The sequence below is a fragment of the Acomys russatus genome, chromosome 7, assembly GCF_903995435.1.
Source record: "Acomys russatus chromosome 7, mAcoRus1.1, whole genome shotgun sequence".
NCBI classification, from domain to species: domain Eukaryota; kingdom Metazoa; phylum Chordata; class Mammalia; order Rodentia; family Muridae; genus Acomys; species Acomys russatus.
This window is the reverse complement of record NC_067143.1, coordinates 67,891,513-68,018,907: the sequence shown is the minus strand read 5'-3', so window position 1 is coordinate 68,018,907 and position 127,395 is coordinate 67,891,513. Positions and strand designations below refer to the sequence as shown.

At 48.0% G+C, this 127,395-nt stretch overlaps 3 protein-coding genes across 8 annotated transcripts; all 3 read left to right on the top strand.

Moving 5' to 3' along the window:
* Window positions 1–5,791: 5,791 nt before the first annotated feature.
* On the top strand, window positions 5,792–68,526 carry Syt17 (synaptotagmin 17). Of its 6 annotated transcripts, none has more exons than XM_051149283.1 (8): window positions 5,792–6,174; window positions 10,829–10,846; window positions 11,484–11,632; window positions 17,302–17,450; window positions 19,204–19,823; window positions 41,998–42,118; window positions 44,035–44,190; window positions 68,193–68,526. In XM_051149283.1, exons 1-8 carry the CDS (start codon window positions 6,160–6,162, stop codon window positions 68,387–68,389), a joined length of 1,425 nt encoding a protein of 474 aa, XP_051005240.1. In that variant the 5' UTR covers window positions 5,792–6,159; the 3' UTR covers window positions 68,390–68,526. The 6 variants fall into 6 exon arrangements, with proteins under 6 accessions (XP_051005240.1, XP_051005242.1, XP_051005244.1 ...); XM_051149287.1 differs by having other exon boundaries at window positions 5,793–6,174; window positions 10,824–10,846; XM_051149284.1 differs by lacking the exon at window positions 5,792–6,174 and adding an exon at window positions 10,489–10,657.
* A 10,555-nt stretch (window positions 68,527–79,081) lies between these two features.
* Window positions 79,082–92,990, top strand: Clec19a (C-type lectin domain containing 19A). The gene is made up of 5 exons (XM_051149387.1): window positions 79,082–79,225; window positions 87,506–87,674; window positions 90,024–90,117; window positions 91,775–91,904; window positions 92,911–92,990. The coding sequence occupies exons 1-5, from the start codon at window positions 79,138–79,140 to the stop codon at window positions 92,988–92,990; spliced, it is 561 nt and encodes a 186-aa protein (XP_051005344.1). The 5' UTR covers window positions 79,082–79,137.
* Window positions 92,991–118,681: 25,691 nt separating this feature from the next.
* Window positions 118,682–119,957, top strand: LOC127192044 (uncharacterized). The gene has a single exon (XM_051149386.1). It carries the CDS (start codon window positions 118,800–118,802, stop codon window positions 119,955–119,957), a length of 1,158 nt encoding a protein of 385 aa, XP_051005343.1. The 5' UTR covers window positions 118,682–118,799.
* Window positions 119,958–127,395: the final 7,438 nt, after the last annotated feature.

Genomic DNA, 127,395 nt, shown 5'->3' with positions numbered 1-127,395 from the left:
GAGGGCCTGCATTAGGAGGGATAGGATTCCAGAAATATCTGTAGATGGGCCATGGCTAGCTCGTGTTAGGAATGATGCTTCTGTCTCCAGCATCTTTTTCTTAGGAACCCAGCCTCTCCAGCCATCTATGTGGTCCTCACGAGATAGTGGCTCATGATGTCACACACGTCTGGCTGCCTGTCTAGTCTCACTCTAGCAGCATGCTGTGTCCTCTGGCTCAGCATGTGACGAGAGCAGGGACATTACATGTGACATAAAGTCTTTCTCTTCATTGGGACCACAAACATAAAAATATAAATCATGGGCTTTTGCCTCAGGAAACAAATCTAGGAAGGAAAAAATATTCTGAAAGAAGCTACAAGAGGCGACAGGCACAGGGACTCAATGGCCTCTAAGGTGCCCCTAGTTCAGCTGTGTCCGGTGGATTTGCCCTTAGACTTCTCAGCTAAGGAGTCCATGAGTTCTTTTATGCTTAAGCATGATTGAATTTGGCTTCTGTTAGGAACGCCAGGGAACACATATTGGAAATTCATATGGAGACACATGTGGAAAGATAAAACTCCCCCTTCCCAGCTGACCTGCCCTCCTCTAACTGCCCCTGCTTCCTACAGCTGTCATTGCGCAGTCATCACTGCTGCTCGCCCTCTGCCATCACCTAGTTCAGACTTGTATCATCTTGCCTGGGTTGTAATAATAGCTTTCCCAATGACCTCCCTGACTTGGGGCTTGTTTACTCTATGCTCAAAGACAGACAGACAGACAGACAGACAGACAGACGGACGGACGGACGGACGGACAGACAGACACAAACACACACACAGACACACACAGACAGACATACACACACACACACACACACACACACACAGATAGACACACAGACACACACACAGATACACAGACATACAGACACATACCTCTGCCAAAAGTCTTTTCCACTACACACTACCCTCTTCTTCCTCAGTCTCTGGCCTCTCCACTCACTGCCTCACTACAGTCTGAGAACGGCTCGCAGTTCCCACACTCCAAGCTAAACCAACATGTGCTTCTTGAAGGGGAGCTTTATCCGCTGTACCAGTGGAACATGGGCAGACCATGGAAGCTTGTAGACTGAATTTCAGGAGAATGCTTTAAAAAAAAAAAATAGAGAGAGCATAGTGCATCAAACAACAGAAAAATTAACTACCTGGAGATGCAGTTGTCAAAATATTTAAGCAAATGGAAATACAGTAAATTTATCTTTATTTTTCTTTCTCCTGGATTTTTGTTACTTATTTATTTTACACTAAGTTTTGAAATGATAATATAATGACGTCATTCTCCCCGCTTCTTCCTCTATCCAAACCCTCCTTGCTCCCTTTCAAATCCATGCCTTCTTCATTAGTTGCTGTTACATGCATATATGTATACGCACAAACATCCCTGAACATAAACTGCTCTGCCTGCATGTTACTCATATGTATGTTTTCAGGGCCGACCATCTGGTATTGATAACCAATTGGTGAGCTCTTCCCTGGAAGAGGCTGTCTCTCCTGCTCCCAACTTTCCTCAGTTACCTGAGGTCATTGCGTAGGGCTGAGGCCTCACGGTCTTTCCCCTGCCCAGCTCAGCATGTCTACAGCTGTTATCATCGTTCTGCTTGTGTTAAGCAGGCATGCTGGCAACATGGCAAACCATGTAGGTATGGCTTCTGACATCCCCAGTAGACACAGTCTCACACCAAACTGCCCGATCCTCTGGCTCTCACAAACTTTCCACCTCCTCGTCCACAAAGTTCCCTGAGCCTTAGGTGCAGGAGGTGCTTTATAGATGGATCTGCTGGGTCTGAGTGTCATAACTGTATTTTGATCAGCTGTGATTTTTCTGTAATGGTCTCTGTCTGTTGCAGAGAGAAGTGTCCTAGCTCAGGAGTGAGAACCGTGAGAACTACACTTATCTGTGGGTATAAGGACAAGTATCTAGACTGTTGTTATCTTCCCGATTCCCGAGTCAGGATGTCACCACATAGCACAGGCTGGCCTGGAATGCCTAACTCCCTTGCCTCGGCCTCTTGTGTGTTTGGGATTATAAGCATGTGCCATCAAACCCAGCCTTTATCTGTTTGCATATTGATACATTCAATGCAAAAATCTGGTGATGGGCCTGATAACTATTGCAATTTGCAAGCTATAAAGAGTCCAAACATGGGCTCTGTCGATATAAAGGCATTTGATGCCTGACAACCTGAGTTCCATCAGTAGAAGGAAAGAATAGATACCTGAAAGTGGTCCTCTGACCCCTGCATGACCTCCTGTGGGCATATATGTGCCTGCCTCCATCCATCACACACACATAATAAATAAATAAATAAATAAATAAATAAATAAATAAATAAATAAATTTGATTAAAAAGAAAATTATAAATAAAAAAGTACAAATGGAATTCCAAGGGTCTAAGCAGCTATGAGGCAGTACAAGTCTACCCCTTGGTGCAGTGCTGGTTTGCTGTCTGCCTTTGTAATGGAAACAGTAGGATTTGGCAAGGGATGAGTGAGAATGGAGAAGTAAATCTTGCCCCATGGACATTTCTCCATGGATCCCTGAAATCAAGCACCATTGGCCTCTAGAACAATCTCCCTGTCTGCAATCAATGGGATTAAGTTCAATGACACCCTTCAAGGAAGCCTTCTCTGGCCTTCTTGATTAGAGCCCCTGCACTGTACCCCTGGGATTCCCCTTGTCACTCCACTAGTCACATGTAGTTCTGTTTGTCCATCATGAACAAAGGTGTCATCTGTCTCAATGAAACACACACAACCCTGGCTTGAGCCCAGGTGATGTCTCAGAGCTGGGCTGCAAGTGCCTGTGAAGGACAGGGAGATGGTCAACAGGCCATAGGACCCTGGAATCTAGCCTTGGAGTGACCGTGCCCACTCACCAGGTGAAGGCCTTAAGCCATCCTCTGGTTGACTCTTTCATCTGGGCCTGGAGTGGCCATGAGCACCTGGCTGTTACTGGGAAATAGGCCAGCTTGATCCTTCTTTTACTGGGGACAACTTGCTTTGCCCTCCAATCCAGTAGGCCAGCTTCCTCGCTTGTGAAAAGCAGATGGTGCTGTGCCAGTTTTGCAGAATTCTAAGAGGTTTAAACAAGGGTCAGTGTGATGTGCTCAGCACCCACGTGTAATAAACGTGTGACGTGAGAGTTGGAGCCATTGCTGCCCATTTACTCACTCAACAAGCACTTAAACATTTTATTAAGCACCCTTTGTGCTAGGTGCCTTGCATATAACCGAGACATTTAATAAGAACAACAAAGTAGATTAGCAGATTCTATGATTCTCTGTCTGTCTGTCTGTCTGTCTGTCTGTCTGTCTGTCTCTCTCTCTCTCTCTCTCCCTCTCTCTCTCTCCTTGGTTACATGAGGAGTTTGAGGCAAGCCTGGGGTACACAGTGGGACCTTGCCTACAAGGACCAGAGAGAAGGGTTAAGGAAAGGGGTGACGAAGGTGGTGACGGTGGTGAGGGAGAAGGAGGTGGGGAGAGAAGAGGGCAAAGGAGAAAGGAGAGGGGAGAAGGGACCAGATGAGAGGAGGGAACAGATAGCCATGTGTTAAGTTTGCTCCTAGAAGCTCATCTCCCTTCTCCCTAGAATAGAGCATTATGTGATCATCAGCCACAATGGTTAGGGGAAGGAGTCAAGTTTATGCTTCCTAAGTCTGGATCCTAGCCCCTGGAACCCATACGCCCTCTAGACAAGTTTCTTTACCTCTATAAGCATTGCCTCCCTCCACCTCACTCTCTCAGAAGAGGGATAGTGAAGGAATCTGCTTCAAGTTTATCTGAAAATTAACATGTTGGCAAGGGTCAAAGATGGGTCTTGAAATGAGCTTGGGTTAGCTGGGCACAGGAATGCATGCTTGTAACCCCAGACTTTGAGGTGGAGACAGTAGGATGTAGAGTCTGAGGCCAGCCTGGGCTATATAGAGTTGATGTCGAATTTTAATAATAATTATTTAAATTAGGTATTAATATTAATAGGAACAGCTAGCAAACTCCCCTGACCCCTTCCCATCTCTCCAAGGAGTACTCTCCCTCTGTGAAGTTCCTCTCCACAAGGGAGACATCAGATAAACACAGGTAAATACCCTAGTGTGGTTCAGCCTGCCAAGTGTGAGGAGGGCAGTCGGTGCCTTGGGGAGTTAGCCTTACCTGTCTGCACCTCAGTCTCCCCACGGATCTTTAAACAGGGGCTCAACCCAGCCCAGGGGACAGAATCTGCAGCAACAAGTGGCCACTTTGCTGGGGCCTAGGCTGCTCTAGGCTCTGTAGTAGAGACATGTGGGGCAGGCTGGTAAGATGCTCTGGAAACATGGACTTGTCCACCCCGTTATCCACACTCAGTGTATTCTCTCTGAAGAGAAACAGAAACATTTTATTCAAAGGGCCCCAAAGACAAAGCGCTAGTCCACCAAAACACAGCTTGGAGAACCATAGTTGGTTTACTTACAGGTATGTGGGTGACGCCCAAAGCAGTGTGTCATTGAAAAACAAATCTCACTTTCCCTTTGCTGCATTTATGGAGGACACACACACACACACACACACACACACACACACACACACACACACACACACACACCATCTGGCTTCAACTAACCTTTCACAGTCTTTACATACGCTAGCATCTCAGAAGACAGCGAGGCTTCATGCAATTAGGGCAGAATTACATGGAAGTGGCTGGAAAGTGCTAGAAAGAGCAGCCAGAATCCTCCCCAATTCCTCTGTCTGTAAGGGAAGGCTAACAGTCAACAAGACCTTCCTTGGGTTCTCTCACAAACAGCACAGCTGCTCTGACGAAGGCTCAGAGGATTGAGTTACTCAGCATCTCTCACGCTGTGCTACAAATGTCCCAGTGTTGTGTACATTACATACTTAATTACTTGCATATTTCTTTACTCATTTATCTCCCCTGGAAGCTAGGCTGGGCAGAAATTTGACCCCATTTTTATTGGTGAAAAGACAGGGACTCCAAGAGGTTGATATGACAAGCTTGATGAGTTGGTGAGCAGCGACACCAGCTGCCGGACATGGAAAATAGAAATCCGAGAAGGGCCACGTTCCACCTCAAGTCCCTTGCTAGAGGGTTGCACTGAGTTCGGTGGCCTTGCGACGGAGACCCTGGCCTAGGAGATGTGCTAGCAATCTTCCAGTGCGAGGGCTCAGCCCCACGGGCGAAGCCAACCGGCGCCGACAGGTCCTGGACACGGGGGTGGGGGGGGGGGGGGGGTGGGGTGGGATCCAGGTTTGCCCTCGGGGTAGAATAACGCCCTAGGTACGGCCAGTCGCTGGGTGGCGCTGCGAGGCCGCCCTGCGCCAGACCTGTTGCGTCCTAGGCTCCAGCCACGCAGGTTAGGGTAAAGGGGCCCACGCATAACCGAGCGAGGGTGAGCATTTTCCCTGCCACTGCACTGCCCTGGGGGCTGCCAAATCCACCCTAAATAGGTGGCGCCAGTCCTTCAGCCTCTTCACACGCCACAGCCTCGTTCTAGGCGCATCGGGTGAGGCTGGTATAAAACTTTCGCCAAGGCTTGGGGAGAGGGCAAATGGAGGGGACCCTCCAACTTCAGACCCTACAGCCGGCTGCTTGGTGACACCTTCGCCTCGCAGTCGCCCGGAAGCCCTGCTGTCGATCTGGCAGTGGATAGGTGCCACTCCAGTGCCTGCCCGCAGCACTGACCGGGGCACCGCCCCCGCCCACCCCTTTGCGGTCCCCATCCTCCTCCCCCGCCTCCCGCGCTCGGGCCCCGGCGTCGCCAGCCCTGCCTGTGCCGGGGTCGCCGCAGTCCCCGCGGCTCGCCCGGGGCTCCCTGGCCAGGCGCCCCAGCCTTATCGCAACCTGGGAGCACTCCTAGGTGAGGGTGTGGGTGCTGACCCACCAGAAGCCGAAGCAAGGAACCTCGGGGCATCCCGGTTCTGCGTTCCAGGGAAGCGGCCCCGCAGGGCTGGACAAGGACGGGGCGGCCGGCGGAGGGGCAGGCGCCGCTCATCAGCCACGCCAGTCACGTCTGGGGCCGCCCGGTCGCCCACTGGTGTCTTGCAGGCTGGCTGTGCCACCTCACCGGGGCAAAGGGGCTGTGGCGACGCCATGCCCCGGCAGGAGTGAGTGAGCGCGGGCGAAGATGGCGTACATCCAGGTAGGACCGTGACTGGGGGCGACGGCCAGGGGATACCGGGGACCGCGCCCCCTCCGGCAGGAGCACGCGACTCGGGAGTGCGCACCACCCAGCTCCTACAAACTTACTGGGGGGGAACCCCCCCACACACACAAAACAACGGGTGCCCCAGAGCAGGCACCTGTGCATGTAGTGGAGACAGGACAGGGGACCCTAGATCTCAGTGTGGAGGGCCCTGCGTGGGACCTGCACCCTCGCGCTCGCCTCCCTGGAAGGGGAGACCGTGGGGTGACTTTGCACACATACACCCAGTCCTCCTAGCACCCACCCCAGGGGAGGGCCAGCGGGAGGGCGGCCCAGGGCGCGCCAGCCACCCGGGCCCGCCAGCGCCCGTTGCCGTGGTGACGGTTCGGGCTAATTGGCCGGTGGAGCCAGCTGGAGGCAGCTGTTCAGACCTGGAGGGACAAGGACATCGTTTGCCCGGGCACTGGGTGTAGAGGGGTGGGGACATTCAGAGGCCAGAACACACTGGTGAAGGAGATAGGGACGGTTACTTTAGTCAGTTGGGGTCCGAGAAGTACAGGACCCCCGCCCCCATCCCTCCCACCGAACACCCCCAAGACTCCTAGAACGAGAGAATTTCCAAGTTAACACACACACACACACACACACACACACACACACACACACACACACACACACACACACACACACACAAACACACTTCCTCCCGCCATTCGGAGGGGACCGGAGTGGATGGACTAGACTGCTTGGCAAAGAAACCCCGATTCTTTACAAACTGCAAAGTGGTAGCAGGTCATCGCCAAGGTCAGGACGGTCAGACACCCACCCACCCCCACCAGGAGGAGCTTCAGGCTTCTAGGGCTGCCTGCTAGCTGGAGGGGAGGGAGAGGGAAGCTGAGTGGCTCCTGGGTCCAGGGACTCAAGCTCTTGTCCCCCAGTCTCAGCTTGGAGATGAGGTGGACTGGGGACTGCAGATCCCCTTAGAACTTTTCGGCTCCCTTATCCCAGCTCCTCAGACACCTGTCACCTGGTGGGTCCTGACCTTCTCCCTCTGGCTATGACCCCCAGGAATGGCTTGTTTTTTTGTGGATTGCTGAAGTCCTGATTTCAAGTTCAATGAAGGTCACACTCACTGTACATCTACTGTGTCCTGAGAGTTGCTGGGATACTTTTTCAATAGTTGCTCAGTGACACACGGTTGACATTAATTGTGGAACAGCATTGATGACATGGGTCCCAGTCCCTGCCCCCTCTGATGCCAGAGAGAGTGAGCAGAGAACAGTGAACAGGCTTTCATGGTTCTTCATTGAATTACATGCTTTTTTCTTCTTCTGAGGCAGGGGGGAGGGTCTTGCTATGTAGCCCAGGCTAGCCTACAATTCTCATGTCTTCTGGGTGCTGGGATTACAGTGGCAGGTCACGGTGCTCAGCTACCTAAACCATGTTTTGGCAGAGGAGTGAAGTCACTCGCCAAGGTCACACAACTACTTAGCAGTCGGGGTAGGATCTAAACTGTAGGCTGAGAGGAAGATATGTAAGCCAAGCATCTCAGTGGTCCTGGCTTCCCTCTTAGAAGAAAGCCTTTGAACTTCTACTGAACACAGAGAGCAGTATTCTTTTTCTTCTGTCACAACTTTTCAATTGGGAAAACAGTACCAAAGCAAGCACAGAGGGAGATCAGAAAGTGGGCGTGGCTACACACCCACAAAGCTTTGTTTGTTTTGGTCAGTGAGTTTCAGAGACTTCCTGAGAATCCTTCTCTGCTGGAAGGATGTGTACCAGCCTGCTTGAGTGAGCTGGAGTCTGCTGACCTCTGTGTGGGATGCCTGGGATTTTTTTTTTTTTTTTTTTTTTTTTTTTTACGATTCCTGGTATCAGAAGAGTGAGGCCAGAGGATGGAATGGGGCAGGATGAAGCCCCTTTGTCCCTGCCTTGGGTTGCTCCTGAGCCACCATCTTGTACCCCCAAAAAGCTATACACCACCAGGGGAGCTTAGGGTGGCTTTTCTTTGTTCACCGTGGCTGTATAAAAGGATCTCTTGTGACCTCTCCCGTCCTGAGAACACACTCTGAAGTTGCTAGAATGACATAGGTGCTTAGAAAGCATTACTTTCCATCAAGCTTTTCACTTTGTGGTAGTTCGGGCGGGGGGACCTGGAGGACTGGGGAGGACCCCACACACCAGGGCATGTGTGACAGACAGGGAACGGTGTTGTGAGTGAGTTTTCTGCTTTCACCACGTGGGACTTGGGGATTTGACTTAGGTCAGTGAGCCATCTCATGTGCCCTCACTTGTTCGTTTAGGGTTTTGTTTTTGAGACAAGGTCTTGCTGCATAGTCCAGGCTAGCCTTGAATTCACAACCTCCCTGCCTCAGACTCCTGAAGACACACACACACACACACACACACACACACACACACACACACACACACCCCACTATGCTCAGATTACAGCGAAGATCTTCAAGGCCTTTCTCATGCAAGCCCCACAAAGGCACTTTCAATGGCTTGATTATGCCAGGGCAGTTCTTGATGCCCAGGTGTAACCACAAGGTGTTGTCTCAGAAGCCACAAGTCGATTTTGAGGTTGGGAGCCACATAGCATTTTCACATTGAGGGTCTTGTCTCATCAAAAGAAGTGACCCAGGCTTAGAGCCCACCTACCTCCCAACTTACTACATCCTACACTCTGTGACCACTTACCTTACTCTGTGCCTGGTTGAGTTTGGGGTTTGGGGTTGGGGGGAGGGGAATCTGTGATTAGCGCCTTTAAGTGCTTTCCCACGAGACAGCCCATGACACTTGAATGAGCTTGCGTTTTAAAAGTTAGTAGGCCCTCCTCCACCTGTGCTGTTATTAATCTGTTTTTCCCCCTGGAGTTGGACTCTTTTTGACTGGTGTTCAGATCCCCAGCACCCACGTGAAAGATGAATATGGTGGTGTGTTACCTTAGTGTGGGGGTTGAGCCGGGAGAGGGGACAGGAGGGTCCCTGCAGCTCACTGGCCAGCCAGCCTAGATGAGCTCCAGAGTCCTGGCCTTGTATCAATAAATAAATAAATAAATAAGGTTCAGAGTAACTGAGGAAGACACCTGACAGTGACCTCTATCCTCCATGTAGGCACACGTATATGCATGCGCACAAGCACTCACAGGAATATGTTCACATGCCACACACGTGCATGTGTATATACACACATATGCAGTGACAAAAGTTAACTCTCTTTTTTATTAATTTACAAAAAAAAAAAAAAAATCAAGTCGGGCATGACAATGCATACCATATGATCCCAGGACTTGCAGAAGGATGAGGAGTTTCAGGCTAAGCCTGGGCCACAAACTTATACTCTGTCTCGAAACAGCCAGCAAGCAACCAAGCATACACAAGGCCAGCAAAGGAAACTGCCGACCATGGGCAAAGGGAGCCCAAGATCACGTGATGTAAGCAGAAGGCAGCTGGAAAAATAAACAGAAGGGGAATGCTACAGTATTAAATCTGAGCTGGAGCGGGCTATCTCCAGCCTTAGAGGACTTCCTTGCTTTGTTTACAAGGAAGGATCAGAATGAGCAAGAGCCGGAAAGATGGTAGTTAACACCTGGGAACAAACCCAGACTGCCTCCTCTCTACTGGCTCCCTGTGCACCCCAAAGCCCTGGTTTGGGCTGCGCCTCCCTTATTGTCTAGAATTTGTCCTGAGCTCATCAGCTGGATTTGACACCTGCCTGGTGGTATTCAGTTTTGAATACAAAATCCTGGGGCTGTAAAGATGGCTCAGCTGGCGAAGTTGCTCACCACAAAGTCTTATGACCTGAATTTACTTGATCCTTGGAACCAGGTGAAGGAAGTAGAGGATGGACTCTGGAGTCGCCCTCTGACCTCCACATGGGTGCCGTGGATGTGTGTGAACACACACCCTCGCGCGCGCACACAGACACACACAGGCACACACACACACTCACAAAAGAAATGTAATAATTAAAAGAAAAAGAAAAGAAATCCTGGCTCCATAGAGGAGCCCTTCCAGAAAAAAGAGGAGGGAGTCTGGGGCTTGGGGACCTGTGAGAAGAAGATGGGGTAGGGGTGGGACCACCCCAGGGAGGGAGGACCTGCTCCTGGCTTCCTTCCAGCCCCTCCCCCATTTGTGGGTGGTCAAAGGATGCTCTCCGCCAGCAGGATTGGATCAGGATTGGAAGGTAGGGCCCTGGCAGGGGCGGGGGAGCCGGCCTGTCAGCTTAGCTAATCAGGGTCCTCTGGGCTGGCTTCCGGCTATTTCAGTCTGGGAAGGTTTGCGAGTCCCCTGAAGTGTGGCTGAGCAGCATGACGGTCTATCCACCCGCTCTGATTCATAACAGCACACGGTGCACGTCAAATGGAAAAGCTTGTACTTCCCGTTTATTCGCTGTTAGTTAACCAAGAGGCTCCCAGCAGCCCTGCAAACATAGCCATACCTTGGTAGTAAACTCAGCTCCCCTCCCCAGAATGGTGAGTGCAAAAGACTGCAGGGTGTTGCTTTCTGTTGTTTTTGTCTTGCTGTTCTTTGAGTTGCTGGAATATTGCTAAACTGGTCTTGTGTGTGTGTCTCTCTCTCTCTCTTTCTCTCTATACCCTCTCTGCCCCTCACCCTGGCTTCACCGTGGCTCTCTAAAAGGGCAGCTGGAACCACTGAACGAGGTGGGTTAATACAATCATCTGTTTGGTCTGGATTCTAATCAAATGCTTGCCTTTCCGTTTGGAGTCTGGTGTGGGGCTGGGGCATGACTGAGTACTGAGTCACGGGATCTTAACAAGGGTACAATTTCTATTCCTTTTTTTTTTTTTTTAACCAAAAGGGAGACCCTGGCAAAAGAGACATCACTGGGCAGACAACAGCATGTGTGTCCCAACTCAACTGGACTTCCCCAGTTTAATTGCATGTCCCTGGGGCTGTTTCCCCCCCCCAAGTATCTTTTTTTTTTCTTTTGCCAGGAGAGAACCCTATGTTTTGTGTGTTTGAGAACATATTGTCTGGCCCTCTCCATGTTGTAATATCCGCCCACCTGTCAGGAAAGGCACGCTCATAAACTACAAAGGCAAACACCTGCAAGTGTTTTGCTTGCTCGAAAGGCTGAAGTCACTTCTGTTTGCCATCTTGTGCCCACAGTGCATAAATAGGAGATGGGGGAAATTTACTTTCCTCTCCTACCAGCAACTCTGCTCTGGGGTGCCTATTTATCATAGGTGGGGCAATCCCAGATGGGCTGCTTGTAACTTGGGGTGTTGTCTCTCCTCTCTCATGGCCCCTCCCCCCCCCCTTCCGCAATGGCCCTAGGGCTTTCTTTCTAGAATCTCTGATGTGTTGCTGTGCGGATGGACTTGTCAACACTGTTGCCAGAGGTGCTATGAGTCCAGCTGCTGCCAGTCCAGCGAGGATGAAGTGGAGATCTTGGGACCTTTCCCTGCCCAGACTCCTCCATGGCTGTGAGTAAATCTATCTCTCAGCAGCAGCAGCAGCAGCAGCAGCAGCTCCACTGGAGGGCAGGCATGGGTGGGGTATAGGCTGAGTTTCCATGGACATAGCCAAGAAGGGCTTCTCTGGGCCCCCTCATTCTGTGGGCCAGCTGGTAGCACCAGCTGGCGGTGAGGCTACTGCTCAGCCATCCTCACACTGAGCTTCTGAGATGCTAGCCGGGGGATGCTAATCATGGGGACACTGTAAGTAGCCTTAGTATCCAAGCAGGAAAAAAAATTTTAAAAGGCCTGTGTTCTTTTTGAAGAACTTTTGGAAAGCAACAGCCTTCAAAGGAGGACCAGTGTGTAAGTGTCCCCTTCCCAGGCAGCATGGCTGACTGTCCTAATGCTCAACCCCAGGCCTGCACCAAGTAGATGCTCAGTGAAGCTTCGCCGCTAGCACCTGCCTTGTGCTGCCTTTTGGCTGACCTGAACAAGGCCTGTATACCTTGGGACCATAGGCAGGGATGCCCAACCAAGCCCATCCTGCCTCCAGTGCTGTTGGTGCTTGCTCTGGCTTTTTCCCCCTCAGTTTATTTCTAATCCCCTCCTGCACCGGCACACAACATCTCCATCTGCCAGTCGCTCAGATATTTTGGGAACGCAATTTTTGAAGCTCAGCCACATGTCTGATCCACCTCTATGTGGCAGGGAGAGGGATGTGGTCAGAGACTGGGGAGGAGCCAGGAGACCAGGGTTGGGAAAGACCTTGAAATAATCAGCAACAGCTGCTGGGGACTCTGGGAGAGAGGCCCAGAGAGGAGATGGTGCTGGGTACAAACAGAACACCGGGGTACCACTTGGAACTATCTCAGCAAAATCTTGAGCTGAAATTGCAAGAGTCTCTGGAGGCCCCATCTTTCCTCTTGGTTGGAGGTCAGGCCATGCACACTCCTCTTAGAAGCAAGTTTCAGATGTTCCCAGAATACAGTGGCTTCATGTCAGCCTGTGTGAGGAGTTCAAGTTCAGTTTCTACTGTAGCTTTCTAACCTGTTGGCCCTAGGAAAGTTGCTTGACTTTTCTGAGCCTTGGTTTCCCATCTGTAAAGTGGGGTGACAAAAAAAATTTGTAGTTGCCACACAAGTCTGATGAATTTGTGTTTAGAAAAGTACTTAAGAGTGCTTGAGATTTCACTGATGGTTAAAAGTGGAATGTTTGTTTGTTTGTTTGTTTAGACAGGGTCTCACTATGTAGCCTTGGCTGGCCTGGAACTCTCTTATAACCCAGGCTAACCTTGGACTTGCAAAGATCTGTCTGCTTCTGCCTCCTGGGTTCTGGGATTAAAAGCATGGGCCATCATGTCTTGCTTTTTTTTTTAAGAAAGGGTCTCATGTAGCCCAGGCTGGCCTTGAACTTGCTATGCAGCCAAAAATGACCTTGAACTTCTGATCTTTGTGCATCTACCTCCTAAGTGCTGGATATTGTCCACTATACACAGGACTACGCACGCTGGGTGAACATTCCACCAACTGAGCATGTCCCCAGTCTTATGAGTGTAATTTTTAAAAACCCTGGTTATCTTTGATTTCCTTAACTAGAGCATGAGAATAGTAAAATATTTTGTTTTATAGGGCTGTAGTTAAGAGTAAATAAAGAAGGCTAGCCATACTAATGCATGCCTTTAGGCCCAGAACTAGGGAGGTGGAGGAAAGAGGATTGTGAGTTCAAGACCAGCCTTAGCTACATAGTGAGACCCTGTCTCAAAGGCTGAACGTGAATGAGCTGCCTTCAGAACGCATTTATCCCCGGAGCAAGAGCTCCATAAGCGTTCGATCTCTCTGTCGTTGTGGGATGTCCTCAGAAATCCCCGCAGTCATCTTAAGGGCATGGTTTGTCTTTAAGCTGTGGCCTGACTCAGAAGGCAGGCCCAGAGCTGAGATGGGAGAGACAGTCGCATTTCGTAGGGCCCTTATAGCAGAGTGGCTCAGGCCACTTGGATCCTTAGAGCCACATGTCTTAGTCACGCAGAAGAATAGCTGTTAGCCAGGTACAGTGTCACACCTGTATTCCCAGTCCTGAAGATGGAACAGGAAGATCGTGAGTCTCAGGCCAGCCTGGGCCGCACAGCGATGCTCTGTCTCAGAAACTCAAGGGCTAGGGACAGAGCTCAGTGCTTGCAGCATGAGTGAGGCTCAAGGTTTGATTCTCAAATTGGAGACAAAGCAGAAAGGAGAAAACATCCAAACAGACTCACACGTGCATATGCATAAACGTGTGAGTGTGTGCATGTATACAATTTGAAAAGCCTGTTGACCATCTGACAAAGCTATAGGAAGAAATGGAAAATGCCATGATCCAGCCGTCATCATGAGAAGTGAGACTCAGATTCCTTGGCAGTTGTTCCTCATCCTCCTTCATCTTTGGTGTATGGTGTGTGCACGCATGTGTACATCTTGTGAGTGCATGTGGAGGTCACGGGACAACCCCAAGTTTTTCACCTTCTACCTCTTACTGTTCCCCACCGCATACTCCAGGTTAGCTGGCCTCTGTCCTTCTGAGAAGTTCTACTTATATTACAGTAGGAATGCTGGTTGTCAGGGGATCTGAACTCAGGTCCTCAACATGATATGGCAAGCATTACCTGCTGAACCATCTCCCCAGGCCAGTAGTTATTTCTTTGAGTACACACTGAATGGCGGGTCACTGTCAACTTTGTGAGGTTAGACTTTTCAATTTTATCTGTGGCGTAAGACAGGTGTGGGAGGCAGGTTGCCTCCTACGTCACACTTTATGCTGTGACATTACACACTGCACCATCTGGAGCTGGACAGTCTGCATTGTGAGCAGCTGTATGTGACCTTCCTGCTTCCCGGGATGAGCTGGGCTCCCCCAGACCTGAGTAGCACCTCACTGATTTTTGGCATTCTACACAGTATAGAACAGGACTCTGCACCAGGGGTGTGTGTGTGTGTGTGTGTGTGTGTGTGTGTGTGTGTGTGTGTGGTGTGGGGGGTGTTGTGGGGAGGTGGGTTCAATCATTCAAACAGCAGATCTGCAGCTTGCGGTTTCTCCAGATTTGTTTTCCAAGTGGGCAGTTGCATGTTATCAAACAGACAGGAAGTGTAAATGGCGAGTGCTTGGGCTGCACAACGCTGTTCCTGCCGTGACATCTGGGGCCCATCTCCACATAGTGACGTGTGGTGAATGAGCCAGCGCCCCTGTGTGTTCTGTGTGAGGTCTCTGGGGATGCTACATGTGTCATATGGGCAGGCGAGGATCCTAGTGACTGTGCTGTGTACCTGGCTCTGTTGAAGCAGGTCCCAGGTGGAGGGTCCTTATGGGAGAGTGGATGAAAGCCAAGTTGTTCATATGTCCAACACACCTATATGGAGTGCCTACTGTGTGCGTGCCTCTTGTGGGTTGCACAGGAGATCCCTAGCTGTGGAAGGGAGCATGTGTCTAGACTGGAGCATAGCCGGGATCCCCTAGGATGCCATGGCTCATCAACAGGCGAATCAGCTCCCATCACAAGCTTGCATGTCCCATCTGCAAGAGAGTGAGTTTGTAACAGCTGGCTGCAGGGTCGATTGCCCAGAGACGCCTGAGACGGTGCTCAGTGCTTGTAGGCACCATTGGTGCTGCTCACCATTTCCTGCCCACCTTGATCGGTGAGTGCAGATCTCACTGTTTAGGAGCGATAGGACACTTCAGTGTCGCTGACCCCCGGTTCATTCTGGGAAGTAACGGAGAAGCCAGTGGGCTGGCCCTGAAGATGAGCCTGCAGCCCTGAAGAGAAGAAAGCTGTAAAGGAAGGGACAGAAAAGGTCACAAGGACAGGATTGCAGCCCTTGGAGGAGGGGCCCCTTGAAGCAGAAACTTGAGAGAACAAACAAGCAACAAAAACTGGACAAGGAAAGAGCCCGGGAGAGCACTGTAGGCCGAGGGAACAGAGAGGTCCAGGGTGTCTGAGGGAGCACACAGGTGAGGCAGCCATTGTGTGCACAGGCACTCGTGTCTGTGTCCGAGTGGCTCCAGAGGGTGATGCGTTTCAGCTAAAGGACTTTGAAGGTGTGTGGGTCTCATAGGAGGAGGTGGCCATCAGTGACGCCTGGCAGTTGTGGAGCCGGGCCACAGGCAGGAGTCCAGGGCCTTTTCATCCTAAGGCTGCTATCCCACTTTAAGGGAAAGTTGCCCCAGTTTGATCTTGTCTACTGTCCCCATGCACCTGTCCACTGTCTGCACAGCCAGCAGCTATCCAGCCCCCCTTTCCAGGCTATCTTGCCTGGTTGTTGCCTTTTACCACTCTGGGGGGGGGTAGTTAAATCAGCCTCATCTTGCCTATCGCATTGTCTCCAAAGACCCCCTAGAACTCAAAGCTTGCATTTTTTGTTTCAAGGCATGTTTGGTTCCTTGTAGGTTTAAATGTCAAGTTGAGGGGATGTGGCTGGGACAGCTTTAATCTGATGTCTCAGGGGGCACTACGCACAATATTCACCTATGCACAGTATCGCTAGCACCCACATCTCTTTGAAGGCTCGCCCCCCTCCCCCCGTTCTGTCTTTCCCTGCCCCAGCACCTCTGCCCAGCTTGCGGACTGGTGCAGCTTCATTTTATTTACTTGTTTGAGACAAGGTCTTTCTTTGTAGTCTGATCCCACGGTTCTTCTGCCTCAGCCTCCTGGGTGCTGGAATTACAGGCATACGCCATGCCAGTTTGAGGGTCTCTTAAACCCAACCCCATTGTAATGTCAGCTAAAACACACCAAATACCCAACTATATCCCCACTGCATCATTTAATGCTGGTTAACTCATTCTGAGAGGCTAGCAGCCAGGGAAGACGGCATTGTGGTCAGTCCCACTTTACAGATGGAGAAAAGGAGGAACAGAGAGAGGGAAAGAACCACCCAGGGGCACCTATCTGGAGTGCCAACTGAAAGTGTCTGTCTGTCTGTCTATCCGTCCATCTACCTACCTACCTACCACCCATCATTTATCTCTGTCTCTCATCTCCGTCACCATCTGTTTCTCTGAGTCTTGCCCATGCCTCCCCCAGTCCCTTAACATTTCTCATCTTCATTAGCATCTTGTTGAGTCATCGCTACTGCTAATCCATAACTGCTTCTCCACCTCCAACTTCTGTTCTCAAGTCATTGATTCACCGGGCCACTCTGTAGCCATCCTCCTGCCACTCCACCCTTGAGTGACATTGGGACAGCATATTTTTTAAAAGGATGCTAAATCAGAGGCACGGAGACTATCGGGACAGAGGGACACATATCCCCAAGAGCCACTAGATGCATCTGAACAACCACATGGTTCCTTCCAGACCCAAGATTGACAGCTCCAGTGCACCCATAGTGTTGCCCCCCACGTGCCAAGAGTGCAGGTTCATGTGCCCTCTGCACAACCCTGAAGCTGTTTTCTAAATCAGGGATGATACCCTTGGCTTGTTTCAGTTTGTGCAAGAAGCAAGGATCCATCCTCATTGTTCTAAGTGATGTAGTGTGGGCCAGAGACTGCAACTCCACCATGCATGCCCCCACGATGGGAGTCCCTGTGTTCAGGCACTGGAGGCTTGCTCAGGGTTTGGAAAAGGTACAGGTTGGGCTGTAGGAGAAAGCAGAGAGCAGGCAGAAGCCCACGAGGGACTTTGGTGAGGGCTGCCTCAGCAGCCACTGAAACCCCTTCCCCTCTCTCAGAATGGCAAGCCGGAGCAATGGCAAGGATGGTGACTCTGTCCACACAGCCAGTGATGTTCCTCTGACGCCGAGAACCAACTCCCCCGACGGAAGACGCTCATCCTCAGATACATCTAAGTCCACATACAGCCTGACTCGGAGAATCTCCAGTAAGTTTCTGGGGACAGTTGGGGTTTAAGGGCCGTTCTCTTAGTAAAGGGGGGAAAGCTAGCTGAGCATGGTGGCTCATGCCAGAAATCCCTGCACTCGGGAGTCTGAGTCAAGAGAGTCTAGGCCAGCTTGGGACAGTGTGAGTTCCAGGCCAGCCTGAGGCCTTAGGGTGAGGCCCTGACTCAAAACAACAATGGCAATGCTCACACTAAGGGTCACAGAGGCAGGAAAACAAATGCAAGGGTTTGAAACAGGGAGACTAAGGGGCTGATGCACACATAGACCTCTTACTTTCCATGTTAGTAGGCTAACTAGGTTTTCACCCAGGCATGCTGGCCCCAAGGCTCATGCTCATAAGTGGGGCAGCGTTGCACCAATCGGGGAGGGCAGGCTTCCCTCCTGGTTCTTGCGCTTGCCAAGTGCAGGGTTCTGGAAGCCACGCACAGACTACCCCTTCATCCATAAGATGGGCTCATGTCTCCTCTCGTAAATCCAGGGGACTGAAAAGAAGCAGACATAGGCTCGGGGCATGGCATCCCTTTAGAGTCCTACCTGGCACCAAGCAGCTCTGAAGACTGCAATGGCCATGCTTCTGGTGCCACCACCTCCCACAGTAAATGAGAATACAGTTGTCTTTCCGTAGGCACACGGTCTACACCCTCGGCTTCAGCCAGTGCCAGAACTTGGAGGCCGAGGTAGAAGAATTGTAAATTCAAGGCCAGCCTAAGTCTCATAGTGAATTCCAGATCATTGGGGGCTAGTTGACAAGAACCTCTCTCAAAGAACCAAGGAGTCAGGGGAAGATTGTGTGTGTGTATGTGTGTGTGCGCGCACACATGTGTCTGTCCATACTTAAGACAAACTTTCTTTTCATGTCTGTATTACCTAAACAACATGGTGTAATAGCCAAGCCTAGCGGTGCAGGCCTACAATCCTAGCTGCTCAAGAGGCTAAGGCAGAGGTTTATAAATTCAAGGCTAGTTTGTGCAATTTGGTGGTGCCCTGTCTCAAAATAAAAAAGAGAAGAGAGGCCCAGGCCTGCAGCTCAGTGGTAGCGCCTTGCCTAGATGTGTGAAGCCCTGGACTGAATTCACCACACAGCAGGAAAAGGAAGAATGAGGGAAATTTCATTTAATTGCATTTGTACTGTGCTCAGTATGACAACTATTTGAAGACAGTGCAGGGTATCCCGCCCTCTGGCACTGGGATACAATGTCATCTACAAGTGTGTTGAGCTGCATTCATACCTAGCCTGGGGTACCTGTTGCTTGTGCACTTCATGTTGGACATGCATGAACGTGCGTGGATGAGCATGCATAGGTCATATATGGTTCTTTTGCATTTATTATTTATTTATATATTGTGTGTGTGTGTCTGTGCCTGTGTCTGTGTCTGTGTGTGAACGTGCACACCATTGTGCATGTGTGGAGGTCAGAGGGCAACTTCTGGGAGTCAGTTCTCTCTTTCCACCATGTGGGATTGAACTCGGGTCCTCAGGCTTGGTAGTAAGTGCCTTTACTACTGAACCATCTTGCCAGCCCCCGTGTTGTTTCATGTAAGGGCTTTGGGCATCTGAGGGCTTAGGTGTGTCAGAGGTCCTGAGATGGATTCCAAAGGTCATGGGGTGCTTGAATGTCCAGTGTTCACAGAAGCACCCATTGAAGCAGAGAAGCCCACGTGGGCATCTGGGGCCCTTTACTGGGGTTACCGGGTGGCCAGTGGAGGTGACCGTTGTTCTTGGCGGCTGTTTAGGTCTGGATTCCCGGCGCCCCAGCTCCCCACTCATTGACATCAGACCCATTGAGTTCGGTGTTCTCAGTGCCAAGAAGGAGCCCATCCAGCCGTCTGTGCTGCGCCGGACCTACACCCCCGACGACTACTTTAGGAAGTTTGAGCCCCGACTTTACTCCCTTGACTCGAACCTTGATGATGTAGACTCTCTGACCGATGAGGAGATCATGTCCAAATACCAGCTGGGCATGCTGCACTTCAGCACGCAGTATGACCTGCTGCACAATCACCTCATGGTAAGGGTGATCGAGGCCCGAGACCTGCCGCCCCCCATCTCCCACGACGGCTCGCGCCAGGACATGGCCCACTCCAACCCTTACGTCAAGATCTGCCTCCTGCCTGACCAGAAGAACTCCAAGCAGACGGGAGTCAAACGCAAAACCCAGAAGCCTGTGTTTGAGGAACGCTACACTTTCGAGATCCCCTTCCTAGAAGCCCAGAGGAGGACTCTGCTGCTCACTGTGCTAGATTTTGACAAATTCTCCCGCCACTGTGTGATCGGGAAGGTGGCGGTGCCTTTGTGCGAGGTGGACTTGGTGAAGGGCGGCCACTGGTGGAAGGCTCTGATCCCCAGTTCTCAGGTAAGGCTTGAGTTTTGCTGTGTCACCCCCTGGGAATTCTTTTTTTTTTTTTTTTTTTTTTAAATAAGATTGCTACTTTAATTTATTTTACTGTTTACATTTTTTCTTTTGAAGCTGGGTGTGGTGACACACTCCTGGGAGGTGCTGTGAGGATCAGGAGTGCTGGGTCACCCTTGGCTATATCATGAATTTGAGGGTAGCCTGGTCTACATGAGATCTTGTGTCAAAAAAACCAAATGAAAAAGATATTTTGTATTTAAGTTGATTTATTGTGAAATAGTTTTATGCTCATATGAGGTTAAAAAAAAAAAAAACCAGCGCAGAGCTCCAATTACCCTTTTCTCTGCTGTCCCCAAAACAGCATTCTATGGCCCAGAGCATATGAGCTATACCACGAAACACTGTGAACTGGAGTAGACCAAGCTCAGATTCCAGTGGTTTTTACACATTTCCTCTACCATATGTGTGTGCATGTGTGAGTATGTGAGCATGTGTGCACATGTGCACATGTGTGTGTGCAGGGATATGCATGTGTGAGTGTGTTTGTGTGTGAATATACATGTATGTGTGAGTGTGGGCATGTGTAAGTGTGTGTATGCATGTGTGCACATGTGTGTATGTGCAAGGGCATGCATGTGAGTGGACACTCATGTGTGAGTGTGTGTGTGCATGTATGTGTACGTGCAGGGGCATGCATGGGTATGTAAGTGTGAATGTGTTTGTGTGTACATATATATGTATGTGTGTGTGTACATGGGCATGCATTGTATGTATCCAGGTGTATTTATGAGTCAGTGTGTATGTGAGTGTGAATGTGTGTGTGTGTGAGAGAGGGGGCTAGTTCTGTGAGATCTTTTTACTCTTTGGTGTATTGTGGGGGTGTGTGTGTGTGCAGTGTGTAAGGTGTATGAGTATGCATTTGTATGTGGAGTCTAGGGAGGATGTCATGTGTCCCGCTCTGTCACTCCCTGCCTTATCTTTTTGATTCTCACTGAACCTGGAGTAGACAGGTGGCCAGTGAGCTCCCCGCCCCCCCCGAGACCGTCCTGTCTCTTTCTCCACAGCACGGGGGTTACAAGTGTGCACAGCCACACCTGGGTGCTCAGGTGGGTTCCAGGATCCAAGCGAGGACTCTTAGGAGGCAGTTCATCCTGGTCTCACAGCTCCACCCCCGCCCAGGACCGCTTTGTCCCTCATTCTGAACTGTCTCATCAGGAGAGGGACTGTCCAGGCTATAAAGCTATCAATCACTTGGACTTTCAGAAAGTGACTTGGAAGAGAAAAAAATATGGGGCAATGGAGCCGATGAAGCATAGATGTTCTCAGGCAGCCTGTGTGGTGGCCAGCTTCCTCCCTGCATCCAGCCTGAGGGGCATGGGATAAGCTGCTGGGGCAGCCAGCCGCAGGCTAACCTGTGACTCCAAGAAGCTGTGGAGCACTGCTATGTGCACCTTCTGCAGGCAGAGGGAGCCGTGCAGTCCGGGGAAGGAGAGGCACGGCTGGAAAGGCATATCTTACCACACACTGCACTGGGGAGGATGGCTCAGCCCAGTGAGGTAGAAACGGGCTCTTTGTATGTGAACACGATGTGGGGATGGGGGGCATCTCAGAGCTGTTCAATCTTGGTCAAGCATTCAGTGACCCAGGGCTGCCGTCGCAGAGGCACATTAGTTGGTTTATTGTGGGTTCTGTGCTGGGGATGGAACCCAGAGTACTGCATGCTCTCCTACTGAGCTGCATCGCATCCCAATGGTGCCTGTGTATCCATGGGGGCAAGAGAGCTGTTCTGTTAGCTGTCTGTGCGTTTGTTTTCCAAGGTGGAGGTCTACACCTTTTTTCATATGCATTCCCCATGAAGAAGGCCTGAGGCAAGGCACATCATTAATCAGGGAGATGTCCCCAGCTGACAACACCAGGAGGGACTTGGAAAGTCAGAAAGGGGTGTGTGACTAATGGGTTAACACAGCTGGTCATTGTCTGGCCCTTACGTGCCAGGGCCCTAGGAGTTTGCGCATGGCACACACAGGAGCTCCGTGTTGTTCATTCACAGAACTGTTGAGCGAAGGCTATTGGAAGCTGGAAACTCAGTGCCTTGGCAATTTTGGCCTGTGGTTCTGGCAGGTTAAGAGGCCTCTGACGCCCATGGAGGGAGGTAGCATTTAGACACAGGCCTTTGTGCTGAAGCGGGGAAGACAAGGAGGGCAGGCATGGCTTCACACCATTGACGCTTTCTCTGGGCGGGTCTCTCTCAGGTAATTCCTTCGTCTTCTGCAATAGTTGACTACAGTCAGTGTTCAGAGAATTACTCAGAAGTTTACGCTCAGGGGAATGGGAGAGAGTTCCATCTTGTCAAAATCAAACTCTACTCTTTACCCAAAACCCTGGAGATGCAGAGAATCTGTTGATACCCACGTACCTCGGCCTTTTAGCATGGTCCTCCTGGAACAGTGCTGTAGCTTCCTTCCCTCCCTCCCTCTTTTTCTTACCTCCTAGCTGCCCGGCTGGCATTTGAACCCAGGTGCAGATGGCTTGGCTCTTAGTCATTCCTGCCAATAAACCCACATCAGCTGAGCAAAGCATCAGCAATTCAGGCTAGCCTTGAACTCACAATCCTTCTGCTTCAGACCCCCAAGGCCTGGGGTTACAGCATGCACCTTCCTGTCTGGCTAGTATTATCTTTAAATTTTTGGGGGGATGGGAGGTTTTGGAAGTGGGGGGCAGGAGGAGACTTGGGAAGTGGCTCAGCTAATAATGTGCTTGTTGTGCAGGCACGAGGGCCCAACTTCAGCACCCAGTTAAAAACCTAAGTTCAAGGAGCATATCTGTAGTCCCAGTGCTTGCAGAGCCAGGGGCAGAAGGGTCACTGGGGTTTGTTGGACAGCTAGTCTTGCTGGATCGGTGAATTCTGGGTCCTGAGAGATTTCACCTCAAAAGATAAGGTAAGGAGCTATTGAGAAAAATACTGAATTTTGACCTTTGATGACCCCCCACCTCACACACACATATGCACACACAGTGCATGTATGCAAACACATAGGAACACATACTTCTCTCTCTCTCTCTCTCTCTCTCTCTCTCTCTCTCTCTCTCTCTCTCTCTCTCTCTCGTACACGCACACACACACACACACACACACAGAGAGAGAGAGAGAGAGAGAGAGAGAGAGAGAGAGAGGCATACACACACAGGACTGGGGCTCACAGGAAAATGAACAGGGAGATTTGTAGGTGTCCTATCGCACCCCCTTCCCCTTCCCACTCAGTCTTCCCATTACCCATGTCACGCACCACAGCAGTGTGTTTGGCGCCAGAGACAAGCCCACGTTAACACATCATCATTGCAGTTTGGGGTACACTGTTAATGTGCACATCCTATAGATCTGGGTAAATGGCTAGTGACATATGTCCACTGTGATAGCGGCAGATAGAGTGGTGTCACCAGGGCTTGTTTTCAAGGCAAAAAATAATCTGAGATGCTCAGAGTTCTGAGCTGATTGGGCTCAGTACCTGGAAACTGCCTGGAGCTATGGCCGCCCCCAGCCTGCCTTCTGGACTGCTAAAAACAGCCTGGTAAACAGAGGCTCCTATCTGCCTTCTGTATTTTGAGATTCCTCACCAACTGCTACTGTCATTGTCCAGCCCTCAACCAGACAAATGGCAATGTTTTAAGCTTGCCCTGAGCTGCTGTCAGCTTTGACCTTTAAAAGCCTGGTGTGTGTGTGTGTGTGTGTCTATATTGCTGTGTTGTGTGTCTGTGTCTGTGTGTGAGCATGTGTCTACAGCTCTATGTGTGAGTGTGTGTATATCTGTATGTCTCTGTGTGTACTTGTGTGTGTGTCTATGTGTGAGTATGTGTCTATGTCTCTATGTGTGAATGTGCGTGTCTGTATGTCTGTGTGTGTGTGTATGTCCCTGTGTGTATTTGTGTGTGTGTCTGTGTGTATGTGTCTATGTCTCTATGTGTGAGTGTGTGTGTCTGTATGTATGTATGTATGTGTGTGTGTGTCTATGCTAAAACTGCTTCTGGCTCAGCTTCTGATAAGCAGTCCCATAATGCCTGGAGACCAGATCAGAAGTTTCCCTGTGCGTGGGCCTCTTGTGCCCCCTCCTCCCTCAGTAGAAATCAATTTCACACTTGAGAGCTTATTAAAAATGTTAATTACATTTCTGATTTACTTAGTGTGTATATACTATGGAGCGCTTGTGGAGGTCAGAGGACAACTTGTGGGATCTGTGTGGGATCCAGGATCAAACTCCAGTCGTCACACACTGCAGCTTTACTGGCTGCTCTAATTCACTTTCTATTGCCATGACAAACACCATGACCAGAACCTACCTGGGCTGGAAAGGGTTTATTTGGCTTATATGTGGGTAACAATTCATCAGAGGCCAAGGCAGGCCCCGGGAGGTAGGTGCTGAGCCAGAAGGCATGAAGGAGTGATGCTTACTGGCTTACTCCCTATGGATTGCTCAGCCTGCTTAGACAATGTGTTGCCTGCATGTATAACTACAAAGCCAGAAGAGGGCACCAGATCTCATTATAGATGAGTGTGAGCCACCATGTGGTTGCTGGGAATTGAACTCAGGACCTTTGGAATAGAGCAGGCAGTGAGTGCTCTTAACCGCTGAGCCATCTCTCCAGCCCCCCAGCCTGCCTTCTTATACAACTCAGGACCAGCCGCCCAGGAATGGCACTGCCCACAAAGGGCTGGGCCCTCCTCTCTCATTTAGCAACCAAGAAAATGCCCCCATTGACTTCCTTTCAGACAGTCTGATGGAGACATGTTCTCAACAGAAGTCCCTTTTTGTCAAGCCAACGAGGACGCCCGCTGAGCCGCCTCCCTGGCCCCAGCTTGAGCTTTGGATCCCCAGTTGTAGCATGCACTAAAGGAGGAGCCAGAAATGATGTGGACGAACTCCCCGTGACATAAACGAGAAGGCTGCAGCGTAGACTAGTCCAAGGGCACCCAGGCTTCCATGGTAGAGCCGGGACTAGAATTAAGCTAACTTGACTTCCAGGCAGGTCTTGCTACTATGCCAACCATCTTTATCACCTCCTACCTCAGATAATATGGTCCACACAACCTAGGACTCGCCAGCAGAAGAGACTGGCAGAGAAGGGACATGTGTGAAGTCTCCACCCCTCCTCAGACACACCACCCTGCTGGAGTCACCCCTCTAGCTGGTTTCCAAACCCCGATGCTTGTGAGTTTCGGTGGCGATTCCATGGTACAAACATGACAGATTGAATCACTGGTAACTGGTGGTTGAACTGAGCATCTACCCAGTCACCTGTCCCTGGAGGTCAGAGAGTGGGGAAATGTCTCCAGCTCATCACTTGGGGTCTGTCTGGAAACCAGTCTCACATTTAAGTTACCTAGAGGTCTCCAGTGATCAAGCACCATCACTGGCATAGAAAAGGCACTCTCCCCACTGAAGGGTTCCAAATGTCCTAGAAGCTCTGGGCCAGGACCTGGGTATAGACACCAAACATGAATTTCTTACTTACAGTCGAGTTCTGCCACCTGACTGGTGGGTGACATTAGATTTGTGCCTAAACCCTGTAGTGTTACCATCATCGTCACCATCGTCATTAAAGGGTCCGCCGAGGTCTGTATGACATCGCACTTACATCGTACCCAGTATACGTCTTCTGCTGGGGTTTTGGTTCATTTGTATACTGTATGTGGCATGTTTCTCATGTGTCGGTTCCAAGTGGGTCTTGGGGATGGCATTGGGAGTGGGGGCTTGAAGTCTAGACTGAGCGTAATCTAACTTAAGAGTGCGAGACTGTTCCTCACACTGCCAAGCACTTCCCTCAAGTCGCTGTCTGAGAGCCACAACCCTGTACCCAGTGCTGCGCCAGAGCCTGGTTCTGTGCATCCTCCCTAGCAGCCACCAGCATTCTCCCTAATGAGCAAAGAGCATGTGGGTGAATAGCACTTTGTTGTGGATCAACTGGAATATTCCATTTGCCTGGTATGTGATCTGCCCTCCTGACAAGACAGGATATTAAGGGCAGCAGAGATCAGAGCCGGAAGGCCCTCAGAGACTAAACCATGGATCTCAATTTTACTCTGAGGGAGACGGAAGCCGTTAAAAGATTTCATGCCAGGGAGACACCAGGCCAGGTTTACATTCACTTTGCTCCTGGGGCAAAACATGAGGTAGATGCAGAGCAAAGCTTGGACTGTGGTCCCCTTGGTTTTCAGGCTAGTCGTTGAGGATATTGAACAATGTCCTTGGCCTCTCTCTGTGGAAAGATGGTCGCTGCCCCTTCCCTGGTTATCAAAACCAAACCAGACCAAACAAAAAAACCATTCCTTCCAGACCTCGTGAAACATCCTCTGGGACCCGGTCATCCAGATGGTAGCCACTGATTTTGAGACACATGACAACAGAGGCAAGGTGACCATATTAGTTACTTTTCTCATTGTTTTGACAAAACACCTATCGGAAACTAGTATTTTGGCTTTTTGTTGTCATTGTCAGTTATTGTTGTCATTGTTGGTTGTTGTCGTCATTGTCAGTTGTTGTTATTGTCGTTGTTGGTTGTTGTTGTTATTGTTGGTTGTCGTCGTCATTGTTGGTTGTTGTTGTTGTCGTTGTCATCATTGTTGGTGGTTGTTGTCGTCATTGTTGGTTGTTGTTATTGTCCTTGTTGGTTGTTGTTGTTGTCATTGTTGGTTGTCGTCATTGTTGGTTGTTGTTGTTGTCGTTGTCGTTGTCATCATTGTTGGTGGTTGTTGTCGTCATTGTTGGTTGTTGTTATTGTCATTGTTGGTTGTTGTCGTCATTGTTGGTTGTTGCCATCATCATTGTTGGTTGTTGTTGTTGTCGGTTGTTGTTGTTGTTGGTTGTTGTCATCATTGTTGGTGGTTGTTGTCGTCATTGTTGGTTGTTGTTATTGTCATTGTTGGTTGTTGTTGTCATTGTTGGTTGTTGTTTTTTTTGTCATTGTTGATTGTTGTTGTTGTTGTCATTTTCTGACAGAAGCAACTTAAAGGAGAAGGGATTTACAGCTCACAGTTCAGAGGCTCCAGACCATGTTTGTTTGGTCCTTTTCATTGCAGCAGAACAACATGGCGGTCGGAGTGTGTGACAGAGGCTGGTCTTCACTTCTTAGTGGGCAGGACTGGAGAGTGAGGGAAGCCTGGAACAATACACACCTTCCAAGGACACACAGAGACCACTAAGGCCCCCTTCCTACATGCCCACAACCTCCCAAAGCAGCCCCAATAGCTGGGGACCAGGTGCAACATGTGAGCCTTGTGTTCAATGTGTATTCAGGCCCGAACAGTGCCCCTCAGTGAATGGAGCAAGACGTACTGAGGTTGCTGTGAGGGCACTAACTCACTGTCAGTGAGTTTTAGGAGTTGGAAATGACCTAAAAGGAAGGGTCTCTATGATGTCACCAAGTTTTCCTGAATGTGAGGCTTGCTGAGCTGGGTGCTAGGCAGGGAATAAGGGGACATGGGTGAGGAGAAAATGGCTGTGATGAAGATTCATTTGATATGGGCTACAAGATGTTGAGGGTGATGGGAAAACACCTCTGTGATTTGCAATAGTCTAAAGTTCAGATCCCTAAGTGAGCTTGTCTGATCCAGTGACTTGAAGCAACAGTGCTTTGGGCCTGAGGTGGCACCTCATGCTGGGGTCACAGGAAGGGGGAAACTGCTCACAAAGTGGCTGGGGGAACAAGAAGAGAGAGGCCAATGTCCTGCAAGCTCCTTCAAGCACAAACCCCCAAGCATTGAATGGCCTCCAGACAGGCCACACACCTCCAAAAGCTGAGCGTTCCACCTCTGGTAACACCAAGATAGGGACTAAGCCTTTGACAAGTGGACCTTCAAAAAATCTTTCTCATGCAAATTCTGGCAACCCTTGAACTCCCATTTTTCCTTCCTTTCTCAGCTCAGCATCATCAATCAGGGAAGGTTTGGGAAGGTGAGTTCCTATAGCACTTCTTATACTTTATGCTGTCCCACTAGCTAAGTCATTGCATAAGGAAGTCATTGGTTATGGGAGCTGTTTATACACTAGAAATGTCATCACAGGATGTCATCTGTCTTTGTCATTGCTGCATCCTTTAGTCACTCATACAATGAATGATTTATTGGGCACTGTCTTATTTACTTTCTATTGCAGTGCAGAGACACCATGACCAAGGAAGGCAGCATTCAAAACAAACAAACAAACAAACAAAAAACCCTTTAATTGTGGGCTTGCTATAGTTTCAGAGGGTAGGCCCATGACCACCATAGCAGGGAGCAAGGCAGCAAACAAGCAGGCATGACCCTGGAGCAGTAGCTGGGAGTTTACATCTGATCCTCAACTATGAGGCAGAGAAAGAGCCAACTGGAATGGTATGGGCTATAAAGTTCACCCCCAGTAACACACCTCTTCCAGTAAGGCCACACCTCTTAATCCTTCCTAAACAGTTTCACCAACCGGGGGCCAAGCGTTCAAACATGTGAGGGTATGGGCCCCATTCTCATTCAAACCACTCCAAGCACCTACTGTGAATTTCCCATGGGCCTGGCAGGCGGTCGTTTCTTTGTAGGCATCTGTTGACTTGAGTGTTAGTGCAATGAAGGGCAGAAGAAGACTTTCTGTGCAAAATTGGAAGGAGCCAATGGTATAGTAGGTTAGGGCCAGCACCTCTGATTCAGCCCCTCCACTGTGTCTTCCAGTCCCTCCCCGGGAAGGTCTCCAAGGCCATCCTGGCTGGTGCTGCTTCTGCATGAGAGGGGGACCCTCCCCAATTACTAGGTTGCTGTATGACTGATTTTGATTGTCAGCTTGATTGAATCAAAGAGGCCCAAAGATCAGTAAGGCTGGATGTGTCTCCCCAGAAATGATTAGACCATGAAGGTTCTGACCTAACGAATGACTTAATCCATAGAAGCATATACCTTAAAGTATATATTCATACGTACATATACACTAACATGCACTGCGTGTAACTTTAGGTAAATATAAAATAGTGTGATTCTGTGAGTCTCTATCAAACAGCCCCAGTGTGATTCATCCTTCTTATGTATTAACCTCCCTCCCTTCTCCCCGGTTGGAGCCCCCTCCCCCTCCCCATTATCCTGTGTCTCCGGTGCTTGCAGTGTGATTGTCAGCTTCATGTTCCTGCTGCCGTGCTTTTCCCTGCCACAGTAGACTGTGTGGAACTGTGAGCTGGCACAAACCCTTTCTCTCTGATGCTGCTTTGGCCAGGTATTTAGAAATGTGTAAAGTAACCAAGACCTTGGACTTAGGTGGAAAGTCAGAAGCCAATGGTTCCAAACAAAGAGGAAAGATATTAATCCTCTCCGATCCATGGGTTTGCTTTCCCTGGTTCCACCTACCACGGTCAGACATGACCTAAAAATACAAATGGAAAAATTGAGAAACAACCCATACGTTTTAACAACTTATTATAGTGCATTATTCTGATTTTTCTTATGTCACTAGTGTGCCGAATATATAATAAATTTTTACTGTAGATGAACATGCGTAGAGAAGTCGCGGTGTGTATGGGCTTCACCGTCATCTGTGATTCCAGGCACTGGCTGAAGGTTAGACCATACTCCCCTATAGATCCATGATATGGGGGCACTAACGACACCTAACTGGATAGTTCTGTTCACTAATTTTTCTCACTATTGTAATAGAATACTTAACAGAAGCAACTTTAACAAAGAAGGTTTCTTTTGGCTCATGGTTCAGATGTGTAAACTGTCATGGCAGGGACAGTGTGGTGGCCGGAGCATTTTGGTCCATGGTGGCAAATGCTTGGGGCTGGGCACCTCATTCCTCACCGTAGCACCGGATGCCGGTGATGAGATCTTCAAGACCTGCCCCAGGGAGCCGCTTCCAATGCCCCTCCTCCGTGGGACACTCCCCATGTCCCAAAGGTCCCATAGTCTTTCCGAACAGCACGGGCAGCTGGGGACCAATATTCAAATCCACAAGCCGGTGGGGGACGTTTCAGATTCAAGTCATGATAATCGTCAGTTGGAGAACTATGACAACGTCTGTTAGGAGGCACCATGATCTGGCAACCGTTTGTTAAAGCACGAACAACACCCTTCTCTGGTCCCTCCTTGAGGTTCAGATTTGCTTCTTGCCTGCTGGTGGCCATGAAGTTAGTTTACCCCCTTTTCCAGCCAACCCTCCAATTTGTATTGATTGTTAAAAAAAAAAAAAAAAAAAAAAAAAAAAAAAAAAAAGCTTACAGTTTCTTTTTTAAAAAGATTTATTTATTTATTATTATATATACAGTACTCTTCTTGCATGTACTCCTGCAAACCAGAAGAGGGCACATTATAGATGGTTATGAGCCACTATGTGGTTGCTGGGAATTGAACTCAGAACCTTTGGAAGAGCAGGCAGCACTCTTAACCACTGAGCCATCTCTCCAGCCCCAAGCTTACTGTTTCTTGAGCCAACTATCCTACCTCAGGATTTCATATTCCTAAGTATTCCAATGAGGCCATTACAAATAACTGGGTAGGGCTGGGGAAAATTTCTCAGCTGCACAAACATGATTAGATTCTCCAGCACCCATGTAAATGCCCAGTAGGCATGACAGTACACCTGTAATTACAGTGCACCGACACCAGAGATGGTGGATTCCCCAGAGCAAGACTAGCTGTACCTGTGAGCTGTGAGTTTTATTGAGAGATTCTGTCTCAATGAATAAAGGTGGAGAGGGATTGAGGATGACCCCCTATGTCAGCCTCTGGCTAATACACACACACACACACACACACACACACACACACACACACACACACGCGCGCGCGCGCACACACACACGCCACATGCCACATACAATCTAGGTACCTATCAATAGAAAAATAGTTATAATCCAGTGTAGACTATCAGACGACACCGAGAATAAAGCTGATGCAGGGATAGGTTATTATGTGGGAAATGTATGTGTTTAAGGTTTTCTACAATGAAATTTTAGAATCTGCTTATGTCCTCAGGGCAGTTTTGTAAACATGTGCTGGTGTATTGACAGAGGTGGGAAGAGAAATGGACATGTTGATGAAATGTGTGAAATGCCAGATTTTAAATATATTTTTGTGTAAAATGGATTTTGCTTTAAAACAAAACATTTTTAAAAGAAAGGTTGTTTGTAACTTAGAAAACAAAAGACTGTCTCCCAGGCAGTCAGATAAAGGCAGGCAGGGCCCATAGGGCAGCTGTGTTGGTGCCACATTAAAAGTTGTGTGCACGCTGTCAAAGCCTTCTGTGAGGTGAGCTGGGGGAGGTGTGTGGTGAGGGGGGCACTAGAAGCACTTCAGAGGAAGCCTGTGAGGAGAGATCCTGGCTCTTGTTTTCCCCAGAAAATGTCCTTCTTTCCCAGATGGTTCCCTTTGATTTCCTTTTTATTGATTAGAGCTTGACTGTATTCAAAGGCCGCAGGAGAGGATTTGCGGTTTGCTTTTTCTCCCGCCACCCCCCACCCCCCCCCCATGGAGAGCTGTGACATTCGCACAGACCAGATGTGGGAAAGCTGGCAGGGTGGGCCTGGAATCATTTGAGTAATTTACAGACTGTCTAATTTGGGTCTCCCTAGCCCACCCCACGTGGTGCTACTCGATTAAGCTCATCAGCCTTTTATAAGAAAAGGAAATGAGGCTTATTTATTTGTGACATCTCCTCAAAAATGGAAAAGAGAGGAATGATTCTCCCACCTAGTTCCCGCCCCCTCCCCCCACATCCCAACCTCCCATCCAGTCTCCTGAGGCTGGGACTTACCGGTGACTGAGTGTCTTGCTCATGTCCCCTCTGGGATCATGATGTGACCCTGGTTCTGTCTCCATTTAGAGGACTGTGTGGCTTGTTCTCAGGATCACCCCGATTGGGGTAGTGTGAGGTGATGCCATGAGTTCTGCTTGGCTTACAGTGCAGTCACATTCCCACAGATTCACTGTGAATTAAAAATGTCAGAAGCTGAAAAGCATATTTCACCTTCCTGCTGTAGTCTGCATCCTCATTAACTCCCGTGGTGGTGAAGGCCTGATCCTCAGTGGGGTGCTGTTGGGGGGTGACAGGGTGCCTGTCCGCCTTTCAGTGGAAAATAGCAGGAGGTCTTTAGGTCACAGGTGACATGTCATTAAAGGGACCCTGGCCTTTTCTCCTCCTCTCTTTTGCATTTTGTGTTCTGTGTGGTCCAGAGAAAGACCTATGGCAGTTCTACTTTGGGTTTCACTCATTCTATCTTTTTGGGGTTTTTTTTTGTTTTGTTTTGTTTTGTTTTGTTTTGTTTTGTTTTGTTTTGTGTGTTTTTTTTTTTTTTTTTTTTTTTTAGAGATTGGGTTTCTCTATGTTATCTTGGCTGTCCTGGACTCGCTTTGTAGACCAGGCTGGGCCTTGAACTCACAGTGATCCGCCTGCCTCTGCCTCCCGAATGCTGGGATTAAAGGCTTATGCCACCCTGGCAGCTGCTTGGGTTTCAGATGAGTATGTTTATTAAGCTATGGAAAGCCAGGGGCAGCAGGCAGCAGCTAAGCAGAAACTGCAGGCCAATAGCAAGACATCAAGTCAGGCAGGCACTTCTAACATCTGACAGAGATGCCTCAGAGAACAAACAAGGTAATACCACCCAGCTCCCCAGCATCCAGCAGAAATACACTAGGGAAGAAGTGGTCACCTGGTCTCTGAAACCAGTACCTCTGGGGTCCAGCCTCTGGCTTCCATTCCCACCGCAAGCATTTTTATACTGTAGGATGAACAATAGTGACCTTCACAGAAAATGGCATGCTATCCTACTGTTCTCAAGGGCACAATGTTTTTAGCCCCTTAACTGTCTGCTATTCTCCGCCCTCCCATTATAGAATTAGTGTGGAGGGGGGAGGCAGCCTGCCCCAAGACTTTGGAGGACCAACACAATTGGGTCTGAAATGGGGGAGGTGCCATGAAGTCCCATTGTGATATGCCTCCTCACGGCAGGCCCAGGGCAAAGGGGCAAGCGTGTGGTGGATTGTAACCCTATGCATCCTAATTTCTTTATAAATTGATAGTCTCGGGCTTTAGTTAGAACAACAGAAATATCACCCGACCTCCCAAACATCACAGGGTTTTTTTTGTTTTTTGTTTTATCACAGCACACATGTGGACTGGTGTTTCCCCTTGTCCTTGCCTGGGTGCTGGAAGCTCTGTTTGCTGCTCACAACATTGCAAGAAAGAAAGTACACGTTCCTCCCCTCCCTAGCTCGGGCAGTGATCAAAATACCACATTCAAAGACAACATGGAAAAAAGAAACCCTGTATGGACTCATTGTAAGTTAGGGACTGTCCATATCAGCAGGCCACGTGTGTGTGTCCCAGGAGAGCTATGAGTGCAGCCTGACACATTTGTAAATGGTAACATCTTGTCATCATTTCAAAAGGTTGGACACTCCCAGTCTCTATAGGCGGAGACGGATGAGGGTCACCCTGGCCTTTGCGGAGAACATGAAGGCATCCGGCAAGGACAGGGTGCCACAAAACACAAAACAAGGTCATGCAGTGATGGTGGGACCAGATTATTTTCAGTTCTTTGGGAAGCTTGGGTGAGGTGACGTTTGAATTTCTCTGGAAATCACAGAGCTCCAGCACCAGCCATTATCTCATGTTTCCTTTGCTCATTCTCTGTGTTTCTGTGTCTATCTGTCTGTCTGTTTGTCCGTCCGTCTGTCCGTCTGTCCATGTGTGTGTGTGTGTGTGTGTGTGTGTGTGTATGTGTGTGTGTGTGTATGTGTGTGTGTGTCTCTGTCTCTGTCTCTCTCTGTGTCTGTTTCTCTGTCTGTCTCTCTCTCCCCCCCTCGTGTGTGTGTGTGTGTCTGTCTGTCTGTCTCTCTCTCTCCCCACCACCACCCTCGTGTGTGTGTGTGTGTGTGTGTGTGTGTGTGTGTCTGTCTGTCTGTCTGTCGGTCTGTCTGTCTGTCGGTCTGTCTGTCTGTGTGCTCTCTTTCTCTCTCTCTGACTCTGTATCTCTGTGGGAGGGTATGTATATACAACATGTCTGTGTGAACACATATACATGGAGCCTGAGGAGGACATCTGTTTGTCTTGCCCTGGTCCCTCACTCTTGGCCTCGTTCCTTTGAGAGGAGATCTCTCACAGAACCTGGAGCAAGGCTGGTAGCCAACAAACCCCAGTGACCTTGTCCCTCCTCCCACCCCACACAGCTCTGGGGCTACAGGCAGGTCCATGGACACGCCCACTTCTTTTACATGGATGCAGAGGATTTGGCCTCAGATCCTCACCCTTGGGCAGCAAGCACTCTTATCCATCTCCCCCAGCCCCAGATTTCTAATTCCTTTAGAATTCTTTATGAAATATCGTAATCTTTCCCCCTAAATATACGCCCCTCTTATTTGAAATGGAGATGGGGTCCTACCTGCTTCTACAGGGGTCCAAGCACACCCCACTATGCCTAAGTAAGAGGACACTGGTATAGTCCTAGCTTACCAACTCAGCAACAACTTGAAATTGCCGATTTATGAAGGAGAGTCATAATTTATTTTTAAAAATCGAATCTATTCCCTATAGCAGCTACTTCAGTATTAATAGCAAGTCCCTTGGATTTGTGTTGTGAATTTGAGGAATTCAGGACCTGAGCAAGAAAGGACAGTGGGTTAGAGGTGAAAGCTTCCTGGTTCTATCCGTCTGCTTGTTGACCAGAGTCACAGTAGTATTTCTCCACAACAAGATAAGGCAGACAGAATCCTACTTACCTGTCAAGACCTGTCCCCAGAGCATCCTTCTCCAAGAAGCCTTGGTGACCACATACTGCTGAAGGTGGGTCAAACTTCAGGCTCACTAGTGTGCTATGGGCCTTATGATGCCTTTTTAAAATGGAAGTTAAATTCACATAATGCTGATGTAGTCATTTAAAAGCCTACAGCTCATTAGAATTGATACCCTTAGTGTTGCACAACCGTCATCTCTACCTGATTCCAGAACATTCCACCACTCAGACAAGGCTCTATATCCGTGAAGGGCTCACCCCGCATTCCCCTTCTTCTCGGATCCTGGAGCACACTGCTGTGCTCTCTTTTGCGATGTCATTTCCCTTGTTGCTTAACAGAATACCTGCAAAGAGCCACGTAAGGAAGAAGGCTTATTTGGCTCATAACTTGAGCTTCCAGACAGTCACAGTAGATGAGGCATGGTGGTGGGAGAGAGAGGCAGGTGGTCACATTGCATCTGCATCCAGGGAGCAGCCAGATGAATCCTGGCCCTCAGTTCACTATCTCCTTTTTCTTTTTTAATTCTGCCTGGGACTCCAGTCCATGGGACAGTGGGACCCACATTCAGGGTGGGTCTTGTGTCTCCAATTAAACCTCTCTGGAAACACCCCCATAGACACACCTGGAAGTATGCAGAATCAATCTAAGGTGATTTTTAAATTTGGTCAAGTGGACCATCAAGGTTAACCACCACAGCGTGTACATTTTCTCTCCAGGTTCATCTATGTAGCATATGTTAGCACTTTAGTGTGTGTGTGTGTGTGTGTGTGTGTGTGTGTGTGTGTCAGAGGGGGGGGCATGTGTGCAGGTGCATGCACACAAGCAATCACGGCGCATGTTGGGAGGTTAGGGGACATCTTTCAGGAGTTGGTTCTTTCCTCCCCGTCATGGGTTTCAGGGATAGAACTGAGGTCCTCAGGTTTTCATAGCAAGTGTCTTTACTCACCGAGCTGTTGTGCCAGCCCTCCTTCCTTCTTGTGGCTGAGGAGCATTTGATTGTATATGTACACGGTGGTGTTTTTCCATTTACTGATGGACACTGGGTCGCCCCCACCTTTGGGCTGTTGTGAATAGCACCGCCATGAACAGCAGGAGTAGATTTGTTGGGTTCTCTCTCGTGTGTTTGTTTTTGAGGCAGTTTCACCATGCAGTCCAGGTTGGTCTTGAACTCATGAGCCTCCTGACTCCACCTCCTAGAAGCTGAGGTTCCCTCACCTAAGCCTGGCTCATGGATAAGTGTTTGTGTGAGTATTTGTTTTCTCTGGCAGCAGAATTGCTGGACCCTGTGATGGCTCTGTGTCGAAATGTTGTGTGTATGGGCACACGTGTGTGTTGTGTGTGTTGTGTGTGTGTTGTGTGTGGTGTGTATGCATATAAGGTCAATGTTGGGGGTGTCCCTCAGTTACTTGCCACCTAGTGTTTTGAAACAAAGTCTCCCTGAACCTGGGGCTCACCAATTGGCTGGGCTAGCTAACCAGCAAGCCCAGGACCTCGCCTATCCCTGCCTCCCCAGCATCAGGATTACAGACAAACTGTGCTGTCCGGGCCTTTTATGTGGGTGCTGGGGGGTCCGATGTTGCAAGCACTTCCCCCACCACACCATCCCTGGGAGCCGGCGTTGAGACTCAGACTGTTGAGTGTTTTACATCCCCACCAGCCAGGGTTCCAACTTCAGGACACTATTTCAGTACTGGCTATTTTCTGCTTTTGTGTATGTGTGTGCATGTGTTTGTACGTGTGTGAGTGTGCTGCAGAGCATCAGGGGATCAGAGGACAGCTTGAAAGAGTCAGTTCTCTCCTTCCTTGTGGGTTCTGGGCTGTCAGGCATGGCAGCAAGTGCCTTTACCCACCGGACCATCTTGCCTATCCTATATTCCTCTTCCGTATATTTATTTGTTTGGTAAGCATGCAGTCCTGGTTCTCGGATTTGTTTTGCACCTCTTCTCACCCAGTAGACTGTGTGTGGCTTGCTAGATGTCTATATTGTACCTTAATTGCCAAGAAGGCCATGCAAGGTTAAATACAGGGGCTGATCTTGCGTCTTGTCTGTCTCATTCATAATCTGAGCTGCTGGGTTTGGATGGATTCTTTCATTTGTAAAGTGCCAGCCTCTAGCAAGGCAGAATAACAGCTGTACAAGGACGGAGCCTGGCCCGTGGTGATGTCTTACTGACAGTTTGCTGTGGTGGTCACAACCGCGACACCCCCTGGGCCGAGGATCTGGGAACTATTGAATGAAGCTCGCTAAGTGAATCCTCATGCCCTCTGCTATTGGTCAGTTAGCCTTCTCTCTAGTTGCCCCTCAGGCTGCAGATTGATCCCTCCAAAGATGAGCAAGCAGAAGAGGGCGGGATCGATGCGCATGTTCCCCAGAAAGGATAGGGATGGACACTGTGATGTTGGTGTGGGGTGGGCATAGGGGTGGACATGGGGGTAGGCATGGGCATGGGGGTGAGCATGGGAGGTGGGCATGGGGTAGACATGGGGGTGGGCATGGGGTGGGCATGGGGGTATGCATGGGGGTGGGCATGGAGGGTGGGCATGGGAGGTGGGCATGGGAGTGGGCATGGGAGGTGGGCATGGGGTAGGCATGAGCATGGGGGTATGCATGGGGGTGGGCATGGAGGGTGGGCATGGGGGTGGGAATGGAGGGTGGGCATGGGAGGTGGACATGGGGTGGACATGGGGGCGTGGGCATGCGAAGGGAGAGAGATCAGGAAGCTTGAGGCCTACAGTTGTGAGAGAATAAAAGAACTTTGCTTTATTTAAGACAAGAAGCGCCTAAAAAGGGGAATAAATCACAAAGCTGCCTTGGAGAGTCCAGTCAGTGGCCCAGGTGTGAGTGCCATCCTTGAAGGTGACAAGAAGGGCTCAAGAGGTCCCTGGGTACTGAGGGGTCCCGTAACAGCCTCCCTATGCTCGTCCAATTCCTATGAGAAAGGCCAAGGCTGAGCAGGGTCCCATGGAGGCAGCCACTGAGCAGCTTGCCAAGACGCCCATGGACGTCTCTAGAATCTGGCTATACCGCATACCAGCTTTTGTTTTGTTCTTTAAACATACCAAGTTTATTCTCTCATGTTCAGGCAGCTTGACTTAGCGAGCTATTAACCCCTCCCACCACCTCTCCAGCTCCACATACAAGGCATCACGAGCTTGTAGATTTTTAGAAGAAAGGAGGGAGATGTTGTTCTAGATTAGGGAAGAGGAAAGAAAAGGAGGGTCTGATGGCTTCCCCCTAGCCTGATGGCTTCCTTTGTGGAGTGTCAGCATTACTCACAGGAGCATGGGCCCACCTGCAGGGTTGAATACTAAGGACGATGTGCCTTCCAGGCCCCTGAGGACCAGCAGGAGGCTACGAGCTACTACATCAAGGACCCCGAGCTTCTCTTAGGACTCACAGCACTGAGTCAGCATTCCTGACTTGAAAGCTGACCCTCCAGGTCAGGAAAAACCTGAAAGGGCAAGGGTCACCAGGGGGGACATAATGACAAGGACAAGTCTCACCAAAGGGTAGTGTGAGCTGTTAAACTGACACTTCTTTTCGGTGCTGAAGTAGAGCCTTTATGCTTGCTAGGCAAATGTTCTACTGTTGAACTGCATCTCCTGCCTCATCAGAGACTCTGTGTCTCTGTGTGCGTGTGTGTGTGTGTGTGTGTGTGTGTGTGTGTGTGTGTTTACATGTTTGTGTGGGTATTCACATGTTTATAGGTGTATACATGCTCGTGTATGTATGTATGCTCGTGTATGTTTGTGAGTATGTGTATGTTTGTATGTGTGAATATTTGTATGCACGTGGGTGTGTACATGTTTGTATGTCTATGTATGTTTATTTTGTGGGCGTGTACATGTTTTGAAGGTGTTTGTAGTGCGGACATGTTTGTGGGTTCTCATTGTTTGTATATATCCATATTTCTGTACATGTGCATATGTGCATGTTTGTGTGTGTATGCATGTTTGTGTTGGTGTGTACCAAATATTTTTCTCATTCCACCTTCTGTTTTAGACAGAACTCAGCAGTTCAGTTAGGGTGACCTGTCTGCCATTGAGCTCCAGGGATCCTCCAGTCTCTGTGATCCTCCAACCACTAGCACTGACCCACAGAGTGACCAGGTACCACCACACCCATATTTTATGTGAATACTGGGAATCCAAACTCATATCCACATGCTTGTGAAGGCAGATATTTCCCCAACAGAACCATCTCCCCAGCCCCCAAATGACACTTTAAAGCGCAGTAAATGAGGCTTTGGCAGGACCATCACAGAGAGCAGAGCAGTGAAGTTTTGCAGAGGGGCAGAGACTGAGCTCCACCATTGGGGACCAATGATGGAATTGTTATGGAGCAGTGCCTCCGAGGGAAGAGGGATTCCGTGTGAACCAACCTTGCTGTGGACTGGCTGGGCGCCTAGACATCTTCTGTGAGACAGTGGAAGAGAGGAAACTTGACCCTGAGTAACGATGTCAGATATTAACTGCAGGGCCAGCAAGGGCTCAGTGGACAAGCCCCGCCCCCCACCCACCCAAAGCTATTAAATAAAGAAATAAAATATAATGGAAAGAAAGTGAAGGAAGAGTTCTTGGTAAGTGAAGTGAGCAGGGTCTTTGGCTAAAACTGGCTTTTTACAAGGAAGTGCACAGATGGGACCAGGACTAAAGTCTACCCAAGCAAAGAACCTTCATCAGTTGCCAAGTGGGAACATGGGCCCAGCACTGGCAGACCTTCCTGTTTTTCAAGCAAAGCAAGAAATATTTTTTTTTTTTAAATGTGAAGTAGCTTGGTCTTTAAAAACACATAATAATTGGTAACTGTCTCATTGGATGTGACATGAGCCGAACAAAATACACGCATGGGCTGCAAGTTTGAAACCTGTAGTTAACTGTGAGCCTGTTTCTTATATGTAGGTGAACTTGGTCCATACAGGATATGGTTTTGTTGTTTTGTGTTTGAGACAGGGTTTCATGTAGCCCTGGCTGGCCTGAAATTTCCTATGTAGACCATCTTGGCCTCAGATTCATCAAGATTTGCCTGCCTCGGCCCTCTCAAGTGCTGCGATTGAAGGCATGCACCTCCGCACCTAGGCCATCTGGGAATCATTTGGCTTGAGTCTTCATCTTGCCCACAACGCGATAAACATTGTTTTAGAACTACCACTTGCCACCAGCTTGTTGGAAGGGCAGAGAACAGGAATGAATGGGTAACGGGCGATGGATGGATCCATGCACACATAAGTAGGTGGATAGATGAAACATCCTTATTGTGAGTTTGTTTTTGTTTGTTAAGACAGGGTTTCTCTGTGTATCCTTGGCTGTCCTAGACTTGCTCCGTAGACCAGGCTGGTCTTGAACTCACAGAGATCCACCTGCCTCTGCCTCCCTGAGTGCTGGGGTTACAGGTGTGTGTCCTGGCACTCAGAATAGATGAAGCATCATTAGAGACACATTCTGAAATATTACTAACGAAATGGTGCATGTCTAGGAGCTACTTCAGAATCATAATTTTTTTTATAAGTAGAGGTAAGTGTAGACTCAACACCATTTGGCAAAAGTGTAGAATTGACGCAGTCAGCAGTGAGCACATGGAGAATGGCTCACTGCTCTGAAGTGGCTGACAGTTTTGTTTTTGTTTTTTACATTTAAAAAAAATAGAGGCATGAAAATGAGGGCTCCGTTTTCTAGGCAGTATGGAGGCGTCCGTCCTGGGTATTGTGCAGATTTTCCGTAAGGCCATAGGCCTGATGTGGAGGGAGGGCGCTCTTTGGGAGGAGGGGGAGTGCACTGTGCAGGGCTGCAGCAAGGGCTCTGTTGCTGGCTGCAGGTTAAGGACACCATTTTTTTATTTAATTCTTTTTACTTGTACACATACATTTATATTATTACACATATATACAATGAGCTACGCACAGCAAGGAGGACCATGAAACAATCAGAAATTATATAAATGTTACATTCATAGTGTTTTGGCTATTCGTATTGGCAGCCTTGTAGAAAACATCTTTCCTATCTTGGTGAATCTAAAATTCTGAATATAAATCAATATCTATCATATCTCATCTCTATCAACCTAAAACATCTATCTAGACCTAAAAATATCTCAATCCCTAAACAACTAAGCTTAGTTGTGAAACTAAACTAGCTGGTCTTCAACCCCATCAGAGATTTGAGAAGGAATAAAATTTATTACCTAAGTAAAAAGGAAGTGCAGGTTAGCAGCTTCCAAATTGAAAAAAACAAAAACAAAAAAACCAGAGACAGTTTGCCGCCTGAACTGTCACCCAAATCCCTCTGTAACGTTGGAGCATCATCTTCAGCTTCTGGCCCAGTAGATCTGTCAGACATATTTGTGAGGCAGGAACTATTGAGGACTTGCTTACCCTGTGTTGGCAGAGTTCGGCCATCGACTCTGCCTGCGTCCAAGCTTGCCCACTTTCAGGCAGAATTTCTTTGGCAATAAAACAGATTAACTCCTGGCAACACCCAGCCTACCTCAGAGAAGATGATGAGCATCAAAGAACCTCCCTAGGGAGATGACTTCAACTATGACAAAACAGCTGCTGGGCAAAATGTCCTCCTTTCTACTATAGACAGAACAGTGTCTTACCCAGGTTACTCTCTGCTGGCTAAAGAGCCTGCAATCATTTCTCCTGTCCCAACTACCATGTCTCAGCTGTGTGACTTTAGACCAAGTCTCATTTTCACCCTCTATTAAGTGAAGTAAACATTATTGCCCCTTGAGCCCATGATGAAGATTATTATATATTACATATGATATATATTATATTGTTATATGCACAGCACTTAGCCCAGCACTTGCCTGTCATTTCCATTGTTGTGGTGCTGTTAAATGTTCTAAGAACAGAAAACACTTTCTTAGATAGACGAGAAAAGAATCGGATGCAGAAGCTTTAAAAAAAATTAAAAAGGCAAGCATGGCTTAGCTGGTAAAACCCTTGCACTCCTGATGATGCCAGTTCAATCCCCACAACTTCTGTAAACATTCTGGGCATGGTAACACCTGCCGCAATCTCAACACTGGGGAGGCAGAGATAGGAGGATCCCACCTGCTTCCTGGCCAGCCAGTCTAGCCTATTTGATGAGCTCCATAAGACGAGACGGATGGTGTTCCTGAGGATGACACCCAAGTTTGTCTGTCCTTTTGCCTCCACACAAACTCACACACATGTGCACATAAAGGTGTCCTCAATGTGTACACATACATACATACATACATACACACATACATACACACACACACACATACATACATACACACACACATACACACAGATGCAAGAGGAAAACTAGAAGAAAGAGGCGCCCACTGTCAACAGATCCACCCTTGGCCACTTGCTCACGAGTTTTGGGAATCAGTTTCCTGTACAGAGGCTACGAAAGGAAGAAAACTTGAAAAGCACCTTTCAACGACGCTCTTTCCTGCAGAATGAAGTGGAGCTAGGGGAGCTGCTTCTGTCGCTAAATTATCTCCCAAGTGCTGGGAGACTGAACGTGGACATCATCCGAGCCAAGCAACTCCTGCAGACAGACGTGAGCCAAGGCTCAGGTACAGTACAGTCCCCCCCATATCCTCTGAGTCTCTAAGGGGTTCCCCGCTGTTCGAGGGACCCAGGTTTTGTTTTGTTTTGTACCCTGGATGCTATTGCTGAGGTAGCATCCTCGACAGCAACTAGAATCCTAGTTAAAAAAAAACATGGTCAGCTATCTCTGAGGATGAAGCAGTGTGGCATCTTGGGAACCCTATCACACATGTGACCAGTTGTGATTACTTATGAAATCTATCTTCTCTTTGAACTTAAGAATTCCTTTTTTTTTTTTTTTATCTGACTTTTTTTTATTATATAAAGGGATTGTTGCCTACATTTTCTTTCTTGTTTATTTATTTTTTACATTATACGATTATATTATTACACACATATAAACTACATACAGCAAAAAAATCCACAAAACAATCAGGAATTATATTAATGTTACATTCACAGTGTTTTGGCTATTTGTATTTGGCAACAGAAATTCCTGAGAAGTAACTTGCTTTTCCACTTACTATGCCTGTAATGCAGGTGCCATGCCCTAGGGGGCGATAGTGCACAAGTGATCTGATAGCAAGCAAAGTGGGCTCAGCCTGAGGGGTTTGTATAAATCTTTGTAAATCCCAGCTCTGAAGGAGCTACTGTGTTGTCTACCTTTTGTCAAAAACCAGCTCAAACACATTTAACAAAAAGCTGGTTCGGCTCCATCTGTATGTAGCTTCTTCCACGACAGCTGAGGACGGTCTTGTAAATGAAACCATGGTCACTGGGCTCCCTTCAGCTCATTGGTGGAAATGCTGTCCTCCCAGATCCAATAGCAAAAGAAGCTTGTTTGCAATGAGGTGACAACTGACTATAGAGTAGAGGCTTCAAGAGGGCTGGAGGAGGGACCACTGCAGTGCCTGGAACATTCACTACAACAGAGTCAGGATGCTGAAATAAGAAGGCAGCCAAAACGCCTGCCACAAAATGTCCTTGGAGAAGGTGCTTGGCCTCTGCACATCTCAACTTCTTCATCTCTATAATTATATAAACGAGAGTATTTCTCTCACTGGTTGCTTAGGTAAATATTAAATTCAACCACCTGCACAAATCCCTTTCTGAACTATAAAATGATTGTAGCATGACTGTGCTAATTCTGCCTTCACTCTCCCGTGGATGAGCTGCAAGGCCACTGGCCTGAAAATGGCTTCCTGCTTTTGGATGGCCTCCAACATGGTTCTGCGTCCACCAGATAGAGCTTACACCAGTCATTCCTGATCTTTAAACCTGCAGCTTTCCCATTTACAAAATGAAAACCATGCCTAAAATATGGCAGGTGTGAGGGGCAGTTCAGTGAGTGCTAGATGAGTGGGGGAAGAGGAAAGAGAATCAGCAGAGAGGAAGACAGATGTGGAGACGATGGGTCCAACAGAACAGCTGGACAGGTGGGAGAATGATTAAGTGAAAGCAGGGGTGGATTAATAAATGGATAAGTGGCAAGATGAATAAATGAATCAGTGGGTAGATTGGTAGAAAAATAAAAAGATCTTGGTAGTGGAGCCCTTGCCTAGTGTGCAGGGGCCCTGGGCTCTATCCCCACCAATGAAGACTACAGAGATGGAGAGGGTTAGGTGGTTACTCTGTTATATAGACAATAACTTGGATGGGTGGATGGATGCATGGATGGGAGATTGATGAATGGTGTGTTAATGACTTGATGAACAGATAGGAAATGGATACAAAAGAGTGGACGAGTGATTGGATGGATGGACGGATGGGTGGACGGATGGATGGATGGGTGGAGGATGGATTAATGAATGGATGGATGGATGCATGCATGCATGGATGGATAGATGGATGGGAGAATGGGAGAATGACAGGATGGCTGGGAAGTTGAAGACATGAGAGATGGCTAGATCCAGGAATCTACAATGTGGTGTCCAATCCACAGACCCATTTGTGAAAATCCAGCTGGTACACGGACTCAAGCTTGTGAAAACCAAGAAGACATCATTCTTACGAGGCACAATCGATCCTTTTTACAATGAATCCTTCAGCTTCAAAGTTCCTCAGGAAGAATTAGAAAATGCCAGCCTAGTATTCACAGGTAAGGTGACATTTGAGACCCTGGTGAGGCATGTTCAACTTGTTGCATATTTACTGAAAGCTATGCCTAAAAACTTGTTGAAGTTCAACTACCTAGATTTGAACCCTCTTGCTATCTGTAAACTTGGACAAGACTCATAGAGCCTGGGATCCAATTGTTATGTAACTGTCAGGAATCTAAATCAAACGGCCACATAACTGAGAGCTTTGGAAAGTTAACTCCCCTGGGCCTCAGTTTCCCCATCTATAAAATATGGATAATAGCCAGGTGGTTGTGGCACACACCTTTAGTCCCACCACTTGGAAGGCAGAGGCAGGCAGGTCTCTGTGAGTTTGAGACCAGCCTGGTCTACAGAGTGAATTTAGAACATAATATATATGGATAATATTAGTTCTTATGTTATAGGTTTACTGTGAAAAGTAAATGAGTTATGACCTTCGAATAATATCTGATACATATTATGTCAGCCATGATGATGATATGATGGTGGTGATAATGATGTTGGGGATGATGGTGGTGATGGGGATAGTGATAATATTGATGATGGGGATGATGGTGGTGATGGTGATAGTGATAATATTGATGATGGGGATGATGGTGGTGATGGTGATTCTACTTGCTGGGTTTAATATAAGCATAGAAGAAAACAAGGTCACTTGACTCAGAAAGGACAGTTGTAAAAGGCATTTGGAGGATATAATATTTAGGTTCAGATGTCATGTGCCACTGCCTAGTAAAATTTAATCTACTTTTCTGGGGGCATAGTTGTGTTTAATTTTAGAGGTTGCTAGTTATCTGTTACTGCACAACAAATCACTCTAAACTTCAGAAACATCAGTAAATCCTCAAGCCTATATTACCTTGCAGTCTCTGTCCCTCAAGAGCCTGGGCATGGAGGTGGGGCTGGAACTCTGCTGCTAGAGTGCTTGCCTGGCATGCTTGAGGCTCAGGGTCAGTCCCTGGACCACATAAAGCTGGTGTGGTGCAGCTCACCTGTGATCCCAGAACTCCAGAGGATCAGGAGTTCAAGGTCAGCCTCAGCTACCCAGTGACTCTGTAGACAGCTTAGGGTACATGGGACCTTGTCTTAAAAGCAAAGCAAACAAAAAATCAGCTTAGGCAGAGCTCTGCTATGCTCCGGTGGTTCAGGCTGATCTGAGATTCCCCTGGGAGTCCTGCTCGGGGGCAACTGACAACTCTCCTCTGCTTGGTTATAGTCTATGGTCCCTGTCCCTAGGTCTTTCATGAACTCTTGCCGTAGCCAAAACCCGCATGAGATACTGAAGAGACAGCTCAGTGGGTAAGAGGACTTGCTGCACTAGCTGGAGGACCTTGCTTCAAATCCCCAACACTCATGTGGAAACCAAGCGGACTTCATGAGCTTGTAACCTCGGCACCAGGGCCCTTAGCAGTGGTCATCAAATTCCCAAGGGAATAAAGAGGTGGGCAATGCCCATCCTCCTCCTCTAGCTTTCATGTGCACATGCACCAGTGTGAGCGCACACACATACACACACACACACACACACACACACACATAAACACACACACACACACACACACTGAGCCCACCTCCCAGGTGACTGTTTTTTGATTGGGAAGCCTTGTCAAAACTCCATCAGACAAAGCCTTTTTTCTCTCTCTTTTTAACTACGTGTGTGTGTGTGTGTGTGTGTGTGTGTGTGTGTGTGTGTGTGTGTGTTAAACATTTGTATAACATAGTGTCTGTAAAGGGCAACTTGATGGGGTCCATTCTCTCCTTCCACCGTGTAAGTCCTGAGGATCAGGACTTGTCAGGTTGGTGGCCAGCACCTTGACCCCTGAGATCTCTTGCCTGTCTAAGACCTTGCTCTTGACGTGCAAAAGATGTGCTTAACCATACAAGCACCATGGTCCATGGTACTAAGGCCAGTGCCATGTAAAATATTCACTCCAGAGGAAGTTAGCTCGGCTCCCCACACCAGGACCATGGGCTACTTACAGCATCATCAGGAGAGCTTGAGATGTAGCCAGTGGCCACGCCTCATCACCTCATGGCTAGAGCCTGCAACAGAGTACTGTATCTGGGCCTCTGCCACAGGGGCTCACCACAGTGTTGCTGCGTGGGTTTCAGTCAGCCACTGTCAAACAAAGTACAAAACCACTCAGTGGGAAACGCCACAGCCCACACGCGCACAACCTGGAGGGCAGTGTACGGATGTGAGTGTGCTTGTTTATTACTGGTTGTTGGTCATCTGTTACTCCACTGTGTTTATAAGTTAAACTCTGTCACAGATATGGGCAGGAAATAGCATACAGGATTGGTACTGTGAGCTATTTGGGGCATCCATTAGGCCTCTCAGATTGTCTTCCTGTGGATGAAAGGGACCGCTGTATATATAAAGACATTATGAAGTTCTCATGCTTAGCTAGGGCACAGAGTCACAGCTAAGGGTAGGAACTGCCGCTGGCTCTGCCTGGAATAGTAGCAGAAATATAGACGGATCTAAACAAAGCCACACACCCCCATTCCAGCTCCATGGGGGCGGGGGGGGGGGGAGGTTTGCTTTATTTGCTGACTGGGAGAGAGCTTTGTTACCTCCATGCCAGAGGATCTGAATTCTAGCCCAGCCCCATGTTTCCAAACACTTCTCAGGGAAAGTCAGGTTGATCTGCAATTTAAGCATTTGCTGAGACTCTCTGGGGAAAACCTGCAATTAGCCTGGGGGCTGGGCACTCTGAATACGTTCCTGAGTAGGAGGAGGATGTTTCTGCCTTGCAGGCAGGTGATTTTTACAGCTGAGGTTTAAAAAGAAAAAGAAAGAGAGAGGAAGACTGATTGCCCAACTTCAGAACACACGGTCCAGGACCCTTCTGGGAAAAATCCATGAAGGTCCTCGGTAAGTGGAGGGGTTGTGAGTTGGCCACTGAAGTGATTGGAAGGGAGGAAGGAGGGGGTAGAGGAGGGGGGAGGGAGGGAATAGAGGAAGGGAGAGGAGGGAGAGGGTTAGTCTTTTTGTCAACTTGACATGGGGTCATCTGGGAAGAGGATCCTCAAGGGAGAAAATGTCTCCATTAGATTGGCTTAGAGGCAAGTTTGTGGGGCATTTTCTTGTTTAATGATTGACACAGGGAGGGCCCAACCCGTTGTGGGTGGGTGATGCCATCCCTGGGCAGGTGGTCCAGGTGGGTATATAAGAAAGCAAGCTGAGCAAGTTATGGAGAGCAAGCCAGGCATGGCCTCTGCATCAGCTCCTGCCTCCAGCCAGGTTCCTGCCCAGATTTTCCTCAGTGTTGGACTGTGATGTTGGAGGGAAATCAACCCCTTCCTCTCCAAGTTGCTTTTGGTTAGGGTCCTTTTGTTGTTGTTGTTGTTGTTTTTGGTTTTGGTTTTTTGAGACAGGGTTTCTCTGTGTAGCCCTGGTCTTTCTGGACTCACTTTGTAGACTAGGCTGGCCTTGAACTCACAGCGATCTGCCTGCTTCTGCCTCCCAAGTACTGGGATTAAAGGGGTGCACCACCAAGTCCTGCCTCGGTAGCAGACTCTTTAAAAACTTAGAAGTAGAACTCAATTACCAGCATGCTCCCTGGGCTCTCTACCAACTCACCGGCATCCTCAGCCAGTTGTCGTTGTTGTTTTCCTTTGTTTGTTTGAGAAAGAGCCTTGTTCTGTAGCCCAGCTGGATCTGAAACTTGCTGTGTAGACCAGGCTGCTCTCCAACTTGTGCAGATCCTCCTGCCTCTGCCTCCCACTAGGAGCCCCATGCTCAACTTACAACTTTCTAACACAGGAAAGAAATGCAGTTTGTGCCACATAGTATTTGGGCACTTTAAGGACATGATAGGATGCTGATGTGGGGGTCCCTAGACAGCCATCCTCCTCCATTGCCTGGAGGGAGTGTTGCCCAGTGGTTAGAGCTCCATCGTGTTGGCACTTTGCTCCAAGCAAGCCTTCCCGGTCTCAATTTCCTCATCTGTAAAATAGGGTGCTGACTTTTCACCCAGTGGGTTGTTCTAAAATCCAGATGTATTAGCATATATTGCTTAGCTTGGAGAAGGTACTCCTTAGACACGCTCTGATGTCATCACTACAGTCCACAGGCAACTGACTATTCTGTAGGCAGAGCCCACCTTGAGGCTCTTCTGAAAGAAGGCCAGGTCACCCTCCATCCTCTTCCTTCCCAGAGTTAGAGAAGACCTTGTCTGCTTGGAGATGAAGTTTGGGGAAATTTTAACTTAGGACAAGGGATCATGTCACTTGGTTGTTTCCTTCCATTTCTCCTAAGTGTTGTGGGTTACCTGGGTCTGTGTTAGATGCTACACATCCAAATCAACTCAGATATTTAGGACCCACGTTCTTGAGGGAGCTTAGGACTAGACTGAGGAGAGAAAGGAGACTGTCTGTGAGCTAGGAGCTAAGAGATGAACAGAGTGGACCAACGGAAAGATCAGAGGAGGGTGTGAAAGAACTAGGCAGGTCCCTTTCCAGAGGGAAAATGGAGGCCACCACCGTCCTTCAGCGGGGCAGGGGTCCACATGGAAGACCCATATTCTGTTACCCACTTCTTGGATCTCAGAGTTCATGTTGTAGTAACTGACTAGGACACAGATATTGAGGCATCTGATCAGTGATAAGCCGTGCTGGACAGCTCTGAGGAAGGACCTGTACCAGACAGCTTGGAAGAAGGAAAGCCAGGAAATGCCAGGCATCCTTCTCTTTCTCCTTACTGCCAACCCTCTGGCTTTCACATGCATGGGTCAATGCAGAGTCTAGCCAGGTGCGACGGCACATGCCTGTAATGCTGGTGCACAGGAGATGGAAATGGGAAGATTGTGGGTTCGAGACCAGCCAGGGCTACATGATTTCTAGCCTCTAGACTTGTGAGCCAAGTAAATCTCTATGCTTAAAACATTCCCCAGCAAAAGTGGCTACTTGTTTTGGGTTTTGGAACAGGCTGGCTGGCTGGCTGGCTGGCTCAGGTTGGCTTCAAACTCACAATCCCTTGCCAGCACCTCTGCCGCCAGAATGCTGTGTTATGAGCAAGTGGCATAGCACCAAGCCGGGCAAGAATTTTTTAAAATCCTTGTGTCCAGACCTCAGCTTATAATTATCAAACCTGCCGTGGCATCCATCTCGCAAAGCTTTGAGGTGGCTCTCTTGTACAAATTAGGTTAGCCAGGCTTTGCCTAGATCACTCTACTCCCCACCCGCCCGCTGTCTGTTTGGAAGTCTCCCAGGCCCGCTGCGAGAGCACGTTCCAAGGCACCTGGCCTGTGTTTCATTAATTGCCTGTCTTTCTGCAGCTGGAGCACAGACTGGGTTAATTGAATCTGGTGCAGCAGTGAGGTGGGTGGGGAGGCTATGGGGACAGATCAAAGGCCAGAGGGCGGCACTTCCAACATCTACCCTGGAAACACCAGGGGTCCGGTGGCAGGCCAGGCGTGGTGGTGAATGGCTGCAATCCCAGCACTGGGAGATGAGACAGGAAGATACTGGGTCCTCAATGGGCAGCTACTTTATCAATCACTGATGGTGATGGTTATGTTGCTCCTGCTGCTACTGATGTTGCTGCTGCTGCTGCTGCTGTACTGATCATGATGGTGATGGTGCTGGCATTGATGCTGATGCTGGTAGTGGTGATGGTGCTGCTGATGCCAAGCGGTCTTGCCATAGAAGGATCAGATCTTGGAATTATATAGACTTGGGATGTATCTTGACCCCATCATTTGCCATCTGTGACCTCTCACCTCTCTGAGCCCAGCTTCTTCAATGTAAAATGCAGCGGGGGGGGGGGGGGGGGGCGGAAAAGGCTTTACCTAGCTCTGTCTCAAGCACTGCACAAAGCCAGGTCAAACAAACAGTTCAGAAGCCAGGGCCAGCCTGTGGGTTAGCCCTGTGCTAGAAATCAAGGAGCAACAAAGCCTGGCACTTCCCGGGAGCCTTTAGCCAAAACACAACTCTAGGCTTGGGAATCGGGAAGCTCAATTCCCACAGCTGAGCCGCTGCACCACTGAGAGCGAAGCCTCATCTCTTTCATCCTTATTCCTCACTTACCAAGATACAAATAAAGTCTATCTCCAGGGCCAGCAATATGGCTCAGTGGGCAAAGCACGTCGCTTGCTGCCAAGCCCAGTGGCTCAGGGTTGAGCCTAAGAAGCCACAATGCTGAGGGAAGAAAACCAACCCCTAAAAATTGTCTCCTGGTCACCGTTTTTCAAATAACAGATAAATGACTGGAAGTGAGCAAGGCATGTAGCACTTACCAGACACTGCTCCGGGGGGCGGGGAGGAAACCCTGAGTGATAGATGCTGAGAAAGAACCATCTATGCAAAAAGAGCAAGAAAGGAACATTCTAGGCAGTGAAATGATAAGTACAAAGGCCCTAGGGGCAGAAATGAACTTGTTTTGTTTTAAAAGAGAAAGAGGGCCAGAGGGTCCAGATCAGAATTAATGAAGGGAGCACATTTATGCATTAAGTTCGGCTATGGTAAAGGGCCCAGATGGCAAGTATTTATCCAGCACCTGCTGTGTACCTAAGGCACTAGAGAACAGATGTGGCTCGCAGCTCTGTGAAGGACTATGTAAGATGGCACGTGTGCAAGGACTTTGCACAGAGCAGACGGTCCATGGGGGTCACTTTCTCACTTTCCTAGTTTGTAAGTCCGACATGAAAACTTCCTGTCCAGGTTTTTGCCTCCTCGGCCCCCAGGATCAGAGCATGGCTGCTTCCGTGGGAGAGACTTAGGCAGAGGTATCGCTAACCTGGGACACCCAGGAGTGAAGGACAGGCAGGGGCTGGGGAGAAAGTGCCGGCCTTGTGAACAGGAAGACCTGGGCTCTGATCGATAGGACTGCATGAAGCAGGGTGTGGCAGCACACACCCGTAATCCCTGGGACCAGGCAGGGTAGCCAGCCAGTAGGCTCCCAGCTCAGTGAGCAACCCTGACTCAAAAAGTAAGGTGGAGAGTGACTGAGGAAGTCACCCAATATCAACCGCTCACCTCTGCGTGTACGTGCACTCATGCGCATGCACACACATGAACACACACTAACAAACATGAATAAGAAACAAAGGAGCAGGCTTCCCTTCCAGCTTCATTGGCAGGTATCCCACGCTGGCTACAGGAGGGATCTGAGACTTTGTGGCAGGTTCACTGACCTGGCAGCCAAAATGCCCACTGTGTGTCTGCTGTGGGATTGCTTAATGCATTAGAGTCTAAAGGAATCTGTGGGTGATTCATGGGTGAGTTCCCCTTGTTAGGTTGCCTAGCAACCCATAATGTCATTGGCCTACCTGCCACTTGGCATCCCCCTGCCTAGTAGGAGTATATAAAAGGGCAAACCCACCTCTCTCTCTCTCTCTCTTTCTCAGGGCATCTCACCTTTCTTCTCCCCCCCCCCCCCATGGTCATATAATAAACCTCTCTATATCATATCTGTTGTGTGGTGCGTATTTCATATCTTATTTTTCATATTTAAGGCCCCTCCCATCCCTGTTTAAGGCCACCCTTGGTCTCTGAGTGAGGAGAGGCTGGACATTCAAATGAGAGTCCCCCCACCCATTGTTACAAGAAGCATTCCCAGCTGGACCTAGTGGCTCAGGCTTGCAGTCCCAGCTACTCAGGAGGAAGAAGGAAGTGGCAAGGCCTGCCTGAGGTGCAGAGTGAGCTCACTGCCAATCTGAGCAACTTAATGAAAGCGTATTTCAAAATAAAAAATAATAATAATAAAGGAAAGCAAAGGGCTGGGTGCGGGGTTAGCTAAGTGACAGATTGCTTGTCTATCGTGCACAAGGCCCTGAGTTCAATTCCCAGTGCTACAAGGGAAAAGTGTTCCTAAAATCCAGTTGAGCCCCTGGAATGTTTGAGAGCTTTTCCAAGTTACTCAGCAAGGCTGGATAAAGAAAGAAAACAGAGGTCAGGGGACTCCTAACTGAGAGGGGCAGGAGCCCAATGGTCCCACAGTAGCAGCAGCCAACCTTTATAAAGTGCACCGTGTCTGCCTGGCCCTGTCCTGCACACTCTAACACCGGCTCAGCGATCTTCACAATGACCAGATGAAGTACGTGCCGCTTGTGCAAAATGTGTAGGACCAGAAGTGGTTTTGATTATTTGCATATTCATAATGTGCTATCTTGGAAATAAGACGAAAGCCTAAACATGAAGTTCATTATCTTTCATGTATACCTTATATACATAGTCTAAAGGGAATTTGACACAATGTGCCTCAACTTTCTGCATAAAATAAGATTTTTGTGGTGTGACATTCTCCGTCATGTCTGTACTCAAGAAGTGTGAGGTTTTAGATGTTCGAATGAGGGGCGTGCAGACTCTGCTGATAATCAGCCCATTTTACAGGGCTGGGGAGATGCCTGGGAAGTTCACACTTGCTGAAAGGCTCCAGGCAAGGCTCTGTGCTTTGGCGCAGCAGAGGCTGGCTGTTCACAGCACAGTGGTTCTGAGGTGCCTTCTGTGAGTGGCTTCCAGGCCTAGGTGTGACCTCAGGCTTTTCCTGCTGCCACTTGGTGCAACAGGGACGAGAGAAGAGGACAGAGAGCCAAAGAAGAACAGGCATTGATTGTTGCAGGGGGAGATTTTATACCAGGACTAGAAGAAAAGCAGAGGAGGCTGGGAAATGTAGTCTAGCTGTTCAGGCCATGGAGAATGGCCATCAGGCTTAGAGGATCGAACAGCCTTCTCTGCAGCCAGCAAGTAATAGAGCTATCCTGTGCCTCACATGGCTTGTCCTGCTACCTCACTGGCCCTCTTGAGTACTGTTTGCCTCCAAGTTCAGGGTCAGAGTCAACTTTGGGGGGGGGGGTCCCATCACTAAATGTCTGGAGACGTTTTTGGTTGTCCCAGACCAGGGGATGCTGCAGGCAATGGTAGAGGCCAGAGACCTGCTAAGTACCCAGCAATGTAGAGCAGTCAGGAGAAGGGAAAGTCACAGCACCAATGGTGATGCTGCTAACGCTGAGACATGCTGAGCTAGAGCTGAGGATCTGTCTTGGGTGTGGCCTCTGGCAGAAGTCCAGAAGGGTAGACTGGCACAGGGAGGGTAGAGCTCAGAGGCTTGGTTACTGTCCCTGGGATATTTCTCCTTAGCTGCCAAGTATGCAGAACTCTTGGAGGGGCGGCAGAGCCGTGCTGCCTGCTCCTCTTTGTGGATTTCAGCAGGTTTTTGCCAGCCTTCCCGTGTCCACCTACAAAACTGTGTGCAAACAGAAATGTCGTCCTCTGCAAGCAAATCCTGTAGCCCAGCTGTCAAGGCCTAGGCAGGTGGACTCGTGGCATGGCAGGTGGACTGAAGGTCCATCAAAGGAGGAGGACAGAAGACCTCTTAGGGGACAAGCAGAGTGTGTACCAGTCAGCTTCCTACTTTTTTCACCACCTCATTGCTCATGGGTACATGTCACCTGTGTATAGTGACACAAAGGGGCCACATTATTATAAAGAAACGTGACCCTGGACACCTTGCTGGGCAAGCACAAGGACCCGTCTTGTTTCCCTAGGAATCCCAGGACTGGGGGAGGGGGGGTAAAGACAGATGGCTCCCTGGCCTCACCTGGCAAGCCAAAGAATGAGAAAGCCTGTCTCAAACTATAAGGTGATTGAGGAGGACACCTGAGGTTGACCACTGGCCTCAGCACACATGCGCATCTGCACCCACACACTCACCCACATGCATGCACTCACACAAATTGTATATCATGCATGTGCACATATACATGAGGACATAGATGCATATTATTTATGTAATTTATATTTTCATGTGTGCATGGCTATACATTTCTGTAAATATAGTAATCATTATCATATATTTGTCATATTTGCATAAAATAAAATTAGTGTTATTAAAAGGGAAACTATGTGCACACATATATGACGACCATAAAAAGCAAGGCCTAGAATAGAAAACGAGAGCCTCAGATTTCACCTACAGAAAGAAGTCATTTTGAGCAGCTTGTTGTCGCTTTCCTACAGGAGCAATTACAGAGGACAGGCGAGTAAGACCAGGCCTTAAACTGCCTCCTTCTTAATAGCATGAGCCACACCCGTGTCTAAAAGGGAGGCTCCACACAGAAGAAGTGAAGGAATGGTCCAGAAGCCTCATTAAAATAATTTTATTTCATTTATGTTCTCTCTCTCTCTCTCTCTCTCTCTCTCTCTCTCTCTCTCTCTCTCTCTCTCTCTCTCTGTGTGTGTGTGTGTGTGTGTGTATGTGTGTAAGAGAGGGGGAAGGGAGGGAAGAAGGGAGAGAGAGAGAGAGAACGTGTGCAGAGATGCTTGGGATCCGACTTGCAGAAATCGGTTCTCTCCTTGGATGGATCCTAGGTATCAAATGCAGGTCATCAAGCTCAGCAGTAAGTGCCTTTACTCACTGAGGCATCTTGCTGGTCCCGCAAAGGAATTTTAACAGACTGTAACCTTCACTTTTATCTTAAAATCACATCTGAGCCTATACCACCTTAAAAAAAAAAAAAAAAAAAAAAAAAAAAAAGCTGCAATGGTAGAGGCTGTATCCTTTGAAGTGAGAGGTTTGTAATAGCCCATGTCACTGGAAATGAAGCTAGGCCAAAAGAAAGGGCCAAGGCACCATTCTAAAGACATGGATCCAATTTCCCTGGGTGTTTTTATGGGAATTCTATTCCCCAACTTAATATTGTGAGGGTTCTTAGGCCGGACAGTGGCTGTGGAGCCCGGCTGTCCCTTGGTGTCACCAGGAAAGATTTTAAGCCTACAGATGCCAGACTACAGACGCTGGGAACCCAATGCGAGGGACAGACTAGCTGTTGACAGCCTCAGGGGTGTCAGTCAGAGGTCTTTGGCATGGTTGCTTTTACACCTGTGGTGAGGCAGTGCTTCGTGGCGGGATGGGTGGAATTGAGTGGGGGAGAGAGAATAAGAAGTGCAAGAGGGTCTTTAGACGATAATAACCATGATGGTGTGACGGTGGTGGAGGAAGTGGGGTGTGTGTGTGTGTGTGTGTGTGTGTACAAGCATGTGCCAGGACAACCTTTGAGGAGTAGTTCTCTCCTTCCACTGTGGGTTCCAGGAATCTACTAAGTGGTCAGACTGGTCCAGCAACAAGCCTTTTACCCACTGAGTCACCACGCTGGCCTCTCCAGTGTAGTCCTCCAGGCCTGCCTCCTGCATATCAGCAATCCAGGCAATTAGCCTGAAGTGAGAAGATTGTGCTTTCAAAACCAACTCAAGCTGTGTATGTAGCAAGTCCTTTTCTCTCCACCTCTCAAAAGGTGGGCGGGGTTATACACCAATGACCTACTTATTCCTGTGAGGCCCCCTCTTAAAGGATCCAGCACCTTGGCCCAGTACCACCACAGGCAGCTGAGTTTTTGGCTTTTGGAGGACATTTCAGATCCAGAGCCAATCAGTGGTGCTGATGCTGTGGTCTGGGGCCCACACTTTGAGAGCAAACTACAGCCCATAGTCCAAATCTTGCCCACACTTTGTTTTACAAATAAAGTTTTATTGAAGCCTAGCCAAGTCCCATTTGTGGACAACTGTCTACGGTTGCTTCCTCCTTCAACAGCATAATTGAATCATTTCAGCTGAGAGCTTAGGTGGCCCTGAAAGCCTAAAATCTTTGCAATCCCATTGTTCATGGAAACAGTGTGTACACACTGGCCTAAAGTAGCACCTCTGGCTGGGCATGGTGGCGCATGCCTTTAATCCCAGCACTCGGGAGGCAGAGGCAGGCTGATCCCTGTGAGTTTGAGGCCAGCCTGGTCTACAATGTAGTCCAGGACAGCCAAGACTACACAGAGAAAAACCCTGTTTCAAAAAACCAAAGAAACAAAACAAAACAAAACAAAAAAAGCACAAACCAAAGTAGCACCTCTGCATTCTTCCAGTTCACTCCTCCAGGGGAGAAACAACTTATTTTGACTGGTAACAGGTGAATTTCCGTGAACACATTCCTAGTTGCCTTGTGGGTGGGAGTAAAGTGTTAAAGGGTCCTGCCCATCCCAGGCAATGCTTTCCATATGCCATTCAGTGAGCCTCTGCTCAGGGCTGTGATGGTCACAGAGCTTTACTCCAATGAGAGCAGAGAACAAGGCCACAGGCCGTTCAGTCACTCCTGCAAGGCTGTGGCCAGTACCTAAGAGAGCAGCTGGGGAGGAGAGAGGTTTGGGCTCATGGATTCACAAGGTTTAGTTTTTAGCTTTGTGGCAGAGGAGTTTCTTCCTGGCAGCCAGGAAGCAGATTAATTGCGGGGGGGCGGGGGGGCAGGGGGCGGTGCAGGAAGGTGTCAGGATTAGATGTAGCTGCCAGAACAGCCTCTTCTGGTGTCCTACTTCATCCACCTAGGCCTCACCTCCTTTTACCACTGCTCCATAAAGCCACCATATTAAGACTCCATCAAGAGATTGGTCTATTGATGACGTCAGAGCCCTCATGACACACCTAGAGATGTGCTTACTAAAGTTCCTGATACAAACAAGTTGTCAATGAAGATCAGACTATGATGGGTCCCTTTATTCCGCCCACTGAGGAACTCAGTCTACCTGCAATTTTTATTCTGGACAGACCCTGATGGTGAGAATCACTTGGGGTGTGTTTGAAAAACACCTGCAAACGTTCCCCAGGTCTAGCCACGGACAGAACCTCTCTGAAGCAGTAGCTGGCTGAGCAAGGAAAATATAATTCCTTGTGTCAGGAGGTGTCTTCTGAGTAGCTATGAAGACAGTTGGAAAAGAACGTTTTCCCCAAAGCCCTGCCAGCATCTCTGGAACAAATGTGCAGAGACAATCTTCAGTCCAATGTATAAACTTTGAAGGTTCGTGTGAAAACAAAAACATGGCTTTATATAGTCACACTTTCAGAGGCTTCAAAAAATGGTGTGATTCACACCCAGATCTGAAAGTGGTATCTCACCTCATATGCCATCGTAGCAAACACAGGAGCCGCATACTCCACACAGATGCATAAAGAAATGGTCCAACAGCCTCAGAAGGATTTAAGAGATTTTCATCTTGATTTCCATTTCTTAAGGAAGGAAAAGAGAGCAACTGATAAATTCTGTGCTGGTTAGTTTTAATTATCTACTTGACAAAAATCTGTAATCACCTGGGTAGAGTGTCCCAGTGAGCCACTACCCAGTGTGGGCATGGGGGCAGGGCAGTATTTTTATTCCATTAACTGATGTGGGAGACCCCCACCCCACACTGTGGGTGGCCGCATTACCTAAGAAGGGGTTTCTGAACTGTATGAGTGGAGAAAGTGAACCGAGCACTGGCATGCGTGCATTCATGTCTCTCTGCTCTTGACTGTGGGAGTGAATTTGACTACCTCTGCTTCTGGCTACCTTGACCCCTCTGTAATGCTATAGTTAACACAGAACTGTGAACTATAAAGTAACACCCCCAGATTGTTTTAAGTTATGATAGGTATATTGAGCTATTGTATACACAAACATTATAAATCAAGAAGCTTCCATATATCGTGTGTGTGTGTGTGTGTGTGTGTGTGTGTGTGTGTGTGTGTGTGCCAGAGGTCCACATCAGATGTCTTTTCCAATCACTCCCCACTTATTTTTGATACAGGGTTTCTCACATAACTTGTAACTGTGGATAGAATGGTCCACAGCAAGCCCCCAAGATCCATTTGTCTCCAACTCCCCAGCACTAGGATAACAGGTGTGCGTTCATTCCTATGCCTGGGTCTAGGTATTGAACTCAGGTCCTTAAGCTTGTGTGGCAAGCATTTTGCTGACTGAGTTATCTGCTCAGGCCTATCCTGCATTATACTCTCTCTCTCTCTCTTGTCTTCCCCCTATGGGAGGATCAGGAGGGAGGGACCAGGTAAGAAAAGGAAAGGTGCCTAGCTTCCGTTTCCACCCTTGAGCCCTGCAAAGTCGGGGCATGAACTGTACTGGGATCCCAATGCCTGGATGGCAGGAGTCAGGATCAGTGCCTGGATAGCAGGAGTCAGGACCAGTGCCTGGATGGCAGGAGTCAGGATCAGTGCCTGGATGGCAGGAGTCAGGATCAGTGCCTGGATGGCAGGAGTCAGGACCAGTGCCTGGATGGCAGGAGTCAGGGTCAGTGCCTGGATGCCAGGAGTCAGGGTCAGTGCCTGGATGGCAGGAGTCAGGGTCAGTGCCTGGATGGCGGGAGTCAGGATCAGTGCCTGGATGGCGGAAGTCAGGATCAGTGCCCAGATGGCAGAAGTCAGGGTCAGTGCTTGGATGGCAGGAGTCAGGGTCAGTGCCTGGATGGCAGGAGTCAGGGTCAGTGCCTGGATGGCAGGAGTCAGGGTCAGTGCCTGGATAGCAGGAGTCAGGGTCAGTGCCTGGATGGCGGGAGTCAAGGTCAGTGCCTAGATGGCAGGAGTCAGGGTAAGTGCCTGGATGGCAGGCGTCAGGACCAGTGCCTGGATGGCAGGAGTCAGGATCACTGCCTGGATGGCAGGAGTCAGGGTAAGTGCCTGGATGGCAGGAGTCAGGACCAGTGCCTGGATGGCAGGAGTCAGGGTCAGTGATGCTGGTTTTCAGTGATGAAAGTGTGGTAACCCAAACTGTCCTTACGACTGTGGGAACAAAAAAAGGTGTGTGTGGGGGGGGGGGGGGACGACAGCTCATCTAAGCAGCTGCTAGGAATCATGACCTGAGCCAGGAATGCTTGTAAAGCATCGAGTCAGGGTGAGATCTCACAGGCAAGTGCTCTAGCACTGAACTGCAGCCTCAGCCCAGTGAAAAGTCTTAGAAACAGAGAAACAGCCTCTGACAGCGCATACAAACCTGCAGCTGCCCATCGACTGGTAAGTGTGGAAACTGAGACCCAGAGAGGGGCTAGACAGAACTTGAATATGTGTGTGGTTGGGTGTTCATGTGTGTGCTCATGCATATGTGTGCTTGTGTGTTTGGAGGCCAGAGGTTAATTCTGGGTGCCGTGCCTTAAGAACCTTCTACCTTGGGTTTTGAGGCAAAGCCTTTCTCTAAGACTTGAGGCTTGCAGGTTAGGCTAGGCTGGCCAGTGAGGCTCAGGGACCTGGCCATCTCCACCTCCCCAGCTCTGGGATTACAATCACATGCTGCCATAGTCAGCTCTTTACAAGGGTTCTGGGATTGGGCCCAAGCCTTGATGCTTGAGCCACGTCCCCAGCCTCCTGAGGGAACCTGCTGTGGAGACAACCCCAAGCAGCCTGCTGATTTCAGAAAGAACAAAGTGAGGGGCACGTGCTTCAGAGGGGATTTTGCAGAAAGTAAAGATAATGGGGACCACCTTGTTGGGGTGTACAGAACTGACCTGAAATGCAGGTGTCACCCAGCCCCCTACCCCCCATGGTGAGCCGGAAGGCTTGTGAAATGACCCAGGATGGGTCTTGCTAGTTTACCATGTTTTTTTCTAGAAATGGGGGAGGCAGCTTAATCCAGCACCCAAGGAGGGGGCCACTGAATATAGTATGGAGGTGGTAGGGTTCCACACATAATCTGGGGGTGGGCCTGTGCTGTACTGCAAGCCTAAGGTTGCAGTGTTGGTCCGGGGACACAAGAAGAAAACCCATCACAAGAGGGAACTGAGCCTGATCTCCTTGACAGGACAGAGGGTCCCTTTTTAATTCGCAGTGTTTACCACACCCACATCCGAAGGCATCCAGCCTCCCTTCTAGAACCATCTGCCTTGCCAGAGGGAATTAGCAACCCAAGTTTAGCTCTAGTGGGGAAGAACGGATTCTGCGGCATAGCAAATGTTAGCATGGGATGCTTCAGCTTACACAGCTGCTTCAAGGTAGCTAGATTTTGGCTGGAGCTCAAAGAGATTTCTAATTATATCTCTGGACCTCAGTTTTCCCAGACATAAAATGGGTGAATGTGCTCACACTACTCCCCCCCCATCTGTCTCTCCTTTCTATCCCCTCTCTCCCTCTCTGTCTGCTTCCTCCCTGCATTTCTCTGTGTTCCCCCCCCTCTCTCCCTGTGTGTGTGTGTGTGTGTGTGTGTGTGTGTGTGTGTGTGTGTGTGTGTGTGTGTTTTACTGGTATTTAGTGGGCAGAAGCCAGAATGCTGACTAGCACCCTATATTACTCAATGTAACTAACCCCTTGCATCATAGATTGAGCTAGCCACAAATGCCCACCAGTGTCGAGCAATGTACCCTGGCCTGGAGAGCTCATGGGAGGATTCAGTGTGAGGCCAACACATAGTAGGCACTTAATAAAGAAAGGGGACCCTACTGCTCCTTCAGAGCCTGACTGTGGAGTCCAGTAGGTGCCCTCTTTATCTCTCCAACTTTGTTTCTCTGGACTGACTTGCCAGTGTGATCGGCACACCACAAGTCAGCAATTTGGTTGACAACTCTTTAGAGATAAGCTAGGTCTAAATTTCCAAAAAGTGCACTCCACGGGGAATGGTGTGATTGGGTTTATGCAGAACCTGAAGAAGGGAGCCAGATTTCAGTGTGCTGTCCACAGAGCACGGATTCAGGATGCTTTGGGGTCCATGTGGTTCAGAGGCCAGCTCTGATCAGCCAAGCAACGGGCAAAAGCGCCGGCATAAGGAAACGTCCACCTTACTGAACACTTTCACCCCTTAGACTTTAACTGTGTTTGAAACAAAGCTTTTCTTATGTCCTTTGCCTCTCTATGGAGCATTGTGCTTTCTTGTAGACTGAGTCATGATTGTGGGAAGGGATGATCTCAGGTCTCCATGCCTCTACAGGGAGGAAACGCTGGTATTCTCTTCCCCCAAGGCCTCATTCTCTACCTCTTTGAGTCCTTGTGTTTGTGTGACAGTCACAGTCCACTGTATTAGTCTGTGTTATTCCAGATGGGGGCAACAGATGACCAACCTCATTAGTTCCTTTTTCACCGCTATAGCAAAATACCTAAGGCTGGGTACATTCTAAAGAAAAGAGGTTTATTTAACACACAGAGGGACTGAAAGTCCAAGATTGGGCGATCCCAACTCTTTGTCTCTTATTAAGGGCCGTAATAAGACACCAAAGGTCAGAGGTCACAGAACAAGATAGAAGGCCAGAGAAATTCAGGGCTCAGGCTTACTCTTCTAGGACCCACATTTACAGGACCTAGCCAGGGTCCCCCAAGAGCTCCTTCATTCCCTTCTGAGGACAGCAGCCCCATGGCCCAAACCCCTGCCCTTGGCTCTGCCTTCACAGCGCCACACTGAGGCCCACACATGAACTTTGTTAGGATGACCCACATCCAACCCATAGTCGGACATGCCTTCAAACTGTGTTGAAACCCACAAAGTGTAAACAGGCTCTAGGAAGAGGGCCTGAGGATTCCTCCTCACAGTACACATGGACTCTGTGGCATCTGTCCTGCCTGTCTATGGTCTGGGTTACACAGGCTGCTGGGAAATTGATTCCGAATGACAAGGGTACAATAGAAGAGCATGCGTGTGCATGTGCATGCGTGCGTGCCTGCGTGCGTGCGTGTGTGTGTGTGTGTGTGTGTGTGTGTGTGTGTTACAGTAATACATTATGTCTGCCTTCACACACATGCTCCATGACAACCAGTAAGGAATATTTGCAGGGAGGATACCTACCTCTTAAAGAGAAGGAGCCTTCGATCAGTTAGAAGGAGCTGCTCTGCTTCAATATGAGGAGTGCGGTCACTCACCAGCTACAGGACTTGGTTTCTTAAGCCATGGTTGCAGGAGCAGGGAATGCTGGCCCACCATCTCAGACACCATGCTGGAGCAGGGAATGCTGGCCCACCGTCCCAGACACCATGCTAGAGCAGGGAATGTTGGCCCACCATCTCAGACACCATGCTGGAGCAGGGAATGCTGGCCCACCATCCCAGACACCATGCTGGAGCAGGGAACGCTGGCCCACCGTCCCAGACACCATGCTGGAGCAGGGAATGCTGGCCCACCATCTCAGACACCATGCTGGAGCAGGGAATGCTGGCCCACCATCCCAGACACCATGCTGGAGCAGGGAACACTGGCTCACCATCTCAGACACCATGCTGGAGCAGGGAATGCTGGCCCACCATCCCAGACACCATGCTGGAGCAGGGAATGCTGGCCCACCGTCCCAGACACCATGCTGGAGCAGGGAACGCTGGCCCACCATCCCAGACACCATGCTGGAGCAGGGAACGCTGGCTCACTATCTCAGACACCATGCTGGAGCAGGGAACACTGGTCCACCGTCCCAGACACCATGCTGGATCAGGGAATGCTGGCCCACCATCTCAGATGCCATGCTGGAGCAGGGAACGCTGGCCCACCATCTCAGACACCATGCTGGAGCAGGGAACGCTGGCCCACCATCTCAGACACCATGCTGGAGCAGGGAACGCTGGCCCACCGTCTCAGACACTATGCTGGAGCAGGGAACGCTGGATTGTTTTGTTTACTTATTTGAGACACCATCTATACTAAACTTTTGATCTTCTTGCCTTGGACTCACACAGGCTAGGATTTCACAGATGTCCTAGCATGCTACATTCCTTTTCTGAATTCTGGGTCTAATCTTTCTGGTTTGGCTGACCTTGAACTCACAGATATACAGTGGCCTCTGTCTCCTGCTGGCATCAGCACACCTGGCCTCTATTCTTAATTCTCTGTTCTCAGCAGTGACACAAAACTTAGTATTTGTGGTGATGTCACTTTTAAGTCCCCCCACCCCCTGCTTTTTCAAATGATGCCATCAACTTTATTCAGCCTCAACTTAATGTTTGCATTTGAAATTATACATTTCTTTCACAGACTATCAAACTGTATAACTTTACTAAGCAATTTGCAAGCGCCAGTGCCTGCCAGTTAATTCAGATGGCCATAGAGGCAGCCTTCCCATCCCCCAGGACTGAATCACCAGGAGAGCCCCCGCCTCTCCAGGGCCTAATAATTCACCAGCCAAGTTACTTTGCAAATTGGGCTGGAACGCGTAGGCTATAAAGCTTCCGTTTCCTTCCCTTCCTTCTGGCGATTTAGGTGGATTCTCTAATAACGGCTGTTTTTGCTTTCTTCCAACATAATACGTACTCGTTACATGAAGCTCAAACTCTTATAGACTTATGTAACACAAACTAGGACTTTCCTTCCAGAGAAAGGCTCTCTTGACGGTTGGGTGAGCTTTGTGTCTTGGAGGTTGCCCCCTCCTTTTGAATATGTGGCTCTGTCTTGTTTCCAGGAGTCTTACAGACCCCATGGCATTACATTGCCTCAGAGGTTAATCAGTGCTCGACACTCTTAGGATTGGCATCCACAAAGCAAATTCTAAGTTGACGACATGGCACAAATGAGCTATTAAGGAAAAGTAAAGGGGACCCCAGGGGGCGAGTAGGTGACAGGGTTCTACTCTCACAAACGGGACCGTGGCTTCCCACACCCTTCTTCCACACACCACGGAGAGCAAAGCAAGCAGTTTCGATCTTTGCAGAGAGTAAGGCTTCCTCACCAGACTCCAAATGTGTCAGTCTTGGACTTTCCAGCCTCTAGAACTATAAAGAAGTGAGTTTCTGGTGTTTTCAAGCTGCTCAGTTTATAGGCAGTTTCTGCCTAAACAGACCAAGATAAGCAAATAGGACAGAGGCTAAGCGAGATTCGGTCCATGCCTCCAGCTATTCTCCCTCACTGGAGTCACGAGGACGGAGATGCTTCCGGAAAGTTCTGGCAACTGGGGACACTGGCTTGAGCCTTGGTGTCTGGGATATTCAATGGGTTTGGCCACATAGGCAAGGATGAGCAGCGCCTGGACAGCCGATTCCCAGTCTCCAGGTCCCTCTGAAGTCAAGGTGATATTGAGTGTCACCCACCATCAATCACACTGTTTGCACAGACAAGTTGGCATGATCAACTATGCATCCATAGTGCCCAGAGTGGGACATCGTCCACAGAAGCTAGGAGTAGCTTCCAGGATGGCTGAGGAGCAAACAGTGTGCCAGTAGCTTCAGCTGCACTTCTTTATGACAAGGATGTCACTTTATTTTATTTGATTTCCTTCTTTTTTTTTTTCTATCTTTGCAAGCAGTGCCCTGTAATGCAAGTTGTTTTGTTGTTGTTGTTTTGTTTCGTTTTGTTTTTTGTTTTCTAGGAAAGATCAGGTAGTGAATATTTGGGGGCTCACAATGTCTTTTTAAGTCACCATGAAGTTTAAGTATTTGTCCTCACACATGCCACCAGGTCCAGAAATTGAGGCCTTAACTTTCAGGGTAATCATATCAGGATGTGGTAGTGTGGGGACATAGTTAGGTCATGGGGACAAAGCACTCACTTTTGGCAATTGTGGCATGTTGAAAGAGGCCTCAAGAGCTGACTTATCCCTCCTACTGTGTGAGTACAAAATAAGAAGAGGCCATCTCAGTAATTGGTGGTGATGCCCGCTTTTAACCCCAGCACTCAGGAGGCAGAGGCGGCCGATTGCTATGAGTTTCAAGGCCAGCCTGGTCTATGGAGCAAGTTCCAGGACAGTCGGGGAACTTGTCTTAGGAAGCAAAAGAAAAGGTGTAAACTGGGAAGAGGACCCTCCCAAGAGACTAACCTACTTGTGCCTTGATCTTGTGCTGCTCAGTCTGCAGAACCACAAGAAATACAACATTTCTGTTGCTTACAAGCCCCCTGGATTATGGCATTATCCCACAGCAACCCAAACAAACTAAGATAAGCACAAGTGCATCACTATGTAAGCAAATGAGGTTGGCCGTGTTTCAATAAAACTTTATTTACAAAAACAGATGGCAGGCTGCGTTTGTCTTGGAAGCTTTATGTTGTCAGTTGCTGCTGTATAAAATATCCTTGTATGTGTTTATCTGTGTCTCTTTCTGTAGGTGGTGCTGTGGAGCACGTTCCTAGAGCAGATATGCTGGGTCACAAGTTGATTTTTGTTTTGAACCAACTCAGTCTTCATTACATGACCATGTTTATTTTTTTTTTCCTTTTTTCTCCCTTTCTCTGTCTCTCTGATTCTCTGTCTCTCTATTGCCTCTCTCTGTGACTCTGTCTGTCTCTTCTCTGTCTCTGTGTATGTGTGTAGTGTGTGTGTGTGTGGGGGGGGGTGTATATACATCTGCATGTGAAGGTCAAGGCTGGGTGTCTTCCTCAATCTCTCTCCACTTTATTTTTTTATTTATTTATTTTTTTTTTTTTTGAGATAGGATCTCTCTCTGCACCTGGAGCTCACCGATTTGGCTAGGCTGGGACCAGGGAGCATCCAGGATCTGCTTGTGTGGATGCTGTGCATCTAAACTCTGGTCCTCATGTTCAACATGGGCAAACACTGAACTGACCGAGACTTCTCCCCACCCCGAGGTTCTCTTCCTTAAATCCTCTTTCTCGCAGATACAAAACCTGTGCTCATTTGAGGGAGCCTGCTATATATAGTCACTTTATTCCTTTGGAGTTCCTGAGATGGGGGCTTAGGCTATAGCGTACTCTGGCTTGACACAGGAGTTCTCCTGCCTCAGCATCTCACATGCTGGGATTGTAGGCACGAATCACAGAACCGTTCGTTCCATTATTCTTGAGATTTGCAGAGACAGAGAAGGTCAGTACATTTTATCTTAAAGATAGAAAACCAAGTGAGCCTGGAATGGTCTCCTGATAAGATCTTGTTTTAGACTGAGGTTCACAGGAAATGGAACCCCCAGTAAGTAACCTGTTCCTGTCTGGTAAGATCAAACCTTATGTTCCTTACCAAATATGGTTCCAAAAGGTCTTGATTGTTACTTTCTCAAAAAAAAAAATTTTGTGTGTGTGTGCATCCCTTTGGTAATTTCCTTACTAAGACAATATTCTCCTATACTACCATCGCCCTTCTGACATAAGGGAGTTTCCTATAACAAGATCTATCTATGCGCACCAAGCTCATTACCAGCTGTACAAAAAATATACATGCTCCAAATTATTTCCCCCACAGAGCTGACAAACATCAGACACCCTTGAGCGACCATTGTGTTTCTCCTGCTCTGTTTTAGTAGGTGTTTTGGTTTTCAGATGTTGGATGGTGTTCTTGATTTGTGTTTGCACTTTTCTTCACCAAACCCCCATTTCAATCACTTGGAATTCTCTGTGTGAACCCCACAAGAGAGAATGGAGGCTAACTACTAGCATTCAAGCTGTGTGGCGCTATAGTGTGAGCTGTTTTCTTTGATAATCAGTACCTCTCCTGGGATCCAGCCTGCCTTTGCTTGGCTCCTACTACATGAATCTTTGCTGCCTCTCACCCCTCAGCCTTTCATTTACAACACAAGCACAGCCTGCCTCCCCGTTAGTGCAACGGCATACATGAACTATGCACACATGGACAAAGAATGACACTGAACTTGGCCAGGAAAATAAGTCAACCCAACCACCTCATTAGGTTTGAATGGTACTAATTAAGCTTGCGTTGGAATTAACAGAAAATCCTCTGAGAGACAGGAGATGTGACAAGGGGTAGGAGAAACCACCCTGGCCATTTCTCTCTGTGAACTTGCCTCCACTGTGAAAAACAGAGGAAATGTGTGGTCTCTTTTTAATGAGGTCAACGGAGAGAAATTTAGGATCAAAACAATAGCACATCGTTTGCCATGTGTTAGGCACTGTGTGCTGGGAGCCCCACACACATTGTTTTATCTCCATCATGTACGGACTTTCAAGATAAAGTGTAGTAAGAATCCTCTCAACTACATGAGGAAAAGGGGAATAAAAGTGTTTCCTTTATGCCATAGATACTTTTCCTGTTTGCTGTGATAAGATGACCTGAAAAAAGCAATATATTAAAAAAAAAAAAAAAAAAAAAAAAAAAGAGTTTATTTTGACTGACAGTTCTAGTACAATCCCTCATAGCGGGAAGTCAAGGTAGAAGAAGTTTGAGGGAGCCAATTATATTGAGTAACAGTCAAGAAATGTTCAACAAATTTTCTCCTTTTCTGTACAATTCAAGACCCAAGCCCTGGGAATGCCATCCACTGTGGCCATGTCTTCCCACCTCAATTAATCTAAAAAAGATAATCCCATAGGCATGCTCAGGAGCCAGTCTCTCAGGGTGATTCTAGGTCCTTTGAAGTTGACAGCTGAGATTAACAATCACCCTTGCTTGCTTCAGAGTCCCAAGAGTCACCTCAAAACACCTGTCCTCTTAGCACATCTCTAGTTGCTCTCACCTATGTTTAATTGATCACCTATAAGACTATTGGCCATGTCAAAAGACATTTCAGGATTCAGAGCTTGACGGAGGGATGCTGGTACTGGCATCTTGTAGGTAGATTCCAGAGATGCTGCTAAGCACCAGACAAGCCTCTATAGTAAAGGATTTTTCAGAGCATGATATCAACAGTACTGTTGTTGATGTACTCTTGTTTGACCCTGGAGAGATGGATCAGTGGGTAAGAATGCTGGCTATGCAACATGAGGATTTAAATCCAAATTCCCAGCAGTCCTGTAAAATGCTGAGCATGGCTGAGTGTACATTCCTGTAACCCGTGTGCTTTGGGGAGATAGAGATAGGAGGGTCACTGGGGCTTGATGGTCATCAGTCTGGCTCCACACTCATTGAGAGACTCTGAGAGATGAGGGAATAAGGCAGGATAAGACATATGACAGAGCAGGACACAACGTCCTCTCCTGCTCTCTGCAAATGCTCACACAGGCACACATGTGTGCACTTAGAACACACACACACACACACACACACACACACACACACACACACACACACACACATATACACACATCCTGGTTTGCCCACTTAGCTGGACTATGGTGAAAGGTTGCTGTCCCACCAGAACTGTCCATTCACCGAGTTCTGTATGCAACATTTGAGTCAGTGAGATGTAAGTTTATAGTTGCATATTGTGGGTGGCACATTTCAAAGAGGGGGCATCCAGTGCAAAAACTGGTAAATGGGAATGACCGATTTTGAAAGGGACAGCAGGAGCTTCAGCTGTGCTTAGGAGACTGTCCCATAAGAAGAAACAACATCCCCAAAGCAGCAATACCATGTTTGCTGCTGAGCAGTGTGTGAACTAACGACCTCTGTCTTGTGCCCACCTCCCCACCCCACCTCCCTTTCCTCTGCCTGCCCTCACCCCTCTGGCTGTCTAGTGTTCGGTCACAACATGAAGAGCAGCAATGACTTCATCGGGAGGATCGTCATCGGCCAGTATTCCTCGGGCCCCTCAGAATCCAACCACTGGCGGCGGATGCTCAACACCCACCGCACTGCTGTGGAGCAGTGGCACAGCCTGAGGTCCCGAGCTGAGTGTGACCGTGTGTCTCCTGCCTCCCTGGAGGTGACCTGACCACTATAGGAAAGGCACACTCTTCATTTGTTAAAAAAAAAAAACTAGCAAACAATGTGTCACATAAATATTCAACCCACACCTATATACCCTTTCCCACATGTGCACGTGTGTACATAGCGGCCTCTCAGCACTGAGGGCAGTTGGTCATGAAATAGCCACCCTCACTGAGGGAAGCCTGTGAAGTTTCCAGAAGCTCCATTCATGCATAGGTCACAAGCTCCATAGGCTCTGCTGTGGGACTTATTAGCAGTGCCGGCTCTTGTCCATACCCATGCCCCAAAATGTCCTTTCAACCCTCAGGCCAGAGAAAGGAGGCCTTCCTGGAAAGAGCCTGACTCAGTTTACCAAGAGTTTGGCTTGTATGTTGGGGGAGGTCTTGATCCCCACTTTAAAAACACACCTTCCAGAAAACTTCCGAACAGGCCACTGTTTCCTGGGGTCTCCACACGTGATACCTTTCTCCACAGGTGTGAGTATCTTTGTTTTCTCCTTAGTACATGTGATAGCTTAGACTCTTGGGACAGACCAAGGGTGACAAAGGATAGTGACCCAGTGTCAGGAGCCCAGACTCAACTGATTTGTCCTTGTGTTAGCTTATTTTTGCGACTCCCTGTGGGTATGTGTGTGTGTGTGTGTGTGTGTGTGTGTGTGTGTGTGTGCGTGCTCTCACATGAGAACACGTGTGTGCTTACTTATTCTGTTAGACAGCAAGGTGGTGGCCAGGGCCTCCATCCTCAAAGCTCCCTCACCTCTGCCTTCCATCCATTGCAAGTTCACCCCAGGTCCTCTCACACATCAGAGTCCGCCCCACCTCAGGTAGTGATAGTTCGAGTGTGTCCATAAATAGGGTTATGGTAGAGCAAAGGTGACATGTCTGGCTGAGTCATGGTGGTCCTGACCCATTAGGGGTCTGGCACATGAATGAAAATGGTGCCATATCCCTCCACCATGCTCTCTCCCCTTAATCATACTCCGATGGCCCTTCTGTGTTTGTCTGTGCACTACAGTCCTGTCTCGTGTGTTAAGGCTTTAGTGTAGTTAGAATAGAGCCTTCCCTCGTGGAATGCTTCTGTATCTTTCTCCACAGTGTATGGTCCTCTGTGGCAGGGAGTTGTTTGTTGTTGAAATTAAAGATTATTTATTTGTTCCATGCATTGGAGGTATCTCTTTTGTTCATGGCATAGAAGATGGGCAGGTGTTTGGCTGCTAGTACGCATAATGCGGCAAGCCAGCCAGAGCTGAGAAGTGGCTCTGTGAAGTCCTTGCTATTGGATCACCAGCACCCATGTAAAAACACAGACCCAACAATCAATATTTCTCTCTCTCTCTCTCTCTCTCTCTCTCTCTCTCTCTCTCTCTCTCTCTCTCTCTCTCTCCCTCCCTCCCTCCCTCCCTCCCCCCCACCAACTACCCAGAAAAGTGATGTTTATTGCTAACAGATCTTTATGCAGTAAGATTTTAGCTCAGACCCAACAGGGATGGCTGAACTCTACTCCATGGACCTAAGACCTAACCTGGAATAGTTGCAAGCTAGGCCATGGAGCCATGTTTGGTGCTTGGTGCTGGCTGACAGCTGAGGACTTGTTCACTATCCATGGAGGCCTCCGCACAGGCTGCCTCCACAAGGGGCTAGCTTGGATTTCCTCACAGCATGGTAGCAGATGTGATGGTCTGAATATTAAATGTTCCCACAGGCTAATGTTTTGAATGCTTGATCCCAAGGCTAGTCATGCCACATACTCCTACCATGGTCGTGTTCTACCCACAGCCTGGGCCAAGCCATCATAGACAGGGTCCTCGGAAACCCTGAGATAAAATAAGTAATTCCAACTCTTTTTTTTTTTAAGATTTATTTATTTATTACATACATAGTGTTTTGCCTGCACATGTGCCTGTGGGCCAGAGGAGGTCACCAGATCACAACCATCGTTGTGACCCACCATGTGGTTGCTGGGAATTGAACTCAGGACCTCTGGAAGAGCAGATAGTGCTCTTAACCTCTGAGCCGTCTTTCCAGCCCCAGTAATTCCACTCTTAAGATGCTTTTGTCAGAGTATTTTATCACAGCAACGGGAAAAGTAACGTTACACATTGGATGTTGCACATTCTCTATGGCTTCCGCGGACAAGGCATAAGAAGGACACATTTGCTGGGCATGGTGTTGCTCACTCCTAATCCCAACACTCAGGAGGCAGAGCAAGTCAGGTCTCTGAGTTCAAGGCCATCATGGTCTACAGAGAGAGTTACAGGACAGTCAGAGTTACACAAGAAACCCTGTCTCAAAAAAGAAGAAGAGAAGGAGGAGGAAGAGATAGAAATTTAAAGCATCATGTGGCACCAACAGTCAGGAAACATCATGAATACATTGCTCATGTTCAGCCAGCTTTCTCCATTGTATGTGGGCTGAGACCCAAACCCAGGGAATGGTGCCACTCACTATGGACAGGTCTTCTCACACCTAAGTTAAGCCAATCAAAGTAATCCCTCACAGGCATGCCTATCCCAGTTGATTATTGATCTCAATCTATGGTCTAGTTTGACAATCCAAACTAACCATCATGCCTTGATTGGAACAGTCAACTCCTGATGCTCTGATTTAGAAGCAGGGATGTGGAGAATATCAAAAAAAGGAGAAACAGTCTGTATAAAGAGCTTGTTAGGTATGTGGTATATGGTGCAGCCATCTTTGAAAAACACAGTTGAGCACAGTGAGGCAATCAGACTGTACAATGTCATGTGGACATCATTGGTACAGTGTGTGGTGTGGGGAGGAAGAACAGCTGAAACCAAAGTGCCAGTTTGAGGACCAGGAGGTGAACCCACATAAAGAGAGAATGGTATTTATGTTAGATGTCTTTGGTTGTGAGGAACAGACATTCCAGCTTCAGACGTAGCTGGATCTAGGGGCTCAGATGAGGCCACTGGTGTTTTGTTTCTCACTTTATCTCTTGGCAAGTCTCTCCCCAGGTTAAAAAACATCTTGGTGACGACCAGGAGTCCTAACTTGTTCTCTGCATTGAACATACAACCTTGTGCATGCCAGACACCAACTTGTACTCTTCTACTTCCTGATTTTCCAAGGGTGAAATAGCATCTTTGTCCTGTCCTCCCAACAGCAGGAGACTTGAATTTATATTTAACTATGGTAGTTAAAACCACCACTTACTGGGGTTACTGCCTGCCCTATGCCATGATAAACCCACATGTGTAATCCTCACAGAAACCATTTGAACTAGGATCTGTGCTGGCCCCTCCCCCCTTCAGATGCGGAAACAACACTGTAGACATATCAAGCATGTACCATGTCCCTACCTCATTTAAACAAAATACTATAGGCAGTTATTCTACATTTGCTGTTCTCCATAAAACTTCCCATTTGTCTGAGACCCATGACTTAGCTTTTTATTGGCCCTGCCCTCTCAGGACTTGACCCAGGTAAACACTACACAAACTAAAATGTTTGCCTCTCCTGGCCACAACCAGTATTTGTCTGAGTTTCATTTTCATTGCTGTGATAAAATACCCTCATGAAAACATCACAAGGGAGAAAAATGGTTCTGTTTTCCTTTCTTTTGTCTTGTTAAGGGACAGTTGTGGTGGAGAAGTGAAGGCAGGAGGAATTTGAGGGAGCTGACCACATCACGTCCACAGTTAAAAAGCAGAGAGCGATGTGTGCACACTAGCACTCGCTCACTCTGTGCTCTACGAAACCCAGGTGCCCGCCAGGGAAGGGTCCCCAGCCACATCTTAGAGGGTTTCCCACACCAGCCTCATCAAGGCAATCCCCACCCACAGGCCCATCTTCCAGGTGATTCTAGACTCTGTCTAGTTGACAACTAACACTAGCCATTACAAGGATAGAGGGATCTGTGACCATGTGTTGTCAGTGTCACTGTGTTTCTGACACTCTAGAGGGGAAGTCACAGAGTTGAGGCAGGAAGGCTGGGTTAGCTGACTTCTCAGGAGAGAAAGGTGGCAGAGAGGATGTTTTCCTTTTCTACAAAACATCTTTCTTCCTGGGACCTGAACAGAAGAGAACAGAAGCATAAAGGGCAAACACGAGTGAGAGCAGGTGGATCATGGTCATGGTGGCCGGAGACAGACACAGAGAAACTACAGCCTAAATCCCGGGCCCCCTGTTCCTCAGCTGCTGTCAGACACGAGCCAGGTGACTCCTCCGAACTTCCATTTTCCTCTCACTTAGTCAGGGTCCCTAAAAGCACATTCCAGAGGGGGACTTGGAAGCAGAGGCTGTACTGGGGAGACAGCCCCAAGAAACATAAGTTGAAGGAAAAGGACCAAGGGCAGATAAAGGGGCTGCCTGCATTAGCAGTGGGGACACTGGGAGGACTTAAGTCCTGAGCCTGCTTCCTCCAGTTCTTCCCCGAGAACATTTAGTGTCTGATATTTTGGGACTGTGCTGTGTGGGTGGGGCAGGCTCCTGCAGCAGCAGAGAAACTCCTGGGCTTGGGCGAGCATGATGGGCTGAGCTGTGTACATGCACAGCCTGGGCTACTGTAGCCATTGAGGTGCTCGGCTAGACTGCAGCTATGATGTCAAGCAGCCCTAGCTCCCGCTGGCCTCCTCAGAAATAACAAGAGGGCTAAACCGTGTGAAGTACCAAATGTCTGCCCCACAGGAACCTAGAGCAGTAACAGTGCTATTCTGTCAGAGATTAATGAAGCACATAGTGATGCTGGAAGGCCAGCCCAGGTGCACTCACCATGTAAGCAAGCCTGACGATGGACCAGATTCGATCTCTGGAACCGACACAAAGAGCCAGATGTGTGGGGCGGGGGGACCTATGTGCAATCCCACTACTCTTAAGAGTATGTGCTGGGAGCTCACAAGGCACAGTGCAGAAACAAGAAAAGACCCTGCCTCAGGAAACAAGGTGGAGGGAGAGAACTGACTCCTCAGAACCTGCCTGGCCTCCACGTGAGTGTGGCAGCACACACATGCCTGCACTCCGGTGCACAAAGTAAATAATCAAATAATAAATACATTTTTTCTTTCAAGTTACATCTGTGTCTTAGTCACTGTTCTGTTGCTGTGAAAAGACACCATGAGCAAGGAAACTATTATAAGAGAAAGCATTTAATGGAGGGTTTGCTTATAGTTTCAGAGGCTTAATCCATTATCATCATGGCAGGAGGCATGGAGGCAGATGTTGGGGCAGTATCTGAGAACTACATTCTCATCCAGAGAGAGAGAGAGCATGAGAGAGAGAGAGAGAGAGAGAGAGAGAGAGAGAGAGAGAGAGAGAGAGAGAGAGAGAGAGAGAGAGAGAGAGAGAGAGAGAGAGAGAGAGAGAGAGACTCTGAACTTGGCAAGGACTTCTGAAACTTGAAAGCCCACCTCCAGTGGCACACTTCCTCCAACAAGGCCATGCCTCTTAACCCTTCTGTTTATTTCAAACAGAGCCACTCTGAGAGCCTATGGGACCACTCTTATTCATACCACCACAGTCTGTACTAGACGCAGTGCAACAGCTGTGAGTAAGCAATCTAAGATGGTGCACTCTTCAGAGGGACTTTTCTATGTAACATGCCAGGGTTAGGCTTAGGTTAGGTCTATGCAAACACTGCATCATACAGGAAGCACTTGAGTAGTTTATGGTTTTCAGTATCTCTGGGCATCCTTAAACTAGTCCCCCTCAAATGCCTGAAATCCAGGATGGGTGTGGCCAACTGTTCGGCTGGTCCGTTTTGTCTGACAACCAGTGACTACCCCAAGGGACAGATGTGGGAACATGCTGGAATCAAATGGCAAAGTCCTCACTGGAGCCTTGGCACAGTATCCAGTGGCTATTATTACCTGGTGTGCATCAGACAGCTTTTGCTGGGGACAAGAAGGAACATTGGCAGCTCAGATCAGAGCCATCCACATCTCCAGGAATAGAGTTTGTCAGGAGACAGAGAGACGTGTTGAGAGGTGAAAGGAGGATTGAGTTTCTATAGAAACCAGAGCCCAAGGTGCCCTGCTTTGGACTACCCATTGTTTTAATTAGCATCCTCCTCCTCAGGTAGGAGGTGAGAAAAGAGATGCCTGGACCACTTCACCACTCTCTGTGGTATGAGGACCCAAGTTAAAAGAATAAAGGTGGGTGGAGACCAGTTGTGGGGAGTTTTAAAGATATTCCATGTCCCCAGGACCCCTTGAATATTCTCATCTCTTGGAGAAGGCATTCCCCCTCTTCCTCCTCTGCTGCAGCTCTGAGCTCACGCCAACTCCAGAACATCACACCCCGAGACTTGACACGAACTACAGACCTATACTCTGCTTATACTGAAGAAACAGTTCCCCCCAGGGCACCAAGACCAGCCTGCCATTTGAGGCACTGGCGCTTTGTTCCTGTCAAACAAAGAGTAGCTGCGAAAAAGAAACATCCCTTTCCTGTCTGAGTGTCCCGCTGTCTGCTGCTGATGGGATAACTGCCCTTCATCAGTCCAGAAATTCCAGTAGAAATAACTCCATGGGGGTTGGTAGGTGGAAACCTAATAGTTTACACCCAGAAGAAAACGTTGGCAGGCAATGCCTTTAGGTTTCAAAGTGGCTAACCTTTGGAGAATGTGTTAGCTTTCCATCACTGTAACAAGCCACCTGAGGCAGGGAAAGTATCAAAGGCCACGGTTGTGATGTCTGCTGAGGGCAGTGGATACAATCACATCTTGATGAGAGCATTTTAACCAGGAAGCAGAGACAGAGAGGGAGTGCTGATTTGCTGATCTCACAACCCTCCAGAGGTCACACACAAACCGCCTTAACCTCTGCCAAGGATAATGTCCCCCCCCCCCCAGTGGCTTCCCATTGGGACCAACCTCTCCAAAAGCTCAACCACTTCCCAGTACTGCCAGATTCATCATAGGGGCTTTTGGGGACATTCACCCCATATCCAGACCACACCAGCTCCTTTACTTCCCAGCTTTAGGTCCTCTTGTGCAGGGTTATTTAAGGTTTCCAGATTATGGGTGCTTCTCACATGCCAAGCATTCTCTAAGTGCTTGTATGGGAGAAGGAGCATTTGGTTGGGTCCCCCCCCCCCCACATTTTGTAGGCAAGAAAGCTGAGGCTTAGTTTTACTAATTGGTGTCTAATCACAGCAGAACATCAAAGCATCTGTCTCACAGTTTGTAAAATGAATAAGCATCGACTTCTCTGTTACAATGTTCATGGGCAGAGGGCTTTAATTACTAAACAAACAATATTTTTAAATGTTTGAGCGTGTACACATGTATGTATGCAGGTGTGTATGAGCAAGCAGAGACCAGAAGAGGACACGAGGTGTCTCCCTCCATCACTCTCCACCTGTAGGGTCCCTCCATGAACCTGAAGCTCATGATTTCTTGGTTAAGCTGGGAGCCAGCACGCCCCAGTGATCTTTCTGTCTCTGCCTCCCTTGGAGCTGAAGTTACAAGAACACTCGAGATGTTCGGGTTGTTACCTCGGTGCTGTGATGCAAATTCTGATCTTTATGATTGCATACCAAGTACTCTTAACCTCTGAACCATCTCTCCAGCCTCATAAATAACATTTTTAAGAGCTAAGAAATTATGAAAGAAAGATAATAGGTAGATGGATGGATGGATGGATGGATAATCAATAGATGCTTTAGACAGATCTTCACTGACTTGCCCAGCCTCCCAAAAACAATGTATAAGGAAGACAGAATATCATCCATTAATGTCATTTTAAGATGCTAGAAAACACACACACACACACACACGTATATGTACACACATATATACATGAGATCCTTACAATCCTTAATTGACAGCAAGCATAATACTTATTAAGAGAAAACAATCATCCATTTTCTGTCTGTAAACTTGAGACTTAGATCAGGAGTTGTCGAACCACAGTGCCTGGGACACGACCAACCCACTGCCTGTCTTCATAAATACAGTTTTACTGAAACACTTCCAGGCCTATTGCTAGGTCTTTGGGAAAGCTGAACAGTGATAAATTAGCAAAGCCTGCAAAGCCTAAAACAATACTCCTTCTTTACAGAAAAGCTCTGTACCCTTGTCTAGAGCAATGTTCTGTAAACTGTCTAGAGTAATAGTCTGTAAGGCAATGTTGTGTAAAATGAACACGCAAACCGCTGGGGAACAGTAAACCAAGTACTGATTCAGTAGCTCCTGGCAGGGCCTGAGACTCTGCAATTCTGATACATTTCATGGGCCACACCTGCATTTCAGCAAAGAACACATTGAGAGAGTGAAGGAACTTACGGACAACAGCACTCAGACACCATACTGCAGGACAGGTGACTATAGCTGAGTATTCAGAGATATCTATCTGCCTAAATTTTCCTATCTATTGTCTATCTATCTATCTATCTATCTATCTATCTATCTATCTATCTATCTATCATCTATAAACTATCTTCCTATCATCTATCCTCTCTTCACAAGAATTTCCAGGGGCCTCTTTTGGACTATTCTCCCTCCCCCATCACATTCATACTCAGAAGAACATTGCTGTGGTTGGAATGTTTGTCCCCACCAAAATTCATATTGAATTTTGTCAGCATGGGGTGTTTCACTCTCCTAAAGAGTGGGTTAAGTTGTTTATCTCCTCTGCCTCTCTCTCTCTTCTCTGTCTCTCCCTCCCTCCTTCCCTCTCTTCCTCCCTCCCTCCCTCCCTCTCTTCCTCCTTCTCTCCCTCCCTCCCTCCCTTCCTCCCCCCTTCATCTCTCCCTCCCTCTCTCCCTTCTTCTTTTACTTCTTTTTCTTCCTCTCACATGCAATGCTGCAGCAAGATTAGACATCTGATATTGAATTTTATAGTCCTGACATTGAAAACAGTTAATCATCTCTTTTCATTGTAAATTATCCAGCCTCAAGTATTTTGTTATAACATTAAACATGGACTAAAGCAGATGTGTTTGGCTTCCTGATAGCCCCCAAGAATATAGCAGCAGGGGCCTTTATATTTCTACTCCCAGGATAATAGCACTGAAGGGAAAATGATCACTTTGTATTTTGTAGGCCCCTTCCCTAACATCAGGCCAGGGCTATTTGGAGCAGAGAGACTACTATGGCAAGTCACAACAGTTACCTTTGCTCATTGTTGTGACAAAACACCTGACATAGAAACTCGAGGAAGGGTTTGTTTGGGCTCACACACTTGAGGGTGCAGTCCATCATGGCAGGGGACATGGTGGAAGGAACAACTCTAGCTGTGAAGGCAGGTGGGTGGGGCAACTGGTCATATTGCATTCACAGACAGGAAGCAAAGAGAGGTGAACGCTGGTGCCAGACTGGCTTCCTCCTTTTCTCTTCTGCTCCATATGGGATCCCAGTCCATTGGACAGTGCTGTCCACACTCAGGGTGGGTTGTCCCCCTTCAGGTGAACGTCCCTGGAAATGAACAAACACACTCGGAACTATGTCTTCTAAGTGATTCCAAATGTAGTCAAGTCAGTGATGAAGATAGATACTCACATGGTAACATTCACATTCATAGCAATGTCAGCACTATTATAAGCATGTGCTAAATGCTCACCACCTCTGAACAAACCTACATGCTTTGGCAGCTGCCCAAATGCAATGATCTTGAGACAACTGGTATACCCCAGACTTGCTGTAGGCTGGAGTTGGGCCTGAGTTGAGCTTGTATGCTGAGTCATGCCTTGGCAGACTTCAGTGCCAATACCAGTGGTTCAAAGCATGCTGTGTGGGTGAGAGCTAAGTTGTTCCTCACAAGCAGAGCAGTGGGGGCTGTGGGGGAGGGGGAGGAATGAGTGACAAGGAAACCAAATTGACATATTCCCATCTTACTCATGAATGCCAGTTACGTGAAGTGTCAGAGCACCTCACTGAGCATCTCAGGGGAGGGTAAGGGCCGTGCAAGATGGAGAGGATGCAGTTGGTGCCAGCAAAAGTCTTTCATGAGATCAATTGCAATAATAGCAACACATGCTATCATTTAGTGAGCTGGCCAGCATCCACGCCAAACAGAATCAATACCTGGCCATGGTGGTGCATACCTGTCATCACCACTCTGAGGAGGCTGACACAGGAGGACCATGAATTTCAGGCCAGGCAGGGCTATACAGTGAAATTTTGTCTCAAAATTCCAAGAAAAAAAAAGTATAAACAAAAGAATGAATTTAATTTAATCTCTTGGATATATACTTTTTATCATCCATAAGATAGAGGGAGAAACTTTTTAAGACTCAGACATAGTGGCTTGCCCAAGAATACACAGGATAAAAGAGGGAATAATTCTTGTTTCCACCAGTAGGAGTTCCACCAGTGCACGTGTATGTTGTTTAATGTACTGCTCGAAAGTCAGGAAAAACCTTCAGGAGTTGGTTCTCCCTTCCAGTATGTGCGTCCACACAAACCATGCCATGGCTAGGAGCCTGCTGTAAGCAACCTCTACTTGCAATTTTTACCTTTTGAGAGGCATTTGCCCTAAGAGGACAGAGACAATTGGTGGCCTAGGACAGAGGCAAAAAAAAAAAAAAAAAAAAAAAAAGGAGACATGGCTAAGAGCAGAGCTGGGAATTCAGGCAGGTGGCTCAGGGGTTCCCAGCTGGAACACTGCTTTGCTCTCAGCTGTCACTCTACATTGTGTCCAGCGATGCAGAGGAGTGGGGAGAGAGGCTGAAGGGGGAGGGACTGGGGTCCACCCTATCTGTCTTAGCTGCTGAAGGCCTTGCCCAGGAGAGGTATCAGGGACCCGCACTCCGTGCTGCTCTGTTCCAGCCAGAGACAGCTTCCTCCGGGCTCGGAATGCGGAAACAGCAACTATGGGCCATGGCCTTCCTGGCCCTCCTGTCCGCACAGGTCTTTCCCCACACCGACATCAGTATCCATTCAGGTGAGCACAGGGGCCGGGGCCAGGCTCAGGCTGGGGGAGGTGACTCCCACAGACTGGAGGGCCCACTAGTGAGGCCAGCTGCCTGGCTGCAGAAATGCTGAGGGGGAGTGCTGAGGGGTTGAGCTGACCCTCCTGATAGCTCAGCCCCAAGTGAGGGAGCCGTCTCCTTATCCCAAGACCCTTGAAGTTTAAATGCCAGCTTTGCAGTTTACAAACTGTGTAAGCTGGGAGCCTGCCTGCCTGTCTTCCGCCATTCCTTCCTTCTTCCTTCCTTCCTCCTTTCTCCCAGTCCTTTAAATTTTAGTTATTCTATCGTTTACTTTTGAGACAGCATGTTGCCATTAGCCCAGGCTAGTCCTGAAATCCCAGTCCTCCTGCTTCCTGCTTTGCATGCTACTACAGCTGGCAAAATTCCCCAATCATCCTGAGCCCCAGTTTCCTCCAGAAAGTGGAGTTATAGGGCCACTGGCTCCAGGCCATGGAGAAAGTGCTTAACACAGGACCTTGGCACCATGGGGAAGTGAAAATGGTATTTTTGTTAGCCATTAGACATCTGGGAACCCCCTGCCTCCAACCGTGAGGCCATTTGAGGGATGAGAGGCAGCCGGTGAGTTTGAGCACTTGTGTGTTGCAAAGGGGAGGCTGGAGTGCTAACATCAGGGAGCTGCCTTCAGGTTGGGAGGCGTCCTGCATCTCCTTGTGCCCAAGGCTCTTATCTGAAAATTCTGCTGAGTTATTTCTTAAAAGATCCACTAGTGCCAGGAGTAGTGTCTGTGAACCCAGCACTCAGGCGTCTGCGGCAGGAGGATAGAGAGTTCAAAGTGTAAATAGATGACAGATGAAGGGACAGGGCAGCCTGTGGTACATAGCTGATGCTGGTATTTTAAATATATATGTACATATGTGTGTATATATGTGTATTCGCACAAACAGCACATTTGTGGGGGAAGACTCCTAAATCCCCTACTGTATATTGGCATAGATCTAAGTCCTTTCCCTTATGGACTTACATTATTTTTACAATAACCACGTGGCAGAGGCCAGTCACTTTTATCCCAGTTTAAGTGAAACCTGTCATGAACTCTCCAGATAAAAAAATTGTCATAGGGCCAGCTATTGGGCTGTTGACTGTGGGGTGCTCACAGTTACTAGACAGAACCAGTAAACAGCTGACAATAAGTCCTTTGTTACTGTAAGTGTACCTCACCTAGTGCATGGGCACACTGATACTAAAGGTTATTTGTTATTTATCTCAAATTCTGATTTCATGAACTACTGTTTGTTTGTTTGGCAACCCCCTGGTACGGAGGTGGGTAGCCTTGGCTCATCTGGTCAAGCCTGGGTACTTCTATTAATCAGCTCAGGCTGTCATGGCAGAATCCATAGACAGGGCCTGCAACTGCAGACACTTACCTCAGCCCCTGGTTGAAAAGGCTTGTTATACAAGCAAAAGGAACCGTGTTTCATCCCTGGTGCCAAATAAAAAAATCCCGGCACCGTGTGATCACAGAGCTGGGGAAGCAAGGAGGGAGCGTCCCTGGGGCTTGCTGGTCAGCTAGCCTAGATGAATCAGTGAGCCGCAGTTCAGTGAAAGACCCTGCCTCAGTAACAGTTAATTAATAAGATGGAGAGTGACTGAGGTAGAAACCTAACTTCAGTCTCATACACACCCACACAGATGAACACATACACAACACACACATGCATGCATGTGCGCAAAGGTGGGGATAATATTGAAGTGATGGTGCAAATGAGATACTGACCACATGACAAGCAGCTGAAAAGGCATTTTCCTTTCAACACCTCTGTCACTGTAGTTGCTGGTGTTATGACCGTTAGGGGCAGGAGCGTTTTGTTGTGACAAGCAGGCTTCATCAGAGACAGGAACTTCCAAACACCACAGCTGCTCCCATGTGCCGCCCTCCTTTACAGACCGGTGAACCAGGTCACATCGAACCCAGCAATCTTGGAGACCTATCTCAGAAATCCATTCCACTCAACCCTTCCCTGCTTCAGCAGGGAAACTGAGGCTGCAGACTGACTGAGGTCGCCACTGCTCACAGGACTTCCAGCCCAGCAGACAGGTCTCTGGAAAATGATGTCATCCCAGCGAGACTGTGACAGACAGCATGTGCTGCTGGCAACTAGAGAGGACTTAACAGGAGCTCTGTGGTTCCTTGCAGATCATGAGGGTGGATGAGCACCCCCAAAGTCCTCTTGTTTGAGTGGGCTTTGTTTTCTGTCCTCTCCTGGTCACCTCCAGCTATTCTACCCAAAGCAGCACAGGGCATCTGTCACCCCACAGGTTCTGCCTGTCATTATCCGTCCCCTAAGACTGCTGATCTATTCATGGATCCGCTCAGCCTCACTCCTGGGTTTTCTTTGAGGAACGGTCCGCAGACAAGTCTGGGAGGGTTTAGCCAGACAGGACTTTACCCCAAGCCCTACCTCTGCAATTGCCTTTGATCTCATTGTTTGTGCATGTGAGGCTCTTAGAGCCAGCACCTGGGAAAAATAACAAAGACAGTTGCTATTAGGATTCTTCAGCCATTGCTGGTTCCTTTCCCCCAACTCCTGAACCCAGAGCTCTGCACGTGACATTCGGCAAAGTGGTCTGAAACGCAGCACCTGCCTCTGCAGGGCCTCAGGGTACAGATGGGGGATCAGTCGAGCTATTCGGCACTGCTGACCCACCCCTCCCTCCAGAAACATGGCACCACACCCTTAGCTGTGGGAAGGTTCTCCTGCTTCTGTGAGAACGGGATGCTCACTCGGCCTAGGCATCTTCCCAGGGAAATAAGAACTACCAGCCATTCCGTGTGTGTGTGTGTGTGTGTGTGTGTGTGTGTGTGTGTGTGTCTGTGTGTGTATGTGTGTGTGTCTGTGTGTGTGTCTGTGTGTGTGTGTGTCTGTGTAGAGACCAGAGGCTGACCTTTGGTCCTTCAGGTGCTCCCTGCCTTTATTTTTTGAGGCAGGGCCTCTCACTGATGCAGAAGTTCTCTGTTTCAGCTGGACTGGTTGGCTAATGAGTTTCAGGGGCCTAGAGCAAGTGGCAGCCTCATGGGGACTGGTCTACTCTCTCTCTCCTGGGCTGGCATCCAGGCCTCAAGCACTAACTACCTGCTAGGATCAACCTTAGCAATGGTTTCGGGGCTTTTCCTCAGTGCTCTGGGGCCTCTAGAGTGGCTCAGCAAGGAAAGATGCTCAAGATGGAAAGAGTAAGGCTTGCCTTTAAGGAGGACTGGCAAGCATTGAGACCAGACAGGCAACAGGAGGGTACCCAGCCCTCCACCTTGCTGGAGTCTGGAAGAAGACACTTCCTTTTAAATCCCAGGAATGCCTGGTGCCCATTGTGGGAATGGGGAAGGTAAGTGTGGCCTGCGGCCTCCCTTACCTCCTCTCCTTGACTGGTCCCGCTGATCTGGGCAGGAGGCAGCAGCAGCAAAGCAGTGCATCTGCAGGAGGCAGCAGAGAGCAGAGTGTTGCATCTGTGGGCGGCTGGTGCAGGGCCAGGGGAGCTCACAGCCAGATTGAGTGGGAAGGTGACAATTTATTCTTTCAAAGTGGGAGAGCTGGATTCCACGGATGTGTTTTCATCCCAGAACAAGCTCAGCTCCCAAAGGCTTTGACTCCCCCACCCCCCCACACACACACCCAGCTGGGAGACCTTGGCTGCTGCTTATTGAGAAAAAGACCTTGCAGTTTGGCTTCTTGGTTTCCTGAGCAACAAGCTGCCTCCTCTTCCTCCTCCTCATCCTCCTCCTCCTCCTCCTCCTCCTCCTCCTCCTCCTCCTCCTCCTCCTCCCCTCCTCCTCCTGCTCGGCACCTCCTGTCTGCCTCTCTCCCTCTCCTCCCATACCCTCCTCTAGCCTCTCACCTTGGATTCCTTCTCCTTCTCAGATTCTTAGTCCTGCCAAAGTATTCCCAGGCCCCTATACACACCATCCTCTGCCAGGGCCAAGCCCTCTGCCTGGAACTCTCTTCTGGTTCTTACCATCCTTCAGGCCTGTACTGACTCATCATCACCTTTTCCTGGAAGCCTCTCAGATCCTCAAGTCCGATTTGTGTGCTGTGTTTAGATGCTTCAGGAGTGGCTCTTGCTATCACCCGTCTTGTGTGTGTGTGGGGGGGGGGGCTTGACCCCTTGGTGGTGCTCTGTCAGTTTGTGAGGTCTTAACTGACAGGGACCAGAGAGCCATTAATTCTTTTCCCCAAGGGGCAAACAAATAACAAGTTCCCAGTTTTGCCTGTAAGACTCACATCCTCAAGTTAAGTATTAATATCAATGACATCGTTCTCTCTCTCTCTCTCTCTCTCTCTCTCTCTCTCTCTCTCTCTCTCTCTCTCTCTCTCTCTCTCTCTCTCTCTCTCTCTCTCTCTCTCTCTCTCTCTCTCGTCTTGGGCCCCATAGGCTGCCTCAGCAATTCTATGACCTTTGACCAGGTGCCCAACCTCTCTGTGCTGAGGGTGTCTGCAAAGCAGCAGTGACTATGTTGCCTACTTTCCCAGGTACATAACGATTAAATTAATAGCATGTTCGAAGCTCTCAGCATGTGCGTGGCACACAGCAAGTGACCAGTAGAGGTTGGTGTTGGTTATGACATTACCACCATCTTCTGAAGGGCAACGTACAAATCCAAGGGCATGCCTGTGAGATGAACAGGCTAACAACAGGGGCCCTGTTGATGAAAACCCTTCTAAGCTCCCAGATGTAAAGGGAGAAGGGAAATGCCAGACCAGTGGGAGTTAATTCTTGTGCCTCCCATGCCTCCAATTAAAGCTCTTTGCTGGGCTGAGCTGGTCTGCCCAAAAAATTGGGCAGTGACCTGCCACGGTCCCTTTTTCTGGTTTATTTCAACCCAGGCATGCAGAAATGCCTTTTTTTTTTTTTTTCCTCTTAGGGGGGCAGGAAACCTCAGAAGGACCAAAATTAGGAAGATGTGAAGTAGTTCAGGAAGTTTTTTCCACCTCAGGGGGAAGAAAGCTTTGAGGCCAAGGGCATTTGCCTCCTCGTTGGCCCCTCCCAGCCCCCACTTCATTTAATTAATTATTTATTCCTCTTTACCGAGCCCTATCCAAGTCAGGAAGAAAAAGAAGAAGGGGGGGAAGGGCAAGAGGGATGGAGGAAAGAAGAAAGGAGGAGGAAGGAAAGGAGCAAGGGAGGGAGACAGAATGGTCCTGCTACAGGATTCATCTTTGTCCTTAGAGACCAGCAGTTCTAAGATTTCACACTCACTCATCTATGCTTACTAAAATTTGCTTTCTGCCCCCACTCCCACCGCACCCCTCACCCCAGCCTTGGGTATTCCCAAGAGTTTGTGTTGCCAGTGGGATTCCAGGCCAGGCTATATTGCTCATCACATGATAGTATAGAACAATCTGGAAAGCTAAGATCAGTCTTGAGTGCTGTGCTGTCTTCGTTCTAAGCTTGGGCTAGAGAGATGGCTCAGCAGTTAAGCGTGGGGCTCTTTCAGAGGACCCAAGTTCAGTTCCCGTGTCAGCATCCACACCATATGGCTCACAACTGTCTGTAACTCTGTCTCTAGGGGATCCAATGCCTTTTTCTGACCTCCAAGGACACTGCACTCATATACATGTAAATCCCTCCCCATAATTAAAAATAAATAATTTAAATCTAATCCCCACATACCCTCTATGTGCCAAGGCTCTGGGAAAAGAGAAGTGATCACAGCAGCTACTGGCCAAACAGGGACAGCCCTCACAAGAGTCCTGCGTGCATGTGAAGTCAAGGTGCATAAGTACCAATGAGCCCCATCTGATGTACCCAAAGCAGCTGAGACTGGAAGAGAAGCAGGAATTGACCAGCGTCAAGGCAAGAGACATGCCTACAAAGGTCTGGTTAGGTGTTTGGGAATGGCAGAAGATGGGCCAACATGGACGGAAGCAGAGGGCGTGAGCTCTGGGGACCTGCCAGCCTCGGCCTGTTGGTCTCCCATGAGGAAGCAGGAAGTGATGCTGTGGAGGAAGTCTCTACCACCTTCTTTCAGGCAGACCTTGTTGAAGCCTCAGTTTCTGTCTGTTTGGCACATTATGAATGCTCCTCAATCCTTGGGAATTAGGGAGGTAGCTCAGGCTGAAAGCCTTGAAAGCATTGAGGAGCTGAGTTCAGTCCCCCCAAAGAAACCACATTTAAACAAGCAGGCAGGCATAGACACTATACTTGTAATCCCAGCACTGGGGAGACAGGGACAGGACTCACTGGCCAATAGGCCAGCCTAAGTTGGCAAGATTCAGACCAATGAGAAACTCTTTCAAAGGAAGTGAATGGCATTCCTCAGGAAGACAGTTGAAGTTGCCCTCTGACTTCCATATGGATGTGCATCTGCATACACACACACACACACACACACACACAAACGGTCTATGAATGTTGTCCACTATGTTATCTTTGTGTGTAGTTGTGTGAAAGAGAAAGATTGTTCTCCACTTCTCGTTTTCTCTTTCTTTCTTTCCTTCTTCTTCTACTTCTTCTTCTTCTTCTTCTTCTTCTTCTTCTTCTTCTTCTTCTTCTTCCTCTTCTTCTTCTTCTTCATCTCCCCCCCCTTTTTTTTGGACAGGGTCTTCTCACTATGTAGCCCTGGCTGACCTGGAACTCACAATATAGACTAGACCATCCTTGAACTCACACAGATTTACCTGCCTCTGCCTCATAAGTGCTAGAATTAAAGGCGTGTGCCACAACGCCAGATGTCTCCACCTTACTCTTTTGAGAAAGGGTTCCTCGCTAAATCCGAAGCCTCACTTATTCTGCTGGACTGGCTGGTGAGCCAGCCCCAAGGATCCATCTGTCTCTATGTCCACCTCTCCAGAACCCTGGCGTCATAGGCATGCGCCACCAAGCTGAGCTTTTTCTGCATCTGCTGGGGTTGGTTGCACAGCAAGTACTTTATCCACTGGTCCATCTCCCCAGACCCTACTCGCTATGTTATGATTCTGGAGTCATGCAGCTATGATAGCGATTTGAAGGAAGAGATTCCATACCTCTAGGTGGTTACTAAAGAGACTCCAGGTGTCTGCCAGGTGGACATCTGAAGAAGAAGAGAATGTGCCTATGGCTCACAACTGGTCAGACACAGAGCTGACCAGTACCCAGGTGTCCCAGGGACCACATGAGTCTCCCAAACTAGTGGGTGGGTGGAAGGTTCTCAATTGTCTGCCTCTCCTATCAGCCATCTTGAGTCCTGTTTCCAAGAGCAACACCTCCAAGAAGCTTCAAGAGGAGCCAAGACATGGGAGAACTTCATCTTCTCAAACACAGGGTTGTGAGTTAGTTTTTGTTGTTTTCAGCTTTTCACAATTGACATCCGACCCTGGCCCCCCACATAGTGTGATGGGTGAAAGATATAAACTCTCAGTTCTAGCTTGTCAGAAAATGCACATCCTTGCCAGATAACTTGGAATTGCAAATTGAAACAAGGTACCATTTCTTACTTATAAGATTTGCAAAGATTCACAAGGAAATGGTGGCAGCCAAGGCTAGGAGGGCAAAGAGAGGTGTGACAACGAGAGAGGAAATTGCTTTTGGGGGACAATGTAGAAGTTTTAGCAAGGCCTCCCAAGTCAGAAAGCCACCAGAAACACCAGCAAAGCATGCTGCATGAAACTGTTGCCTCAGTATTATTCATAGTAGGTTTTTATAAAATCTAATTATCCAAAAATAAGGCTACCTAGGGGCTATCAAAGAACTATTTAAAACAATCTTAAGCCGGGTGTGGTGGTGCATGCCTTTAGCCCCAGCACTTGGGAGTCCAGAGGCAGGCAGATCACTGTGAGTTCGAGGACAGCCAGTGCTACACAGTAAAACCTTGTCTCAAAAAAGCAAAACAAAACAAAACAAAAACCCACCTCCTCATTTAAAAAAATAAACAAATGAATAAAACAATCTTAATAGGGGCAAGCAGAGATGGCTCAACAGTTAAAAAAAAAAAACAAACCACCCAGGTTCTGTTCCCATAACCCACATAGTAGCTCACAACCACCTGTAGTTACTACATCACAGTAGCCAGTGTCTTCTGGCTCAGTAGACACCTGCAAGCATGTGACACCAGCACATACAACACACACACCTACATAATGCATAAATAATTACAATAACTCTTTTGGCTTGTTTGTAATAGGGTCTCTCTATGAAGCCCTTGATGTGCACATATTTTTAGACTTCAGACACAGACCAGTTAATCATAATGGATGTGTTTTACTCTTAAAAATACATAATAAGCCACAGAGCACCACCTCTGCCTCTGTATTCTCTCTGTCCAGCCCTGTCAGAGGTGCCTCAGATGTCCCTGCTGTGTCCCCTGTTCTGGACAGAGTTCAAAAGTCACTGTTACAGATTCTTCCCCATCAACAAGACCTGGGCTGAGGCTGACCTGCACTGCTCTCAGTTTACCATCGGTAGGAAATCTGCCAAGCTGGCTTCCGTTCACAGGTGAGTGGGCTGCTTGGGCCTCTGGGGCCTAGCCAAGTGCCCCTTGGGGAAAGGATTGGAGTCTGGTGTCTCCAAGTGGCATCTGGCTCAAATCATCACAGCTACTTTTTAATCCAGCACAATTTCTCACTGAAGTTATCCTGGGTGAAACAGAGGGCAAATAACTCGGCAGTGACAGTGACGAGCATGCTGGGAGAATCATCTCTATAACTGCCATGTTTGTGCCATGCTCTGCAGGGTACCAGAGCTCTTGACCCGGTGGCATAGCTGACCTATTAAACATGTGTGGAACAAGAATGAGTGGGCCAGGAAGATAGCTTGGTCCATGAAAGCAGCAGCTAAGCAAGCATACATCTGTCCTTGGCACATGTCTGTAGTCCTGGTACTGCTTTTGTGAGATGGTAGGTAGAGACAGAATCACCTGGAAGCTTGCAAGTTGGCTCCCTGGAGTTAGCAGCAGGGCAGAAACAAGAGTAACCTTTCCTCAACAAGGTGGAAGGCAAGAACAGCTCCTCAGATCCCACTGTGGATATGATACACTCCCCAGTGAACACTCCCACTGGTGGCAGCCCTTGCCCCACTGTGGATATGACACCCTCCCCAGTGAACACTTTCATGGGTGGCAGCCCTTGCAAAGTGCATTTGGAACATGCTGGTGGGAGCTGACAGACCTTCAGTCCAGGACTATGACCTTCCTGATGCACTGAAGGTCGCTTCTTACCTATGATGGGAACCTCTCATTAGGGGAAATCTGTCCGTCTGGCTGTGTGAGCAACTACATGACTGGTACTTTCCCTCAGACCCTCCCTCTGCCCTCTGTTCTGTCGATGGCTTTTTCTGGGTTCACTGATATCAGGGCACCAGGTGAACTGCTCTTTGAGTGAGCAGTTACCTTGACTTTTCTCAAGAAAGTTTCTGAGCAGGAAGGGCAGGGCGGAGACTGGAGCCTTCTCTACACAGCTTCTTCCTTCTATGGGGGATGGGGGATGGGAGGGGAGGGGAGGGGGCAGGAGGAATGCTTCCCAGACATTCCCTGGAAGTTGTGCCTTCCACCTGGGTGTTTAAGCGTGGTCCTTTGACAGTGTTCGCTGCAAAGAGGACTGGAGAAAGAACTATGCCTTCCTAGGCTATAATATTCACAGTAGTAAGATGAGATCATCTCCTAGGAATGGCTTTAGAGCAGCCAGCCCCGTCATGTCTGCTCCCACTCCAGCCTGCTGTGAGGATGAAGCAGGCTCACGGCTGTGTAACATGAAGCACAGCACTAGCAGAGATGAGCTTGTAGCCTCTGTGTGTCTGCTTTGCTGTGTCCATCTATTCAGCCACCCTTGCCTAAGTCCCCCTGTTTTCTACCCATTCCTCATCCATCCTTTATCTACTAGCCGGCGTTTTCCATTCTGACTTCCTTCCATCCATTCATCTCTATTTCTTCATTGTTTTTAAACAATGACCAAACACCAGGCTCCCTCACTGGTTTCTTTGTTGATAAGCTTTTGAAATCAGGGATGGGACTCCTCCAAAAAGACAGCTTAGAGATGAATTTACCAGGAAAAAAAAAAAAGCAGAAAATATTCTAGTGATGCTATGTGAGAAAAGGTTAAGAGAGAGGAAGCTACATAAGGATTGGCAGTGCAAGGTGAGTCTTGGACAAAGAATAAAAGTGAGTATTGGAGATCTCATGATGCTATCTGGCATGTGCAACACACTGTGTGGCCCTTCAACTGTTTCCTTTATCCTCAATATGATCCATATCATTTGCAGTGTTTTTGAAGTGGCAGTAAGTGTTGATCTGACTCTTTCTCTGAGTTGGCATGGATGGCCAAATAAGGTTGCCCCAGTTGAGAAAGAGGGAGGGACTGGAGAGACGTCTCAGTTGCTAAGAGCACTGCTCTACAGTTGGGAGGACCAGAGTTCAGATCGTAGCATCTACTTAGCACACCAGGTGCCCTAGCAAACACCTATAACCCCATTTCCAAGGATGCCGAGACAGGACAATTGCTGGAGCTTGCTGGACGCCAGGCTAGCCAAGAAAGCACAAGATCTTGGATAGACTGTCTCAGAGGAATATGGCAGAGAGAGATAGAGGAGGATACCTGACACTGTCTTCTGGCTGCTACACACACACACACACACACACACACACACACATACACACATCTGTGCACACACTCAGATACACACAAATAAACACATGAATTAGTTAATTAACTGACTCCTTAAGAGAACAAAAAGAAAAATGGAGTTATGTTCTATCCTTTACTTAGTCCAGAAACATGTGTAGGCTTGCTTCATGTGCCACCCTACAGAGAGGGGTGGCGGTAATGGCTGCTGTGTTTCCTACATCCACAGCTGGGAAGAGAATGTCTTTGTGTGTGACCTGGTGAACAGCTGTGTTCCTGACATCCCAGCTGACATCTGGATGGGCCTTCATGACCTTAGGCAGGTGAGATGAAGAAGCCACAGCTACCAGATCCCATGGACAAACCCCAAACAAAGCCCCACTTCATTTAACAATGACAGGTCACAGTTATGCACCAACACATGGTGTGGGTGTGACTCTGACCTGCTTCAGTTAGCCCTGGAAGTGGGTGTGACAGGAACATATAGGATGATCAGAGAAAGCCTTTGCCTTGGATTCTCCAAAACAAAAATGTGGTTAGACATGTGAGGAATTTTTCCCCCTTCAACATTGCGGAGGCCAGGGCTCAGCACACAGTGCACGAGTAAGAATTCTGTCAGTGAGCCACATCCCCAGGCCACTTTTCTTTTGAGGCAAAGTCTCTTTTGGTTACCTGGGCTGGTGCTGAGCTCATTCTTTACCATGGAAGGTCCTGAACTCAGGCTCCCTGTCTCAGCCCTCAGTTCAATCCCCAGCACCTCAAACAGATAAACAAATATGAATAACTTGTAATAATGACTCGAGACACAGCAATAGAGCACACAAGAGTCCCTGCATTCCATCCCAGCATCATGAAAACAATAATGAACTTGTGATAAAATGAATGTTGCCATCATATGAATCTGGGCAGAATTAAAATTAGACCAGCCATTATATCAGACCTTTACCTCTGTCCCAGCATCCTCCTTTTAGCAAGGACTTCTGAGGTGGTGAGGACAGGATCGGATGGAAATCTACTGGAGGGCCACGGTGTGCCGGCTAACGTGTGCGGCTAACACTCTTGCTCAGCTTCAACCATCCCAGAGACTTGGGAGATTTTTAAATTAAGATCACTCTAACCAATATAAATGAGTAAATAAATTTAGATTAGATCTACATTAAATCACAATTTAAAGAAATTTAATAATCCTAACAAACAACACAGAGGACAGGGTTTTTTTTGTTTGTTTGTTTGTTTGTTTGTTTTCCTTTTCTTTTCAGGGCCAGGCACTGTGCACTAGGCTCTGCCCTCCATTTCTCTGGGATATTCACTTTGCCGTACTGACACAAAACTATTGAGGCTCAGATAGGACGTGTAATATATGCCCAGAGCACAGAGCGAGGAAGGTGGGTAGAGAGGAAACCGCAAGCTCCGCCCACCCCCCTCTGCTAGTTCATTGTATAGAAAGGACTTCAGATTCATCCAAAAGAAATGATCAAAAAGAGATGTGACTCCTGCTCCCGTCACGGCCTGTGACATTCTTTCCACGTCCGCTGCAGCACCAATCAGATTTCCCGTAGGACTCCTCTTGCAGTTGGACAGGGTAGTTCCAGACCTGGAAAGAAAAAACACAGACATTTGAATAGAAAGGAATCGAGGAAGAGTACATCTCACCCAATGAAAAAGGACAGTAGTTGGAGGGCTGGGTACATTGAGTCAAGTGCACCAACACTAGTGAATCCAGGCCAACTCATCTGCATGCCAGTTTCTGAGGGTGACATTGCCTGCTGTGTAGAGCGGTGAGAATAAAGCATGTAAAGTTCACATGATAAGGTGCAAACAAGGTGTCTGAGGCCGGCAGTGCTGACAGCCACAGTCTACATTACAAGTAAGGGCTTTGAGCAAGGTGGCAGGCAAGAAGTCCAATAATATTGTCCCTACACTGGAGCTAACCCAATACCTGGTCTGCCTCTCTACTTCTTGCCTCTGAGTGGACCCCAGGAAGGGCAGTTTGAATGGACTGATGGCTCCCCTTATGACTACAGTTACTGGGACAGGAGCCAGCCTAGTGATGGCATTCATACAGATTCAGAAGAGGACTGTGTGCAGATGTGGTACCGGCCCAGCAGCGGTGAGTACCCCGGGACCTGGGCTCTTGCAGGGCTGCTGGAGAGGCACCATGAGGAAAAGTGGGGCTCAGTGGGGATTAAGAAGCTGCCCTTTTTTGTTCAGCACCTTGAAGAACACACAAATTTCCTGGGGTAGTGTCAAAAGATCTTTAATGGTTTTGCTGACAACCAGGCTCTAAATGGATGAAAGGCATTAGAGAGTCAGACTGGGTAGCAGAGATTTCGTTACGTTTTGATGTGCACAGCATATATCCCTTAAAAAAAAAAAAGAAAGAAAGAAAAGAAAAAGAAAAAGAAAAAGAAAATCTTTGCACTTGAGAGGTAGTCTCCTTGCTCAGCTCCTTCTGGGTGTTAGAACACAGTTGCATCTGGAGGAGCACAGAGGTGTGAGCGTTGAGGAGCACACAGCTGGGTGTGAGCTCCAGCCCTGTTGCGTTGCAGCTATGTCCTTACAGGGGGCAATTCACCCTGAGCGTCTGCTTTCTCTCCTGGGAAATGGGATTGATATCCACCCATATGTGAAAGGCTGCTGAGATAACTGTCCCAGCACAGTGATGGGAGGATGGGTTCAAGGTGTCAGCCATTGTCTGAACGCATGTTCAGTGCTCTGCTGACTATGGAGCCCAAGGTGAATCCAGGATCTAGGAAGCTGAGCCGCTTTTTCAAGGTCACAGAGCAGGCAAGAAATGGAGCTCGGTTTCAAACAAGCACAGAATCCCAGACCCAAGCACCTGACTCACTGCTCTTCTCTCTACCTTTCCCTCCTCCCGAGGAGTGGTGGGAGACAAGTGTAAGTCCCTTATCCCGGGGGCCATCTTTCGGTCCAGCAAACACCGTTCACCCTTCCCAGGCTAGCGGCAGATCTAAGCCGCCTTTGTGAGAGACTCGGCAGGCACCAGCACGTTAAGCCTGCTGGTGAGGACTTTTGCTCCTCCACAGTGGTGGTGCGATGACTTTTACTGCAGCAGATGGATCTTCACCCAGACTCTCTGCTTCTTCTGCTCACAGCACTGAGGTCCTGGAATGACAACGCTTGCCACAGGACGTTCCCCTTTGTCTGCAAGATCCCATCGCTGAGCGTTCTCTGATGCACTCCCGCCCCCGCCCCCCCCCCCGCCCCCACCCCTAGGCATGAACGCAGCACCAAGATTGTCCTGAAGCGATGTCTAGAGCAGAGCTCACACACACACATAGAAGGAGCTACTCCAAGCAGAAGCTCTCGACAAGCCTTCCTTAACTACTCAGTGGCCAGATGGCCAAGAGACAGTAGCCTAACATACATAAGTTGCGTTGTCCTGCATCAAATTGAATGCATCCATCTTAGTCTGGTTCATGCTTAAAGTGGTCACTTGGACACAGGTTAACTAGCTAGCCTTGGTGCAATGCGCATCCTTGAGGCAGAGTGGAGTGGGAGTTGAGACCTTCTGTGGGGCTCTGGGTAGTGAAACTAAGATGTTGATCCTGGATTTGATTGAAAAGTGTCCACGGAGGCAGAAAAATTGGATCCAGTTATAAATGCCCCCTCAACCAATATGCAGCCTCAGATAAATTACTTGCCTTGTGAGAATCTTGGTCTGTACATGAGTGGAAAATAAATATGTTATAAACATCTAAGGAATGTTGGCTTTGAAGGACCTGAAGAGTCGGAGGACTTCAGCGTGTGGGAGCTGTTACTTACACCAGTGATGGTGTTTTAACCCCCAAGGTTCCTTGCCAGATGAGCAGGATCCAACACACATGAGAGGGTTCAGAGAAGCAATTTCTTGTCTCAGAGACCAGTGAACGTTTTCCCTAAAGGAACATACAGCAGATATTTTAGATTCATGTACCTTCTGCAGCTATAAAACTCTGCCATTGTTTGGCAGGACCTCTTGTGGGTGCGAGGCCGTATCTGAAAAGCGAAGCTTTGTAGAATGGTCGTGTGTGTTCTACTTACTGTTCCATTGCTGCAATGGAGGCCAGCACCAAAAGCACCTGGGGAGGGCTTGTTTCATTTTATGATTTATAGTTCATCATTGAGGGAATTCAAGGCAGTAACTGAAGCAGAAAGCATGGGGGAGTGCTGCTCACTGACTTGTCTCCTTAACTTGCTCAGCCAGCTTTCTTATACAACCCAAGCCCTCCAGCCTAGAGGTGCCACCTACCACAGTCGGGTGGGCCCTCCTACATTTACTGTTAATCAAGAAAATGCCTGTGCCAGGCGGTAGTGGTGCACACCTTTAATCCTAGCACTTGGGAGACAATGGCAGGAGGATATCTGTGAATTCAAAGGTGGCTTGGTTTATGGAGAGAATTCTAGGACAGCCAGGACTACATAAAGAAACCCTGACTCAGAGAGAGAGAGAGAGAGAGAGAGAGAGAGAGAGAGAGAGAGAGAGAGAGAGAAAAGAAGAAGAAGAAGAAGAAGAAGAAGGAGGAGGAGGAGGAGGAGGAGGAAAAGGAGGAGGAGGAGGGGGAGGGGGGACGGGGAGGGGGTGGTTAAGGTAATTCTTCAGTTGAGATTTGTGTCAAGTTGGCACCTGGTGGTAACTATGACAACGCATCACAAGATATTATTCTTTGGACCCCTCTTTTAATTACATAACTTTTATTCAAGTGTTGAGCCAAAATTGGGCCACAGTGTGCTGATCCCTATCCACACAGTTTCACTGGGTTAGTAGGAAGGATCACACAAGCAAGGATTGTATGGAAATAAGGTTGGGGTTCCAGGGATCCATGCAGAGCTCTCTCTCTCTCTCTCTCTCTCTCTCTCTTCTCTCTCTCGTCTCTCTCTCTCTCTCTCTCCTCTCTCTCTCTCTCCTCTCACTCTCTCTCTCTCTCTGTGTGGGGTGTGTGTGTGTGTGTGTGTGTGTGTGTGTGCGCGCGCGCGCGCGCGCGCGCGCGCATGCACGCGCAGATAAAGGTGGAGAGTATACATGTCAGAGAACAACTCTGAAATTAGTTATCTCCTTTCACCTTTATGTGGGCTCTGGAGATCAAACCCAGGTGGGCAGGATTCTGTGGCAAGCGCTGTACCTGCTGAGCCATCTTGCTGGTGTCCCTATGCAAGTTTTAACAAGTGGAACGCCAGCTTGTGTCAGGGGCCATCTGCACTTCATATCTGCCATGGCAAGATGGGCAGCCGAGCAGTCCAGTGTCCAGCTCTCATGCCCCAGCTGGTCACTGAGGTCACGTAGAGGCAGGCTTCTGTGGGAGTCCAGGGTGCTCGTCAGGAGCTAGTGCCTGTGAAGGGAAAGCAAGGGAGGGTTAGACATTCGATGTTGCCTGAAACATCCTCAGCCAGTCTAACAGTGAGATGCGGAGTAAACGCTGGCTGCCAAGGGAGATGATAATGCTGATGTGCCCGTGCCTCTCCCACGTACTCTTCAAAGTAGGCTTGCATAAACAGGCGGTGTCTTCAGGCAAAGCAGTCGAAGATGAGCCTGATGTTGCTGACAGGTGGAAGACCTATGTGGTGCCTCCACAATACAACACAGAGAATCAGGTGTGGCTGTAGAGCCCCACTGTTCTTACCGACAGTGATCTCATGCAAGTAGCCTAACCTTTCTGCACCCATCTCTTGGTAAAATGGAAACACAGGCAATTCTGGCTTTGACTCTTACTTTGGGAAACTAAGAACCCTGCACAGCATATTTTAAAAACAACCCTCTCTCTAACCATGGCCACCTCTGTTCTTCCAGTCAGGGTGAAAATTATCCAAACCATCCCATGCTTCCTTCATCTAAAGATGCTCTGCAGGCTTTGTCACCTCTTGGTGACTCTGGGTCATCCATGTGCAACTCCGGTATTTTGTCTCCTGTAACATCTGAGGGTCACTGTGTGGTCTGTGGTCAGCCCATGGGACATCCCCTTCCACCAACAGTTCACTAGATTGTTACTGTAAGGATGTTGTAGTGAGGAACACCTGAAAATAGGTCCTTAAAAGTGACGGTCAGACAGAACAGACAGACAGACAGACCGACAGGTGGTTGGGAGAAGAGTGGAACAGAAACAGAGAACAGAGGCTAGGTGATTAAAAAGTAAATAATGGGTAGCTAGAGATATTGGGATGTATGGATGGATTAATAATGGGTGCATATAGATGATTGATAAATGGGAGGACAGATGATAGACAGACAGACAGATCCGGCATACGATAGATAGGTGATAATTGATGATAGATGCATAGAAAAGATGGCTTACATCTTAGTTACACTTCTGTCGCTGTGGTGAACAACTCAGGGAGGAAAGAGCTTATTTTATCCTGCTTTCATTTGTACTTTACATCAGGAGTGAAGTCAAGGCAGGAACCTGGAGGCAGGAGCTGAAGTGGACCATGGAGGATGCTGCTTACTGACTCGCTCTCTGGGATCATGTTCAGCTAATTTTTTTTTAACCTCCCAGTACCATCTACCCAATGATAGCATGGCTCACAGTGGGCTGGGCCCTCCCATAGTAATCATTAATCAAGAAAACACCCCCAAAGACTTGCTTACAGACCGTTCTGACGGAGGCATTTTCTCAGCTTAGGTTCTCTCTTTCCAGAGGACCTGTGTCAAGTTGGCAAAAATTAGCACGGTGATGGTGATGATGATGATGGTGATGATGATGAAGATAGGTAGATAGATAGATAGATAGATAGATAGATAGATAGATAGATAATAGATAGATAGATAGATAGATAGATAGATAGATAGATAATAGATAGAATATGATATGATAGATAATGGTTGTATATTCTGGATGATAGCTGGTGAATGGGTGAATAAATAAGTAATGGATAGGTGAGTAGATAGATAATAGCTGAAAAGACAGAGGATATATATCTATTATTATATATTATCTGTTTCTTCTTATAGGATATGGACAGAGGGGCAGGCTGATGTTGATGACGATGAATATGTATCTTACATTCAGCCTTTGTAAATGATGCACTGGGCCCCATGTGTGACTGCATCACAATACTGGGCTGCTCTTGTATTGCTGGTCACCTAATGGTTCACCGTGACCCACAGCACAGTGATGAGCATCGTCACGTTTTCTTAACTACATCCTTAGGTAGCTGGTTCTAGAACTGGCATTTCTAGCTCAAAGTGAATGCATGTTTAAAATTAGGATTGCAGCCTGGCAGTGGTGGCGCACGCCTTTAATCCCAGTACTTGGGAGGCAGAGGCAGGCAGATCTCCATGAGTTCGAGGCCAGCCTGGTCTACAAAGTGAATCCAGGACAGGCAAGGCTACACAGAGAAACCCTGTCTCAGAAAAAAAAAAATTAGGGTTGTATTTGAAGGTGGTTTATGTTTATCTCCTTGATTGTGGTGATGGTATACGTGTGCACCCACACACACCATCTTAAACACAGGTTTTGTGTGCAATCACATGTTGTTTAAAAGAGAAATACCACACGAAAGTCCATGTATTTGAACACTTGGAACACACTGGTGACTGTTTGGGGAGGTCATGGAACCTTCAGGAGGTGGAGCCTGGCTGGAGGCAATGCGTCACTGGGGGTCGGGGTTCGGGTTTCAAAAGCCCAGGCAGTCCCAGTGTCTCTTTCTTCTTGCTGCCTATAGATGAGGATCTAGAACTCTCACCGACTTCTCCAGCACCGTGTCTGCCTGTGCGCTGCCATGCTCCCCCATCATGATGACAATGGACTAAATCTCTGAAACTGTAAGCCAGCCCCAACTAGATGCTTTCCTTTCTAAGAGTTTCTGTGGTCACGGTGTCTCTTCACATCAACAGAACACAAAGACAATAGCCTTTCCCCATATCCAGCTCACTCTGCTGCCCGTCTGTGGTGGAGATCTGATCTCTCAGCATCCCCACCCGCTGCCATGTTCCCCTGCTGTTATGTGGACTCTCCCTCTGGAACTGTAAGCCAAATTACGCTCGTCCTTCTATGAGTTGCTTTCGGTCATGGTATTTTGTCACGGCAACATAAAAATAACTAAGACACATGTCTACAAAGCTGATATTTAAAAGGCACTTACTCTATAACAGTAGAGACACATATGTGTGCACATGCATATGTGTGTGCGTGTATGCATGTGCATGTGCAGGGTGCTCAAACAGACCTGATTCTGGAAGACATGGAGTTTCTCCGTTGGTGGCTGCAGAGTGCTTTCCAGCCTTGTGAGCTTGCCTTAGCTTTCATAACAACCAAGTACATCCCTGCCCTCCTTTTCTCTAGGAACAAGACTCGTACTGTAGGCTGGGCAGCACCATCTCTTTATCTCCTGGTGAGGACCCCCTGGCCATGTCACAACATGGCAGATGCCATTATGGGGGAGTCATGTTGAGACTATGAGATTACATGGTGAGACAGGAAGTCAGAAAGACCACTCTCAATGTCACATGCATGTGTGATATGGTATACACAGGTATGAGTGACTCCCAGAGGAGGCATTGGGTGTCCTGTTCTATCACTCTCTACCTTATTCCCTTGAGACAGGGTCTTTCACTGAGCCAGGTGTTAGACTGGTGGCCAGAAAACCCCAGTGATCCTCCTGTCTCTGCCCCCAAAGCATAGGGGCTACAGGCACACCAGTGGCAACTTTGGGGTTTTTACAAGGGTGCTAGAGATTTGAACTCATGTCCTCATGGTTGTACAGTAAGCCCTCTTCCCACTGAGTACTCTTTCCAGCTCCTTCACTCTTTAATAATGACCCTTCCTCTTGGGAGCTAATTCATCTCGCAAGACCAGCATGAATTCCTCCCAATTCCATGCCCTCAGTGACCTGACCTGACAATGCCTCGTCTCTTTAAGGTCTCACCACCTCCCAATATTTCCACACAGAAGAACAAATTTTGAACACATGAACCCTTGAGGGAATAAAACCACTTCCAAAATAACAAATGTGAGCCTCCTCCATCATCTATTGCATCAGAAGAGAGCACATTAAAAAAAAAAAAATGAGAACCAGTGCTCTAAACTAAATTGCTAGGGGCTAGCAAGATGCTTCAGTGGGTAAAGGTACTTGAAACCAAGCCTGCCGGCCCTTGTTCTATTCTCAGGACCTACATGGTGCAAGTTGTCCTCTGACCTTCACACATGCCTATGGCACATACCTACAAGCTCTCACACACAAACACATACACCCTCAATAATATTTAATTTTTTCAGTAAACTGCCAATCAAATAACTGTCACATTCATTCAGAGGAGCCCTAAGCAGACTATAGGTACAAATTTAAAACAAATTTATGACCTTTGATTGAAGACAAAGCAAGCAATCATTTTCAAAGTAATAAATAAGGGTGAGCCTTTAAAATTTTTTTTCTTCCCTAGACTCTTGGCCATTTTGCTGAGCTGGTGGGGGAAGGAGCACCAGATTTTCTACTTGCTCCTGAGATTGGAAAAACCCACCTCCTACAGCCTAGGGCTCGTTTAATTAATGCCTGTCCCATCATGGTACCCAGCACCCACCAGGCAGGAACCTATACTTTGCCCTCCACCTACTGGAGTCACTGCTATTTGCTTTACAATAGAAAGAACCCACCAGCAACATGGGCTTGTCAAATCCAAGGAAAGTGGGAAGCTTTGGCCTGCACTAATGATACCGTAGATCCACCAGGGTAAGTCCCCAGCTGCCAGGAGAGGGTGGGCGCGGCCCTGCAGGAGCCCTCGGAGCCTCTGCACGTTCTGCAGAGCTGCTGACAGCTTGATGTCCCTGGAACCTCCTTGATGAGCCCCTTGATGTATCACCCAGTCCTAGTGTCATTAACTCATTACCCTTCACCCATGCAAGCCAGCCCATCGCCAGCCCCACTCCCGGCCTGGGTACTCGTCCTTGCTGACATCTCCCAGAAAGGGTGTTGCGAAGGGACTCATGGTGGTAATAAGATGGCAGGGGGAATTGCAGGCCTCTGAATTTCACTTAAGAGCAGACTTGCCATTGTTTATGAAAATATCTGTGTGTCCACTTGCGTGTGCATGTGCATGTGCAGTGTGCAGAGGCCAGAGAATGACATCGTGTGTCCTCTCCTTCTCACTTTCCGTGCTGTTGTTCCTGTGAGATAGGGTCTCTAACTGAACCTGGAGCTTGGCTGGCAGCCAGCAAATGCCTCAGTGGTGCTCCTGGACCCACCCCCAAAGACCCCAGAATTACAGGAGCACTCAGCTGTCTGTGGCTGAAATCTGAGTAAGATCCTCATGCCATCTTCACCGACCTCTCCCCAGCCCCAGGAAAACATTGTTAGATTTAATTTTAGGGGTGTGTGTACGTGTGTGTGTGTGTGGTGTGGTGTGGTGTGGTGTGGTGTGTCTGTCAGAAACCAGAAGAGATCGTCATATCCTCTGGGACTGGAGTTACAAGTAGTTGTGAGCTGATATGGGTGTTGGAAGCCAAGCCTGTCTCTTCTTAACCACTGAGCCATCTCTCCCACCCCAAGGGAAACATCTTAATAAAGCCTTTGATGTCGAGGTAACAGCAGAGGAAGCCATCCAAGTATACATTCAAAGTGGGGATCAAAATGGACTGGGAGCCAAGCCTGGTGTAGCTAGTAATCACAGAACTCGGAAAGCAGAAGCAGGAGGATTGCTGGTGGTTTGAGGCCAACCTGAGCAACAAGGCAAGCTTCAGACATGGCTAATAGAGAGGCCTGTCCCAAACACACAGACAAATGCAAACGCTTGGGGCGGACATAAAGGAAGAAGGTAGCTCACAGGACTTTCTGCCCCATTTGTCAGTGTGCAGCTTTCAGAACGTGCTTTCAGGCCAAAGACGGCGATTCTACAATTACACGGTGAGGGCATGTTACAGATTCATTCCTCTTGTTAGCGGTGGAAGCAATAGGGAACTAAACTGGACCAAAGGATCAGAGAGACAAATAGAGACACCAAGTGTCTGTGCACAAACACGCCCTTGCAAACATGAAGCAGAAAAGAATGATGAGTAAACATCTAGTTAAACACATCAGTTAAGGGCCTATGGGCAAGATTTTAAAACAAAATTTAAACAACAACAACAAAAAGCAAACCTCTCTAGGACAGAAACTGGCTAATCACAGCATGATGGTCAACTCCAGCTCACCGTCTTAGCACAGATAGGATCCACCAATGCAAGTGGCTTTTATAATTTTTCAAATAACTGAAAAAAATGAGATGCATGTAGAACATGTTTTCTGGTGCATGAAAAATGGCACGTGTTGGTCCGGAGAGATGACTCAGTGGGTAGCGTTGCTGTACAAGCATAAAGGCCTGAGTTCAGATCCCCGGTGCCAGCACAAAGGCTGGGCATGGTGGTGCACACCTGTAACACCTGTGCTGGGAATGGGAGACAGAGTCGGGCAGCTCTCCTGAGCTCACTGGCCAGCCGTTCTAGCTGAACAGGTTCAGGGAAGGACCCTGCCTCAGAAAAATAAGGTAGATCATGATAGAGGATGACACTCAATGCTGACCTCTGGCCTCCACGTGCATGCACAAGCATGCAAACCCAAGCATGTGAGCACACACATGTATACATGCGCACACATATGCCGTACATGCATACAAATAAAGAAAAGAAAAGAAATGGTACATGTGTCTTGTATTTTATAGTATAGGAAAAGTTATTGAGGAGAGGCAAGATGGCTCAGGTGATTAAAAAAAAAACAAACAAACAAAAACGCTTGCTGTGCCAGCCTGGAGACCTCAGTACGATCTCAGCACATGCACACACACACACAATAGTAAGAATAACAAATAAGAGAAAATAGTACTAATGTGGCCTTGGCAGACATAGTTAAAACTAAGCAAAGTGCATTGTACATAGAAGCTGGTGCAACTGCAGAGCAGCATCACAGTGGCATCATGGGACTGTGATGGACAAGATAGTGCAAAACAAGACCACGCAGACCACGCCGAACCAGCCGCGATCATTGTAGCTGACCAGACCTGTGCCTCGCTGCACTGGCTTTTCCTTGTCGTGGGCCTCGAACTAGCTACTGCCATCATGCATCTGACTCGAAGTCGCCCCATTTAAGGACAGAAGACCGGAGTAAACCCTGAGTTGTCAGAAACTACCCCACTCCCTGTGCTCTCTTCACTGCCCCCCATTTCAACTCATGAATACTGCCCCCTCTCTTAATTCTTGCCCGTAAGACTAGCTACCCAAGATCCCCGGAGACACAACGACTGTCCCTGAGCAACCCTGCTCTCACTTCAAAGGAGGCGAGTTTATTCTGGAGTCGAATATGAGGAAGCACAGCCCAGGGCATGGGTTTCCCTTGCCCCAAACACCATTCTCTAAGATAAAAAGAGTTTGCTGAGCTTTTTATAACTATAAAGCAAAAGAAAGGCAGGAATCAAGACATTTTCAAATCCACCAGGTGGGTGGTTATAGCAAAGTGTAGAAGCTCTGCTACAGCCCTCAGATGCTATGTGAGAACAGTCTTAGCTTTGGGGCCGGGGGAGCTAGTGCTCTCTCAACACACTCCGAAGCTTTTATCTGATAGTTACGAGGATGTTATGTCACACAGAGGCGGGCAATGGAGCTACAAATGGAGCTAGAAAGCAACCCAAGGTGCTTAAGCTCAGAAATGAGCTCCAGCTCCAGGGAGATACAATGCCTCCTTCTGACCATGATGGGCACTAGTTACACATGTGGTGAGCATATATATACAGACAAAACATTTATGCCCACAAAATAAAATAAATCTAAAAAATATTTTAATGTGAAAGCAACTGAGGAAGACGCATGCTGTTGACTTCTGGCTTCTACACACATGCACAAACACACGCACCTGCACACGCAGGAGCACACAGAGATCACTAGACCATTCCGACTGAACATGGAAAGGCAGGCTTCTTCCCAGGAGTTATCTGAATTGCAGCACTAAAGTGGCCTCAGGAGATGTAAGGAGCAGTCATGACACAAATCGGCTGCAGCCTGGGCACACCCAGACAGATTCCTTAAGGTAACAGGGATCTGCCACGAAAGGCCTCCAGCCTTGTGCTCCCTGAGTCTTACGGCTTGAAACTGGCTTTTAAAGGATGGACACAGGACGCGGGCGCGGGAGCCCGCAAACTCCTGAGAAAGCCTGTGACGATAGCCAAAGAGGTTGGCTACGACCCAGAATGGTCCCTCTGGAAATACGTAGCAATGTGGGAACCAACCAGATTGTGCTTGTCCTGTCAGCTGTGCGGGGCGGGGGGCGGGGGTGAGGAAGGGGGCCTGGAGATGCCGCTGCCCGCTGCCACCTTAGCATCGCAAGGAGTTTCCCTAGACTTTCACGGAAGCCAAACGATTTCGTGGCTTCCAGGCTGAGAGTTTTAGGATCACCAGTTTATGAAGCAGAGCTGAAGGCTTTATTAAAAATTATTTAAATGAAAAAAAAAAAAAACCAGAATGGACACAAACAGAAGACTAGTCATCAGCTGAGGGATGTCACAACCTCACAGTCCCTGCTGGGAAATGTCACTGGCTCCAGAAGGGAGCATGCTGTCCAATCGACAAGGACTGACTCCCTTCCTGCAGCTGCCCCACTGCCTGCCGACTGATCAGGGTTACACTTTGTGACCTGGGCCCTTGTTGTTTGGCTGTGCAACCAAAACCTGGTACTTTAGTGTTGGCTTCTAGTCACGTGGGGCAGGAAGCCCTTCACCCAAGTAACAATTTGCACAACTCCACCAGCCAACTGATTAAAATAGAGATGTTAATCAATTTATTTATCATTTATTAATCATCACTGATTTAATACACGTGTGATTGGTTCCTTTGGGCTGAAGAGCACTACCTCATGGACTGTTCAATACACACAGGTTCTGACCGGCAGTGAATAGCAGCCCAATCAATGCCTTGCTCTCTAACCAAATCCAAGTAATAGCTCACTGTGTGTCTGTCTCTCTGTGTGTCTATCTGTATCTGTGTTGGTACGTCTGTCTGTAGGTGCAGGTCCTCGAGCTGATAAGGCAAGAACTTTGCCAACTGAGCCATCCTCCTGACCCTCGTAGCACATCTTTGAGAAGTGCACATAGGAAAGGAAGTAAGGTTCAGAGTCAGAAAGGGAAATCTGAGGCGCTCGAGTGCCAAAGGTCAGTCAGTTTCAGAACATTTCAAAATGCCCTCCTGGTTTCGGGGGCTCAATGGCGTCAGTGTGCTCTCTGGGTCTTTCCGAGTGCTTCTCTCTAAGTCTGGGGACCATGTAGGGCCGGCGACAATTGGATGCAGAATCACAGAAAGACTCACGTGATAGGCTCCCTCCGCCTCCTTGAGGCTGTTTGAAGCCACAGAAATCTGGTTGAGATGGTGCACATTTGTAGTCCCAGCACTCCCACAATGAGCTAGTAAATGAAGCCAGGAGAATTAGGCAGAGGCTTGCAGGCCAGCTACCCTGGAATACAGAAACAAGACACCCTGCCTTAATGAAACGGAGAGAACGGACTCCTGGGGGTTGTCTTCTGACCTCCACATGTACACACACACACACACACACACACACACTCACACATATACACACATGCATACATACACATGCATGTGAGCACACACAGACACACACACACGTACACACATGCACACATACACATGCACGCGAGCACACACACATACACACACACACACTCATACATACACACATGCACACATACACATGCACGTGAGCACGCACAGACACACACACACACACACCAAGAACCTGGAGAAGAAAGGCAGGGAGAGGTGGCAGATGTGCAAGAGGAAGAAAGCAGAGGCACCTGAGAGACAATTGCGACCACAAGTGTTGGTTAGACCCTGGCTGTCTCCAGGTCTCCAGTATCAGCGGTAGAAGCATCCCTCGGGAGTGGCTAGCCACACTTACCACACAGAGTCACACGCATGCAAGCCAAGAACAGGGATAACTGAATGGAGAGCCAGAAGCTCAAGCTCCGTGGCTTTTCAAACAGGGCAGAGAGCAAGATAAGGGGACATATTAGTTAGCTGCCACCAGCCCTGAAGGTTCCCAATTGTGGATATAGAAAGAAAGATGGTCACTACTCCACCCTCCCGCCTTACAAATGTGACCCAAAATCTATAGCTCAGGCCACCCTGGAGGTGAGCCCATTTGAGGTAGGTTGACACTATCAAAGCTACCATAATTAGGAGCAAAAGGCCAGGGAACCCCAGGAAACTCCTTCCCAGCATGCTAGGCTAGGTAGAGAGGTATCGCAGAGGGTGAGAATACATCCTGCTCTTACAGAGGTCAGGAGTTCAGTTCCCAGTAGCTGAGTCAGGCCACTCACGATCATCTGTAGCCCTAGTTCTTAGTGGACCAGACACCCTGCTTTGGCCTCCAAAGGTACTACACTCACATGTACATTTCTCTGTCTCTGTCTCTGTCTGTCTCTCTGTCTGTCTCTCTGTCTGTGTCTCTGTCTGTCTCTGTCTGTCTCTGTCTCTCTCTGTCTCTCTGTCTCTGTCTCTGTCTCTCTCTCTCTCTCTCTCTCACACACACACACACACACACACACACACACACACACACACACACTTCAATTAAACCTTAAAATTTTTGTGAATAGATAAATGAATAATGAAGGTCACCTCAGATATTTACCATTTTCTATGTAGTTGGGAATGTCTAAGGTTCTCACAAGCAGCCATTTGTAAATGTATGCTTTGTGCGTCATAATCACCCTGCTGTGCTACAGAACCATAAAAGCCATCACCCTAAACCAACTGCATCCTTGCTCCTGTCCCCTCCCCACCCACCTAGCGGGGAGATTACCTAGTTGACAAACTGCTTACCACACAAGCATAAGGACCTTGAGCATGTACAGGTCAAAGGTCAGGGCTGAGTGTCTTCCTCTGACCTGTACGTGCATCTACACAGGATATAAATAAATCGGGCTCAGGACATAACTCAATGGTAGAGTGTCCTCAGCCAGGCATACCCAAGGCTCTGTGTCCATTTAGACGATTGTAAGTAAATAAACAAATCCTTTAAGGCCTTTGCTTAAAGAGTGTCTGATCCAGACGAATTTCCAGGGGCCAAATTCAAAGAAAAAAAAAGCTAGCTCTGGGTAGCCCCCACTGTGCTTCCAAACCCTACTTCCTTCAAGTAGATGCTAATAACCCAGCTGGGCAGATGGAGGCCCATTTTTACTCTCATCCCAAAACAACATTCGCACAACTGAAAATAGCTTTACCCACGGTTTCTCCTCAACTGGGCAAGTTTCTCTCCCAGCAACTGAGAGAAATGAGATTCACCAGTTAGTGAAAGCCCGGGACAGGCACACCCCTCTGAGCCCCACACTGGAGTACTGGGCTTGCAACCTGCTAGCTTCCCGCCAGCCAGCCTGACCCACCAACCTGCAGCAGCTCCATCCTTAAGGGGAAGCCCAAGCTTGCTTCCTTCAGGGAGTCTCTGTCACTGCCAAACATGAGGCTGCAAAAGGCTGGAGGAAATGTCCACTGTTCCCTGAAGACGTGTGTGTGTGTGTGTGTGTGTGTGTGTGTGTGTGTGTGTGTGTGTGTGTACGTATATATACACACACATATATACATACATATGCTGGCTTTATTGTTTCCTAGGTTTTATCTAGATAGGTTTCTTGTGGTTAGTTGGGTCACATTTTTGTAAAATCATTCTGTCAATCTTTGTCCCTCGACTGGAAAATGTAGTACTTTTATATGTAAAGTGATTGTTGATAAGGAGGACCTGCTTATCTCTCACTATTTTCTAGTTAGACCTTGTTACCTCTCGTTCCCTGCGTCATTCTCTCCTTTTGTATTTAGTGGGTTCTTCACAGTGAGATGTTTTGTCTTCTTTCCTTGTGCATACATGATCTATAGATATTTTCTGAATGCACACACGCACGTGTATATTTTTTGCCTATGTGGTTACCACGGGGATTTTATCTCCGAATATTATAAAACTCTAATTTGAATTTACAACACCCAGCTTAACTTTCTCTTATTAAAAATAGTTTTTCATACAATATATTATTACCATTTCCCTAACCCCTTTCCCCATTTCCTTCCCATGTCCCCTCTCATCCAGTTCCACAACCTTTCTGTCTCTCCTTAGTAGACAAACGGCGGCTGTGTGTGATATCACACACCTTTAGTGCCAGCACTCAGGAGGCAGGGGCAGGCAGATATCTGAGTTCAAAAGCCAGCCTGGTCTATAGAGCCAGTTCCAGGACTGGACAGAAAAATTCCATCTCAAAAAACAAAAAAGAAACAAGGAAGGAACAAACGAAGATCTTTCAAAAATAATAACACATTATTTTTTAAAGAAACAAGCAACTACAGAATAATAGTAAAATAAGACAGCTCACAAACAAATCAGGGGCTGGAGAGATGGCTCAGAGGTTAAGGGCACTGGCTGCTCTTCCAGAGGTCCTGAGTTCAATTCCCAGTAACCATATGGTAGCTCACAACCATCTATAATGTGATTTGATCCCTGTTCTGGCCTGCAGATGTACATGCAGGCAGAGCACTGTATACATAATAAATAAATAAATCACTTAAAAAAACAAATCAGAATATGACAAAACAACCAAACAGGATAAACAGCCAAAGAAAAAGCGTGCACGCGCGCGCGCACACACACACACACACACACACACACACACATATACAAATGCACATAGGTACAGAGACATATGCATTCACACACAGAGTAATCACATAAAAACACAAAACCAAAAGCCATGATATACATACACAAAGGAGTTCTAAGGTTTTTTTTTTAAGACAGCATTATGAAACAAAGAATCCTCAAAAATGACCTTGAGTTCATTTTGTGTTGGCCATCTACTGCAGGACATGTGGCCTGCCCTTACAAGTGGTTTGTTTTCCTGGTGAGACCAAAATCCTCTGGAGAAAACTAATTTCTCAGTTGTAAGTGGGTATTGACTGGAAAAAGTTTCTGAGTGAGGGATGGGAGCATGTGTCCACTTTTCCTTCCAGCTCCAGGACCCCATTAGTGTAGCTCAGAGCAGGCCGTGTGCATGCTGGCACAGTCCCTGTGAGTTTACATGTTAGCCAGCCCTATTGGGCCTGGAAGGCCTTGATGCCCTGGTGGTCTCCATCACCTCTGGCTCTTACACTCTTTCTTCTTCCTCTTCTAAAGAGTTCCCTGAGCCCTGAGGAATGGGATTTGATGGAGATATCCCCTTTGGGACTGAATGTTCCAAGGTCTCTCACTCTCTGCATAGTGTCTGGCAGTGGGTCTCCATATTTGTCCTCATCCGCTGCAGGAGGAAGCTTTTCTGATGACGGCTGAGCAAGGCATAGACCTATAACAGAATGTCATTAGGAGTCATTTATTGCCACATTCCTTTAGCAGAACCGTAAGTAGTATTTGGTTTCCCGTAGTCTCTGGTTCTTAGTCAGCCAAACTAGTGAGCATGGGCTGTGGGTTCCATGTCATGAAAATGGGCCTTAGCTCAAATCAGATGTTGACTGGTTTCCCTCACAAACTTTGTGCCACTTCTGCACCAGTGTATCTTGCAAGCAGGTTACCGCTGCAAAGCAGAGGGTGGTAGCTGGATGGGCAGCCATGTTTCTCCTTTGGTAGCATGTACAGTACCTTCCAGTACCATGACCACTAGTCCACAGGGGTGAAGGCTCTGTGTAGGCACCAGCTCGACTTTTTCATGTTCAGTGAGTTGTGTAGGTGTCGTCTTCAGCAAACAGGCCTTACTGTCAGTGTTTGAAAAGCCAATAGCCCAGTGTTTTGTTTGTTTGGTTGGTTGGTTTTGTTTGTTTTGGTTTGTTTGTTTTGTTTTAAGGTTCCCTCATGGGACCCCTTTGGTCAAGAATTCTATTAAGTATAACCCATTCCAAAAACTGGAAGATTCATTTGGTGACAATAGGTGTCCTGTTAGGGCACTGTCTCCTTATTATTTGGCAATTTCATTTAGATCACCTTCATATCTGTATATATTTTAGGAAGCTTCTACTGTATTAGGTTTTCATATGACACCTCACATAGCCCTTGGCTTCAGCGGCCCCTCCCTGTATTCACTCCCTCAACCCCCTCTTTCCTCTCCCTCCCTGTTCGAGCCTCTCCGTCCAGCTTCCCCTCCCCCACTATCCGTCTATAACTATATATTCTATTTCCCCTTCCTAGGGAAAACCACCCCAGTCCCTAGCCCCTGACTCTCTACCTAACTTCTGTGGTTATATGGACTGTAGTTTGCTGGTTAATGACCTAAGCTCTGGCATCCACATGTAAGTGAAGACATACCCTATGTGTCTTTCTGGGTCTGGGTTACCTCACTCAGGGTGATCTTTTCTAGTTCCATTTATTCATCACAAAAGTTCATGATTTTGTTTTGTTTTGTTTTCATTAGCTGAGTATTAACTCCATTGTATAAATGTACCACATTTTCTTATCCACTCATCTGTTTCCAATTTCTGGCCGTTGTGACTAGGGCAGTGTGAACAGCGTTGAGCAAGTGCCTCTCTCATATCCTGCTACTTTGCCAAAAGTGTTAGAGTTTCCCAGTAGAACTTTTCAGGTCACTAATAAATACTATATTACCTGAAAATAAAGACACTTTGATTTTTTTCTTTCCAATTTGTAACCCCTGAATCTCCTTCAGTTGACTTATTGCTCAAGCTAAGACATCAAATATGATATTGAATAGATGTGAAGTGGACAGCCTTGGCTTTTCCTGATTTTAGTGGAAATGGCTTGAGTTTCTCTCCATTTAATTTGATGTTGGCTATGAGCTTGGCGTAAATTGCCTTTATTATGCTGAGGTATGTTCCTTGTATCCCTAATCTCTCCAGAACTTTTTATCATGAAAAGGTGTTGGATTTTGTTAAAGGCCACCATGAAACAATCTTTCAGTCTGTTTATGGGGTAGATTACATTTATCAATTTCCGTATGTTGAACCATCCCTGCCTCTCTGGGTTGGAAGCTACTTTATCATGGGGGATGACCTTTTGGGTGTGTTCTTGAATTCATTTTGCAAGTATTTTATTGAGAATTTTTACATCGATGTTCTTAAGGGAAATTGGTCTGCAATTGTCTTTTCTCGTTAAGTCTTTATGTGGTTTGGGTAGCAGGATAATTGTGGTCTCATAAAAAATTGAGTAATGTTTTATACATATTTTGTGGAATAATTTGATGAATATTAATGTTAATTCTTCTCTGTAAGTCTGGTAAAATTCTGAGCTACAGGCATCTGGCTCTGGGCTCATATTGGTTGGAAACTTTTAATTGCTGATTCTATTTCACTAGGGTTAGAGGTCTGTTTAAATTGTTTATCTAATTTTGATTTTACTTTGGTAGGTGGTCTATATCAAGAAAATTATCCATTTTCCTCGGTGTCTGTTGTTATGTCCCCCTTTCATCCCTAATTTTGTTATTTTGAATCTTCTCTCTCCACCTTTTAGTTTATTTGGCTAAGGATTTGTCAATCTTATTGGTTTTCTGGAGGAACCAACTCTTTATTTCATTGATACTTTGTATTGGTTTTTTTGTTTTTATTTTCTTGATTTCAGCCCTGAGTTTTATTATTCCTTGCCATTTACTCCTCTGGGTGTTATTTCCTCATTTTTTCCCTAGAGCTTTTGTGTAGTGTTGTTACCAATACATCATCTCCCAGTTTTTTAAAGTGTAGGTTCTTAGATCTATGAACTTGCCTTTCAAATCCACCTTCACTGTGCCCCATAAGTTTAGGTATGTTGTGTTTTCATTCAGTTCTGGAAAGTCTTTAATTTCTCAATTTCTGTCTTGACTCATTTTTCATTAAGCTGTGAGTCTGTAAGTTTTCTATTGTTTCTGCTGTTGCTATCCGGTTTTAATCTGTGGTGACCAGATGGGATGCAGGATGTTTTAAATTTTTATTTTCTTGTCTCTATTGAGACTTGGTGTCTTGAGGGTATGGTCAGTTTTGGAGAAAGTTCCATGAGGTGCTGAGAAGGTATATTCTTTTGTGTTTGGGTGAAATGTTCTATAAATATCTGCTAGGTCTGTTTTGTTTGTGGTGTTAGTTAGCTCCAGGATTTCTCTGCTTAGATTCACTAGAATCACCTGTCTATTGATTAGAGCAGCATAGCGAAGTCTCCCATTGTTAGTGTGTGAGAATCAATGTGTGATGTAAGCTACACTGAAAATCCAGGTCTTATTCTAATAGAGCTACCTTCATCTGTTACCTCATCTTTTTCCCTTGCAGCATTTAATATTCTTTTCTTTGTTTTGTACATTTAGTGCTTTCATTATTATGTGCCATTGGGAATTTCTTTTCTAGCGTCTTTTTTTCCCCTGCCCCCCAGTTCCCTCTATTTGGTGTTCTAAATGCTCTTGTACCAAGGTAAACGCCTCTTTCCTTAGGTGGGGGAAATTTTCTTCTATAATTTTATTGAAAACATTTTCTTCTTCTCCTTCATCTATTTCTATTATTCTTTTCATAATGTTCCAAGTTTTCTAAATGTTTTGTGCCTAGATTGTTTGTTAGATTTAACATTTTCTTTGACTGAAGTATCTGTTCCTTTTATCTTGTCTTCAATATCTGAGATTCTCTCTTCTGTCTCTTAAATTCTGTTGGTGAGGCTTGTGTCCTGTTTGAGTTCCTAAATTTTTCATTTCTAGTTTTCCCTCAGTTTGAGTTTTCTTTATTCATTCTTTTTTTTGTTGTTTTGTTTTGTTTTTTGAGACAGGGTTTCTCTGTGTAGCCCTAGGTGTCCTGGACTCCCTTTGTAGACCAGGCTGGCCTCGAACTCACAGAGATACGCCTGCCTCTGCCTCCTGAGTGCTGGGATTAAAGGTGTGGGCCACCATGCCAAGCTTTATTTATTCTATTTCTACTTGCAAGTCTTGAACTATTTTCTTAATTTGCTCCACATTTTGATAATATTTTCATAGATTTTATTAATGGAGTTGCTCATTTCCTCTTGAGGGCCCTCAAGCATATTCATAATTGCTATTTTGAAGTGAGTGTAGGACAGCCAAGGCTACACAGAGAAACCCTGTCTCGAAAAAAATTTTTTTATTGAACAACTACTATGAATCAGGAGCTAGACATAACTGAAAATCTCCTGAGAAAGAAAGCAAGGCCACCAGGGATTTTACATATGCTAAGGCAGAAGGGAATGGAGTAGAGCCTGAGACTCGATCCTCACAAGCCTATTCCTGCTGTGCAGTCTAAGATCCATATATGATTGGACTCAGGGTGCAACTTGGTAATAGGTCACTTGTCCACCATGTGCAAAGGTCTGAATCCCACCCCCAGCACCACCGAAGACCATGAAAACAAAATAATAAAAGACCTCGTCTGAATGGCTGATGTGTGTATGTGTGTGTGTGTACATGTGTGTGTGTATGTGTGTATATGTGTGTGCATGTGTGTGCACGTGTGTGTGTGTGCACGCGCGCACGCGCACGTGCATAGGCCAGACATCACATTGGGCGTTTTCCTCAGTTATTATCCACCTTATTTTGAGGCAGAGTCTCTCTTTGACCCTGAAGATCAGAAATTTGGCTAGACTGGACAGTCAACAAGCCTCAGGGATCCCCCTGTGTCTTTTCCCCCTGTGCTGGGGTTACAGGCAATGTAACCCTATGCCTGACTTCTCACACAAATGCTGGAATCTAGACTTGGGGCCTCAGGCTTGAGCAGCAAGCACTTTACTGACTGACTAAGCACCTCTCAGGGCACAGGAGTCATTTATTTTAAAAAACAATTTGTTGAGTCATTTCTGTGTATCTGTCACTGCACATAGCCATCAGAACGTGAGGATGGAGTCAGTCCTCCAATGCAGAGCTCTGCGATTTCAAAACTCAGGATCATATTCAAGGAACCAAGAGCAATTGCTCTCAGGTGCAGAGATAGAGACAGTAGTGACGAGGTTGGGAGGGGGCATGAGAGACAGGCCAGGACCAGTCTCCAAAGCCCAGGGCCTCGTGGAGGACCAGGACAGGTAACACTGGGTCCTACAAGTTCTTTGCGGCCAAGAAGCCACCGACTCACACTGACAGTCATGTCCAATATGTGCCCTGAGAGGCAGCGCTGTACACTAAGCTTCCAAACGAGCCTTGGAAGGCAGAGTTGCCAGCTCACACAGCATCCACAGCCTAGAAGCAGTCAGTCTCAGGGACCTGCCCCGCAGCAAGGTGCCCAGGTTAACAATCGGAGTCACGACTGCTTGGAAATGCTCATATATTTATTCCAGGCACTCTGCAATTTGTTCTGTGTGGTTTCTAGCTACAGGAGATGACGGCAAAGAGCCTCTGGCCTTCGGCAGGGATAGGCGGACGCCAGCCAGCTCTCGCTGTCTGAGAGAAGGCATTAGGAGGGAAGATGCATGAATATTAGGAAACATGAAAACAGGACACCCAGGATGCTCATCAGAGCTGTGCAGCCCTCAGGCCTCCAACATGTCCTGGAGGAGACCCAAGCGTCCTTAACCACAAGAAACAGAGCTCAGACTCCACAGTGAGAGAAAGAAAGAGAAGTAAAAGCAACAGCAAAATGTCACGTGTTGCCCCTTAACGTGAGGCCTCCTCTCAGAGCTGTGTGGCTCCCGCGCTCCAGTGCCTCAGGGTACCCTTCCATTTGGACACTGTCCTACCAAAGAGCTGTGTGGTTACCTGGGGTCCTGCGTCTCGGGGTACCTTTCCATCTGAGCAGGAAGGCCAGCACTGATGACCAAGGACCCACATAGTAGAAGGAGAGAGCTGACCTCCACTTGTGCATCATGTCTCTCTCTCTCTCTATCTATCTATCTCTCTCTCACACACACACACAGTCACGCATGCACGCGCACACACATAAGCAAGCAAGTGCTAGGAGGAGGAGCCAGATATAGTGGGACACACCTGTAAACCCAGTACTCAGAAGGCTAAGGCAGGAGAATCACAAGTTCAAGGCCAGCTTAGACTAGTTAGTGTGAAACCCTGTCTCAAAGCAAAACAGGAAAGAATGGGAGCCAGAGGTATAGTTCTGAGTGCTTGCCTAGCACGGCAAGACCCCAGAGGGAGGGGGAAAGAGAGTGAAAGGGAGAGGAGGGAGGGAAGGAGACAGGAAGGCATGGAGAAAGAATATTGCTCACCTGGCCAGAGTGAGTTGAAAGTTTAAAGAGATAGCCTTTCCTGGTTATCATTCATGTATGTATGTATATATACATATATATATATAATTTTACCAATGCAAGGATCTCAGAATCATGAGATAGTCCTCCCATGGTGACTACTGAGGGCGCCTCTGCTCGCTGTGAAGATAGGCACCGTGGGAGGGCTCACCTCTTGGGAGATGATGCAGCAGGGTCTTGACATTGGGATGGGGTTCTACCACTGTCTTTCTGATGTCACACTGGCTCCCCACCCGAGGAGGAACCCCCAAGGGACGGGCGGTTAAACAACCCAAGCTTAGAGAAGTAGGCAAAAGTCCAAAAGGGAAGCAGAACCAGAAACAATAAAGCCGCAGACATCCCATGTCCTCATACTCCACGTTTTTTGTACATGCTGAGTGACTGTCACAAAGACAGACAGAGCACCACAGCTCAGATGTTAGCTGTTTTATTTCCAGCTTTTGTGAGGCTGCTGAGGTGGTGGGTCCAGGCTGGTTGGGGCAACTCTGAACTACACAGCCATGTAGGGTCAAATGTCTTTCCGCTTTGTTCTATGTCATAGACAGGACCCTCCCTGGCTGCCACTCACCCCTGGGGAAGAGAGAGAGTGGAGCAGGAAGTGCTCCCGGAAGTGAGAAATGCCTATATCGGCACAGTACTCAAGGTCACTGCCCACGTGATACTGGAAGGGAGGGCTGGAATAACCAACTTGATCCCCTGAACTCACCTAGAAAGTCGGCTGCAGGAGCATCTGTAACCCCAGAACCCTTGGGCGGGAGGAGAGGCGGAGACAGAAAAACCACCTGGAAGTTCATGGACCAACTTAGCCTGGAGTATTCAGCAAAGCAGAAACAAGAGAGGTGCTGCCTCAGAACAAGGTGAATGAGAGACCCAAATCCCACAAGCTACCCTCTGACCTCCCCACGTGTGCTGTGGCATGCGTGCATCTAAACTCCCTCACACACGGACAAACATACAACATTAATCAGCTCATTTGTTAGAACGTAGGGCTGGTGAGATGACCCAGCAAGCGCAAGAACCTGCTGTTACGCCTCGGTTTGATTGCTGCCATTCACATGGTGGAAGGAGAAAACAGGTTCCTGCGAGTTGACCTCTGACCTCCACTCACATCACACACACACACACACACACACTAAATTTAAAGTGCAATAAAAAAATTAAATGAAAGATGACTGTACTGTGAAACTTCATGACTGTGGAGAAAGTGGGAAGCAGATGTGGGCGATGCTGCCCATATTGCCTAGCACTACCCCGTGATAGGTACTAGGAAGTCAAGGCTGGGCGGGTAGGAACAGTGGAGGAATACATACACAGCTTGATAAAAGTGGGGGGCTGGGTGGGTTAGAACAAGGTTTCCCAACTCCCTGGCCCTTACAGCCCACAGCTTTGTAAAGCGTGGGCCTCATTGAGCAAGGCAGGAGCTATGGGGGGTAAGTGGAGCCATGTGTGATGGCATGAAGGCCTCCTCCAGGCATGGATCTGATGTCACAGATAAGGAGGGTATGGTTAACCAGCAAGCCAGGGACCCTTCATATCACCCATGTGCCCCTCAGGTGAGTGAGGGAGCCTCTCCCGTGAGTCACACTTGGTGTGGTACCCAAGGCTTGGCTGCAGCACCAAGCCCCCCCTTATCTGCTTCCTTAGTGGGTAGTTCCAAACCCATTAAGGTGTGACCTTGTTTTCAGAAAGTGGTTCAGCCTAGCAGGGAGGGGAGAGGCCACACCCTGATATAGCCTTGCTATTTGCCCAGCTCTGTGGCCATGGCAAGCCTCTCTGGAGAACAGGTGTGTTAGTCAGCTCTCTGTTGCCATGGCAAAATACCAGAGACAATCAATGTAAAAAAGAGGGAAGAAGCCAGGTGTGGCAACGTATGCCTTTAATCCTAGCACTCAGGAGGCAGGGAAAGGCGAATCTCTGCGTAGCAAGTTCCAGGCCAGGCCAGCTATGGAACACAGGGAGACAAGGCTGAGACTATCCCTCCTCAGCATGACAAAACTAAAGTTTGGCCTATAGTCTTCAGCCCTGTGACAAGGCAATGTATCACAGCAGGAAAGTAGGACATTGCTTGCCTACTGCAGCCAAGAAGCATGAGGTGAGGGGAGGAGGAGAGGGGGTAAGTGGGAGGTGGGGGTGGGGCTAGGGTGTGGGAGGGTACGGGGCACCTTCAATGGCATGCCTCAGTGACCTAACTTTCTTCCATCAGGCCCTACCCTTTAAATGTTCTGCCACCTTCCAGTGACACCACAAGATGGGGACCCAGTCTTCAACCCATAAGCCTTTGGGGACATTTCCAAACCATAGCCATGGGTTTGCTATAAAAAACATTAGAATTAGAGGGCTAGAGAGATGCCTTAACAGAGATGCGCTTCCAGAGGTCCTGAGTTCAATTCTATACTGAGGTCTGGTGCCCTCTCCTGGCATGTAGGTATACATGCAGATAGAGCGTTCATATACATAAAATAAATAAACTTTTTTTTAAAATTAGAATTAGAGCTGGGAAGCAGCTTGGCATTAGACACCATCAGTGCTTGCCTGGCGTGAACGATGCCTCAGTTCCACCTCTAGTGCCCTCCCCCAAAATACAAAGGTGAGAACGTGACCATAAGTGTGCCTTAGTCAGCAGAGGCTGGTATAACAAAATACCCTGGGCTGGATGGTTTTAGTTCTCACAGTTATGGAGATTGGAAGCTCAGAAGCAAGTGCCAAGTGGCTCTGTACAGGTAGGGGCTTTCTTTGTGCACCACCAAAAGCCCACACCAATATGGGGGACAGTCATAAAAACTGGAGCCCTGGAGCTCTCTACTCACCCTGCGGGCAGCCCTACAGGCTGGAGAGCCTTCTCCCCTCAGCAGCTGGCCTGGCTAGTCTAATGTCAACTGGACACGAGCTAGAGTCATCTGACAAGAGAGAACCTTGATTAAGAAAATACCTCTAATCGTGGTGGTGCATGCCTTTAATCCCAGCATTTGGAAGGCAGAGGCAGGCGGGTCTCTATGAATTTAAGGCCAGCCTGGTCTATATAGAGTGAGTTCTGGGACAGCCAGCACTACACAGAGAAACACTGTCTTGAAAGGGGGAAAAAAAGTCACATATATTTATACAGGAGTATGTCTGTGAGTTCGAGGCCAGCCTGGTCTATAATATAGCGAGTCCGGGACATCCAGGGCCATTACACAAAGAAACCTTGTCTTGAAAAAGAAAAGAAAGGAAGGAAAGAAGAAAGAAAATGCCTCCAAGGCCTGGTGGTGGTGGCACACACTGTTAATCCAAGCACTCAGTAGGCAGAGGCAGGCAGATCTCCTTGAATTTGAGGCCAGTCTGATACAGAGTGAGTTCCAAGACAGCCAGGGCTACAGGGAGAGAACCAGCCTGAATAAAGAAAGGAAGGAAGGAAGGGAGGGAGGGAGGGAGGGAAGGAGGGAGAGACAGAGACAGAGAATTTCTCCATCAGATTGGCCTATATATAAGTCTTTGAGACGTTTTCTGAATTAGTGATTGATGTGGGAAGACCCAGCCTGCTGTGGGTGGGGCCATCCCTGGGCAGGTAAGTCCTAGGCGCGTGAAAAGGCTGAGCAACCGACGGGGAGCAAGCAGGTAAGCGACACTCTTGTATGGCTTCCGTTCCTGCCTTAAACTTCCCCAGACAATGGACTACAAGCTGAAAGATGAAACGAGCTCTTTCCTGCCCGTGTTGCTTTTGGTTCATGGTGTTTTATCACAGCAAAAGAAACTCGGACAGAAACTGATACTAGGTGATGGGGTATGTTTTAGGAGGATTGTGGCGCCGTTTTTTGTTTTGTTTTGTTTTGGTTTTGTTTTTGTTTTTTAAACTTTGGACTGGAGAAGCTATTGACCCCTCAGAGCTTTGGCCCACATCACAGCTCTTAGTATTTATATAGGCTTGGAGAGGGTGGAAACTGGTGAATCTGTTAAGTTTCAGGGACTTCCTGAAACCAGAGAGTTGTTTATAGGATGAGTCTTTACACCCTCCCTTTAAAACTGCCTGAGTCTTAAGGAGCTTACCTCCAGGGCGGAATGTCCCAGGCCAGAAGAAACTGTTTCACACCTCCCAGATGTAGGCTTCAACATAAGGACGTGGGGGCAGGGCCACAGATATTTAGTCTATAATAATCACTTTCCTCGTGAAAATTTTAAGAGGCTTACACTGAATTTTTTAAAAGATTTGTTTCTTTTTATTTTATGTATATCAGCATTTTGTCGGGTACCCACAGAAACCAGAAGAACTGTTAGGTTCCCTGGAACTAGGGTTATAGACGGTTTTGAGCTGCCATTTGGGTGCTAGGAGTTGAACTCAGGTTCTCAGCAAGAGTATGAGGAACTCTTAACTGCTGACCATCTTCTTCCTGAGCCACTGTGTGCCCAGGCTTGAACCACTTAGTGTCTCCCCAGCCTTGAGCTACCGAGCATCTCCCTAGCCCTTAAGCTGAGTGTTAAGCCCTTGTCAGGGTACCTGGCATCCACATAACCCTTTGTGGATGTTTCCAGTTCCAGAAGTCCAGTACTTATTGGGTTAATTAATGAACGTATGAGTCAGCTAATGGTATAGAATGAATGGTTGACCATATGACTCAGCCTACAAGGAAATGAGAAGTGAAGGGATGAGTATGCAGATGGTGGATTGAGTGAATGGACAATGAATAGGTAGATAAGTGATTGAGAAGTACATTCTACCCAAGAAGAAAAGGGAGCCTCCCTTCTGAGAGATTTTCCCCTAGAATTCCTGCCTCCATCTCACAAATGACTCTCCTGTAGGAATGGGGTTGCCTCTGAGGTCACCTCAGCGACAGCTTCTTCAGGGGCCCTCTGTACCCCTCCAACCACCTGTGAGCCTCTGCCTCCCGTGCTGACCCAGACTGAAGCCAACCAACGGATCACAGGACATCGCCCCATGATGACAACCAAGGACATCTTCCCAGCCTATAAGCCATTGACCTATGTCCTGCTCCCAACATCTTCAGAAGCCTCCAAACCCACTACCAAATCTTCAAAGGCCAACAAGTCCAAGGGGTCCTTCTTCAAGACGCAGGGCCCAGTCAAGACTCTATCCAAGTGGTTCATAGAGAATTGTGGGTTCTTCCTTTATGAGCCTAAAAACTTCTACTGCCTGGACTTGTGTCCCCTTGCATCAAGTAAGCTTCTGGACCCAGAGCCACAGATACATGTCCCTATCCCTGAGGCCACAGAAACCTGTATCCACAAGGATTCCATAGCATGTGCAGTCAGAAAGAATGTCTGCCCAGCCCTGTGCTATCCCAGGAATGCACACACTCCATCAGTTGTAAAGGTAACCTCCGCAGATGCCATGAAGGTACCCTCTGCAAATATCCTGAAGGTATCTTCTACAGATGCCATGAAGGTACCCTCTGCAGATGCCATGAAGGTACCTTCTGCAGATGCCATGAGGGTACCTTCTGCAGATGCCATGAGGGTACCCTCTGCAGATGCCATGAGGGTACCCTCTGCAGATGCCATGAAGGTACCCTCTGCAGATGCCATGAGGGTACACTCTGCAAATATCCTGAAGGTACCTTCTGCAGATGCCATGAGGGTACCCTCTGCAAATATCCTGAAGGTACCTTCTGCAGATGCCATGAGGGTACCCTCTGCAGATGCCATGAGGGTACCCTCTGCAAATATCCTGAAGGTACCTTCTGCAGATGCCATGAGGGTACCCTCTGCAGATGCCATGAGGGTACCCTCTGCAAATATCCTGAAGGTACCTTCTGCAGATGCCATGAGGATACCCTCTGCAGATGCCATGAGGATACCTTCTGCAAATATCCTGAAGGTACCCTCTGCATCAGTTGTGAAGACATCCTCTTCAGTGGCCTCAAAGCTATGTTCTGCATGGGCCACAAAGCCAAGGATCAAGACCCAACTTAAGAACCAAGAAAAGCAAGACGAAGAAAAACTTTCCTTCTCCCTTGATCTGGTGCTTGTGAACCCAAACCAATCAACTCTGGGCATCCAACACTTCCCTATTCCAGAGGCCACAAAGGTCATCGTTCCAAGAACCCAAGTTATTTATCGAACTACAAGACAATAAACATCTGATCTCAGTGACTGTCTCCTACATGGAGGCTGGTGTTTCCATCTGTGTTGGTTGTGCTCTGCGCCAAGTCAGCCTGCTTCTGAAGGAGTTCTGTTCACGCTATCGGTGCTATAGATTTGTGTCTTTGCTTTGACTGATCCAGCAGATGGCAGTATGCATCTTGGAGACGCAGAGCCTTCTAATCAAAGACACGCTAAGGCCTAACATGACCTGGAGCTCAAGCATGGAGCCCTGAATTCAGGACCCAGAGCTGCATAAACTACACGGTGCCACGTTTCTGTACTCCCAGCACTTGAAAAGTAGAAGTAAAAGAATCAACAGTTCAACATTACACCTGGCTATGTAGAGTGTCTGGGGGTCACCCGTGGCTCAATGTTCGCCATGCAAACCCTTGATTTCTATAAAAAGTTAGGAGGGCAGATGCGATTCCACAATGTTATCTTCTGACACGTGTGTGGTACACATACACCCCCGCACACTGAGGTCAAGGGTCACCGCAGGCTGGGAAGAGAACGCAAAGATGATAGACAGAGAAGACTATCCTAGTCCCGAGCTTTATTGACTAGCACATGGGCCACTAGGCAAACATGCACCAGGACACAGGCAGACACAAGCACACACTTAGACTGACATACAGGCCACAGGGAAGTAGGCAGGCACATGGGTCTCCAGACAGACACAGGCGGACAGGTTGGCAGAGGTGAAGGTAACAGCTCTCCTTTCTAACCTATAGGCCATATTCATACTTTTTTTTTTTTTTTTTTTTGCACATTGGCCCATGCTCAGATATCCATACCAGTGCCATGTTGTCTAAACATAGACTGGCCTCTACGCTCCTCTATTCCCTACACACACACACACACACACACACACACACACACACACACACATACATATACAATAATAATAAATAAAGGGCTAATGGTCGCACTGGCATATGCTTTCCCTGCATAAAAATAAGATTCTCTGAGGCAGGTTGTGTCCCTGCTCTGCCAGTTCAGCTGGGTACCCAATCTAGACAAGGGACTAAGGTCTGAGACCCCCTGTGTTCATGTGGAAAATAGGGTGATAAATATTGTATGGTTGAGAGCATGAAATGGGATAAGCCCAGTGCTTCCACATAGTAGGTGCTTAAGGACAATCATGTGGAGGACAACAGTGGACATCTGTTTGCCTCACAGGCCAATAGGGCGATGCTTCCCCCTTCAACCCGGTGGTTAATCTTGGTGGTCAATGGGACGGACTAGGACATTCATGACGTGTGCTCTCCCTTGTGTCTGCAAGGGCTCTTCTAGAAAGGTCTAAGGAAGGAGAAGATCCATTCAGGGTGGGCAGCACCATTCTGTAGGCTGGGGATTTGGGGTGGAATAAGAGGGAGAAGGAGGGGCCGCCAGCACAGGCATCCTCTCTGCCTGTCCCTGTCCCTGTCTCTCTGTTCCCTTCCGGGCCATCCTCATGTGAGCTCTTTGCTCCACCATTCCTTCCTACCATGAAGAGTGAACCCGTGAAGTAAAGTAAATCCTTCTGTTACCATCTGGGGGTCTGGATTGGATTTGTATTCTCTGCTATCTACAAAATTGAAAGTAAGCCCGGCAGTGGTCATGCATGCCTTTGATCTCAGCACTCAGGAGGCAGGTGGATCTCTGATTTCTAGGCCAGCCAAGGATACACAGAGGAACCCTGTCTCAAAAAAAAAAAAATGTATTAAAAAAAAAAAGTTTTTTAACCATCCATGCTCAAGAAAGCCCAATGAACACATGAGCTCCCTATGGTAGGCCCTGGCAGAAACATTATTTGGGCTTGTTGTTGGGCCTTTATGGGGAGTCGACATTGTTTAATACCTCCAGGGAAGGGATTCTCAAAACTGTGCTGAACTTTTTTCTCACCTCCTACTTCTACGCTCCTAGCATCCAAACCAGCTGTTCAGCAGAAAGGAATTATGGTTCATGTGGAACCATTTGGAATTTGGAGTTGGGTCCACCTGGCTCCTAAGTTGGTATCCTTGACACCCTCTTCTGCGTGCAAGGAGGAAAGAAAGGACATGGTAGAGAAAGCCATCCCCACATCTCCCTATGTCCCATATCTCCCTATATCCCATATCTCCCTATGTCCCATATCTCCCTATATCCCATATCTCCCTATATCCCATATCTCCCTATGTCCCATATCTCCCTATGTCCCATATCTCCCTATATCCCGTATCTCCCTACTATGTCCATATCTCCCTATTCCATATCTCCCTATATCCATATCTCCCTATCCATACTCCCTATGTCCCATATCTCCCTATATCCCATATCTCCCTATATCCCATATCTCCCTATGTCCCATATCTCCCTATATCCCATATCTCCCTATGTCCCATATCTCCCTATATCCCATATCTCCCTATGTCCCATATCTCCCTATGTCCCATATCTCCCTATATCCCATATCTCCCTATGTCCCATATCTCCCTATGTCCCATATCTCCCTATGTCCCATATCTCCCTATATCCCATATCTCCCTATGTCTCATATCTCCCTATGTCCCATATCTCCCTATGTCCCATATCTCCCTATATCCCATATCTCCCTACGTCCCATATCTCCCTATGTCCCATATCTCCCTATGTCTCATATCTCCCTATGTCCCATATCTCCCTATGTCCCATATCTCCCTATATCCCGTATCTCCCTATGTCCCGTATCTCCCTATATCCCATATCTCCCTATGTCCCATATCTCCCTATGTCTCATATCTCCCTATGTCCCATATCTCCCTATGTCCCATATCTCCCTATATCCCGTATCTCCCTATGTCCCATATCTCCCTATATCCCATATCTCCCTATGTCCCATATCTCCCTATGTCTCATATCTCCCTACGTCCCATATCTCACTATATCCCATATCTCCCTACATCCCATATCTCCCTATGTCCCATATCTCCCTATGTCTCATATCTCCCTATGTCTCATATCTCCCTATGTCCCATATCTCCCTATGTCCCATATCTCCCTATGTCCCATATCTCCCTATGTCCCATATCTCCCTATATCCCATATCTCCCTATATCCCATATCTCCCTATATCCCATATCTCCCTATGTCCCATATCTCCCTATATCCCATATCTCCCTATGTCCCATATCTCCCTATGTCCCATATCTCCCTCTGCAGTGGTAGTTCTCAGCCAGAGACCTTCAAAAGGATATTGGCTGATGTCTGCAGGCTTTGGTTGTCACAGCTTAGAGAAGGGAATGCTTAGTCTGCACACATTTATGAAAGAATTGCTTGGGCAAAAATGCTAAGACTGCAGAGTCTATGATCTTTAGCAATAGGCTACTGGGGTCTCAGCTAGACACTGGGCTGCCTAGAAGAATGACCAGCTGTGGCTCCCAGTGACCAAGGGACTTAAGTGCTGGCCAGGGAAACTTGATCAACTTCCTTTTTTATTTTAATTTTATAAACTATTATTTTAAAACTTGCAATATGAAGCCGGGTGAGGTGGCACATGCCTGTTGTTCCAGCACTCAGGGAGACAGAGGCAGGCAGTTCTCTGTGAGGCCAGCCTGGTCTACAAAGTGAGTCCAGGACAGCCAAGGCTACACAGAGAAACCCTAACTAACCCACTAACAAGACAGGGTAACGCCACCCCATTTCTTCCGGGATCTTTAGAAAATGTCCGCCATGGGCGGGCTTTGTCTGGGCAGCAGTTTCCGAGAAATAGAAAAGCATTTTCTTACTGCTATGTCCTTGGAACCCAGTGGCATTTGACACTCTGGCATTTGCTCACAAGTTGTTTCTACCTGAGTGTGTCATCCCATCACATTTCCAGACCTAACTCAGCTTCATTGGTCTCTCTCTCTACACACACACACACACACACATACACACACATACACACACACACTATCTGAATAGAGAGCAGGTGCACGTTTCTGAAATTTTTCATGATGCCCTGGGTTTGTAAACAAACACTCAGTGAAACCACGGAACCCGACAGTTCGTGGGTAGAAAGACAGTTTTAGGAGGAGGAATCACACTGTTGGGCAGCCTAGGGTGGGGGTCGGGGGTGGCAGAGAACAGTGGGCCTCTTCAGTTTTATGGGGGGAGGTAGGAGAGGTATGGGCCAAAACAGTCTAGGATTTAGCATAAGGGCCTTGACCTGTTTCAGGCTGTTCGGGTTAATCAAACCTAGATGCCCTTTGCCTAAGGGAGTAGACCATTGCGGGTGGATAAGGAAGCAATGGCTTTCCTTGACAAACAGAAACACCCCTAGATTTCTGTTTTTGTTTTTTGGGTTTGGTTTGGTTTCTCGAGACAGGGTCTCTCTTGTAGTTCTTGCTATCCTGGAATCGCTTTGTTGACTAGACTGGCCTCGAATTCACAGAGATCCACCTGCCTCTGCCTCCGGAATGCTGGGATTAAAGGCGTGCGCCACCATGCCCGGCCCTCACTAGATTTCTGGGAATTCTGAGTTAGGTTTTTGTTTACCTGGTTGTCATCCTTCCATTTCCCCACTCAGAGTCCAGCCTGAGTTGAGACCAGGCTGTCATTTAGGACGCTGTCAGCCGCACCGCCATTTTGGGAGCCCGCTTTGGACTTAACACTGGGGAGAACAGAATGGCGCTCTAGGAGCCTAGCCAGCAGTGTCAGAAGGTTATGGCCGCTCATCCAGACATCACACACTCTCCACTGAGTCACTGCACTGGTTCTTGACATCTGGGGACACACAGTGTATGTTTGGGACATGCCTGAGCTCTTTCAGATGTGCAGTAGAGGAAATGCGGCCTCGGTGTGGAGATGTACCTGACTTTCCTAACTCCCAAGCCTGCCCTGAAAGAGCTGTGTGATGCTTTTTCTTTTTTTTTTTTTTTTTTTGCTTACAGTGACATTTAAACTGACTTCTGCAAATGTGTAGAGAATTTACTGGTTCGTGTCACTGACTTCAAAATCAAACAGTGGCTAGACCCAGGGACGGGATTAACTGTGTCACAGAGCCTGCTGCCTCAACATCTGCTCTTCATTCACGCTTACTCTGAGCACGCCAGGTTCTAGGGCAGCCAATACTATGACCGAGATTGGAGTCCTCTTGGGCAGGCTTCTACCCAAGGCAAGCGCGCCCCCCCACCCCGGTCCCCGTTGCTCTTCCTCCTCTCCTCCTCCTCCTCTTCCTACCCCTCTCTCTTCCTCCCAGTAAGTGCTTTTCAAATGGAGTCCAAGCCTAACTGGCCCCCCACATCGGGCTTCCGGCTCCAGGCCGCAGAATGCCCCCAGCCCAGTCACAGGACACAAATGTTAATCGGTCTCAGCCTCCGTCCTTAAAAGAGACACTGAGGCAGACTGGAGGGAGTTTCCGGGGAAGGAATGTGTGATCCTCAAGGACGAGGGTCACATTTAGTTACAGGGTGCCTAGTGTACAGGGGGTGGGTGTGCTATGGAGAAATAGTGTTTTCTATGAAAGGTAGTTAGCCCAGCAAGGGCCCATATTTCCTGAGCCCTGCTCTCCCTTTTTTTTTTCTTTTCTTTTCTTTCTTTTTTTTTCTTTTCTTTTTTTTTTTTTTTTTTTTTTCTTCCTTTTTTTTTTTTTTTTTTTTTTTTTTTTTGCACTGACTAGCCAATCACAGATCATGAATCAAGTTCCCACCAGTGTGATGAGACTCACCACCTACAATGAGAGATAAAAGACGGAGGCCATCTTGCCTGAGTGTACTCACTAGCTAGCTTTGGGTTCTGGCTCATGTTTTCTGCAAAAAAGAAATTGCCTTCCCAAGTTACTTTCATTCTGTCCGTGTGTTCCTTTGTGCAGCATTGAGATCATTCTTTTTCCCATAATGCCATCACTAGTAGCCCTCTAAGGACCCAGAACCCAGAAACAGGAAATGTATAAACTTCCTTGGGGGAAGCACAGATGATACCTACCATTTTCCTCTAACCTAGGGCACCTAGGGAGTATATTAGAGACTTAGAAATCTACAGGTTGGGGGGCAGGGGGCTGGAGAGATGGCTCAGAGATTAAGAGTACTGACTGCTTTTCCAAAGATCATGAGTTCGGGCCCAGGGGTTCTGCTCGATCTAAGGCACCAACCAAGGATAATACGTGCAGTCATCATCAAACCCCTACCCAGATCTAGCCAAGGGACAGAACATTCTCCACAGTTAAGTGGAGACTGGGGACTGACTTTCACACGAACTCTGGTGCCCCATATTTGGCCATGTCCCCTTGATGGGGAGGCCCAATGGCACTCGGAGGAAGGATAGCAGACTACCAAGAAGAGACTTGATACACTAGCATCATATTCAGGGGGAAGAGGTCCCCCTCAGTCACAGTCATAGGGAAGGGGAAGGGGGCAAAAGTGGGAGGGAGGGAGGAATGGGAGGATGCATGGGATGGGATAGAAAATGAGATGTAATATGAGTTATTTTATTTTTCAATAAAAATGTGTTGTTTAAAAAAAAAAAAAAAAACCAAAGATCATGAGTTCAATTCCCAGCAACCACATGGTGGCTCACAAGCATCTATAATGGGATCTGGCACCCTGTTCTGTCCTGCAGGCAGAATACTGTATACATAATAAATAAATCTTTAAAGAAAAGAAAAGAAATCTATAGGTGGGCACGGGCTGGTTAGACTATTGCTAAAGACAGTTTCTACATACCAGAGTGCACTTAAGTATTTCACACTGCCCAGTTCTAGCCTGTTTACTCTGACTCACCTGTTGCTTCCTGCGGAAACTACAAAAGAATTTTCACCAGGGGAGGGGGGGCGAGGGGGTGCTACCTTTCTCTGTGCCTCCTGAGGATGATGGGGAGCATGGCTGCCCACTCTGGTATCTGTGACTACTGCAAACTGTCTTCTCAAAGGCAGCCACCCTGTGAGCTGCCACCTTGCTAAGTAATCATAAAATCTGGAGACTCCAAGGCACTGGGGACTGTGGGCTCCACCTCCTTGCTCGGCGCTCTTGGGTGCTGGCTTCTCCGGAGGATGCCCCCTCCATGTGAAGTCCTTCCCAGCTGTGACCTCCAGGCATAACCCGGAATGTGTCTTCTGACTGGATGATGTAAGAAATTTTGCCAGCCCCTGGAGAGTAGGAACCCAGACACGGGCTTTGAGAGCTTGAGAAGGCTTCTTCCACTTGGAGAGATGGGGAAGGGAGAAGAGAAAAAAATCACTGACATGTGTGTGAGAGAGAGGTAACTAGCCCTGGGAAGCATCAGCAGGAGGCAGGTAGTGAGGTAGGAGGGGAGAGGAAGAGCCGGTGTTTTCCTTGCTGAGTAGAACACTGCTTTGAAGGAAAGGAACTCCATCTGCTAGGGACACCTGGGAGACCATACAGAATTTGCAACAACAACAAAAAAAATGGAGCTGGAGTGGTCAGGGTATTTACTGAGCAGGAAGTCTGGCTGCTTGGGCTGTTGTCTAAAGCAGAAAGTCCCAAGCATTTCTC

Coding starts and splice junctions, on each gene's coding strand:
- Clec19a (XM_051149387.1), top strand. CDS start 79,138: ATGCGGAAACAGCAACTATGGGCCATGGCCTTCCTGGCCCTCCTGTCC. Junction 79,226..87,505: donor CGACATCAGTATCCATTCAG/GTGAGCACAGGG, acceptor CTCTCTGTCCAG/CCCTGTCAGAGGTGCCTCAG. Junction 91,905..92,910: donor GTGGTACCGGCCCAGCAGCG/GTGAGTACCCCG, acceptor TTCTGCTCACAG/CACTGAGGTCCTGGAATGAC.
- LOC127192044 (XM_051149386.1), top strand. CDS start 118,800: ATGATGACAACCAAGGACATCTTCCCAGCCTATAAGCCATTGACCTAT.
- Syt17 (XM_051149283.1), top strand. Junction 19,824..41,997: donor CTCTGATCCCCAGTTCTCAG/GTAAGGCTTGAG, acceptor TCTTTCCTGCAG/AATGAAGTGGAGCTAGGGGA. Junction 42,119..44,034: donor AGACGTGAGCCAAGGCTCAG/GTACAGTACAGT, acceptor TCCAATCCACAG/ACCCATTTGTGAAAATCCAG.